The 121,896-nt window shown below is 54.8% G+C and overlaps 3 protein-coding genes across 3 annotated transcripts in view; 1 reads left to right on the top strand and 2 right to left on the bottom strand.

The window, feature by feature from the left end:
* Nucleotides 1–3,245: 3,245 nt before the first annotated feature.
* GNA15 (G protein subunit alpha 15) lies at nt 3,246–38,833 on the bottom strand. The gene is made up of 7 exons (XM_075535440.1): nt 38,152–38,833; nt 14,987–15,171; nt 13,442–13,596; nt 12,885–13,013; nt 10,463–10,592; nt 8,209–8,362; nt 3,246–4,061 (listed from the first exon to the last, which is right to left on the bottom strand). Exons 1-7 carry the CDS (start codon nt 38,294–38,296, stop codon nt 3,832–3,834), a joined length of 1,128 nt encoding a protein of 375 aa, XP_075391555.1. The 5' UTR covers nt 38,297–38,833; the 3' UTR covers nt 3,246–3,831.
* A 5,886-nt stretch (nt 38,834–44,719) lies between these two features.
* GNA11 (G protein subunit alpha 11) lies at nt 44,720–68,854 on the bottom strand. Its single transcript, XM_075544957.1, has 7 exons — nt 68,670–68,854; nt 53,036–53,220; nt 49,925–50,079; nt 49,511–49,639; nt 48,583–48,712; nt 48,234–48,387; nt 44,720–47,291 (listed from the first exon to the last, which is right to left on the bottom strand). Exons 1-7 carry the CDS (start codon nt 68,803–68,805, stop codon nt 47,101–47,103), a joined length of 1,080 nt encoding a protein of 359 aa, XP_075401072.1. The 5' UTR covers nt 68,806–68,854; the 3' UTR covers nt 44,720–47,100.
* A 47,953-nt stretch (nt 68,855–116,807) lies between these two features.
* The window catches only part of TLE5 (TLE family member 5, transcriptional modulator), a 9,289-nt gene continuing 4,200 nt past the window's right edge, over nt 116,808–121,896 (top strand). Inside the window, exons 1-3 of the mRNA XM_075544948.1 lie at nt 116,808–117,089; nt 118,056–118,153; nt 120,797–120,860. Of these exons, the coding sequence (XP_075401063.1) occupies nt 117,063–117,089; nt 118,056–118,153; nt 120,797–120,860 (189 nt within the window). The 5' untranslated portion in view covers nt 116,808–117,062. The remainder of the gene's footprint in view (nt 117,090–118,055; nt 118,154–120,796; nt 120,861–121,896) is intronic.

The raw sequence follows: 121,896 nt of genomic DNA, 5'->3' as shown, positions 1-121,896 counted from the left end.
GGAGCCTATTATTCACATTTTTGTAAGTGCAAAGAAGGCTATAGAGTAGACCACTTTTGTTTCATAAATGAGAAATAAAATATATACATATCCACGTATTTTTACAAAAGAAGCACAGGGAAGATAAACCAGGAACTAATGAAATTGGTTACCTACAGGAAGTAATGAATTGGTAACTCTCTCTCTCTCTCTCTCTCTCTCTCTCTCTCTCTCTCTCTCTCTCTCTCTCTCTCTCTCTCTCTCTCTCGCGTGCGCGCTCTCTCTCTCACCCATAGAATCAAAGCTTACTCAGAGTGACCCTAGAGGACTGGGTGGAACTGCCCCTGTCAGATAACTCTTCCCGGGAGTAGAAAGCCCTGTCTTTTCCCCCAAGGAATTGGTAAGATGGATTGAAAGTTTTAAAGGGAGGACAGGATGACAGTTTCTGAGTGAATGGTATCATCCGAGTGTCTTTTTGAAAGGTGTCCCCTTGTGGTCTCCATGGTTCTGCGCTCCACGGCTAGCGTGGCAGCTGAAATCCCCTTGCAGATTCTATGGAAGAAAGGCCTGGCTACCTTCTTCCATAAAGAGCGCAGTCTGGCAGTGGCCCGAAGCAGCTCCGCCTAGCACACACGCGGGCTCCAGGAGTTAGAAGGGACTAGATGGCAGATCACGCGGCGCCATCGTCCTTTAAAACGTGGGTAATGCTTCCCATTCTCTGGGAAATGAAATCAAGGATCGGGGCATGGGGATCAGGGTGGAGGGCAGAAACGCTCTGAAATGAAACAGAAAAGACAGCAGCTGAGCTTCTTTGAAACAACAGCGTAACCACATCAAAGGGCAAAGAGAAAAGAGCAGGTCTAGGGAACTTCAACAGAGCAGCGCCCAGTCTGAAGCCGAGAAGAGTCGTTCCTGTGCTGTATTTGGTTAGGCTCCTCCATGGGTGTGGTCCCTCGGAAACCAGCGTGTGTCTACTACAGGTTTGAGAAAATGGGCTGATGCACGGATTACATTAGGAACCAGGGTCTTTACTGGGGGAGGAAAACACAAAAGGACAAGAAAAAGCTCCCCAAGGACAAGAGGCCAAGCTCACTGTCCCCCCTTCTGTCAGGACAAGGTGGGGTCACCCTCCCGGTGGTCCAGGCTGCATTCAGCATTCTTCGGCAGCACCACAGATTCAGAAGCATCCATCCTTTCCCACCTTGCCTTTTTCGTTGTCCAGCTTTGCCACGCGAAGGAGACCAGCGGGTGACTCTGGCCCGGGGCACCCCTTGTCCTCTTTGCTCTTTAACCCTTTCAAGAGGTCTTGTGCAGCCGACGTGCCCAAGGCGACGCGCCATAAGATTTTCTGTTTTTCTCTTGTAAACATCATTGTGAACCAGGTAAAGGTTTACAGAACCGGGCGTAGTTGTAGGGCCAACCATCCACACACATTCTGATGCAACTTATTCATCGCCACCTTCTCCCTGGACCAGGGCATATCCACCGGCTCCCTGTGCTTCCTGTTCCAGTCCCTCTTCTTTCCTAACCCTTTGAATGTTGTCCTTGGCCGACCTTGGGTCAACCCTCCCCCTTAGCCTAACACAGGGGAGAGTTCACTTCCAGACCTGAAGGGCAAGGACCATCGTCTTTGGGTGGGGCCCACCTGTCCCTATCTGACTAGGAAGCCTGGTCTCATTTAAGACTTTGAGTTTTGGTCCACATTCCCCCACCCCCACTCTCCCCAGACTCTTGTATTGTAATTCGATTCTTCTCAGAGCAGTTGGCAGCTGGTGGTCGTGGTCGGGCACCATCTAGTTCTTCTGGTTTCAGGGACCAGAGGCTGCTGGCTGCATGGTCCATGAATGTATGACTCCACTGTGTTGTTTTGGCTGCTCCATTCGCGGGCGTTGGTTACTGAGACTGGAGCACGGGGTTCAGTTCGTCATAACACGCCAATATTGGGTTGTATAAGAATGGACCCCACCAAGCTAAGATATTAATAACAGAGGGGAGTGATGTGGATTAGATAGAAACTCTCAGTACACTTCTGCCCTGCCCTCTTTTTGTACCCAACCCCTAACAGTTGCATTGCTTTTGCATCCTTCTCAATGTCTTCGTTTGCCTTCCGTGGGGAGGGCTTCCCACCCCCGGTAGCCATCAAAGAATGTTCCTTTTAGTGTGAACAATTGGGCTTTTTGTAATAGTGGTCTCCACTGTTATTATCCTGTTTTTGTGGGGAGAGAGGCTCTGGGTGGGCAGCATCAGCAGGGAGCACAGACCTTTGACCATCGATTGTGCTTGGCGCATTTCACCTCGCATCCCGTCCTCCATTTGCCTCCAGCTGAGCAGCTGTCTCTCAGATCCGCTGTTAATTCTCCGTGCCGACGTTATTTCTCCATGCTCCCACCAATGGGCATGCTGGTGGCTTCCATCTTTGTGCTACTGTGAACAGTGTGGCGGTGAAAAATGAAGGCTTTTTAAAAGAAAAACCCGTACAGGTCATCGAAATAAAAATCACTTCTAGCAAAACCATGCGTGGGGTGAATGAGCGGGCATCTCGGCTCGGCCACCTCCAAGGCAGTGTGTTAACATCAGCCAAATCACGCCATGGCTCTGTGCCTCAGTTTCCTCATCGGTAAAGCAGGCGAGGTACAGACCAGATGTCCTAGTGCAGCCCTGAGGGTGGTGGGAGCCACGAGGTGAGCAGAGTCCCGGCTAGAGGGAAGTGAAACCATCCATCCCCACCGTCGTCCTCCTCCTCCTCCTGGTGCAGGCTGGGCAGTGGCTGCTGCTGGAATTTGAGAAGTGGCGACAGAGGAAAGGTGGCGCAGTGGGTTAAGCACGGGGCTGCTGACTGTAAGGTCGCCAGTTCAAACCCACCAGCTGCTCCTGGGAAGAAAGACGAGGCTGTCTGCTCCCGTAGCGATATGTAGACTCAGAAACTCAAAGCAGCTGCTGCACTCTGTCCTAGAATGACACTATGCGTCGGAATGGATGCGATGGGCAACGCGGGTTTGTGACCACAATCCTGCTTAGCTCTGGTACTGGTCCTCCCACAGGTGGGAGGATAACAAGTGGAACTTCCCCTCTATTCCTAATTTGCTATCTCCACCCCACCCCCCACCAGAGGAACAGAAACAGCACGCTGGCGACCAAGTCCCTCAGAAACCACATTCCCAGGATGTCACTTTCGTTTAATGTGGCAAAGGGCCCCCCACCCCCACCCCCACCCCCACCTCGCAGACGGTGAGGGAATAAATACAGCAGGGGAGAGATGCCCTGGGTTCCGGCCCCGCGGCCCGAGGACAGTAGGTGCCTACGGAGCTCGGCTTTTCCCCCGCTGTAAAACACGCGTGCGTGTACGTGCGTGCGTGCGTGCGTGCGTGTACGTGCGTGCGCGTGCCTCTGAAAAGGGCACCGTTTCCTCCCAGCCTCCCAGTTCCCTGAAAGGAAAGCCCTGCACTGCCTCCTGGTGGCGCCGGGTGGCGCCAGAGCCCGGTCTCTGGGCCTGAAGACCACGCCCCCTCCCCGGAAGTGCGTCCCTCGAAGGGCCCCACCCCTGCGCTGGAGGTGACGTCAGGGGGTGGGGCTCCCTCGAGAGCCACGCCCACCGGAGGCCTCTGGCTCCGGCTCTGGGGGCCTTCTCAGCCCTCTGGGATCACGAGTGGCCGTTTTGCGCCCTCAAGCCGGGAAACGGGCCAAGGAAAGGCAGAGGGGGGCAGCGCCCCCTCGGGTGGGACTTGCTCAGCCCTGGCCCTCCTGCCACCCGGGGCCAGCACCGAGGAGGCCCGTGGCCCCGCGCGGAGCAGGCGTCCCTCGGGCGCTCCCCTGCCCGGCGGGGGTCTGAGCCCCCCGAGGGGCGGCGCTGGGTCACAGCAGGTTGATCTCGTCCAGGTAGCGGGCGAGCACGGAGTCCCGCACGTCCTTGAAGACCTTGCGGATGTTTTGCGTGTCCGTGGCGCACGTGTAGTGGCTGAAGAGGCGGCGGGAGCGCGGGCCCTTCTTGAAGCCTTTGGCACCCTCGCCGGAACAGCTCGCGTACATGCCCGTGTACATGTCCAGGATGAACTTCTTGGCCGCCTCCACGTCCTGCTTGGGGCCTGCGGGGCAGGATAAAGGACGGTTAGGACACGTGGCATGGTGGGGCCAAGGAGCTCTGGAGAAGTCGAGGCTGCACGTGTCCCATAACCCATTTGGTCAGCGTCCAGAGGGCTTGAGGGCTCCTCCCGGTTTTATAGTTGATCACGTGACTGGGCCCAGTCAGTGGCAGCACCAACTGGGTCCAGGGAGTCACGTGGCCTGACATGGCCCAATGGAATTCTGCTGTAGGATTTGGGGGCAGAAAAGTCTATTGACCTGCGAACCCGGTACAAGACAGAGGGTAAGCGGCCGAGCTAAAGGGACAGGAATCCCCAAACATAGCTTGGGGATGCTTCAGGAAACACTCCCCAGGTATGTAGAAAATGCAATGTGAATGAAGGGCTTCTAGAACCCCAGGTAGGACCCCTGGTGGCTTCGTGGTTACTTGATGGGCAGCTAAGTATAAGTTCAGCAGTTCGAAACCACTAGCTGCTCCAGGGAGAAAGATAGGGCTTTCTACTCCTGTTCAGGGTTGGAAACAGTCTTGGAAACACGGGGGCAGTTTTACCTTGGCCTGTAGGCAGCTTTGACTCTATGGCAGTGAGTTTGGGTTTTATTATTTAGAGCCTCAGGGCATTGCATTGAACAACACGATGCTAGACATTATGCCACGAGGATCTCCAATACCAGCAACGTTGCGTCACCCATGGTGGCCAGTTCAGCAGCGCTGTCAGACAAGACAGCATGGCAAAGACCGCGTGAGCTGCTGCAGGGAAGGCGAGCTGGCGAAGACCTCCAGCTGGCAGCAAAACATGGCCACTAGGATCGTGCCGGAAGATGCGGCCTTCAGGTTGGAAGGTACTCAAGATACAGCTGGGGGAAGAGCTGCCTCTTCAAAGTAGAGTCGACCTTAATGACGTGCATGGGGCAAAGCTTCTGGGGCATTCATCTGCGGATAGGGCAATGACTCAGAGTGAAGAGAAATAGCTCTAAATATCGATTAATATTCCCAACGTGGCATGTATGAAGTATGAATCGAGGAATAATAGAGGTGGTGGGAAATGAAATGGAATGCATAAAAACGAATATCCTAGGCATTTGATGAGCTGAAATCGACTGGTACCGGCCGTTTAGATTCAGACAATCATAGAGTCTACTATCGGGGGGATGACAAATTGATAAGGAATGGTGTCACATTCATTGTCCAACAAAAGAACATTCCAAGACCTACCCTGAATGACAATACTGTCAGTGATCAGATAATAAAGCCACACACCTACAAGGAAGAATGATTAATATCACTATTAACCAAATAGACACACCACCCACCAATGTTGAGGGTGATTTTTACCGGCTCCGGCAGTCTGAAACCGATCAATCATGTGATCAAGGCGCGCCGGTCATTCCTGGTGATTGGAATCCAAACGTTGGAAACAAAGAAAGATCAGTAGTGGACAAATACAGTTTGATGCTAGGAATCGTGTCAGAGATGCTTGATAGACTTTTGCAAGACCCCTGACTTGCTCAGTGCAAACACCTGGTTTCAACCACTCCGGTCATGGGGACTCAACATGTGGACCCCGCCAGGGGGGACACAAAGGAATCCAGTTCACTGCGTCGGGGAGAAGGGCTCCACCCCAGCCGTCCGGACCAGGCCAGGGGGGCTGACTACAGAACAAAGCAAGAGGTCAATGGAAAGATGGGAAAGAAAGAAAAGACCAAAGTGCACGTCTGGAGAGTCTTTGAACGTGGCTCTTTCTTGCCGAATGGCTAAAGCAAATGGAAGAAAGTTGCGACGTAAAATTGCTGAACCGAAGGTTACACTGCGCAGCTCAAGAGAACCAGATGCATGCAGTCTTCTGATGGAATGTGCAAGATGTGGGGTGAGAAAACCAAAAGAGAAAAACACACGCAGCATATAGCAAGCCGAAGGAACTGAAGGGAAAAAATAATCAGGCCTTGAGCTCCAACACTGGGGGATTCTAGGGGCCAAATATTGAACAGTGCAGGAAGCATCCATAAAAGACGTCAGGAATACAGAGTCACTCTACAGAAAATAATTGGTCAGTGTGCAACTACTTCAGGAAGTAGCCTTGAAAGAAGAAGTATTGAACTGGTAGTGTTGAAGGAAGAAGTTCAAGCTGCACTGAAGGCTTTCGGGGGTGGGGCATGGGGGGCACAAAGCAAAGCTCCAGGAACTGAGCGAAGTCCCACTGAGATGTGTCAGCAAAAAGACACGACACTAGTCTGGGTCATACAATTTCCAATACAGCTACCAGGTAAACTGACCAGAAGAGATCCATATCTGTCCGTTCCTAAGAAAGATGATCCAACAGAAATCGGGAATTATCAGACTGTATCCTTAATGCCGCGACACGCACAAACAACACGGGTAGTTTTACTGAAGAAAATGCAAACCGGTTGCAGTCGTACATTGACAAGCCAACTTAAGGGGAGGACATGGAACAAGGGATTTCACTGCCGACCTCAGCGGGGTCTGAACTGAAAGAAGAGGATCCTAAAACGGTGTTCAGCTGTATCTTATTGGCTATGGGAAAGCATCCAAGTGTGTGCATCATAAGGTACTGTGGATAACGCGCCAAAGAAGGAGCGTCCCAGCACGCTTGGGTGTGCTCAGGCAGAACCTGCACAGAGACCAAGAGGCAGCAATTGGAAACGAATGAGTTTACAGTCAGGAAAGGTCTGCTCCAGGGTGGTGTCACTTAGCCGTACCGACCCGGTCTGCGTGCTGAGCAAAGAATCCGGACTGTGCGGGGACGTGTGTGGCATCAGGATGAGGAGGAAGACCCGTTCGCAGCCCGAGAGAGGCAGAGGACACAACCTTGTTCGCGGAAGTACCTCCTACGGAAGATCAAGGACTACCGCCTTCGGTGTGCATGACACCTCACTCAACATAAGATTTTTAAAAAAATCCTCACAACCGGACCATAAGCAACATCATGATCAAGGGAGAAAAGACTGAAGTTGTCAAGGATTTCATTTACCCTGGACCCACAACCAACCCCCATGGACGTACCCGTGAAGAAATCAAGCCATGCATGACACTGGGCAAATCTGCTGCACCGACTCTATTTAGGAGCCCTGCTGGCCTGGTGGGCTCTGTGCGGAGTGGCTAACCACAAGCTCGGCGGTTGGAAGCCACCAGTGACTTTGTGGAAGAAAGACGAGGCTGTAAAGATGGGAAGATCATCCTGAAAGATGGAAAGTCCCAGAAAGCCATGGGGACAGTGCTACTCTATCCGATAGGGTCGCTGGGAGCCAGAGCAGACTCGATGGCAGAGAGTTTCGTTTTTCCCTTTGAATGAAAGCTTTATTTAAAGTCTTAAAAAAAAAAAAAGCAGGCACCTTGAGGTCTCAGGTGGACTTGACCCAAGCCATGGGGTGTGCATGTTCATTCACCTCATTTGCATGTTAGATTTGAACGGACGAATAAAGGACACTAAAGAGGAGTGGAGGCCTTTCCGTTACACGGCGTCGGCAGAGAACCCTGCATGTCCCAAGGACTGCCGGCAGGACGAGTCACTCTGTCTTGGAAGGAGGACGGACGGTTAGAACGCTTCTTGGAAGCAAGGAAATTCTGCCTAACATGCTTTGGACATGTGATCAGGAGAGACCAGTCCCTGGAGAAGGGCGTTGTGGTTGGTGAAGGAGAGGGGCAGTAGAGAAAAAGGAAGACCATCGAGGAGGAGGAGGTGGCTGGACACAGCAGCTGCACCAATGGGCTCAAGTTTAGCAACAGCGGCGAGGCTGGCGCGGCCCAGGTGCTGTGTTGCATTCTGCTGTGCCTGAGGGCTGCGGGGGGGTGGGGGGGCGGGGGGCGCGGGCTGCCCGGTTGGTGCCCGGACAACCACAACACGAATTGGAATGCGCTCAGCGGCACCCAACAGCAATATGTATGTTTCCAATACCCCCCCCCACCACTTTAACTTGAACGGCCTACAGGGGACGCCTGTCCTTTTATCCCCTCTTTCCCAGATGGGAAAACTGAGGCCCAGGGAGTCTGGACCATGGGAAAGAGCGGCGCCTGGACGTCGTGTCCATCTGATCCGAGTCCGAATGGAAGCACTAGGGGAAGGCCTGCGCCATCCTGCTCTCAGGGGGTTGCTTTGGGGAGTTGATGCTCGTAGAAAGGCTGGAGCCACTCACCTTGGAAGCTGGGGAAGTAGGTGGCCAGGTGGGAGTTGGGGATCTTCTCCTCAAGGATGTCCGTCTTGTTGAGGAAAAGGATGACTGACGTGCTTTTGAACCAGGGCAGTTCCAGGATGGTGCCGAACAAGGCCAGGCTCTCCTTCATGCGGTTCTGGGGAGGGGTGCGGGCAGTCGGGGTTCCGGCTAGCTAGCCCAGCCTTTCCAGGAAACCCACAGAGAGGGCTGCCCCCCACCTGCTTCCCTCTGACTAGATCTGAGGGCTGGGTGCCCGTGTGTCTGTCTAGTCAGCTGCCTCTGATGGCTTTGTGTCCACCCTCAGACTGGGCCTCAGTGGGTGTTGTGCTCAGCACATGTGGTAGCCGATGTGGGTCTGTGGTTAGGAGTCTGAGTGTCTTTCCCGAATGTGCTACACCTGTGGTTTCTCTGGGGACCCAGCTGGCTCTTGCCTCCCCAGTGGCGTCTGCCAGAACCCACGTAGGGCTGCCCATGCGTGTGCGATGAGCGCGTGCAGATGCCTGTGTTAGCAGGGCAGGAGAGCGGCCCACGTGTCTACCTCAGGCCAGCAGCTCCTAGCCATGCGTGTGTCCGGCACACCTAAGTACGACGTGGCCCCAGAGGTGCAGCTGAATTCGAGGACAAAATGTGCCAGCACTCGGTGAACCTGGGTCGGTCTGAAAGCCGCCATTAACACAGCCGCTGCTCCTAGTGCTGACTGCTGGGAAGCTGCGAGCGAGCACAGAAGACAACCACGGTCCTGCCTTGTGGGTGGGTGCTGGCGAGGAGGGAAGGGCACCCTTAATGGAAGAAGAGCCACTTCCAGCCGTCCTGAGTCAAGGCCACAATATGCCTGCAGAGTGGCCAGTCTTCCTGGGAGGGGCTGGGAGGAACTGGGAGGGTCATGGGGGCTGTGGTGGCATGAAGGACTGTGGGGACAGGCGGGAAGGCAATAAGAACTGTGATGACCGTGAGCTGAGCGGCCATGAAGGGCGTGAGGGGCCATGACTCTGAGCTTGAGGGTGACGGTGAGTGCATGTGACCATGGTCCATGTCTGTAACTTCTCCAAGAAAGAGTCTTTGGATGAGCATACCTTTCCAAGGGGTTCTTGGGAGGCTTCTCTGAGTGTGAGACCCTGTAACTAGCAGGTGAGTTTCCACGTGTCTGGTTGAGTGTGTGTGAATATATGAGTGTGTGTCTCTGGGATGTCTAGTTGAATGTTGTAGGTGTGCACGTGTGTGTGTCTAGGGTGTGCACGGAGTGTACATGTTCACAACACACTCAATCAGTGACTGGTTGAGTGCGAGTGTAGCTGAGTGAATGTGTGTGTTGGGTCGAATGTGTGTTGAGTGCGTACATATACGGATGAATGCGTGTGTCTTGGCTGAGTATGCATGGTTGAGCAAATATGTGACTGTACTTGAGTGTGTGTGTGTGTGTGTGTGTGTGTGTGTGTGTGGAATCAATGTATGGTTGAGTGTGTTTGATTGAATGTGTTGAGAGAATGTATGTGGTTGAACGTATGTGCCTTGGTTGAGTGTGTGTGGTTGAGCAAATGTGATCAACTGTGTATGTTGAGTGATTTGGGTGGTTGTGTGTGTCTGGTTGAATGTGTGTTGAGTGTGTGCGTGCTTGTGGTTGAATGTATGTCTTGATTGAGTGTGTGCGGTTGTGTGTGCCTGGTTGAAGGTGTGTTGTTGAGTGACTGTGTGTGGTTGGATATATGTGTATGGTGTGTGTGTGTGTATCTGAGCAAGTATATGACTGAATGAGTGTATGTGTTGGTCAGTTTGAGTGTGGTTGAGTGAATATGTGTGGCTGGTTGAATGTGTGTTGAGTGGGTGTGTGTGGTTGGATGTATGCGTCTTGGTTGAGTTGTGAGGCTGAGTGTCTATGTAGTTGAGTTGGTGTGTGTCTGGTTGAATGTGTGTTGAGTGTGTGGCTGAAGTATGTGTGATTGAATGTGTGTTGAGTGAGTGTGTGTGTGGTTGGATGTATGCGTCTTGGTTGAGTTGTGAGCTGAGTGTCTATGTAGTTGAGTTGGTGTGTGTAGTTGTGTGTGTCTGGTTGAGTGTGTGTTGAGTGAGTGTGTGGTTAAATGTATGTGTGGTTGAATGTGTGTTGAGTGTGTATGTGGTTGGATGTATGCGTCTTGGTTGAGTTGTGAGGCTGAGTGTCTATGTAGTTGAGTTGGTGTGTATAGTTGTGTGTGTCTGGTTGAGTGTGTGGCCGCCCTGTGCCCCGACCCAGCCTCACCTCCCGGTTGTTCTCCTCCAGGCATTGGTCGTACTCGCTCAGCGAGGCCAGGTAGATGAGCGCGATCACGTTCTCAAAGCAGTGGATCCACTTCTTGCGCTCTGACTTCTGGCCCCCCACGTCCACGATCCTATAGGGCCCAGAACACCAGCTCCTCAGCTCCCGGGTGGAAGGAGGCCTCCACACCCCAGGTCCACCCAGAGGTCCCACGTCAATAACAGCAGGCACACATGATTCTCTGCATTTATCTGGTGGGTCGCCCCCTGGTACCCCCATGAGGCGGACGTGAGTGGTACCTCCATTTTACAGATGAGGAAACCGAGGCTCAGGGCGGAGGGAGGAGACTGCTGGAGCGCTCACCACACAGAGCGCCAGCTCGGGCTTACCCTGCCCCAGTAGAGGACAGCAGTCACAGCTGTTTCCCTTGTGACTCTGACTCAGGAAACATGGCCGACCCTGGTCTATGGAGCTCAGCTTAGCTCTCACTAAAAGGATTGTGAGGGTGGCCGGTAGGTGACACAGATGGTGCCCAGCCCCAGCGCTCGCTCCCTCTGTGCCTCAGGGCAAGGCCCAGTCTCCACCCCCAAAGGGCCACAACAAAGGCCTTCCCCACCCCCACCCCCACCCCACCCCTGTGCTGTGTTCTAAGAAATGTGGGTCACTGATAGCCTGCAGTGTCATTCCCCACCCCCACCCCGGGATGTGACCGTTACTCATTTACTCAGGCTGCCCAACAGGAAATGCCAGAACTGGGGCTCAGGGTGGGACCAGAAAACCTCAGAGCAAGCATTTTACAGGAGGTGAAGTCAAGGCCAGGGTTTCAGTGTCTGGGTGCACCTGGGGCCTGAACCTCCCAGTACCCAAGATCAATCCCTCTCACTTGGCTTCATATCCAAAGTGTGGTCCTGGGGGAGAGGTTGGGGTTCTGGAGTGGTCAGATGTGGGTGGTGAAGCCAAGGTCAGCTTCCTGCCAGTTGAGGGACTTTGAGTGTGTCCCCTTGCCTTTGAGGCTCAGGTTCCTCTGAGATGTCACTTTACTCATTAGCTTTTGTCCTCGGCAGAGAAGCGGACTCAGTTCTCCCCAACCTACAAATTATGCTATGAGCCGAGCCTTTCCCCAACTCCTATTATCCACCTTACCAACCATCTATCAATGCTTTTATCCATCCATCCATCCATCCATCCATCCATCCATCCATCCATCCATCCATCCACCTACCAATCTATCCACTCATCCATCCACCCAACCATCCATCCATCCATCTACTCATCTATCCACCCACCCATCCACTTATCCATTCATCCATCTACCCACCTATCTATCCACTTATTCATCCACCTAACCCAACCATCTACCTATCTACTCATCTACCCACCCATCATCCATCCATCTATCCACTTATCCATCCACCCATCTATGCTCCATCCATCCATCATCCACTCATCTATCTACCCACCCATCCATTTATCCATCCATCAATCTGTCTACCTGTCCACCCACTTATTCATCCACCTATTCAACCATCCATCTGCTCATTTACTCACCCACCCACTCATCTATCCATCCATCTACTCACTTACCAATCCACCCACCTCTCCATCCTTCTGCCCACCATCCATCCATCCATCCATCCATCCATCCATCCATCCATCCACTCACTTACCAATTCACCCACCTCTCCATCCTTCTGCCCACAATCCATCTATCCATCCATCCACCCATCCATCTACTCACTTACCAATCCACCCACCTCTCCATCCTTCTGCCCACCATCCATTCATCCATCTACCTATTCATCCATCCATCTATCCACCCACCACCCATCCATCCATCCATCCACCCATCCATCCATCCATCCAACCATCCAACCATCCACCCACCCATCCATCCATCCATCCACCCATCCATCCATCCACACCCATTCCTTCCTTCATCTTTTCATCCAACCACCACTCACATTCACCAGTTTCCACTTGACCAGGAGAGAAACCAGAGGAGGAGAACCGAGTTTGACTAGCACCTGTGGGGCTCTCCAGCTAGGGGAGGAGACCCATGGCAAACAGACCGTACCTGGTAAGGACTCCTGCAGAGACCAGAAAGGTGTCTGGCAGGAGGAACAAAACACTGACGGGATGAACAGAATCCACACATTGTCTCCCCTCCCTCCTCGGCTTCCTGTGATCAACCCCCAAGCAGTCCCTCCAGAGTAGGGCTACAGACCATGTACGTATCCTTTAACATCCCACCTCCTTGTTTCTCCCTCTAGTCTGGTCTGAACCAGGGGGATGGTGGTATCTGTGTCTAGTGTTGCCACCTCCAGCCAGGCAGCTCCTTGAAGACTGAGGTCGGCAAACTTGTACTCATCCCTCAGAGCCCTAGCCTCCTTGCCCCTCCTGCAGGCGGGCCTGATAGACTGCTCACCTCAGGTTGGTTTTCTGTACAGAGAAGCAGTACTCATTGATGCCGGTGGTGGGCATGCGGCTCCGGAGCACGTCCTGTGCCGTGGGCACGTAGCCCTCGTCAGCGATGCGTTCCAGGTGGGTCAGGTAGCTGCGGAGAAAGGAGCCCTGAGGAGCAGCCTGGAGGTCTCCCCTTGCTTCTCATCCCCTCCCCCCACTCTGGGCCCAGCGAGGACTTTGCTAGGGAGACGACCCCCAAGTGAGGCTAGATCCTGTGGGGTCTGCGAGTGACCAGGAACAGCACTGCCCCAAGAATGACATCACCCCAGAAATAAGGTCACCCTGGGGTGGGTTTAACCAAGAGCAGTGTAACCCCAGGAATGCCATCACCCCAGAAGAGGGTCACCCCAGGAGCAGGTCACCCCACTATTGGTCAGCTCGGACCTAACATCCTCCTTCCAGTTGTGGGGGTTGGCTGGTCTGAAGCCCCCTCCCTGGTCCCAGTCCTCTGGGGTGGGTTTGTCTGGCTCTCTCTGGCCATGCCCTGTGCCCCTGTCTTCCCTGGGACCCCAGACTCACTACATGGCCGAGTCAAGCAGGTGGAACTCGTGCCGTCGCTCGTAGCAGGCATGGATGCCGGGGTCCATCCACAGCCACTGCACGGCCAGAGCCAGGCGCTTCTCAAATGTGGTCACTTTGTACGGGTCCTGCTTCATGATCAGGCTGGCATGGTGCTGGGGAGGGGCAGGGCACGCCGGTTAGTGCTGCCGTTCCGGCATCTCTGCAAACCCCTCCCCATCCTGCTATGGGGTTAACTGTGTTCCCCACACATATATTCCAGTGATAAATAAGTCTTACCTAGGTAGCTAAAAGAATTTATCAACAGGTTGTTTTTTTTTTTTAATAACAAACATGAAAAATAAGTCCCTAGAGTCTATGGCCTGATCTTGTCTGATCTCGAAAGCTAAGCAGGGTCAGGCCTGGTTAGTACTTGGAAAAACAAGTCCCTAGAGCCCTGGTGACATCATGGGTTATGAGCCGGGCTGCTAACTACAAGGTCAGCAGTTCGAAACCACCAGCCTCTCTGTGGGAGAAAGATGAGGCTTTCTACTCCCTTACAGAGTTTCAGTCTTGGAAATCCACAGGGGCAAGTCTTCCCTGCCCTGTTGGGGTTGTGATGAGCCAGAATCAACTCAGTGGCAGTGAGGGTTTTTGTTTGTTTTGTGAGCTGACATAAACGTTTCAGATCGGAAGCAGAAGCAGGAAGGTTGGTCGTTTGAATCCACCCAGAAGTTACTTGGAAGAAAGTTCCAGACAACTGTGTCCAAAAGGCCTCAGCCTTGCAAACATTGCAAAGCCGTCCCGCTCGGCACACCGACAGAACTGCGATGCTGCAGCTCATTTCATGTAGTGGAGGTTTTACGCATTTATATTTCTACCCGAACTCACAGCTACTGAGAGCCAATGCGGACTCACGGAGCCCCTGCAGGACAGAGTGGAACTGTCTCTGTGGGTTTCTGAGACAGTCACTCTTTATGGGAGGAGAAAGCCTCCCCTTTCTCCCTCAGAGCAGCTGGTGGCTTTGAACTGCTGAACTTGGGGCCACACACACACATCCATATACCCGTGTGACCTTATTTGGAAACAGGGTCTTGGAAAATGTGATTAGCTAACAAACCGTCACAGCACGCTGGCTTGGTCTCTCATTGCCCCCTGAGGGGCTGCCAACCTTGACCGGGACAGACAGCCTCATCGTCCTCCGAGGGCTGGCTTGGGGGTTTGAACTGCGGACCTTGAGGTGAGCAGCCCCAACATGACCACGGCACCCCCAGGAGCAGCCCCCACGCTGGAGTAGGTGAGGCCTAATCCAATAGGAGCGAGGAGAAGGCCAGCGGACCAGTTAGACAGCAGTGGGAGGGGCTTGAGAGGAGGAGGGCCCTGCTCTGGGTGAGTGGGTGAGAACAGACCCTGGTCCAGGGTCTCAGAGGGAGAGAAAGGGTCCTGGGGTCTGATGAGGGGGTACGGTCCTGGTCTGGGGCCTTCCGGGGAGCTGGGTCCTTCCCCCAGGCCTGGGGTGGACAGGTGGGCGTGGAGAGCAGCCCGGGGGCGTGGCCGCAGGCTCACCTTGCTCTCCGGCCTGCCGAAGGGGATCTGCAGCCGGTCCATGGCCTCGACCAGGGCCTGCATGGAGACCAAGACGTTCTGGTAGACCAGGGGCCGGAAGCCCCGGCGCTCCTCCTCCGAGTAGCCGGCCCCGTGGATGATCCGCATCTGCTTGATGAAAGTGCTCTTCCCGCTCTCGCCGGGGCCTGCAGGGGGGTGTGCCACCACCGCTCAGCTCCCTGCGGGGACCCCACCCCCGGACACGCCCCACTCCTCCAGCCCCAGCTCCGGCCCCTGGGCAAAAGCAGCTTGTCCCCACCGCGCCTCAGTTTCCCCATCTGGTGCATGTGGATCAGGATTTGCTGCTCTCACGGGGGCACCACCCCCACCCCTGACTCCTGGGGTACAAAGCATCCACCCTGTGACCTGTGGGCTGAGTTTGGGAAGGGAAGTCGCCAGGCATTTCTTCCTCTTCAGTGTGGCATCCCTTTGGAAAGCGGCGCAGCATCACAGCCACGTGGGCTCTGAACACCTCCACTGACAGACACGATGTGGCTGCAATGGCTGGGGATCGAACCGGGGCCTCCCCCGAACTCCCTGCCATCGATCTGAGTCGATGCTGACTCACGGCAAGCCTCTAGCACAGGGCAGAACCGCCCCCGTGGGTTTCCGAGCCGCGTCTCTACGGGAGTGGAAAGCCCCTGTCGGTCTCCCTCAGAGGGGCCGATGGTTTTGAACTGCTGGCCTTGAAGGCTGCAGCCCAATCTATAAGCCACGAGGCCACCAGGGTTCTGGAGTGAGCGTTCCCCATGGAAGGTGAGCGTTCAAGCCCCCATGCCTCCCCCCACCGAAGCCCACCGGGCTAAGGCCCGCCTTGTGAAGCTGACTGAGAACTGAATGGGTCCACGGGGGGGGGGGGGGGGGAGGATTTATCTTGAAGCTCACGCGAGTTTACCCTGTTGAATACTTTCCACTGTTCAAAACTTTTTTTTTTTTGCGGTTGTGGTTTTTCACAATGTTTTAATGGTTGGGTCTGAAGGAGACTACTCCACTGAAAATGGCCCGAATTCCACAGGGCAGCGTCCATCGATAAAGCTTTATTGTCACAGGCCACTTCTGTCGGTCGGAGCGTGGCTGCACGACCGGGTGGTGGAGTGATTTAACAGGCTGCTAACTGCCACGTCAGCAGTTCAGACTCATCAGTCCCCGCGGGAGAAAAGGGGGCTTTCTGCTCTCCCAAAGAGTGACAGTCTCAGAAATCCACAGGGGCACTTCGACCCTGTCCTATAAGGTCGCACTGAGTCGGCATCGACTCGTTGGCACTGAGCTAGCTTTTGATTTTCTTAACAGAAACCAAGTGCTGACCTCCGGATTGGAACAGAGCTTTGGGTGAGGCAGGGTCAGAGGTCAGAAGAATTGGGACCAGAGGTTCGGGGGTGCAGAAATTCAGTCTGTTTGCGGTAAGAAAATTCTGCTCTCTCCCTTCTCAAGTTCTAAGGGCCTTTCCCCAGATAGCTGTGGACAGAACCCTGATATTGAACACATGACAGGTGGGCTGGTGGGGCCAAAGCAGGGGTGGGGGTCCCCGTTCCCACAGACCCCTGTGAGGTTCTCAGAATCTGATGCTTAGAATCCTATCTAGCACCAAGGAGCAAGTCTCCAAATATTCGTGGGCAAATGGAATGATGTGGTGACAGGATTTCCCCACCAACTTTTAGAAACTCCCTTGAAGTTGAAGTCCTGGGGTGGGGTATGGTACAAATGGCTGATGCACTTGGCTGCTCTCCAAAGGCAGGAGGTTCAAGTTCACTCAGAGGCAGCATGAGAGAAAGACCTGCAATCTACGTAGGAAACTCAGCCACAGAAAGCGCACAGAGCACAGGTATGCCATCATTGATGGCAATGAGTTAGATTTAGTTTTGTTTTTTAAGTACACAATAAGAGCTATATAATCTGATAAACTAAGAGTGTTAGTCCAAGTAGACCAGAGAAACAAATCCAGGGAGACTCTCATATGTGTACAAGAAAGAGCTTTGAAGACAAAGCAGGTGAATAATCAAATTTGGTGAAGAAAGCTGATGGTGCCCGGCTACCAAAAGAGATAGTATCTGGGGTCTTAAAGGCTTGAAGGTGAACAAGCAGCCATCTAGCTCAGAAGCAACAAAGCCCACATGGAAGAAGCACATCAGCCTGTGCGATCATGAGGTGCCAAAGGGATTAGGTATAAGGCATCATCAGAAAAAGAAAAACAAATCTTACCATAGTGAATGAAGGGGGAAGTGCAGAGTGGAGACCCAAAGCCATTTGTCGGCCACTGGAGATCCCCTCACAGAGGGGACTGGGGAGGAGATGAGTCAGTCAGGGTGCGATGTAGCACTGATGAAGAATACAGTTTTCCTCCAGTTCCTAAATGCTTCCTCCCCCCGCCCACCCACTACCATGATCCGAATTCTACCTTGCAAGTCTGGATAGAGCAGAGGATGTACACTGGTGCAGATAGGAGCTGGAAGCACAGGGAATCCAGGGCGGATGATACCTTCAGGACCAGGGGTGTGAGGGGTGATACTGGGAGGGTAGAGGGTGAGTGGGTTGGAAAGAGGGAACCGATTACAAGGATCTACATGTGACCTCCTCCCTGGGGGACGGACAACAGAAAAGGGGGTGAAGGGAGATGTCGGACAGGGCAAGATATGACAAAATAATAATTTATAAATTATCAAGGGCTCATGAGGGAGGGGGGAAGAGGAGGAAGGGGGAAAAAAAGAGGGCCTGATGCAAAGGGCTTAGTGGAGAGCAAATGCTTGGAAAATGATGAGGGCAATGAATGTACAAGTGTGCTTTACACAATTGATGTATGTATATGTATGGATTGTGATAAGAGTTGTATGAGTCCCTAATAAAATGTTTAAAAAAAAGAAAGAAAGAGCTTTGAAGACAAAGCAGGTGAATAAGCAAATTTGGTGAAGAAAACTGATGGTGCCCAGCTCCCAAAAGAGATAGTATCTGGGGTCTTAAAGACTTGAAGGTAAACAAGTGGCCATCTAGCTCAGAAGCAACAAAGCCCACATGGAAGAAGCACATCAGCCTGTGCGATCACGAGGTGTCGAAGGTATCAGGTATCAGGCATCACCAGAACAAAAAATCATATCATAGTGAATGGGGGGGACTGTGAAGTGGAGACCCAAAGCCCATTTGTAGGCCACTGGACATCCCCCTTACAGAAGGGTCTCAGGGAGTAGACGAGCCAGTCAGGGTGTGATGAAGCAACGATGAAACATACAACTTTCCTCTAGGGTGACCAGACATCCCACTTTTGGTGTGACAGTCCTGATTTTTAACAATTTTTCCTGTGTCCCACAGCATTTTTTTAAATTTAAACAATTTATTAGGGGCTCATACAATTTTTATCACAGTTCATACATATACATACATCAATTGTATAAAGCACATCTGTACAGTCTTTGCCCTAATCATTTTTTTCTCCTCTTTTCTTTTTTTACATTTTATTAGGGACTCATAGAACTCTTATCACAATCCATACATATACATACATCAATTGTATAAAGCACATCCATACATTCCCTGCCCCAATCATTCTCAAGGCATTTGCTCTCCACTTAAGCCCCTTGCATCAGGTCCTCTTTTTTTTTTTCCCCTCCCTCCCCTTTCCCCCCTCCCTCATGTGCCCTTGGTAATTTATACTTCGTTATTTTGTCATATCTTGCCCTATCCGGAGTCTCCCTTCCCCCCTTCTCTGCTGTCCCTCTCCCAGGGAAGAGGTCACATGTGGATCCTTGTAATCAGTTCCCCCTTTCCAACCCACTCACCCTCCACTCTCCCAGCATCGTCCCTCACACCCTTGGTCCTGAAGGTATCATCCACCCTGGATTCCCTGTACCTCCAGCCCTCATATGTACCAGTGTACAGCCTCTGTCCTATCCAGGCCTGCAAGGTAGAATTCGGATCATGGTAGTTGGGGGGAGGAAGCATCCAGGATCTGGGGGAAAGCTGTGTTCTTCATCGGTACTACTTCACACCCTAATTAACCCATCTCCTCTCCTAAACGCCTCTATGAGGGGATCTCCATTGGCCGACACTTGGGCCTTGGGTCTCCACTCTGCACTTCCCCCTTCATTTAATATGGTATATATATACATATACACATAATACACATACATACACACACTTATATCATTTTTTTTTTGCATGATGCCTTATACCTGGTCCCTTGGCACCTCGTGATCGCACTGGCCGGTGTGCTTCTTCCATGTGGGCTTTTTTGCTTCTGAGCTAGATGGCCGCTTGTTCACCTTCAAGCCTTTAAGACCCCAGACACTGTCTCTTTTGATAGCCGGGCACCATCAGCTTTCTTCACCACATTTGCTTATGCACCCATTTGTCTTCAGCGATCCTATCATGGAGGTGTGCTGTCAATGATATGATTTTTTGTTCTTGGATGCCTGGTAACTGATCCCTTTGGGACCACTCGATCACACAGGCTGGTGTGTTCTTCCATGTGGACTTTGTTGCTTCTGAGCTAGATGGCCGCTTGTTTATCTTCAAGCCTTTAAGACCCCAGTCACTATCTCTTTTGATAGCCGGGCACCATCAGCTTTCTTCACCACATTTACTTGTTCACCCACTTTGGCTCCAGCCGTTGTGTCAGGAGAGTGAGCATCATAGAGTTCCAATTTAATAAAAGAAGGTATTCATGCATTGAGGGAGTGTTTGAGTAGAGGCCCAAGGTCCTTCCGCCACCTTAATACTTGACCTATAAATATAGACACATAGATCTATTTCCCCATCCTCCTATATATATATATTTGCATGTACATGTCTTTGTCTAGACCTCCATGAATGCCCTTTGACTCCTAGCTCTTTCCTCCATCTCCCTTGACTTTCCTCCTGCCCTACTACCATGCTTCTTCGCCACCTGGGCTAGAGCATACCTCTTCTCTAAGCAACCTTACCCTTGATCATTTCCCACCATGCCTGCCACTCCCCCTTCTCTACCATTTGGGGTCCCATGTTTTTCCCTTGTCCCTGGGTTTGTTAACACCACTTCCTTACCCCCCCTACCCCCCCACCCCAAGTCCCCCCGGAACTGTCGGTCCCATTGTTTTTCCTCCAGATAGTTCACCCACAGCATTTTTTTAAAGTCCCGATTTTTGGAAAGGATGCACGACAAGCTAGGGTATATGGTTTTCGGCTGCCATGTGGCTATTTCGCCAGGATATGAGTTTTATCAATGGTGTCTCGCTGGTGTCCCGCTTTACCAATGTTAAAATCTGGTCACCTTCTTCCTAAATGCTTCCTCCCCACCTCCCTCCCAATATCATGATCCCAATTCTGCCTTACAAATCTGGCTAGACCAGAGGTTGTACACTGGGACAGAGAGGAACTGGAAACACAGGGAATCCAGGGTGGATGATCCCTTCAGGACCAGTGCTGAGAGTGGCGATCCTGGGAGGGTGGGTTGGAAAGGGGGAACCGATTACAAGGATGTACATATAACCTCCTCCCTGGGGGACGGACAACGGAAAAGTGGGTGAAGGGAGACTTCAGACAGGGCAAGATATGACAAAATAATAATTTATAAATTATCAAGGGTTCATGAGGGAGTGGGGAGCAGGGAGGGAGGGGAAAAATGAGCTGATGCCAGGGGCTTAGATGGAGAGCAAGTGTTTTGAGAATGATGAGGGCAATGAATGTACAAATGTGCTTTACACAATTGATGTATGTATGGATTGTGATAGAGTTGAATGAGTCCCTAATAAAATGATTAAAAAGAAAAGAAAGCTTTATATTCAAGAGCAGTTGAATACTGAGAAAACATCCCAGCCCAGTCCATAAATCTGATAGTAGCTTATATGTCCGATACCAATCTATAAAGGTCTCTTCAGACTCACGAAACACATGCAATGACACTGAATGCAGGAAGATCACAGGCCAGTGGGTGGGAAGTCTTGTGAATCCAATGACTTTGGAAGTATCTCAGCGTGAGCAGGGGTTTCCACATGGCTTCTCTGACTCTCGAAGTCTGGCTCCATCAGCCTCTCTCTCTCCAGGTGTCTGCTCCACAGGCATGTCTCGCAGGGAGCCAGTGTAGAGAGAGAGTGTCTCCCGCCCCCAAGGAGGAAGTACAGAAGTCCCCAGGATCCTCAGGAGAAGGCTATGCCCACACTGAGGACTCATTGGCTGTCTCCTGATTGACAGACTAGACTCCACCCCTACACTCTTAATCCTCAAATGGACACCAGATTATATAACGACCACACTAAGCAAATAATCCGAGAAACAGGAAACTACAAAGGAGTCGGCCTAAGGATCAGAGGAAGGTTCATTAACAATTCCTGATACACAGATGGCACGGGCTTCCTTGGGGAAACTGAGGACTGAAGCCCCTGCTGATGACGAACAAGGGCCGCAGCCTCCAGTGGGGAGTGCAGGTCCATGTAACTCATTGTCACCGAGTGGATTCCGAATCAGCGTGGCCCTACGGGACAGAGTGGAACTGTCGACATGGGTTCCCGAGACAGGAAACCTTGACCTTCCTCCCGCGGAGCAGCTGGGGGTTTCAAACGGCCAATCTGGTAGCTGCCTGTAACTCACTCTGCCGCCACCAGGGCTCCCAACAACGAACATAAAACCAACAGCTTCACAACTGGACCAAGAGACAACACCGTGATACACAGAGACAAGACGGAAGCTGCCCGGGATCTCATCTTGCTGGGATCCACAATCAGTGCCCGTGGAAGCAGCGGTCAGGAGACCAGATGACGGGCTGCGTAGGGTCCGTCCGCTGCACGAGACCTCTGTGGGTGTTAAAGAGCAAAGACGTCGCTTTGATGACCAAGGCGCGCCTGCCTCAAGCCATGGTGCATTCCGCAGGTGAGAGCTGGACACTGAATAGGGAGGACGGAAGAGGAATGGCTGGATTGGAATGATGGAGCTGGGGAAGAAGGTTGAAAGTATCAGGAACTGCCCAAAGAACAAAGACATCTGTCCCGGAAGAAGCACGGCGGCCAGAGTGTTCCTTAGAAGTAAGGATGGGGAGACGCTGTCTCCGACGTGGGCCGTGTTGTCAGGAGAGGCCAGTCCTTGGAGAAGGATGTCATGCTTGGTACGGTGGAGAGGGTCAGCCAAAGAGAGGGAGGCTCTCTCTCGAAGAGATGAATCGATACAACAATGGGCAGAAACGTAACAATCATGAGGCTGTTGCAGGAGCGGGCAATGCTGTGCTCTGATGTGCACGCGAGGAGCGAGGTGTTGGGACCGCCTGGCAGCATCTCACACAGCAACCAGAGCTCCATGGCCAGATGCGTTCACTGTGATCACTGCCAAGGAGCTGTGGTGCCTACCTCAAAGCCAGCAGTGGGAAACCACCTGTGGCTTCACCGGTTTTGGGCTCCCCTAAAGATTTACAAGCAAAAAATTAAAAAAAAATTTTTTTTAATTTACAAGCTCAGAAGCCCTGAGGGTCAAGTCTATCCTGTCCGATCGGGTTGCTATGAGGCAGCATTGACTCGATAGCAATGTGTTTGGTTGGATTTATTATTACCACCCCTGCCGAGTCGATTCTGACCTCCGACCCAGAGAAGGCCGTTGCTGTCTCTCTGTGTCACCCAGCCCCCCTGGGCGACAGAGGGGGGCTGCTGCAGAGAGTAGACCTGGTGGTGCACTGAGTGGCACATGGGACTGCTAGCTGCAAGGTGGGCGGTTCAAGCCCACCATCCTCTCTGAAAGAGAAGGATGAGGCTGTCCGTTCCTGTAAAGATGTACAGTCTCAGAAACCCCGTGGGGCATGTCAACACGACGTCAGTGATTTGGGTTTCGGCCTGGCCACACGGGAGGCCTGCAGTGGTGCCGTGGAGAGATGTATATTGACCGCAAGTCTTGGTTCAAACCCACCAGTCCCTCCAAAGGAGAAAGATTAGGCTGCTGGCTCCTGGAGAGTGTTGCAGCCTCAGAAGCCCTGGAGAGGGTCCCTGTGAGTTGGAATCTCCTAGCGGTGGATTGGGTGTGGTAGCCTGAAGAGTCCTGGTGGCACCATGGTTAAAGCGCCCCACCGGCTAAGTGAAAGAAACTACATCGGTCACCACCGGCAGGGGAAAAGGGTGAGGTCCTCCGCTTCTGTAAAGAGAACAAACCTGCAGGGCACTTCTCCCCTGTCCGTCAGGCCTCTGTGTCTGCACGGAATCAATTTCTGTTTACATTTTCCCGATGAGTACACAGGTCAAACTGACCCCACCTCCCAGCCCTGGGTCAGAAGTAATCCTGAGACTTTGGAGAGCCCAGGACTTCCCCTGATACCCCCTGCACTCACTGCCATAGTGTGGATGGCGACTCACCATGACGCCCGTAGGACAGGTTAGAACTGCCCCAGTGGGTTTCTGAGGCTGTGACCTTTTAAGAGAGGAGACAGCCTCTGCTTTCTCAGGGGGGGGGGGGGGAGGGTTTCACAACTGCAGGTGTGGCAGTTGCTAATGAATAAAACATGGCCAGTCTCTGAAATCCACGGGGGTGGGGGGTGAGGGGGCACTCCACCCCAACCTCTAAGGTCGCAGTGAATAGGAATCTACTCTTTTGCGGTGCGTTTTGAAGTTGACAGCCTGGGAATTGACCAAACCGAACTCAGTGCCCACAGAGTGGATGCCGGCCCACAGCGACCCTAGAGCAGGAGCTAGAAAACTGCCGGATTGCCATCTGCTTGGCAAGGAGCCCTGGTGGGCGCAAGGTGGGCGGTGGCTTCTGCTCCTGGTCTAGGGTCGCTGGAGGCGGGCTCCTCCCCATGGCAACCGGTGGTAAACAAACCCGTTGCCTGCGCGTCGATTCTGACTCACAGCGCCCCTGGAGGTCAGCGTGGAACTGCACCCACAGGGTTTCCGAGGCTGAATACGGAGCGCCCAGCCTCGATTCACTCTGGAGGAGCAGCTGGTGGGTTCGAACCTCAGACCTTTCCTTATGTGCCACCAGGGCTTCTTTTGCTGTGTGGCTACTCATCTGGCCTGCTAACTGCAACGTCAGCAATTCAAAACCACCAGCCATTCTGCTGGAGAAAGATGGGGCTTTCTCCCACAAAGAGTTACAGTTTCAGTAACTCATAGGGGCAGTTCTACACTGTCCTAGAGGGTCGCTATGAGTTGCTATTGACTCGAGGGCAGTGAGTTTGGCTTATTTTTTTTTACTGCCACCAAAAATACAATAAAATATTTTATATGTGTGTGTATATATATATATAATTTCCCCCCAAAAAATAACAAACCCAGGACTTGACGTTCAGAGACGAGAACTAGACTCCAATTGTCAAAACTCTGTAGCCCTCTTGCCTGTCTCTTGGCTTTATTTTGTCATCTGCAATTGTGCATTGCATGCCAAGGGGCTCCTGGCTCAGACCAGGCTGGAGGGTGGCCCCTTCCTGCCTCCCCTGGGAGGGAGCGGGGGGGTGAGGGGGGTGAGGATGGCCATGTCCCAGGAGGAACTGCAAGACTCGGAGAAGGGAAGGTCTGGCTGGGTTGGAGCCCAGAATGAGGAAATGGGAAAGGAGCGGAAGAGGGCCAGGGAACTAGGACAAGAACAAGGTGGGGGGCCATCCACTCAGCAGCCTTTCTGGGCGCCCCCATCATTTGGCCAGTGCATGAGGAGGTGCCGCCTCTCCCTCCTTGCCTCGGTCTCCTTGGGCGTCACAGTGTTTCAGACGTGTGGGGTTCAACACAACCAGTTGTTAGACAACAGTTTAGTTGCTTAGTACAAGTCTCTTGTTCTAAAGGGCGGTGGTTGGGACAGTGGGACACTTGCCAAACGTGACTGGGTGTGCGGGAGGGTGGACAGCCCCCGAGAATCCCTTCTCCCACGCTCCCAGGAGTCCGATTTCTGAGTGAAACCTGAAACCCACAGGGGTCATCAGGGATGGTGGCTGGGTCTGACCCCAAACTCCAAACCGAACTCACTGCCATCGAGCTACCCCATGAGTGGGGCTGCTAACTGCCCGGCCAGCAGTTCAAGTCCACTGGCTGGTCCACGGGAGTTGCAGTATCAGAAACCCACCGGGCCAGTTCTACCTCGCCCTATAGGGTGGCCGTGAGGATTTACAAAGACTTCAGGAAAAAGCAGTGTTGGTGTGGGAATAAATGGCTGACAATGCAATGCCCACCTCCTGCGCCGGCGTAAGCATGAGATCAATTACAAGTACTCATCGACCCTCCCAAGGGACCTTAGTGGTGCACTGGGTCAAGTACCGGGCTGGTCACTAAAAGCTTGCTTGGCCGAACACACGAGCTGCTTTGTGGGAGACAGGCGTGGCCATCCGCTTCCTTAAAGATTTACAGCCGCGGACAGCCGCTGGGGGCAGTTCTTTCTAGCCTGTCTTCCTGGGCTGTGGTGATTGGAATGGATGGGGGAGGGGGGGTAGAAGGGGGGCCGTGGTTTGAAGTGATTTAATATAAACCGCCAGCTGCTAATGCCTCCCTTCCAAAGAGACAGAGCAGGTCTGTGCTCCTGGGGCGCTGCCAGGAAGTGCCCCTTAGGGCTAGCTGCCCAGCAGGCTAGCCAGTTCATATCGCCCAGGGTCCAAACTCGTATGTATGCAGGCTCCAAGGAGGAGGCTATCGAAAGGGACATTGAGAGAGAATGGAATTTCTCTGTGAGCTTTATCAAGTCCCTTCCTAGCTATGCCCGTGCACGCATGCGCACCCCCAAATCCGCAGCCACAGAGTGGATCCCAATTCATGGTGACCCCCGCTGTTGTTCAACTCACGGCCATCCTGTGCACGCCGACTCACAGTGCCCCTGCAGGACTCCGAGACTGTTTATGGGGACAGAAAGCCCAGTCTGCTTCCCCTCAGAGCTGCTGGGGGCCTCGAACCGCCGACCATGCAGATCACAGCCCGACGTGTCACCAGGACACCACCAGGGCTTGATGGGTAGTGTCACATTGATTCCCACCATAGCACACTGTGCACCACCGAGCAAAATGCCGCGCAGGCCTGCACCCCACTCACAACAGTCCCTCTGTCGCAGCCCGTGTCAGTCCTTCTGTCTGCTTGAGAGCCTCACTCTTTTTCACCGCCGCTCCGCTTTGCCAAGCACGAGGCCGTCCTCCAGGGACAGGTCTCTCCTGACAGCAGGTCCGAAGTCTGTGAGAGGAAGTCTCGCTGTCCTTGCCTCTACTGCAAGGAGCACCTGGCTGTACTTTTTCCAAGACAGATGGGTTTGTCCTTTCTGCAGTCCACAGTACTTTCAAAATTCTTCTCCAGCCCCTCAAGTCACCCATATAAATACGGACGTTCCAATGTACACTGCACACCGCCAGCCCTCTTAGCCATGTGTAAGTGCTCAGTGGGAGCACGAACGGCATTCCTGGCATGCCTGGTGTCGGAAGAAAGGCCTGGTGACACTGACTTGGAAACCCCCGCCTACTGGGGCACGCACTCCTCATGGGGCGCAGCCACACGGAGTCTGGTTCTTGTTGGTTTTCTTTTTCTTTCTTTCTTTTTTTGGCGTCTTTTTTGTGTGGCCTCCGTAGGTGAGAGATGGACGGAGGCAGGACGGTTTCCAAACTAAAAATCCCTGCCATCGACTGTGGGTTTCTGAAGCTGTATCTCTTTATGGGAGTAGAAAGCCTCGCCTTTCTCCCGTGGAGCGGCTGGTGGTTTTGAAATGCTGACCTTGCAGTCAGCAGCGCCTGGAATAACTCAATAGGCCACTGGGGCCCCCGTTCCAAGACAGTTAAGCACATCACTAACAAACTAAATTGTGTCTGCTTGGCGCCTAAGTGCTCAGGCAGGGTAGTGGGTTACCTGAAAGGTCGTCGGTTCAAACCCACCAGCCTATCTTCGGTCTACTCCTGTAAAGAATGATAGTTGCAGAAACCCACGGGGGACAATTCTACCCTGTCCTCTAGTGTCACTCTGAGTCAGAATGGACCCCATGGCAGTGAGCTGGAGCAGCGTTGATATCACAAGAAAGCAAAATTTTGCCAAAGGAGGGATATCGTTGCCAATGTCAGATGGATCTTGGCTGAGTACCAGGAAGATGTTTACTCGTGTTTCATTGAGCATGAAAAGACACCGGGCTCTGTGGGTTATAAGAACGACGGATCACCTGCAGAAGAATGGGAATTCCAGACCATTGCGTGGTGCTCATGAGGAACTTGCCCGTGAGTCAAGAGGCAGTTGTGCAAATAGAAGAAAAGAAGCATACCGCGTGGGTGGTTTAAAGTCAAGACGGTGTGTCACGGTTGCAGCCTCTCACCGCACATAGTCACTGTGTGCTGAGCTCGCCATCGGAGAACCCGGCTTTATGAAGAAGGAGGGGGCATCGGGAATGGAGGAAGGCTTATTAACAACATGCAATAGGCAGATGCCACAACCTTGCTGGCTGACAGTGACGAGAGCTGGAAGCCCTTGGTGACGAAGATCGAAGATCGCAGCCCCCACGGTGGATGGCGACTCTTTGTAAAGAAGACCCTCACCCGCGGCCCACCACGACCCACGGAGAAAAGGTTGAAGTTGTCAAGAATTTCGTCTTGACGTGGCTCCACCATCGATGCTCATGGCGGCAGCAGTCAAGAGATCAAAAGATGAGTTGGGTTGGGGAAATCGGCTGCACAAGACCTCTCTAGAGTCTAGACAAGCAAGGACGCTACTTTCAGGACGAAGGTGTGCCTGACCCAAGCCGTGGCATTTCCAGTTGCCTCCTATGCCCATGAAAGTGGGCCACTGAAGCAGGAAGGCCGACGAAGAATGGGTGCGTTTGAACGGTGGGGCTGGTGAAGAACATTGAAAGTCCCGCAGACTGCTGGAAGCACAAGCACATCTGTCTTGGGAGAAGTACGGCCAGAGTGCTCCTTAGAGGCCAGGAGGGCGAGCCTCTGTCTCGTGTACTTTGGACATGTTGCCAGGAGAGGCCAAATGCCCAGCGAAGGAAATTATGTCTGATAAAGTAGGGGGGCGGTGGAAAAGAGGAAGGTGCTCACCGTGGCTGCCACCCCGGGTTCCAGCACGGGGACCGTGCTGAGGACGGGCAGGACCGGCCCACGTGCCCTTCTGTTGTGCAGAAGGCCGATAGGAGTCGGGGCCAACTGGATGGGGCCTACCAAGACCAACAGCCCCACGGACTGCTCACGGGCAAAACGATCTGTCTTGGAAGGAGTCAGGCCTGAGTGCTTCTTAGAGCGAAGGATGGCGAGACTTCATCTCACCTTCGTGTTGTCAGCAGAGACCATCCCTGGAGGAGACCCTCCTGCTTGGTAACGCAGAGGGGCATCCAAAAAGAGGAAGGCTCTCAAGGAGAGGGCTCGACAGCGTGGCGGCGGCGATGGGCCCAGGGATACGCGCGATTTTGTAAGGCGGGCACAGACCGTGCAGCGTTTCCTTCCGTGGGGCGCAGGGTTGCTATGGGTCCGAGCCAACTCGATGGCGCCTAACTAAGCGCATCGCAGCATCTTTTGCTGCGGTGCATGGACCCACTGGCTGCCACCCTGGGCTGGAGCGGAAGGACGATTGGAAGGGTGGTGCGGGCCCAGGCGGCGACTTGCCCTCTTGTGCGTCAGGCTGCTGTGCATCAGAGTCCAGTCATTGTGATTGTCTGGCTGCGTCGTAGGGATGCCGTGTGACAAGAGAACTGTCCCCTCAGGTCCTTCATGGAAGCAGCCTTCAGGATATCAGAGGACGGACTGCACTGGGCCAATGTGCTGCCCCAGACTACTTCCACGCCAGGTTCACAGACATTCCTTCTATAGCGACCTCTATGGGCAGGCATCCGTTGAGCGCAACCATAGTTTTCTTGAGACAACAACTTAGCCCATCTTGAAACAAAGTAACCACCCACTAGGAACTTGTCAACGGAGCTCTGTGATACTGTATACACACCGCCATAAAGCATGCAGCATTAGCCAACATTTGCATTTGCATAAAACGTATCACATTTAGCATCGTGCTACATTTGAGGTGTTGGGTTTGATATATCAGTGGTCGGTCCGTCGGTCTGTCACCACAGCCACTGCGTTGTCTTCATATTTCGGTGTTTACATTCTTTCTTTTTTAAAATTCATTTCACTGGGGGTTCGTACAACTCTGATCACAATCCATGCATCCATCCATGGTGTCAAGCATATTTGTTGCCATCATCATTCTCAGAACATTTTCTTTCTACTTGAGCCCTCGGTATCAGCGCCTCATTCCCCCCCCCCTCCCCTTGGTGTTTACTTTCTAGGGACTTTTTGCCTACATCGGTATGTGTGTGGCAGTGACGCTGTCACCAATGCATACGGTTTACTGGAGTCGATACTCCATGTCCGTTCAGGTCAGCTGGACACGGATCCGTGGAGAGAGGGCGACCACACAGAGAATGGCCAGGTTCGAAGACTTAGAAGCAAACGGATTTGGGTAGGCATTTGTCTCGGTAAACAGACCCACGTTGGCATCAATGGAAGGGGGCGTGTGCACACGTCCCGCGGTGACGCGGGTGGAGGAAATGGAAATGCATCAAAATGACGTGTCCCGTCAACCTAGTGTTAAAAGGTAGAGATGTCACTTTGAGGGCCAAGGTGGACCTGGCCCGAGCCATGGGATTGTCAAGGGCCCTATCCGCAGGAGCAATCCCGGGAGTGGGTGAGGAAGACTCAAGACGCAGCCATGCCTTTGAACTCTGGAGCCGGAGAGGAACAGACGCCTGGGGGAGAGCCAGGAAGGCTCTTTGGAAATTCGGTGGCGAGGCTTTGTCCCATGCTTTGGCTGAGGAGAGGCCTGTCCCTGGTGGAAGACATCACGTCCGGTAAAGCGGAGGGTCCGCAAGAAAGAGAAAGGCCCCTGATGAGATGGACGGACACAGCGGCTGCCACCCTGGGCTCAGACAGGAGGACAGTTGTGAAGGCGGCCAAGAGCCATAGCCTTGGTTTATGACACCAGAGTGACGGCTCAATGTGGTTTCTGGCACCTCCTTTTAAAGGTCGAGGGCTGCCCTGGAGCCCCTGGCCAGAGACGGGGAGAGGGTCTGCTTCCAGAAACACTGTCCCGCCTCCCCACCACCGCCACCACCGCCACCTCCCTCCCAAGTGGGGCTGGAGGCCGGAGAGCCTTTCCCAACCTGGCTTGGCCACAAAGCCCAGACAGGAAGTGACTGCTTCCTCCCGGGAGTCCAGGAGGAAGTGAAAGCAGGCACAAGCCAGGAAGGCGTTTTGCCGAGTCCAGGGCTTCCTGAGGAGGCCCCTCGCCCAGCTCTTCCTGGGTGGGATGACCGTTGTGCACGCACGGCCACCTGCCCAGGAACTGGGGCTGCTGGCGAGACTGGGAGCTGGGCCCAGGCAGTGGTGGGCAGGAGGCTCTCAGGCTCTGAGCCTGGTGCAGGCTGCTGACCTCAGGGGGTCTTTGGTTCTTCTCTGCCAAAGCGAAATAAGAGGACCCTCCAGGGCCCGGCCTTTGATACCAGGAGTCTAGGTTCAAAATCACGGCTGCATGACCTTGGGCAAGCCAGTGTCCGTCTCTGGGCCTCCGTTTCCCCAGAGAGAGGAACAAGTAGTGTCTACTTCGAAGTGCTCACTGAAGAGCAACCACGTAACAAAACAAAACTCACTGCCACCGAGTGGCTTCTGAAGCAGAGCAGCCCTACAGGACAGGGTGGAACGGCCCAGTGGGTTTCCAAGGTTGTAAGTCTTCATGGGAGTTGAAAGCCTTGTCTTTCTCCCTCGAAGAGACCAGTGCTTTCGAACTGCTGACCTTGAGGATCGCAGCCCAGCCTGTAACCACCAGGGCTCCTTAGGGGAAAAGCAGGCCCTTGGAATGACTGTTCTGAAAAAGAATTTTTTTCTGCCCAACTTCCCTCGCACCTCCAATCCCTTTGGGCCCAATCCCTGGCTCTCTTCTTAAATGGGTTGACTAGCCACCTGACTGATGGGGGGTGGGAGGTGGGCGGGCATCTTTGGCAGCGAGTGAGGGGAATTCACAACTTTAGGAGCCGATCGCTATTCTCAATAAGGGGGAAAGTGTCAGGCTGGGATGGGGGAGGGGGGTAAATCACACCCCCAGGTGCCACCACTAACACTTGGGGCCACAGACAGAAGAACCCCACTGCCAGCAGTGGAAGGGGCTTTCCGACTCGGGGCTGGTGCGGCGGCCGTTAGAACGGTGTGGGTAAGGAGAGTCCCCGGATCCACAGAGGTAATAGCGGTACAGGAGTCATCCCTTTCTTCTTTGTCCCTTCCCGTAGAAGCTGTTGTCTTTAAAGGCACCGCGCAGACTGCCTGCACCCCGAAGCCATCACTCTGAAATCATCTTTAATTCTTAGACCAGAAGTACACCCCAAAGTTGTCTTTAAACCAGACAGCAGGTTAGCCTAAGTAGCGATAGATCACTGGAGCATGGGAATGCCGTGTGATACAGTGCCCGGAGACCATTGCCCCGGGTGGGGAGGGACCCCACGTCCGACTGAAGAGGAGCTGCCTCCTCAATGATGGAGGGGGGGGGCAGAGCTCTCAGGACCCTCATGTGCTGGTAGGACCTGACTCGGGGTGAGAAGGAACAACTGCAGGATCCATCAGCAGTTGGGCAGGGGAACGCAGGAAGATTGGAAGGCGTCGAAGGTAAGACGGCACTTAGGAAAAGATCGATATCCGAGACGGAAGTGAGCTGAAGTGGACTGATCGGAATCGGACAATCGTACGGTTTCCTTACGCCGGAACGACAGACTCAGGAGGAAGGTCATCTCATTTGTGGGGGAAAAAGAAGCGCATTCCAAGATCTATCCCGACGTACAGTGGCGTCTGTGACAGGAGGATGTCCATGCCCCCTGCGCGGGAAGATCCTGTAAATCCACTATGATTCCGATCGGTGCACCAAACCACATTCGCAAAAAGTTAATGATTGAAACGCATCTACCGACTGCGGCAGTCCGAAAGGGATCGCGCATCCAAATTGAGGATGACTGGCGACTGGAATGCCGAAACTGGGAACAAGAGGAAGGATCCCTAATTGGAAGTCACGGCCTCAGTGAGCGGGACAATGTGGGAGAGCCCAGGGGAGAATGTTGCAAGAACAATGACTTCTTCGCTGCAATGTAGGTGGCGACCATGCACGGGGACTTCTCCAGGTGGAACACACAGGGGCCAGGGTGACGCCCTCTGTGGGAGAGACAATGGAGAAGCTGGGCTGACTGGAACAGACCATCCATTGCTCACATGCAAGGTCAAGGTGAAGGAGCAAAAAGGAAAAGACGACAGCTAGCTCCCTGGCCAAGCAACAAGCAGCAGCCCATTTGAAGGAAAGATGGCCCAACCGAATGCTGGTCATCTTCAAACAGCACCTTTGCTCTTTGGAAGCAGCGGTGGCGAGCCTCCATCTCTTGTCCTCTGGATGGCTAGAAAGGCAAACCGAGCGGTCTCAGACAAAGGACGGCCAGCGTGCTCCTTGGAGGCAAGCGTGGCAGGACTGCGTCTCACCTACTTTGGACGTGCTGTCCGGAGAGACCATTGCCTGGAGAAGGACATCGTGTCTGGTCGAGTGGAGGGTCTGAGCAAAAGGGGAAGACCAAGTAGAAAGCAGATGCTTTGAGAAGGATGAGGGCAACAAATGTACACATGTGCTCGACCCAATGGATGGATGTATGGATTGTGATAAGAGTTGTACGAGCCCCCAATAAAATGATTAGAAAAAAAGGAAGGCCCTCATCAAGAAGGACCGCAAGAATGGACTCAACGGAGGGGCTGGCCCCGATCCCAACTAGGTGGACTGCCCCCCACACACACACTTCAGAGGACAGCACTGAAGCTACACCTTGGGGAGAGGGCCACATCTGATCAGAGCACACAGGAGAAACAAAGAGGGATGGAGAATGAGGGGAACACATCCTGGCCCACCGAGCCCCAAGGATGCTCTTCCTGCTCAGAGCAGCCAATGCACAGAGAGGACCACAGGGCCAGCCCCACCACAAGACACAATGTCCCTCAGTGAACCATAGCGCTATGGGGGTCAACACTGGAGACACAGCACGGGAATTGTGCCTGACCTGACCCCATCACACTGGGGTGAAACACTAAGGGCGTGCAACAGAGCCACAAAGGGAATAAAGCAATACAATCCCTGAGGAATACCCAACATAGACTTTGGGGGCAGAGCGTGGCACCCTTTCAGACTCGACTGGCAAACACTCAAAAAGCAGACCTGGAACTATTTATAGGCTTTTTTGTCATTGATTTTCTTTCTGCTGTTGTTATTTTGTCTTTGTTTTTTTGTTGTTGTTGATACTGTTTTGTTGGTTTTGTCTTCCTTTGTTGTTTTGTTTGGCTTTGCCTGGTTTTTTGAGCTCATTAATGTCTCTTCATGTCTATCTAGATAAGATAGGTGGGGTAACCAATTTGGAGATGAAAACAATGGAACTGATGGTTCTGGGGGGATATGGGAGAAGGGGAGGTGGGAGGAAGGAAGAGAGGAAGGGCAACCAACCCAGGGTCAAGGGAACAACAAGTGAACTAAAATCAAAGGAGAGAAGGGACTTAATCAATGTAATCAATGCCTAGTGGGGCTTAATCAAGGGCAAAGCTTCAAGGAATTACTAAACCCGAATGAAGACTAAATGTGATGATTGGACAAGAGGAAAGTAAAAGGAAATAGAGGAAAGAACCAGGAGGCAAAGGACATTTATAGAGGTCTAAATACAGGCATGTACATATGTAAATATATTTATATATAACAATAGGGAAATAGATCTATGTACTTATATCTATATGTTAAGAATTAAGGTAGCAGATGGACATTGGGCCTCCACTCAAGTACTCCCTCAACACAAGAACACTTTGTTCTAATAATCTGGAATTCTGTGATGCTCACCTTCCCAACATGATCACTGAAGACAAAATGGGTGCATAAGCAAATGTGGTAAAGAAAGATGATGGTGCCCGGCTATCAAAAGATACCGCATCTGGGGTCTTAAAGGATGGAATAGAAACAAGTAGCCATCTAGCTGAGAAGCAACAAAACCCACATGGAAGAAGCACACCAGCCTGTGTGATCATGAGGTGTCAATGGGATCAGATATCAGGAACCTAACACCCAGAACAAGTCATACCCAATGTGAATAGGTGTGGGGGTGGACAAGCAGTGGAGGCCCAAAGCCCATTTAGAGACAATTGGATACCCCCTCACAGAAGGGTCATAAGGAAGAGATGAGCCAGTCAGGGTGCAGTATAGCACAGATGAGACACACAACTTTCCGCTAGCTCTTTAATACTTCCTCTACCTCTCCCCTCCCCCACTATCATGACCTCAATTCTACCAGCGCATGCACACTGCTACATATAAGAGCCCACAACACAGGGAATCCAGGATAGATAAGCCCATCAGGGCCAACAATGAGAGTAGAGATACCAGGGGGATAAGGGGAAGGTGGGGCGAGAAAGGGGGAATCTATCACAAGGATCAACATATAACCCTCTCCTAGGGGGATGAACAACAGAAAAATGGGTGAAGGATGACAGAGGATGATGCAAGATATGAAGATAATAATCTATAACTTATCAAGGGTTCATGAGGGAGGGAGGGTGGGGAAGGAAGGGAGCAAAAGTGAGGAGCTAATACCAAGGGCTCAAGTAGAAAGAAAATGCTTTGAAAATGATGATGGCAACATATGTACAGATGTGCTTGGCACAACAGTTGAATGTATGGAATGTATTAAGAGATGTACGAGCTCCCAATGAAAGTATTTAATTTAATAAATTAACCTAGAAAGATATTACAGTGAAAAATAGCATGTTTAGTTATTTTTATAGTATTCAATATTGTGGAATTCATAACTACATGTAAATGTGTAACTCTATCTCAATCACATAAAAAAAGAATGGGCCAAATGTGACAATGCGAGGATGGCCCTGGCCTTGGGCAGGGTTTCCTCCTGTTGCTACGAACGGTACTAGCCCCACGGCGCATGACATCACCGCACCACTCACACCACCCAGGAGTAAAATGATGAAGGTCGTTGAAAGGGGGTGGGGGCCGTACAGGGGACTGCTAGGAATTCAAGTTGGATTCGGAAGAGGTGGAAGGAATGACATCATTGCTTCTGCCAGACGGATCCTGGTGAGAGCAGAGACCACCAGAAGGATGCCCCTGGCTTTCATGGGCAAGCAGGGCACCACACTGTGTGGGTCATCACAGAGACTACAGCAGCGGAAGGAGCGTCTGCCTTGGGCACCGAGCCCCTCTGAAGAACCACCTCTACAAGGGTAGAGAGGACGCTGGTGGGGGAAGGGTATCTGTCCGCGGTGGGGGGGGGGGGGTAAGGAGGGACTCAGAAAGAAAAAGGGGGAGGAGGGGGGAGGAACTCGAGGTGGGTGATCAGTGACACCGCGGTGGCTGAATTGGGGTATGTCCCTGTTCTAAGCGTTGGCAACAAAAACAAAATAAATGACGACGGAGAAACCACACGTGGCCGGCGCGCCCACGAGGTCCCAGGCTCACGGTCCATCTGTGCTCAGCGCTGCCACCAAAGACTGAACGCAACGTTCATTTTCTTTCTTTTTGTCAACTTAACACTAGACGAACTTGCAAGGTGAAGAACAACACAGGAAGGAGACATGTCTCAGAGCCACCACCATCCACAAGCCAACGGGGTGCATTTGCTCAGGGACAAATCTCAGAAGGGAGGAAGGGCCAGGGAAGGAGGACAAAGGAAGATGGGCGGCGCAGGGAGGAAGTAGGAGGAGAGCCGTTACCGTGTGAGGGTGGCGATTGAGGCTGGGAAACAAAATGTGTACAAAGTGTTGAGCGGGAAATGAATTTGTTCTGTAAACTTTCACCCAAACCACAATAAAAGGCTTGAAAAGGGAAAAATAAAAAAGACTCAAGGGGACAGATCTCCTGTTGTTTTCTGGGTAATGAGAGAAAGAGAATAAAGAAGTAACCTTATAAATGTTTACTCGTCGGTCCCGTGAGGGTGGAGTAGGGTGGGAATCAACGGGCAAAGCTTAAAGAAGGATGGCGGGGGGCTGGCTTTGCAGTCGGACGTCTGCCTGAGGAGGCAGCTCTTGAGCTGAGCCCTTCGTGGACTGAGGCAGACGACCAAACAGAGGCCTGCATGCTGCTGAGAGCACCGGGCACGGAGAGAGTATGTGCAAGGGCCGTGAGGGAAGAAGAAACGAATTTGAAATGGCCAAGGAAAGAGAAACCATTTTTATCAGTGTTGATAAACACCTAGCCTGATGGATCGAGAGAAAAAAAAGGGGGGACAAAACCACAAATGACCAATATCAGGGCGAAAGGAAGCATCAGTTCAGACCATGCAGACAGCCAGCGGATCATGACAGAATTATAAACAACGCCGCGCCAATGTTTGGCAACTGAGGCGCCTCGGAAAAGCCGAAAGAGAAATGATCAAAGCTCACACAAGAAGAAATAGATAGCCTTCATACCCCTAAGCCTATTCGAGAAATAGAACGAACTTACTGACTTAAGAAATTGGATTCACAACGTGAAACTGTCCCGGTTCAGAGGATTGCATGGATCACGCCATCAAACATTTCAGAGGGAAGAAATGATACGCTCAAGTGAACAGCAAAAATTCCCAGGAATTGTGGAAGAAAAGAGTAGGCGCTGAGGTCAAATTAGGTCATGGTGGGCCAGAGTTTAAGGTTTGTGCCAGGCCAAACCAGATTTCAAACCAAAACCAAACTCACTGCCACCGAGTTGATTCTGATCCACAGCTGCCCTAAAGGACAGGGTAGAACTGGTCCTGTGGGTTTCTGAGGCTGTAACGCTTTACAGGAGAAGAAAGCCTCATCTTTCTCTCAAGGAGAGGCCGGTGGCTTTGAACTGCTGACCTTGCAATTACTAGCCCAACTCATAACCACGACATCATCAGGGCTTCTCCTTTGCCCGGGGTAGACAGATGCAATGCTGACAACCTTGGGGGGTCCTGACCCCTCTCTCTAGCCTCCATCTCAAGCCCCCGCCCGCCTAGCTCCAAGAGGCCCAGAAAGACTCTTCACGCTGGAGGTCTTGAGGTTAGGTTGGTCGTGAGCGGGCGAAGGTGGTGGGTTAAGTGGAGATCTGTGGGCGACAAGACCTCGGGCTTTCCAAGGGCAGAATCTTGGGGCCTTCCAACCTGAACTGTTATCCACCCCAAAGCAACCCCGTGTCCCTCCCACTCCATAGCCCTGTTTTCTTTTCCATCTGACTCTTCCAGACGCCTGAAATGATTCCATTTGCTATTTCCTCACAGCCTAATGCCTGTCCCCTTGATATTTGAAGACGGGACCCACGGAGGTAGCGATCTTTCCCTTCGGGTTCACTGCGGGGTCCCTAACCTCTCGCAGAAGAGATTGTTATTGCTGTGGGGCTTGGAAACGCCTGTAGGGCTTCTTACACGTTCATCTTCAAGGCAGCAGATTGTCAGGGGTGTGTCCCACATGGCGGCTGTGGGGTTCGAACTGCTGAGCTTTCAGTGAACAGTCACATGCCGAACCATTGCACCACCCAGGGGGGAGGGGGGGCACGGGGAAGGAGGGGAGGATTCCTTCTTATACAGCTCTGAACACCAAACCCACTGCCCATCCAGTCGATTCTGACTCATAGTCACCCTGCCAGTCACGGGAGAACTGCCTCATCGGCCTTCCCAGAGCTGCCAATCTTCACAGAAGCTGCGAGACTGGGTTTTTGCCCTTGAGGTGCCCGGGGGTTTGAACCAGTGTCCAGGAACAGTGGCCAGCCCCACACCTGCTGTCATTATGTGGATGCTGCCTCCCCGCGGGGACACAGTTGGAGGGCCCCAGATTTCAGGCGCAAATCATGGGGGTGCCACCCCTCACCCTCCCGAGAGTTTTCCTGGAGCCTGAACCTCCAACATCTGATGTGGCAGTTCAACACCTAACCCCTGTGCCACCAGGAGCCGGGGACCAAGGGAGAGCCGGAAGCCAGCCCAGCCCGGCCCATGTGTCTCCGTGGTTCAGGCGGGAGGCACACCTGCCTGGCCTCTGTCTTCTCCCGTGACACTGAAGCAGGCAGGGCGGGCTGGGCCTGCCTGGCAGGGGCTGGGCAGGGCCATTGCTGCCCTGCATCTGGAGTGGACGGGTCCTGGTTGAGGTCTCGCCTTGATAGGAAAAGCGAGGTCTCTCTGGGCCCACCAACCCACGTGGGTGGCCTATGTCCCCCCACGTGTGGCCCTCTGAAGGCCAAGGGTCCCCCGCAGCCCCTCTGACTCACCTAGCAGCAGCAGCTTTAGCTCCCCACGGTCCCGCCTCTTCTGTTCCAGAAGGATCTTGTTGATCTCCTGGTCGATACGGGCTGCAGTCTTCTCATCCTCAGTCAGGCACCATGGGCAGCAGTGCCAACTCAGCGCCCGGGCCATGGTTGGGCCTCACAGGGCGCCAGGTGGCATGGCCCCCAGGGCCCCCACAGGGGAGGCCACCCCACGCTGGCCGGCTCCTGGGAGGCCTCCAGGCAGCCAGGCACCTAGGGGCTGGCTCCTTCTCGGGGGTCACCCCCCCAGAGCCCCCAGCTTCCCTGCTTCAGGTGTCTGTCCAGGGATCCCGACTCGCTGAGGCCCGGGTGCTGGGAACAGGGCGGGGGCCAGTCGAGGAATGAGGGAGGTGGGGAGACTCAGGGTTCCCCGCCCATTGGTAGACCTGCCTGGACCCAGCCAGACAGGTTGCCGGGCGAAAGGCACCCTAAGAAGTGAGATGGGTGGCCCCGGGGAGGGCGGCGGTGAGAAAAAAATCCCCAACCAGTCTGGGTTCCGGCGGCAGAGCAGGGCAGGCCAGGGGGGCGGGTGTCAAAGGCGCTCCTTCCTTATTCCGGGGCCAGGCTGGACTCTCAGATGACGCCGCCCCCACCTGCTCTCCAATCCCACCTGCTTCTTGGCCTCCTCTGGGCCAGTTGGGGACAAGCCCCGGGTCCCTTGCGTGGTGAAAGGCTATTAACCAGCCCCAGGGTTGGTGGTTCGAACCCACCCACAGAGACCCTGGCGATTTGCTTCCGTGAGGACCAGCCTGGGCACCCCTACAGAAGAGTGGGGCCGGACAAGCAGCCGTGAGAGTAACGGTGACGCGGCGATCCGCTCAACGGCCAAACCCACGACAACCGGCACTGTGCCTGCGCTCCCAGCACCGTCTCCAAGGACGCTCCGGACCCGCCCGTGGGGTGCTCCTGCGCAGGTGCTGAGTAGCAAGTCGCCAGGCCTTTCTTCCTAGTATCGGCCTAGAGGCGTCACTGACACCTGTCCACCCGGGTGACCCCTGCTGGTGTTTGAAATTCCAGCATCTGGACAGCCCTGCAGCCAGCTCGGTGGGTGACAGGGGGTGGCCTCACATGCCATTGTCTGGGGGGGCCATCAGGTGGCCAGTTCTGACTCGCAGTGTGCCTGCCCCCATCAGGCCCTCTGGGTGTTCTCCCTCCAAACCACTCGGTGGTCTCCAGCCACCATCTGGACCAGGGGTGCCCCTTCTCTGCTTCCTATGGTGACCTACCCCTGCTTTGCAGGTGGGGGAAACTAAGGCATGGGGCGAGGAGGGAGCCGGGACCACTCGCTAGGAAATGGAGCCCAGGTTCTGGCCCTCACCAGTCGGAGTCCAGAGTGTATGTTCTAAGGGGGCAGTTTTGGGGCTCCTTGGCACCCAATGGTACCAGCGGGGCTCAGAAAGGGTGAGCGGGCCACCCTGGGCCGCACAGCAGCAGCAGCCCCACTGCGCGAGGCGGGGTTCTGCCAGGGCGGCGGTGGTGGCAGTTGGCAGGCCCGGGCCAGCTCAGCACGTAAGTGCAAGTGCGGTTTACTCTGCTGCGGATTCATGAACAAAAGAACAGCAGATGGGATGTAAGATAGGGGTAACCCCACCCCTGCCTCCGGTGGGTTTGTCTGGGCCAGCAGACCCTGCCCCCCCCCCCAACTGCCTGGCTCCCCAAGGCCGGGGCGGGGACTTCCTGCTCTAAGGCAGGTAAAGAAAAGCAGAAATGGGCTGGGGCATCTCGGCTGTGGAACAGAAATGGCTGGCTTGGCCCCACAGGCCGGTACGGGCAAGGGGAAGCAGGGGCCAGGGGCGGGGCGGGGCCTCATGAAGTCCCGGCAGGGAGCAGAAAGAAGTCCAGAGAACCGGGGTCACAGGGGAACACCCTCCTGACCCACCCCGGCAGTCCCCAGCCAAGTCAGAGCAAGAGGATGTGGCCACTGGCTGGTGCCCCCTCTTCGCACCTCCCAGGAAAGGGGCGGCTCCTCGCTGAGTCCCTGGCCCACCAGGACCCCCGTGGCTGGGCCTCTGTGCAGGGCTCCAGGTTCAAGGCAAGGCTCCCCTCTGGATTGCAAACCGGGAAGAGCTGCTGCCTGACGGCCCAGAGGCAGCTCCCCTCAGTGGGAGAGGGGTGAGCATGTCGATCGATCAAACTCACGGGAAAGGATTAAAGCCCCACCCCAGGGCCTTCGGTGACCACGCCGCTGTGGGGCAGGAGGGGACACTCCAGAGGGTTTCTGGGCTGTGGTCTCGATCGACACTGGTTGTCAGACCTTTCTTCTGCACGACGCTGGGTCGGTTTATGTCACTGCCCTCTTTGGGTCAGCAGTGAAGCCAAACCCGAAACCAAACCCACTGCCGCCAAACCCATTCTAGCTCACAGTGACTGGTGAGGACGGGGCAGCACTGGCGCTTGGTGTTTCTATAAATCCTGAGGGGAGCAGACAGCCTCGTTTTTCTCCCGGTGGGTTTGAACTCTTGACTATCGTCACCAATGCAAAGGGTAACCCACCATGCCATCAGGACTCAAGGGCAAACCACTGACGCCAACCAGCGACCTCTTAAAACAAAACAAAAACAACAACAAAGAAACTCCCCGCTACGCAGTCAGTTCTGACTCGTAGCAACCCGGGAGGAGAGTCCCTTCCCAAGCCCGTCACTCTTCATGAGAGTAGAAGAAATCATCTTGCCATCTCGGAGCAGCTGCTGGTTGCAAACTGCTGACCTTGCAGTTAGCAGCCCAATGGACCAGCCACCAATCCCCCTGGGCTCAGACTCTATACTCACTGTCATGGAGTTGGTTCTGACACAGAGTGACCCTATAGGACAGGGTAGAACTGCCCCTGTGGGTTTCTAAGACTGTCACTCTTTACGGGAGTAGAAAGTCTCATCTTTCTCCCTCGGAGCAACTGGTGGTGTTGAACTGCTGACCACGAGGTTAGCAGCCAGACACATTACCCACTACACCACCAAGGCTCCCTAGAGCCTAACAAATTGTTGGTCACCCCACACTTACCAAACGCCCATGCATGCCCTGCCAGGGAACATTATCAGTGGAAACAATCCAAATTACCACAGTCCATCAACTGATGAAGCGGGAAATTGAAAACGTGGCTCCTTCCTATCCTGGAGGATTGTTGGTGCTGGGTACCGTCACATCAATTCCGACTCGTAGGACCTTATGCACCTCGGAACAGACCACCATCGGGTCCTGTGCCGGCCTCACGGTTGTGATGTCTGAGCCCATTGTCGCAGCCATGGTGTCTGTCCACCTTCCTCTCTCTCACTGCCCCTCTCCTTGACCAAGCCTGATGTCCTTTTCCAGGGACTGGTCTCACCTGGCAACGTGTCCAAACTGCCTGAGACCAAGCCTTGCCGTCTTTGCTTCTAAGGAGCCTTCTGGCTGTATGTCTTCCAAGATGGAGTCGTCCGTTCTCCTGGAAGCTCGTGGTATATTTAATATTCTTCTCCGATGCCCATCATTTGATTTGCGTGAAGTCCCTCCCTGTACTTGGACCGTCTGTCTGCCCAGCAGATCATTTGAGAAGCTGGACTCTCTGAATGGGAACTCAGCACCAGGGTTGGAGAAAGACCTAAACGCCGAGAGAATACTTTTTCTGTCCGTCCCGATGTGTGTGCGCTCGTGGTAGCTCTGCCCCGGTTAGCACTCGGAGACGGCGGACGATGGCGTCAGTGCTATCCACCAGCACCACCAGTGAACGCTGCGATTCTCCTTCAGTCTTCCTTTGGCCCTGCCGAGCTTCCATGCAGACCCGAGGCGATTGAAAATACTGTTGCTAAGGCCATTGTGGCTGCAAGGAGGGCCCAGACATGACCACCATCGTGTGTGTCGGGGTGGGGGGGACGGGCGGGGAGAGCATAGGACTGGGCGGTGCTCCGCTCTGCTGGACATCGGGTCACTGTGAGCTGGAGCGGACGTGACGGCGCCTAACAGCAGTGAGACTGGGGGAACCCCTGAGATGATGATGCCCCTTATGTACGCTTCGTTCCTGGAATGGAACGCAGCCCCCCAAATCTTTCGGCTGAACAACAGACAGACAGGGATAGAACGTGAGCAAGAACAGTGAGGAACATGCTCCCCAGAACCATGTCCCCCCCCCATGAAGCCACAAAAGGGCAGCATTTGCACCCAGAGGGCAGGAAGGGGCAGGGAGGAGGGGCAGGTGGGGGCGGGAAACCCTGGGAGGCTGTGGGCTCCCAGGGAACTGCAAACATCATGACACAAACTGTGGACACCCTATTGGGTAAGAAAATATGCTCCGTGAACTTTCACCCAAATCATGATAAAACGTTAAAACAAATAAAGGCCACAGCCTGTGTGGGGTACACCTGAGTGCCCTCAAAGTGACAGCTTCTGCCACACGCCAAGGCACACCCCACCGACCAATGCTTCCGGACTCCCCGGAAGCCAGCCAGCCAGCCTCCGCGGCTTGGATGCCGTGAGTCACCCCTTTGCTATGGCTAACCCAGGCCCTCTGCACGCTCCCATCCTGTCTCACGGGGTTCAGCTGCTTTCCCAACAAGACCAGACATCCCCACAGCAAGGGACAGCTCTGCGCAGGCCCTGGGTCCCCCCCATCGGTCCTCGGGAATTGGATCCTTGCTCTTGAGAGCACGGACAAGGAGGGGGTCCAAGGCGGGGCAGCCAAGGCCTGGGTCTGAGGTCTGACTCAGCCTGTGTCTCGGTAGGTAAACAGCTTGCTGGGCAAGTCCCAACCTCTCAGAGCCTCTGCTTTCGAAGGAGTGTTCCGGAAGTCAGAAGCGCCTCCCCAGGGCTACCATGAAGATGGAGAGAGAATTCTCCCATCCATTTGAGATGCGTGAGCCTGGGGTGGGTGGCTGGCAGCGCTGGCTGTGTGGGCCTAGTTCCAACTTCTGCTGTCACCGCCTTAGAATTCTGCACCCATTGGGAACATGAGCTCCCAGCCCCGCTTTGGTTTTGCATCAAACACTGCCGTCAAATTGATTCTGAGCCAAAGTGACCTCATGTATTTTGTATCGGGCGGCGTTAGCGGCATACCTGAGCTTGCCGGGCAAGGCAGGGCTGTGACGTCAAGACCTGGGAAGAGCTGACTCAAAGACTAGAGGTCTGAGCCACACAGAAGTGCCTTAGAAGAGAGGCCTGGCGATCTCTTCCAACATCTCAACCTTTGAAAACCATATGCACAACTTTGAAGTTGGAGGTCTACGGTCAGGTTGGAAACGAGGGGAGAAGGGCAAGAAAGGGAAAATTAAGGGGGGCGGTGTGTGTGGGGGGGGCATGAGCTAGGCAATGAGCTAGGCGGCCGTGTTTTTCATGGGTGTTGTACTCCATAGAGAAGAAAACCACCTGGACAGAGAGGTCTACAGGGGAATCCTGATCAAAAGGGGGTGGGATGTGGAACAGAATTTCAATTCCTGAGACTCCAGACTTTCTAGTGCTATAGAAGCTGGATGAACACACACACACACACATACACACACACGATTGTTCTCAGATCATCTTTAAACCTTCCACCAAAAAACAGCCCAGGTCTGTTCATCCTTCCTTATAACCAGACAACCGTCTAACCTAACTAGGGAGGCATGTCTGCCTGGGCACTGGGCTCCTTTAAGAGCCCTATCTAAACGGGAATAAACGGGCAACTCCAGAAGTCAGAGCAGAAACGCAGGGGCGGCGAGGTCATGTTCCCGGGGAAGGCACAGTTTGGGAAAGAAGCCGAGACTGGTGGCCTGAGTCACAGGATTGAAGCTTGGAGCTGCGGGATTAATCGGTGGATGAGTGGCTGTGTAATTTCACAAAGTGAAAAAGGAAACCGGATGGAGCGCAGCTCGACTGTGGCCCACACCTGGCCGCCAGGAGCCAGACAGGAATGGACTGGTCCTCAATTTCCCTTTCAGAAAACGGCTGGGCGCGGGAAGCCCAGGCGCTCTGCTGCGTCTGGTGACACCTGCTGGACGGGTGCCGAATGGCACCCACGGGACCGGTCTCCCCTCTGCAAGGGCAGTTGCGACCTGGGGCACCCTCCCCAGCACCCCTGGATCCTGAATCCGACTTCAGCCTCTGCCTCTACTTGGTCCAGACCTACCATGGCCCGCCTGGTCCAGTGCAGTCCCTCAGTCCCCAGCTTGGTCCGCACCCTTCCACCTGTTTGCTTGGCGGCCGGAAGGCGCCCGTGAGCACCGGAGTCAGGCCCGTCTGGGTTCCCAACTTCCTCAAAGCAGGAGTCCCTCCCGGGGGCCGCCTGGCCTTTCCAGAATGGCCCACGGAAAATCGCCATCAGCACCCAGCCCAGCCCTTGTGTTCACACAGGGAGCAAGAGGTCGCCCCTGGCCAGCAAGCACCTAGTGCGCGAACCAGTCAAACTCCAGACGAGCAGGACCGGGTGGGGGCGGAGGGGGCGTGTCCTCCGCCAGGGCGTCGGGGACAGAGTGGCTGTCGGGGTCCCCTGCCTCCAAAAGGCACAATGCCAGGGATCACCCGCGGGGCTCAGGACCCCCGCCCGGTCCCCAGGAGCCACTGACCAGCGACAAGAAACAAGGCCACCGCATTTAGGAACAAAATTTATTCCAATTTAAAACAGAGTTCATTTCAGGAGAAAGATATATGAAAAGTCCCTTTCCATCAGGGTTTCTGGACTTGGGAGGTCAGGGCCCCAACACCGTGAGCAAAACCCGTCGCCCGCCCGCTGGGGCCAAGGCTGGCCGCCCAGACTCCTCCCGCCCGCCCGCCCGCCCCGCCCCACACAATACATGCACTTGAAATGACAAAAGGCTTAAAAACGGCGCTGCGCTTCGTAGTCTTCTCTTAAATAGGTTAAGGTCCGGGTTGTCTTCGGCCGGCGCTGTGTAGTGTACAAGTGTGGTGGGGGGAGGGGACCGGGTGTGTCTGTGGGGGCGGCGCGCCCGCCCCGTTGGCACTTGTGAGTCTAGAGCTCACCGCAGGACGAGGGAGAGGGGGCATTGGCACAATGACACTGGGGGGCAGGGCCGTGGGTGGAGGCCAGGGCGCCAGGCTCCCCTGCTGTTGGCAGCTGCGCCTGGTTTGGGACCGTAGGTGTGTGGCACGGGACGCGGCGGCTAAGGAAATAAATTGGTCACAAGTACAGCAAAAACTCAGGCGGCGGGCGGAGTCCGGGGCCTCGCTGGCCACTGCTGGAGGCCACAGTCCCATGCCCCTTGCCACCCCTCCCATCCCCACCCCCCATCATTGGCGTGGGGGTGAGGGGGCGGGGCCAAGTGGAGGGGTGACGGGGCTTGGCCCTACCTCCACTCTGGTTCTGCAAGGAAACTGCGTTCCTGTGCGGTGGCTCCGCCCCCCGGGCCCCGCCCAGCTCTGGAATGTTTGGCTGGCTGCACGTGCACCCCTCCCCTTCCCAATGGTTAACACTGTCACCTGCTGCGGGGGTGACCCCCCCTCCACCCACCAAAATCCACCTTCTGAAAATGCTAAGACATGGAGGTGTGGCTCCTGGGGACCCCAGGTCCCCCGCAGGTCCACTACCAGCAGTGACTCATGGGATGGCTGAGCTGGGAGCGGCACAGTGCACCTTTGGCAGGGCACACACTGGACACCAGCAAGGGGCTTCTGGGCAGAAGCAAGGGGGCCGGGCCCAGACCACTGCCCTTTGGCTAGTCTCTCCTGTAGTTCTGCCCGGGAAGGGGGGGCGGAGAGTGTGGGCATCGCTGACAGTTCACCAGCCCAGTGACAGATGTGCAAAACGACAAGCAGGGCCAAGGGGGCACTGTGGCGATAGGTCTACATCCGGGCAACGATCGGGGACCCCACCCAGAAAACTGGAAAAGCCCCTCGCGTGGGGTGTCTGCCTGCCTTCAGTCACTGGGAGAGTTGCCGGTGGGCTCCGCCAGGCCCTGGATGTGGGCGGGGAAGTAGACCTAGGGCCATGCTGCACAGAGTGCCTGTGTGGGGTGGGGGGCGCGCCCTGCGGGGGCCCGGGGGTCTGCTGAACTGCTTCGGCTGGCAGCCTCGCGCAAGACTCGGAAGTGGGTCTCTAGGGCGCACACTCTCTCTGCCACTTGGGGACAGACCTGAGAATATTCGAAAAAGTCCCCACCGCACCCCACCCTGTCACTCATCCCACTGGGTGAAAAGAAATTTAAAAACACAAATGCCATGACGCCCGTGGCCTCCTGGGGCTGAGTGATCCTCCTCCCCCAAACCCCCCCTACCTCAAACCCTCGACTCGCGACCTCTCCCCATCCTGCTCCCTGGGCCCGGCTGGCCCTCAATTTGGGGTGCTCCAAACCGGCCATGTTTTGGCACCGGAAACACAATTCAGAGAAGCCTCAGGGTCTCAGCGGGGAGGGGGGCCTCAGTGGCATCTCCACAGGGGACACAGGGAAGGGAAGGGGTGTCGCTTGGACCCACAAAGCCAGGTCTCCTTGTTTTGCCTCAAAAAAAAAAGGTCAGGCACTTCCCAGGGTGGACAGCTGGGGGCGCTGCCCACCCCCTCTTCTTGGAGTCCAGGGAGCGGAGCAGCAGCCCCTGAAGATGCATAGGACGCAATAACTTAACAAAACCGGAAAATCACAGTCGGCCCGGGCTCCAGACCTTCTAGAACTGAGAGGAAGATGGGGGGAGGGGGATCAGAAATAGAGAGACATGGTGGCCGGCAAGACAGGACGGGTGGGGACCCAGGTGGCACCCATACCGCCTCCCCCCTCCAAACCCCCGTTTGGCTGAAAGGGGTGGCCAGGGTGAGGTCTGGGGGCGCCTGCGTGTGGCCAGTCCTCGTGTTTCATTGTTTCTTAAAAAAAAAAAAAAAAGAAAGAACAAAAACAAACAAAAAAACCAGAGCTTCCCGGCTGAGGCCGGGCGGGTGAGAAGGTGCGGAAGTGTGCGGACAGAGGCCACCGGCCGTGGCCGTGGCCACAGCCGCGGAGGGCTGGGCTCGCGGTGGGGGGAGGCGGCTCACACCAGGTTGTACTCCTTCAGGTTGAGTTGCAGGATGGTGTCCTTGACGGCGGCGAACACGAAGCGGATGTTCTCCGTGTCGGTGGCGCAGGTGAAGTGCGAGTAGATGATCTTGTCACTGTCGGGGTTCAGGTCCACGAACATCTTGAGGATGAACTCCCGGGCGGCCTGGGCATCCCGCTGGGGGCCTGGGCACCACGACAGGAGAGCGGGTTAGGTCTGCGCAGCGCCCCCACCAAGGGACCCCAGGGGGCCGCTCCCCACTTTGCTGTGCACCACCCTCACCCCCAGCCCAGCTGCGCAGGTTGCTCCCCCTCGGTCTCCAGCGGCTTCCCCTGCTGGATGTGCTGAGCAGCTGCCCCAGTGCAGAGGTCAAGCGCCAGCACCAGGCCCCTGGTCCTGCTGCCCCAGGTGGGCAGTGCCACTGCCCCACACCTGCTCATGCCCACCCTTCATACCCATGGACACAAACACACATGCACGTGTGTGCCCTCACATGCCCAAGGCCTGTCACTCCTGTATTATGGGGAGGGGGACATGAAGCCTCATGAGGACAGGCGCTGGTCAGGCCCCCTGGTGCCCCTCTGAGGGCCCGTGAAGGCCAGGCACTGTGCACCCACTTAAACACTTACAGGACCCCTTTGATGGAGCTCTGGACATGGGACACCCCCCAGAACACACTAATAAATAGGGCAACTCTCAGAGAACAGACCCATCCCCCAGCTCTCTGGCAGCGACCCTAGAACAGAGGCAGTGAGGGGCTGGGCGGGACCCTTAGGGGGGGGGTCACCCACACTGTGTGTGCCCTTCAGTTGGGACCCCAGGCAGGCGATGGTCCTAGAGGCTCCATCCTTAGCCCTGTACTCTGGTGGCCATAGGTGGGGGCACCCAACCCCTGCTCAGAGCTGTTCCCTCAAGACCTGGGTGTGACGTGACTGTGGCTGTGCAGCCACCCATTACCTGGACCGTCACGCAGGAGTGCGCACGAGGGCGCCCACCAGAAAGGCCACCCCCGCCCCTGCCCCTACCCCTGCCACAAGAAGACTAGGCTCTGGGACCAGGTAAAGCCCCGGGCTGCCTGACAAAGCCCCTGAGCTAGGAGTCGGGTGTCAGCCTGGGCCGGGGCTCACCGTCAAACTCGGGGAAGTAGTCCACGAGGTGGGAGTAAAGGATCTTGTCCTCCAGCAAGTCCTTCTTGTTGAGGAAGAGAATGACGGAGGAGTTCTGGAACCACGGGTAGGTGATGATGGTCCGGAACAAAGCCTTGCTCTCCTCCATGCGGTTCTGGTGGGCGGCAGGGAGGGCAGGGCCTCACTCCTCTGTGACACCCCCTTCCCCCCACAACACACACCCACCACCACCAACCCCCAACACCCACCCACCACCACTCCTCTGCCAGCCTGGAGGTCTGTCCTTGGTTCCGCCGCGGCCTCCCCCCTCCACCACCTACACCAGGGAGGCCCAAGGGGGGACACCCACCTCGTTGTCGGACTCCACCAGGACCTGGTCGTACTCGCTCAGGGCCACCAGGAACATGATAGACGTCACGTTCTCGAAGCAGTGGATCCATTTCCGCCGCTCTGACCGCTGCCCGCCTACGTCCACCATCCTGTGGACAGCACCAGGGCCCTGAGCAGGTGGTGGCGGCCAGCCTCCGCTCTCCCCCTGCCCCCCCCCCAGTCCACCTACAGGAACTGCCTCTCACAAGCCCATGCAGCCGTGAGGTCCTCCCCCTCCTGAAGTGCGGGCTGCCCACAACCTCGGCCGGAGTCCTAGCCGGGGGCACGCCGGGTCAACCCGTTTAGAGCCCGGTCTCTGAAAATGTGCTCGGTCAGGTGACCTCGAGGGCACCTTAGAGCAGGAGGGGGCCTGATCTTCTGAGGGAGGTCTGTGAGCCAGGAAAGACACAGGGACATCACAGCAGCCGCAGGGCAAGGAAGGAGCCTCAGAGAGAACTGAGCATACGGAAGCCCCACCTGGGTTTGGGCCTCAGACGGAAAGACGGCCATTTCTGCTCTGGCAGCCTAACCAGACTCCAAGCGGGTGACAGGGCAGCACCCAGAGGGAGGGCAACTGGGAGTGGAGGTCCTCACCCCAACCGCCTGCCCTGGCTCCAATCCTCAATTGTAGGTCCCTACTCTGCTGTCTTGCAGCACACAGCTGCGTTGGGCATACCAGAGTGGCTCCTCCTCATGCCCCATGCCCAGGCTAATGCAGGAGCCCCCATTTCATCTCCCAGGGCTCCGCCAGGTGCCAATCCCTGAAGGTAGCCGGGAGCTCCCAGGTCCCTCAGCACCTGTCTCTATGGCCATCGGGCTCGGGTCACTATGAGACATGTGCAGTCCTGTCAGGTCCCCCACAGGTGTCGGAGAGGCGGGGGGATGAGCGCCCCTTCTTGCCCCAATACCTGAAGATGATGTTCTCCAGGTCAAAGGGGTATTCAATGATGCCGGTGGTGGGCACTCGGACTCGCAGCACATCCTGCTGGGTGGGCAGGTAGCCCAGGGTGGCGATGCGGTCCACGTCTGTCAGGTAGCTGGAACACAGGCCGTCGTTTAGGGGTGGAAGATGGGTGAATGGGGAAACAACAGACCAAAATGTACTGGAATGTTCTAGAATGCCTGTCAGGGGTGCATGGGAGCAAGCTCGCTCCCAGGGCCTGTGCCCAGAAACTTCCATCCTGCTCCTCAGAGAACCAGACCCTGTCGGAGCAGTGGGGAGCTTTGCAAAACTGGAGTGAGGTGTTGAAGGGGCAAGGGGCACTCGGGACTTCTGGAAAGTTCTGGGAAGGTTCTGCCAGGCCAGGCGGGTTGGCACTTACTACTTGGCAGAGTCAGAGAGCTGGTACTCGCGTCTCCGGTCGTAACACTCCTGGATCCCAGGGTCCTCCCACAGCATCTTGATGGCATTGACGTACTGGTGCTCGAATGTCGTCACCTTCTCCACGTCCACCTCCCGGATCAGAAGGGCATTGGCCTGTGGGGGGGACAGGGGGTTGTGAGCTCAATGCAGGGGCCTGGCAAGCTGGGGCCCCATCGAGGGATTAGCTCAACCAGGCAGCATCTCTCCAGCCCCAGAGCTCAGGCTTCCTGTGAATATTCACCAGGAAGAGGCAGGTAGATCCCCGAGGTGCTGGAGGAGGATATTCAAAGTGCCACCGACAGCTCAAAGGGCAAACCAATCTGTCTTGGAAGAAGTAAGGCCAGAGTGCTCCTTGGAGGCCAGGATGGCAAAGACGTCATCGTCTTACATACTTGGGGTGTATCGTCAGGAGAAGCCCGTCCCTGGAGCAGGGCATCATGCTTGGTCAAGTGGAGGGGCAGCAGAAAAAGAGGAAGGCCCTCAACGAGATGGACGGGCACCGTGGCTGCATCGATGCGCCCAGGCACAGGGACAACTGTGAGGATGGCACAGGACCGTGTTGTGTTTCGTCCTCTGGCGTGCAGGGGTCGGTATGAGTCGGAACGGACACGGAGGCGCCCAACCACAGCAGGAAAGCCTGCCGACAAGGCAGAGACAACAAGCCAACAGGGCGCGCAACAGCGGGCCGATAAAACGACCGGCCCGGCCATCTAAGGTACAGCAGTTGCTTTCTTCCAGTCTGTGCCAAAGAAGACCAAAGGTCAAAGGCTCAGGGCCACAATGAGTCCAGCGGATGAATGGGCTGTGTTACCCCCGGCCCCGCACTAGCCGGAGACCAGAAGAACCAGATGGTGGCCGGCTACTGCTCTCATCAGAATCCCCACAGAAGGCAGAAGAGCGGGAAACACAGAGCAAACTCCAAAAAAGACCAGACTTCCTGGTCTGGAGAGACTGGTGCAGCCTCTGAGACTGTGGCCCTTTGATCCGAAACTGAGTCACACACACACATACACACACGCGCGAACACCCTTCAGCTGAATGACAGACATGCCTAGAGAGCCAACAAGCACACCCATAGGAACATGCTCCTCAGAGCCACTGACCCCCCCCAAACACAGCTCAAAGACTCCTCAGAGCCACTGACCCCCCCCAAACACAGCCCAAAGACTCCTCAGAGCCACTGACCCCCCCCAAACACAGCCCAAAGAGCAAGAAGGGACAGGAGAGATGGCAAAAAGGAACGGACAACCAGGGAGGAAGTGGGAAACTTCAGGGACACTAGCCGTCCATCCAAGACAGAGGCCATGGCAGTCATGGCAGGGAGCTCGGGTTAAAGGCCCCAGGGGTCAACACTCTCAATACGCTTTTAAGTGTTGAAAAGCTCAGGATGTTCCTTTGAGGACTAAGGTGCGCCTGACCCCAGCCACAGTCTTTTCAATGGCCTCATATGCATGTGAAAGCTGGACACTGACTACAGAGGACTGACAGAGGATTGGCGCATTCCAGTTAGGGTGTTGGGAGACTCTTACTGAAAGTGCCGCAGACTGAAGAAAGAACAAGCGTCTGTCTTGGAAGTAGGGCCAGAGCGGTCCTTAGAGGCAACAAGTGTGCGACTGTGCCTGGCAGACTCTGGAAAAGGGTGCCGGCCGGGGGACGTCGAGGGGCAATGAAGAAGTGGAAGGTCCTCGACAAGCTGGGTCGACACAGTGATGGCACCAACGGGTTCAAGCACGACGCGTGGGGCGGGTGGCGGACTGGGCAGTGTGTTGTCTTACTGCTGTGAGTCAGAACGGACCCCGTGACACCTCACACCAACGCTGCGCTGGTGGATGGCTGAATGGGGGGGGGGGGGCGGGTAGAGGGAGTACAGGTAAGAGGCCGGTGTGACAGAGAACACTTGTACACAAGTGCTCACTTCTGCTGTAAAGCTACCCACCACGCGTGTGGCCACGGAGCAGACAGGGACGATGCTATGGGAACCACTGAGGCATCACCAAATGCACTGCGGGGAGTGAGTCTCAGGGCCTGGGGCTCAGGACCGTAGTCGTGGGAGACGCCGAGGTCAATTGGCATAACACAGTCAGTCCACAAGGGCTTCAGTGAGGAGCGCCTGGGCGCTTGGCGGCTTGTGAGCAGCCATCTACGTGCAATTCTGCATCGCTCGCAGTCCAGAGGAAACAAACTTGACAAAAACTCAAGGATGCGGGGAAACAGTGAGTCTAATCATGAACATCAGTCTTCATGACCCTTCCACCTGCTCTGTAAGTGACCAACGCCAGAAGGTCCTGGACTGGAGCCCCGAAGGCTCCGGGTTACATGCTGGACTGCAACCCACAAAGTCAGCGATTCAAAAGCACCTGCAGCCCCTTTGAAAGAAGAGCCTTTCTACTCCTGTACCCTCACTCACTGTCTCAGAAACTCACGGGATGTGTTCTGCCCTGTCCTACAGGGTCGTTATGAGTTTGCCTAGTCACCCCCGTGTGAGAGCAATCAACTCTTCAAAACCAGAAGGGCAGCATTAGCCCAAGGACAGAGATTGGGAGAGAGAGGAGCAGCTTGGGAGGAAACGGGCTAAGTGATGGGACACGGGGAGGAATTGCTGATGGAGGAGTGGAGTCAGGATGCGTGTGAATCATTGAAGCTCTGCCAGGTTTCAGCTAACTCAGAAGAAAAATTTCAAAGAAACGCAGTGGAGAGTCGGGTCTGCCCCTGCTTGAGGCGCCTTGGGGGATCTGGGCCCCAACAGGTACCTGGTCACCTGCTCACGGGACCACCCAAGGCCACAAAGCTATCTTGTGGGCTGCCCCGGGAGTCCCATTGAGCATGAGCTTAGAGGCCTTCTGGGTTCATTTAAACCATCTTTGGACAGAAATGTACTCCCCAACCACTTGGCCAGCTACCATTACTCCATCGATGGCAGGAGGAGGCAGAGGGAGAGAGAGAGAACCCATCGGTTTCAGGAGCTGCCCTCTGCCGGGGCCTGGGGCCTCCACGCTCCCGCCCCTGTTCATGCCACCCGAGCAGGGCCTTGGGTAGACGTTGGGCCGGCCACGGGGAGCTGGCAGCTCACCTTGTTCTGGTCGCATTTGTATAGGATCTTCAGGGTCTCCATGGCCCGGATCATGGCCTGCATGGCCGTGAAGATGTTCTGGTAGACGAGCTTGGTGAAGCCCCGCTTGTCCTCCTCCGAGTAGCCAGCCCCGTGGATGATCCGCATCTGCTTGATGAACGTGCTTTTCCCGCTCTCTCCAGTGCCTGCAAGGGGGTGGGGGAGGGATGAGGGCAGGGCCGAGGGGTGGATCGGGGAGCCCCTCGACCTGCCCAAGGCTGCAGAGAACCCCTATGGCCAAGACTCCATCTCTGGGTGCTGATACAGGGCACACTGACACTGGCCTAGGGCGCGCCAGGTGCCTCTACAATGCGCAGGCGCGGGGCGCCCCCAGGCAGCCCATGGAATCGTGCAGGTGGGGAAACAGAGGCACACAGAGGTGAGAGTGTTCCTCAAGCAAGGCGCTAAGAGGGGCGGGGCCAAAGCCTGCTTATCGGCCGCCTCCCAGAACCCCTTGGTCCCCGGAAGGAAGGTATACTGGCCCTTGGCCTGGCCAAGGCGGGTGGGCGAAGAGCTTCTGGTGCATCCGGACAGCAGCTGCCCACTTTGCAACACTCTTATCTCTGCTCTCCTCCCACCTGCGCCCATTTCACACCTGACGAAACGCTGGCCGAGAGGCACCAAGAGCAGTGTTTGCCAAACACTTAGCCCAGAAGCACAGGGCCTGCCTCGTCAGCGTCAGCTCCGACCTCTCCCAGCAACCTGCCTGGGGTGGGGGTGGCCAGAGACGAGGTCGTGCCTGGCTCCTCAGCATCAGGAAACTTGCAGTGCAAACCCCAACACGGCTCAAGTGAAGCAGAACGCCCAGCACAGCATAGGTGGGCCTGATCTAATCAGTCAACAGGCTACACCGAGAAGATACTGCCCCCGCAGTCTGCGAGGTGAAGGAGAGCGTCATACAAAGTGAGGAGGGCGCTCCAGGAGATGGACTCGGCTCGTGGTGAGGAAGGCACCTGACCTGGTGGTGTTTTGTTCAGGTGCACACCGGCTCACTACAAGTTGGAACCGACTGGACGGCACCGAGTGAAGACAGGAGTCCCTGTGCTGCCCCTCGATGCTCCGCGGGGCACAGAGATCCAGGCGCCAGAGAGCACACTGGAAATCACCCAGGCCAAGCACTGTCCTGGCAGTCTGGGCACGCGGCAGGGAGGGGCCCGCGGGACGTGTGTTGAGAGTGTGGCTGGGGTCTCGGGCTCTGTGAGCACTCTGTATGGGTTTCGAAGGGTCAAAGAGGAGCCTTACGGGGCTGGGAGCATACATTTGTGGGGGAGGAGAATGGCACGCAGCCCCAAGTGCCATCGTGTCTCCAAGGTGCCCACGAAGACACTCTGCTATCTTCTCTGGCGCACAGCTTCTCTGAGCCCAAACAGGAAGTGCTAGGCAGGAACCGTGCTCCACGCAGGCGCGGGCGCTGCAGGGTCAGGTTAATCATCGGCGGGCAGGAGCGCAGACCTCTCCCCGCTCCTGCCATGGTGCCACCAAAGACTGAGGCTTCCCTGTACTGGCATGCCAGCCGCAGACCCCACGAGACCTGGCGGCTGGCCACTTGGGCCCAACATGCACAGTTGCAGCTGCAAGTTCAACTCTCTTCCCGAAGGACCCGCCTCCCCTTTCCCAGTTAACTCCACCCCCACCGGCTTGAAGACCCAGGCCTCACCACGGATCCACCATGGCAGTACAAACCCACCAGAGGCACCTCAGAAGAAAGGCCCGGCTCTCTAACAGAATACTTAAGAGTGTGGTGGAGTTCTGACACTTGGGGTGGTGGGCTGGGGGAGGGTGTGTGTGCATGCACTGGACTGAGTCAGACCCTCGCCCCCTTGGCGCCAAGTGTGGCAGCTCTTCCGGGAACCATCTGGACGAGCCTAAAACAGGACTACATGCTGCAGGGTCTCCCTAATGCCCCAGCCACTTCCTGTGCGTATCTGAGAAGGCCCTACTGGCCGTAGACAGGCGTCGCTCAGATGTGAGGCCACAGGAATCAAGGTGCTTCACGTTTCCACCAGGATGCAGTGGGCACAGGCACCGGGCCACCCCACAACCCCAGGAAAGCACGACTGAGATGAGCCCCAAGGTGGTGGTGTGGTGCTTGGGTGGGAGGGGGGGGGTCTAAGTCCCAATTGACCCTCCCTCTGCTCCAGCCTGGGTTCCCTGTAGCTCCAGGGGCGGGGCAAGGCAGAGCGGGGGAGGCCCAGCAAGTGGGCTGGTAGGGAGCTGGACAACCCTCTTTGCCCTGGGAAAGACTTGGGACTCTGGGAGCATCCTAAGTGGAAGAGGGGACACACCTGTCAGGTAAGATCAGAGGAGCCTTAACCCACAAACGCCGCTCTCCCAACCCCCCAGAAGTGGTCAGGGCAGCCCTGTGGGAGGAGCAGCTGGGTCTGAACCACAGTACCTACAGATGGGGTCAGCTATATTCACGAGGGCACACAATGGGGAGGGTGGAATGAGGGAGGGTGACCCGCACGCGCAGGCACTGCTCAGAGCCGGAGGAGGGCAGTGTCGGCTTAATGGCTGATGAAACCAGGTTCCCTTCCCGCCAATGCACCTCACACACAGCTACCGCTGTCTGTACGTGAGGCTGGTGTGCTGCCAGTCTGCCGAAAGGGTTACAGTGAAGCCTCCACCCTACAGCGAGGCAGAAAGGCCTGGCGATGGACAACTGAAAATCAGCCAATGAGAACCTTGGGCATCACAACAGGCTGGACCCCAGCAGACTATGGGAGGGTGCAGGCCCGGAGAGTATTTCTTGTGCGTGGGGTCACCCTGCGCCAGAAATGGGGCCTGATGGACAGGGAAACAAATATATCTTCCCTTGAGCTATGCCCAGGAGTAGGCCACCAGGAGACTGTAATTTCCCTTTCATTAACAGTATCCAACTGTGGTGTTAGTTAAGGCAGCAAGTCCCCAGGAACAAGGCCACGTGGCATGTCCCTCAGGACAGTGCTGTCCCTGAACGGGCTCATGAGGCAGAGCGGACTCCAAAAAGGCAATGCCTGGGATTCGGCCACTGGAAGTAAGGCCAGACCCAGTTGGCTGGGGCTCTGCGGGAGTGGCAGCTGCTGCAGCCTGGGTTTGGTGCCCAGGTCCCAGCTGTGCCTGCAGACCTGGCCCAGCACCTCCCTGAACACGGCGCCCTAGGCTAGGTAGGTAGCAGACTCCTCGTGCAGCATGTTGTGCACCCGTCTCAGGCCTGGGATTCTCGCCCTGGCCCACTGGGAACTGGCTGGCTCCAGAAGCCACTTTTCAGCATATACTGTACCGCCCCCGACAGACACACACACACACACACACACACACACACACACAGCCTCCAGAAACCCTCATCAACACACTTTCAGAAGCCTCCCAGCCCCGCTTTCAGCACAGCCATGTCGGTGGACCCCCTACTTACACATCACACACATACACACCCCGTCTCCAGAGGAAGAATCTGGCTCCCGGGTCTTATACCTCAAACCAGCACGTAGCAGAAGGGGACCAAGGAGTTTCTGAATGAATGGTCTCCAACTGAGAGGCCAATGTCATGGTGGCTCCTCTCCAACTCCACACTGCTCTGGGCACAAGGACAGCTGGCACAGGCCAAGGGCCAGTCCCATCCCATCTGGCCCCAGGACCCCAGCCCCGGGTCAGCTTCCCTATGGTCTGGCCAGCTGCCAGCTAGGTGGCCTATGCAGGCAGCGGGCAGAGGAGCCAAGAGCAAGTCTCAGTGCGGGGTGGGACCAGACTTGCAGGAGAGGAAGGCAGGGCCAGTGAGACCACCTCGGCCATGTCCAGGCCTTGACTACTCACCAGGGTCTGAGACTCGGCAGGTGGGCAGCCAAGGCTAGCGCACTGTGCTTCGCTGTTTCACTTCCGGATGAGCCGCAGGTACAAGTGCTGTGCCACTGTGCGGATCTGGCTCACAGGCACCATTTCTCCCACAGCAGGGTGCGGGTTTCCTTTGGTGGTTTCAAACGTTTTCATAATGTGGGTGTGTGTTTCATAGACTATAGTACGAGGACAAGGTTTTATCTTGTCATTCGATTCTCCGGACCAGCTCTTTGAAGCCCCCACCCCGTGTCCATCTAACTTTCCTTGGCTGGGAAAGCTCCTTTGGTGCTGTTTGCTTCCCTGTTGGGTGGGAGAGGGTGGGTGGGTGGGGAGGCGAGGCCTTCAGGCAGAGATTGGGGAGTCGGGAGAGAGATAGGGCTGAGGGGTGAAAGCAAGTGAGGAAGTACAGAAAGGAGCCTGAGTAGGCATGGGGGGGGGGGCGGAGCAGACAGGTGAGGCGCCTGCTGGGGTCAAGGTGAAACATGGCAGGGGTGAGAAGGGGGGAAGACCTGGTTAAGGAGGAAGGGGTAGGGTTGCGGGCACTGGAGTGAAGTCAGGGCAGGCGGGAGTGGGCAGTGCAGAGGGGTGAAATGAGGAGCGGTGAGGAAGGCAGGGCCGAGATGCAAGAGCAGGTTGAGGTGGGTCAGGAAGGAAGGGTACAGAAGGCGGGACCACGGAGTGAAGGCTGGCTAGACTGGGCAAGAGCAGGGTGGGCGGAGCATAGGGCAGACTGAGGGTGTGGCAAAGGGGCGGGGTGTGGGGGGTGATGAAGAGCAGGGTGGGCGGAGCAGAGGGCAGACAGGATGGAGGGTGTGGCAAAGGAGCGGGGTGTGGGGGTGATGAAGAGCAGGGTGGGCGGAGCAGAGGTGTGGGCGGAGGACTGCAGGCAGCAGAGGTGGAGGCAAGGCAGGGCAAAAGGTCGGGTGGGGCGGGATGGGGCGGTACAGAAGGGCATACTAAAAATTAGGAGCTCGGGCAAGAGGGCGGGGCAGATGGGTGGGGAAGGTGGCACAGCACAAAGCGGGCGGGGCAGAGGAGCGGAAGGTGAAGACAGGGCGGGGCTGAGCAAAGGGGGAGTGCATAAGGGATAGTGGGGGATGGGGTAGCACCGAATGGAGCTGGGTAGGTTTGCAAAGGAGGTGCAGCTAGGTGTCAGCTGCTCGCCAAGGGGATGGGGGACCTCGGTGCCCAAACTTGGGGTCCAGGCTGTGTTTAGTGATGGCGGAGGGCCATATAACAGGGGACAGCCCCAGTAGCCCCGCGGGCCTAGCCAAGCCTCCGAGAGCCTTGCAGCCATTGATGGTCATGGGTCAGCGCCAGTGAAAACGGGCCTGAGCGCCAGACTGGTGGGATCACGTGTATGCGTAGGCCTCACGCGTGCGCGGGCGCGCGCACCTGATCATGCTGTTGCACAGGTGGGTGCCTGCCGGCGTGCTTGTCTGTGTGCACCTGTGTGCAGGAGTGTGCAGGCGCGGGGGAGTGTTGCCTACAGGTCTAGCTTCTGGAAGCAGGGCCCCGAGGTCCGCCACCGCCAGGGAAGGGAAGGGAAGGCTCACTGTGTCAGCGAGTTCACATGACAGGCGGGGCTCTGGCGAGCCGGGCGGCAAGGCAGCGCCACGCCCTCTGCCCGAGCAAGCCCGGTCCAGCTAGGCGGGCGGCTAGCGGCGCACACGCACCCCGCACCCCCCTCGCTGAACTCAGTGCCACGGGACGCCCGGGGAGCAGGCGAGGACCCTGCCCAGCAGAGAGGTTGCCCAGCGGCTGGCAGTCACACAGCAGGGCCCGTCAGACTGAACTACAATGCGGACACCAGGGGGCCACAGTTTGGACCTCAACCCCAAGGGTGCCAGCGTGGGCGGAGGCAGATCTTATCATTGCGCTAGAGGCAAAGTCTCTGGGGTGCGGGATGGCAGGGCCTTGGGGTGCAGCCACAATCTTGCCTCCAGGCCGGCCACGCCCACCCGCTGTGACCCATGAGGAGGTGGGAACTGCAGCCTTTGCCGGACACTGGGGGGCGGGGTCAGTCGCCCACCACCTGTTTTTAAAGGACCCCATCCACTGTACGCGGGTCATGCCCCATGGAACACGGGAGAGGCCTGGGGGAGTCCGAGTCGGGCTCAGCCTGCCATCTACAGCGACTCTCTTGGGTCAAAAGCCAGGGTTCTCCCCCCAGCTGCCATAGGGCGCCAGTGAGCACCTGGGTCCTGGCCCGCCCCTCCTCGCTCACAGCCTTAGGGGCTCCTCCCTCCTGCCCAGTCCCCTCCGCCTCGCTCCTCGTTCTCAAAGGTTCCTTCAACTGGCCTGGCCCAGTCCTGCCTCGCCCCAGGGCCTTTGCACGACAGACCGGTCACCCCCCCCCACCTCCTCCCCCTAAGATCACTTTCCTCTTAGCTTTAAAAAGACAGCCTTCTCCTCTGGTATTCAGGTTTCAGCACAAACGTCACTTTCTCTGAGGCCATCTTTGGCGACCCAACGTAGAACATTAACACGCACACACACACACACACACACACACACACACACACACACACCTCTCTCTCTCTCTCTTTTATTTTCTTAATTGCAACTCAAAAAAAGTAAAAATCCCTATCATCAAGTTGGGTCTGACTTACTATGATCCCTTAAGAGCCCAAGCTCTGTCGTCCTGTGAGTGGAGAGGGCATGCCACCCACAGGTGTGGACATCACAAGGACTAGCCATAATTCGGGTGACGCTGACTTCCTTGGTCCCCAGACCCAAACTGGGCAGGGCCCAGTTCCCACTGCTGAAGGTTTTGATTGAAAATGCAGCAGCACTGTGGTTCTCGACCTGGGGGTCGCGACCCTTTGGGGATTGGACGTCCCTTCACAGAGCTCGCCTGATTCATCACAGCAACATGACCGTGATGAAGTAGCAACGACAATAGTTTTATGGTTTGGGGGGGTCACCACCACATGAGGACCTGCATGAAAGGGTCACAGCATTGGGAAGGCTGAGAACCGCTGCTGTAGCAGAATCCTGATCAAAAGAGGGGGAGGAAACAGAAGTTCAGACTCATGTGGAATCCAGGCTTTCTGGAGACAGCGGTGCTGGATGAACCCCCAAAACAACTGCACCGGGATATCTCAAGCCTCAGAGAGCACAGTCGTCTTTGATCCCAACCACCCTGTGGTTGTTAGGGACTGGCAGGCCGGTTCCAGCACACAATGACCCCATGTACAACACAACGAAGCACTGCCTGGTCCTGCGTCATCCTCAGTCACTGCTGTCCTGGAGTCCGATGCTGCAGCCACTCCGTCCATCCATCTTGTCAAGGGGTGCAGGTGGGGTTCCTTCCCTTTTCCCGCTAGCCCTCTACGCAGCCCACCACACAGACTCCAAACTCGCAGTCAGTGAGTTCATTCAGGCTCATAGTGACCCGATAGGACAGGGTAGAACTAACTGCCTCCCTGAGTTTCCAAGACCATAGCGCTTTGTGGGAGTAGAAAGCCCCATCTTGCTCCTGAAGAGCAGTTGGTGGTTTTGAACTGCCGACCTTGTGGTTAGCAGTCCAAAGTGTGATCCCACTGCCACTGGGGCTCCTCACCAAACAACACTTCAGCTTACTTAGGACGCAATGTCTGCTTTGAGCACTGGGTTCTTTTAGAGAGCTCTTCATGAGTCACGCAGAAATCAGAAGACACTCACTCAATGGTGCTTGGCTTCCACTAAATGTCCCGGCCAGGATCGCAACAGCTGAGTGGTGATAAAAATGGAGAGCGCTATGGACCAGAACTTCACATTCTTAAGGAATCCACACTCAAAGGACCCTAACCCTAACACACACATGCACCCAGACCCCCCCACTCACGCCTCTTCAAACTTTGAATCAAAACTCTCCCCACTGGCCCCCAAGTCCCGTTTACACTAAGTAACAATGTAGGCCCCAAGGGTAAATAGGGTCACACCCGAGGGTACCGTGCTACTTCCCAAAGACCCTCAAGAATAGGTAACAGACCAAGGCCACCAGGCAGCACCGGGGAGAAAGTTCGGGGGGTGGGTGAGAGCACTGAGGGTGGAACACCCGAGAGCAACATGGAGGAGGGGCTGACAGGGCAAGAATGCCCACAGGCCAGAGATCAGTGTGTCTAGGAAGGGGGGAAGGGAAGGTGGGTTTTATCCACCAAAAATCAAAGGTGTTTTTTGTTTGTTCCCCACCCCCACCCCACCCCCGACTTCAATGAAGAATTCTCTCGAAAGGTTGGATGAGAGGGGTGGGGACAGGGAGGCTCCAGTGGGTGAGGATGGCTGCACAGTTGAGTAAGGCGCCCCTCAATGCCATGAGGTTGTTCACATCAAAACTGTTTTGGGAGTGCATTCTAATGTGTATCTTCTCAACAATCAAAGAGAAAAACTCAAAAAGAGTAACGGCAGATGATGGTCCCCCTTAACATACACACCACACACACACACACACACACACACACACACACACACACACACACACACACACACACATACACAGAGTGAATTTTCACAATGGCCCTAAGACATTTCTATCTCAGTGCAGCACCTCACTGCCATGGGGTGTAATTCCCACTCACAGTGACCCTGGAGGGCAGGGCAGAGCTGTTAGCTCTCTATGGGATAGAAAGCCCCGTCCTTCTGTCCTTCTACGGAGCGGCTGAGGGTTTTGAACTGCTGGTCTTGGCGGTAGCAGCCCAAGGCATAACCAATCCACTACAGCACCAGAGATCTCTATTTCCATCTGACAGACGGGAAAAGCCACAGCGCAGAGGGAAGCATGAAAAGCATCAATCCTGAGCCAGCAGCGAGGCCGGGAGGGCAGCCCACCACTGCCTGCCAGCTCGGGGCTCCCGAGTATGCTGGAGGGCAGGACCCCGCTAAAATGTCCAATGCTGAGAAACAGGAATCTCTCAGCACCCCATCTTTTCAGGGGATCCTGGCACATCCCCGGAGCTAGGAGCTGCTGGAAGCTGGACGTGGGGACCCAAGGGTAACAAGCCCCTCTGGAGGTCTCAGCCGTCTGCCATGGACCCGAGACCTGGTGACAGCAGCCAGTGACACAGCTGTTTCTCTGCTAACACGAAAGCCAGAGGCCCAGGAGGCAGGTACTAGGGTTGGGGCCTCACACGGGGCTCATTCTGCCCCCAGAGGACATGTGTGGGTATCATGACTGGGGAAGGGGGTGCTACAGGCACAGAGTGGGTGGAGCCCCCGGGCTGCTGTTCAACACCCTGCAGTGCCCGAGGCACCCCTGCCCAGAGCAAGACCAGCCAGAATAAGCCCAGGAATGCCCTGCTGAAGGTGGCCTGAGGGGCAGGTCATAGTGGGGGGGTCCCCTGTGCTTTGCTTCCTGCCAAGAAACTTGAGAGGAAGGGGCAGCAGTGGCAGCGGCTTACAACATGCTAACCAAATATTCACACCACCATCACCAATTTCTCTCTGCCTTCTGCTTGGCAGATAGGGAAACTGAGGCAAGGCACAGCTGTAGCCTCTGATCTTCTGCAGAACCACCTACCACCTGCACCCATAACCTCACCCACAAGATTTTACCCCTAAGGTACTAAGGTGTGGTGTGGTGGGGAGGGGCATCTCGGAGTACAAAATCCAAAGCAAACCCCAGCTGCTGTGGAGAACACTCAGACTCTGTGTGGCTGGCTGGTGGGGTGGCGGTAGGAGGTTATCACCAGGATGTTCTCTGAGGCACCTCTGCGTGAGCTCGAACCTCCGACCTTCCCGTTAGCAACCGAACATGTTCTCCAGTGTACCACATCCGGGTCTCTGTCAACACTGCCCCTGCCCCCCCCTTTACAGTATATGCAAACAGACTCCACCCCCAACCCCAACCAGTGGCCCACCAGGTGGAGGGTCCAGGTTGAGGAAGGAGCATGGGTTTTAGCCAACTTAATGATGGGACAGGCGTGCACGCTTCCTGAGCCCGCGGCTGCCCCTTTCTCCCTCTGTCCTGGGGCCAGGGGTGTGGGGTGGGCTGGGCCTCGCAGCCTAACCCACACAGACCATGCCAGGCCGGCTCTCAGGCCTCAGCCTGCTCCAATCCCCAGCTCCCCAGGGCCGCCAGCAGGCCGCCAGGCAGCCCCACCACAAACAGGAGAAAGTGAAACTGATGGTCGAGGAACACTTCCTCCCCGCCAACCACGGTGATGGCCACTGGAGAGGCAAGCAGGGCACTGGCCCCTGGAGGCCCCTGGAGGCCCCTGGAGCCTGAACCACGCACCTGGGAGGTGGGAGGAGGCCAGGCTGGGCTGGCACTCAGTCCTGAGCTTCCTGCACATGTGCATACACATGTGCATGCGAGCGGACACACACACACACACACACACACACCACCCCCCCTTTGGGGGCTAACCGCAAGATCGGTGGTGCAAACCCACCCAGTGGTGTGCGGCAGATGAAAGGCCTGGCAAACTACTCCCGGAAAGATGGCTGTCCAGAAAGCCCCACGGGGCAGGGGCAGGGGCAGGGGCAGGGGCAGTTTCCCTCAGCCACACGGGAGGCGGAACTGACTTGGGCAACAGGTTTGGTTTGGTTTGGTCTGGTTGCCGAGTACACGCAGCTTCCTGGGGTCCGTGCTGCACCCAAGCCTTCCGGTCGGCTTACATGTTTCCACTGCGCTGGGCGCCCAGCCCACGGAGGCAGCCCCTTCATGTGAAACCATCAATAAAGTGAGGCCGAAAAGGAGGCAGCCTGGGTGAGTCACTGGACTTCCTGGGCCTGGGCTTGCAGACCGAGGTGGGGACACGAGGCTGACACCACCACCACCACCACCACCACCCCTTGGGCAGGCCCTCGGGGGACATGACATAAGGGACTCTGAGGGCACTGATGGCCTCACCAAGCCCCTCCAGAGTGCAGGGTCCACCCTTCCCGTCTCTGACTGGCCACACCCTGCACGGATGGATCCCGTGCCTGGTCCGGGCCCTCGGGGCCGGACAGGAAGCCTCCAGAACTAACCACCGAGCTTTATTTAGAAATCCCGGAGTCGCTCTGCTTGGCCGTGCTCAGGGCCACTGAGACCGGGGATCTGAAGTTCAAACTGCAGATCTAACAAGACAAAGGGAACTGAGGCGTCCAGGGTGACTGACAGCGCAGACCACCCAGGAACCCTGGCCCCGCCCCCCAGACACCTTCCTTATAAAATCGGAGAGGATAGCCAGGCCCATGCAAAGGCAGAAGGGTCAGATGGCTGGGCGACTACCGCCCATGACCCTGCACAGTGCATCTCTCAGCCCCCACTGGCTCAGACGGGAAAATAAACAAGGACGTGGACAGGAATTACACGCATGCTGTTCGCCGTCACCTCCCGGGTGGAACTGTACCCCTGGGATTTCTAGGATGGCTTTTTTCTTTCTTTTTTAAAGGTGGCGGCCAGGTCTTTCTTCCTCAATACCCCGAGGCAGTTCAAACCAGCACTGTAACCTCAAACCGCCCACTCCACCCAGGCTCCTGGCAGACAGTAAGGCCTGCTAACTCCGGAACCTGTGGTGGGCAGAGGAAGCCTGTCCGAGAAGGAACGTGCAAGCCGTTTCCACTAGATGGGTCACGGGAGCGCAGGAGACCCAGTGAGGAGCGGCCGCCCAGCCCAGTCCCAGCACACATGGGACTTCACAGTGACACTCCGGGACCCTGCGATGCCGTGCAATGAGTTACCACTTGCTCTCACTAGGGGTGCCCCTCACTCCAGAGAAGCAGCCAGCCCCAAGTTAGAAGTGCTGACAGGAGATCCCGCCTTAATTATCCAGAAAACTGAGTTGGTTCCTGCTCCCCTCTCCCCAGCCCCATCCTCTGGAGTAACACCATCCTGGGTCGGATGGTGTCAACCTAGGGACTCTCAGCCCCTGGGACACCCCCCCCCCTCACTCAGTGTGCAGATTTCCAGGTGGGCCGCATCCCAGGATGCTATGAGGTCTGGTGATGGAACTCCAGCTGCAGAGCCTCTCAGGGTCAGTGGAAGCCCCTAATCCGGGGGCTGTGGGGGCACTGGCGGGTGTCATGACTGGGGGCTGTGGCTGTTGGGTGCCACTGAGCCGTCTGCCACCCTCTGCACCACAGAAGAAACACTGCCCAGACCTGCGACATCTGTCCTCACCACTATCCCCGTGCTTGAGCCCACTGAGGCAGCCAAGGTGTCTGTCCATCTCATTCAGGGCCCTTCCCTCTTCCGATGCCCTTCCACTGGGGGAGGAGGGTGCTATCGGTAAAGTGAGTGGAAGCCAGGGGCACTGTTCAACACCCCAGAGAAGGCTGTGGACCAGGGTCCGCAGGGTGGGGGTCGGAAATATGGGGGCACGAGGTGGGGGGAGGAAAGGGATTGTGCAAGAAGTCCAGGCTGCAGGAGCTATGAGGGAAGTTTCAGGAGCGGTAGGGGCAGTTCTCGAAGACGAGGACAGAATATGCCTCTAGCCTTGCCAGGACCCCCACTCTGCCACTACCACGAAAGTGACATTCACAGACTGCCGGGCTGCCCTCTGGGCCCCACAGCCTAATAGGAAAAGAGATAACAACCAGATAAACTGACACCCTCATGGGGCAGGGGTGACATCCATTAGCCAGGCGTGGGTCGATTCTCAGTCACTGCACCTCACAGGCAGCCACCACCTGCCCATCGTGGAGGCCGGCAAGTTGCGAGGCTGCTCAGCAGATTCAGAAAAGCTTCCGGACTAAGATGGAGTAGGAAGAATGGCCTGGTGACTGACTTCCCAAAACCAGCCCATGAAAAAAACCCTCTGGGGATCACCCTCCACTGCCTGCCAGGCAGACAGCCCCATCCCATTGCATGCAAGATCACAAGGAGTTGGGGCAGAGGGCGGGGGTGGGGGTGGGTGGGGGGGTGGACAACAATGTAGAGATGGTGGGATGGAAGGACAGGAGGCTTTAACAAGCCCCCAGCAGACACACTGCCCCCAAGTTGATTCCAACTCTAGGGTTTCCAAGGCTGTCCTTAGGGGAGCAGTGAGCCTCCTTTCTCTCCCGGAGCTACTGGTGGGTTTGAACCATCGACCTTGTGGTGAGCAGCCAAGCACTTACCTAAGACAGTGCCACCAGGGCTCCTTACAGCCAGAGCAGCCAGCTTCCTGGCTCCTGGGGGTGGGGGCCACGACCGTGCACCCAGGGGTAACCCCAGCTCCCACCCAGCAGTCCAAGCAGGAGCCATGCAGGCTCTGAGGGTGTGGAGCCTGGTGCCAACCCAGGACTCTCCCCTCCTTGGGCTCCAGGAGCCGGAAACTGCGGAGCTGGCAGGCAGGGGAGGGGGAGGGAAGAATTCCAGGAAAAAGCCAGGCCTGGCTCCCGCTCCAGCTCAGTGCTGGTCCCCCAGCCGCCGGAGACAGGAACACAGCCACCCACGGCTCCCCCCACCACCCTGCTGGGCCAGCCTCAGCCAGACCCTCGAGGGGCCCCTGCAAAACGGGACAACATTCGTCCCCGGCTGGCTGCCTGGGAGAGAGGAACAAGGCCCTGGAGGCAGGTGCTGCGAACAGCAAATGTGCCCTGCTTGCTCAGCAGCCCACTGGGAGGTTGGAGGTTCCAGCCCACCCACAGGTGGCTCAGGAGAAAGACTTGGCAGACTGCTTCCTGAAAATTCACCCTGGGGGAGCGGGGCGAGCCCCTGCACCACCACCACCACCAGTCAGGGATCAAATTCTAACCCTTCCCCTGTGACCTCCAGCCCCACCCCTGGGGCCTTAGAAGCTTCCCAGCAAGGGATCCTCAGACCTGCATCTGGATGTTGCTCAGATGTGAAGGTATGGGGTGAGAGGGGTCACAGGTTCTGCAGGAATTAACCCTCAAGGGACTAAGCCCAAGGTACCTCCTCCTCCAGGAAGCCCTCCAACCCCACAGCCCGCTGCCTGCTTGTGGGCACAGATGTATGCCTTACTTGTCCCCCTGAGTAGCACAAAAGGCTGGCAGCTAAAACCCACCCAGACTCTTCAGGAGAAAGGCCTGGCAAACCGCCCCGGAAAGACTGGTGGTTGGAAGCCCTCGACTCTGAGGGGCCCCTGCCACCCGGGGTGGAAGCGTTCCTGGGATTTTCTCTCCACTCCCAGAGAGGGTTACAGTCGCAGCAGCCCACGGGGGCAGCTCTTCCGGGTCCTGTGGGTCAGTGTGGACTCGATGGCAGTGACGAGTCAGAGTTGGAGTGTGGCAGTCGTTCGAGAAACAGACTGCCAGGCCTTTCTTCTGCGGCGCCTGCCAAACGTAGGCCACCGTTCAAATGCCGAGTTCTGGGTTGAACCGTCCGGCAGATACCGACAGGTTAGAAATCACACCATTCCTTACAGGGGCTCATCTAGAAGACTCCATGAGGTGGTTCTGCTCTGTCACCGTGGGTTGGAGATGAGTCCAACCACCGCAATGGCGGCCCCTCTCCCCTCCAGCCCAGGGCCAGGAGGGTAACGGTACACCAACACTCTCCGCCAAGACCTGGCACCTTCCCGGACCCGAGTTCACCTCAAACCGAGGACCGCCAAGTGCCCTTCGGGGGCACCCCCACCCCCAGTCAGAGCAGCAGGCGCCATTACCAAGTGTCCCCTCTTCCCAGAGTGAAAACAGGCCCTGGCGGGAGGGCGGGAGAGGGCTTCTGTTGTATAAACCACCTTCCCTGCCCGCCTCCGACTTGGAGGGAAGTCCTTCCACAGCTCTTATTTGGGGTGACAACGCTTGGGAGGCAGCTGGCCCCGCTCACTACCTGCAACAGGTGAGTCCCGACACAAATCTCCATAGCACCCCCCACTGCAGCAGGAGGGCCCCCACCAGAGGGGACATGGAATGGGGGAAGGGTACCTAAGTCCCCACAAAGCTTCCAGAAAGGGGGTTGAGGGTACAGGTAGGCAGATGCATTGGCTCCATGGGTACCTTCAGATCGCAGCCCAACCTCCAAACAGGAGAGTCCCCAAGAAGAGGAGGCAGTTTTCTGAGGGCAAGGAAATGGCCCTGAAGGTAGTGGACTCAAAGGCACAGTAGTCTGGAGGGGGACAGGGGGGCACACCCCTGTCCCCCTGTGAACAGGGATCAGGACACCTGCTGGTGAGAAGAGTCTACATAGGATCCTGAGGGGGTTGGGGTGGGGGTGGTACTCAGTGAGCCAGTCATGTGGGAGGAGGCAAGGTTTGAGGGGTACACTCCTGACCAGCTGAGGCAACCTGGCCCAAGAGGGGCTTGAGGGCACAACCTCACCAGCAGAAACAGAGCTCACTCCAGAAGGCTGAGGGGTGTTACCTGGCCAGCAGAAGCTTGGCTGACCCAGGTGTTCTGGGGATCCATCTAGACAGTGAGATTCTGGGGTACACCCCTGGCAGCCGAGCAGGGCTAACCAGGGTTTTAGGGTCTGCATTGACCAGGAGGCAGGCTAGCCCCAAGCAGTATAGGGGGCACACCATAGCCAACAAAGGCAGGGCTGACCCCGGTGTCCTGGGGGTCCGTCTGAACAGGGGGATTCTGAGGGTGTCTCCTGGGCAGAGGGGGTAAGCTGCCTATTGCTTTGGTGGCACCCGGAAGTGGGGGTACACCGGGCCCAAGGCAGGCTGCCTGGAGGTGGGGGTGCCCTCAGGTGGGGCACACTCAGCCAGGGACAGGTTGTTCCTTGGCTTGGGGGTACCCGGAGGTGGAGGCGCATCCAGGGATGCATGCAACCTGGAAGTGGGGGTGCCCTCGGCCGGTGGGGGGGGGGCTGCGGGCTGCCAGGAGCGAGGCGCGCCCCCCACCAGGGGCCGGCTGCCTGGGGGCCTGGGGGCGCCCGGAGGCGGCGGCGGCGGCGTGCAGACAGGCCGGCCGCCCCACTCACCGAGCAGCAGCAGCTTGAGCTCGCGCCGGGCGTCGCGCTTGTCCCGCCGCAGCTGCTTCTCAATCTCGGCGTTGATCCGCTTCGACTCCTTCACCTCATCGCTCAGGCAACACGCCATCATGGACTCCAGAGTCATCGTCCCGGCCCCGGCCGCCGCCGGCCACCCCCGCCGCCGCCGCCGCCGCCCCCCGGCCCGGCTCCCGGCCGGAGCCGCCTCGACCGCTGCCCGCTTGGCCCACGGAGCCCGGGTCGGCGCGGTCCCGCCTCGGTGGCTGCCTGCGAGCTGCCGCGTCCCGGCTCACCGCGCGCTCCGCCGGCGCCCCTCAGCCCGCGCCCGCGCCCGCGCCCCTGCCGCCGCCGCCACCCGCAGCCGCCGCGACCGAGCGACAGCGCCGGACAACCTAACGCCTGGGAAAACAGCGCGCAGACGGGCGGCCGGCGCGGCCAATGGCAGGGGGCGGCGGCCCGCGCGCCCACCGTGGGGCGGGACTAGCGGCGCCCGGGGGCGGGGCTTCGCGCCGGCGGGAGGCGGGGCCAGGCCGGGCGGGGGCGCCCGCGGGTTTGGTTGCGCCGACGTGGGAAGGGGGACGCGCCGCCGGGAGCCGGGGCGCGGCCGCCCGGGATTGTGGGAATGTGGCGGACTCCGCCGCCCGGCTCGGCCCGGCTCGGCTCCGCTCGGGGCCGACCAGGAAGAAGAGGCTCGCCGCGAGCAGCGGGGCCCGGGCGGGCGGGCGGGGGAAGGGGGGCGGGGAACCCCAACCTTCCGAGTCTACGCGTGCGCAGGGAGCCGCCGCTTCCTTGGGGAAGCGCCCTGGCCGGGCCCGAGAGGGAAGGAACGTTCTCGGCCCGCTCCTCCATTCAGGCCGCGAGCATGCATGGACCGCTTACTGCATGCCGACCTGCAAGGCTCTCAAATGCAACGCGGGGCGGGCCGGCTTGGAAGGTGCATTTTGTGCTGGCAAACCTAAAGCAGACATGGGACATAATAAGAAAGGGGGTCACGCGTTATGGTGACAGAAAGGTCAGCGGTTTGAGCCCACCAGATAGAAAAAGATGAGGCCCGGTCAGAATCGACTACGAGGCAGTGGGGCTCTTGGGGGGTTGCCTGTGTTTTCGGGCACAATAAAATGTCCGACAGGAGAGCTGAATGGAAGCTCCATTTTGTTCCAAGCGTCTGCTCCTACATTCCTGAGAATTAAATCTCGACTTGATCCCTATCATGTCCATATGGGCTTTGGGCAGCTGGCTGCGTGGAACGGGAGACCTTGGCTCCCTTATCTCCTTGAACCAGCGCTTGCCCCAAGCCGCTCTTAGCAAATCTTAAGGATGGAGGTCAGGAAGGTTGGGCCAAGATGTTCAAAGAAGATGATAGTTGAAAATAGAATCGCTAATGACGGCACCTATCTTGTGACTGAACGGGCAAGCTTCGTCCACTCTCCTCATCCCCCTCCCCATGTTTAACTGAAAAGCAGACCTCCCCCTCTGTACTTGAGAACAACTCTGTATTCTCTGCAGGGTTACTTCCCAGTTTGCAGAATGTTTTATCCCCCGCCCCTCCCAATAAATCTCCTCTTAGGCCTTCCTTAGCCCTCAATGTGCTGATAGCGACTGAGGTAAGATTAGAAGGTTCCTCATGTGAAGCATTCATGTGTGTCCCTTGACTCCTGTCTCCACTGGCTGTGACTGAGGGACCAGACTGAGCTCCACTTCTTGCATGGAAGCTCTCGGGGACTTAGACTGTTTTACACTCTTATTTTCAGCTTATACCCTAAATGTTTTGTGAGTTCATTACTGACTTAAGTGTGGTGAGGCTTCTGCCCCAATTCTCCCAAACCTATTAAGCACAAACATTACAAGCACGGAAGCAAGGTCCCGAGGCAAACCCTTGACCAGGGATCTGGTTAGTCCACTCAGTCCACATTTCAACTCCTTAAGTTTGAACTCGGGCTATCTTTCTACAGTGCACATCTGGGTCTCAGCACGCTTTACTTTCAGATCTTGCGCTTGCTGCGTGCATTCAAGTTTCGGTGGCGGATTGAGTCGCTGTTTTCCTAACAGAGGGAATTCTCTGGGTGCTCAAATGAGCAGACACTAGCGGCTTGTTTGGGGGGGGAGGGCGGGCTCAGGAATGGTTTTCCTGAAGATTGTTTGGAACATCAGTGGCTACGGGACAGCGCTGCTGAGCTGGGTTAAATTGTTTTGCTGTACAGTACATTAAAATAGAAAGGCTCCCAAATCCAACCACCCTAATGGGAAAATTATTTGGATAGGTAGCCGAAAGCCTTCAGAAGTTGCCAGGAAAATAGGACGACTGTCATGGAAGATAGCATCTCCACCCTGACTACACAAGAAGAGAACTCACCGTGTCAAAACGCAGTCCCCTGTCTTTTCTGCTCCGTGGCCTACTGCTACCCTTCCTCTCGTTCTTTGCCTAGTTATTCCTCAGCTAGGACTTTATCTGAGCTTCTTTGGTAGACATGGAACAAGCATTAACAGAGCGCCTACTGTATTTGAGGCACAGAATAAGCAGTAACACCTTCTACCCTACGAGATATAAAATGAGTATGAATGCAGCGCCTGCTAATACCAGGCACAGGACAATCATTGAGGCGCCTACTGAATGCAAGGCATGAGGCAAGCATTAATGTTGTCACTGCCACCACTGAGCTGGTTCCCACTGGCAGTGACCTTGTACCACTAAATGGACTACTATGGGTCCTGCACCACCCCCCAGTTACTGTTCGAGACTCTCTTTTTTTTATGGTTTTCAGCCACGGTGTAAATCCATCTTGTTGAAGGCCTTTCTCTTTGTCATTGGGCTCTCCTTTCCCAAGCATGATCTTCTCTTCCGGTGACAAGTCTCGCCTGAGGGCATGTCTACAGCTGTTGAGACAAAGTCCCGCCACCCTCACTCCCGAGGAGCCTTCTGGCAGTACTTCTTCCCGAGAAGGGTTTGTTTGTTCTTCTGGTAGGTCCAAAGTACTTCCGATATTCTTTGCCAAAACTACGGTTCAAATACATCCGTGTCCCACCTCTGGTCTTTCTGATTTATGGTCCCGTGTTCATAGACAGAGAAGGCGATGGAAAGCAGCATCCCACTTCTAGTTCGCAGTGATGCCTTCCCGCATCACTGGTTTCAAGAGGTCTACGTCTTCCGCAATGCTTTACAGAGGTAGCGTGCAGCAGATCTGCGAAGTGCAGGATGCCGCTGTTTGACCTCTGCTTCTCTTGAGTCTTCACTCTGAGTTCAAGCAGAATGAAGTCCCTAGCGACCATGGTCTATTCACTGTTTACTATGACGTTGTCCCTTGGTCCAGATGGGAGGATTTGGGTCCTCTGTCACTGAGTCCTAAGCCATCGTCGTTCCGTCCCCCACCGCAGTGCAACGTCCCGCTAAGGTTCTATCGCTCACTGCAGGGGCCACAGGGAACTCGCAGACAGTACTCCCGTTCGCGGGCTTTTATTAGGGAAGGTGAAACAGGTTATAGTTCAGGTTCAGAAATGCTCAGGGTACAGTTCTTCAGCCAGAGCATGTGCAAACGAACAAATAGACTGCTACCTGTTCAATTCCGACTCATCACCATCCTGGAGGGCTACGGTTCTCAACTTGTGGGTCACGGCCCCTTTGGGGGTCAAATAACCCTTTCACAGGGGTTGCCTAAGACCATCAGAAAACACATGTTTCTGATGGTCTGAGGGACGGAGACAGCGCTCCTCTATGCATCTCCAAGTGGGTTCGCCCACCTGCAGATGCGCCCACCTATGAGTACCCAGCGTGAAGACTGTTACCCATGCTACACCACGCTCCAGGCCAACATTTCATTTATTTGTAATTAGAAATAAACATTTCACAATATATAATTACATGCTGTTTTTGTGATTCCTCACTATGTTTTACTGATGTTCCATCTGTAACGATGAAAATACATCCTGCCTATCGGATATTTACATGACGATTCATGACAGTAGCAAAGTGACAGTGATGAAGTAGCAATGAAAATAATGTGATGGCTGGGGGTTACCACCCCACGAGGCCCTGAATGAAAGGGTCTCGGCATGAGGAGGGTTGAGAACCGCTGCCGTAAGGTGTAGCAGAACTGCCGGCTCAGTATTTCCAAGGTTGTCAATCTTGACGGGAGCAAAAATCCTCCTCTTTCTCCCAGGGAGTCACTGGTGGGTCCAAACTGCTGACCTTGTGGTCAGTGGCCCGCTATGCCACCAGGGCTCCTTCAAGACGTGCGACAACGTTCCTTTAGGGCTACTGATAAATGCTCAAAGGACATGCGACTCAGCTGTAAGCCTCCATCCAGTTTAAGGCACTCGGCTCCAGCTCCCCGGATCAACAAACCCAGCTCCGTAAATGAAGGGCCCAGAGGCATTCACTCCACAAGCCAGCCTCTTACCCCAAAGCACTCGGTTTTACTTGCTCTGTGACCTGAGAAGTCCACTGCTCCGCTTCTTGCTTCAGTGGATACAAACATGTCAATCTGATAGGCTCATCCTCACCTAATCCACGCTTTTAAAAAGAACACCGTACGTGGAGACAGCAAAAAAAGGTCATTAGAAAGACGGGAAAGCCTGACAAGGTCCACGTGGATGTCAGGAGAGATGCTGCCCTTCGTTCTGGACTGTAGAGTCAGGAAAGCTCCCGGAAGAAAAGAGGCACAGAGAGCTGCACGGAAAACTTCAGCCCGGGAGACAATGGACCCAACGAAACGAGCAAGGACCTGGAGTTAGAAAATCAAAAAACAAAGAGCAGGCTCGGCCGATGTCAGGCTGAAAGATGGAAGGGAAAACTCAAGCCTCGACTTGCATGACCCACAGATTCTCTGGACAAAGTAGTAAACCGTGCCGGAAGCCTCCATAGGAAATGGGACAAACACACAGAACCCTTGTACCCCAAAGAACGAGCGGACACGCGACCACTTCAAGAGGTAGCAGATGAGCGAGAGCCAATGGTGCTGGAGAAGAGCTCTAAGCTCCACTGGAGGCCTTTACGACAAACAAGGCCCCACGAACGGACAGAATGACGATGTAAATGCCCGACAGGCTGGGGCACTCACCCCTCCAGGTCAAGAAATTTGGAAGATGGCTACCTGGCCTACTGATTGGAAGGGACTTATAATTGCCCCTGGGAGGAAGATGGGGCTTTCTGCTCCCGTGAACAGTCACCGTCTGGGAAACCCACAGGAGTATCGCTGAGTCGGCGTTGACTCGATGGCAGTGTGATGTTTTAGTATTTTATTTTATACACATTCCCAAGAAAGGAGACCCAACAGAATGTGGACACTCTGAAATGAAAGCATTCGGATCATATCTGAGTAAAGGTTGAATGAAGGTCATTCAGCAGCGGTGGCAGCAGGCAGTCATTGTCAGGATTGCCAGTAATTCAGGCTGTATTCCGAAGAGGACGTGGGATAAGGGACATCCCTGTTGATGTCAGATTGGCTCTTGGCTGAAAGCAGAGACTTCCAGAAAGATATTGACTTGGGTTTAATTGTCTGTCCCGAGACATTCAACTCTGTGGATCCTAACAGAAGAATAGGAATTCCCGAACTGAGAAGAAGAGGAATTCCCGAACTCTTCAGTTTGCGCACGGGGAACCTGTACAAGGACCAAGAGGCAGAACAAGGGAATCAGGAAACTTGTGTCTCCCGACTTACTCCGTTTTTATGTGAGCAAATCATCTGGAAGCTGGACTATATGAAAAACGTGGCATCAGGATTGGAGGGAGGCTTAGTGACATACTTTGATACACAGACGACACAACCTTGCTCGCTGAAAGTGCGGAGGACTTGAAGCCCTTGCTGATGGAGATCCAGGACTGCAGCCTTCAGTACTGATTACACCTCAACGCAAAGAAGACCCAACATCCTCACGACTGGAGCATAGGGAACATCGTGATACATGGAGAAAAGGAGGGAGTTGTCCAGGATTGCATCTTGCTTGGCTCCACAATCCATGCTCCTGGAAACAAGTCAAGCGTCCCAATGGCATATGGCACTGGCCAATCTGCTGCCCAAGCCCACTCTAAGGCGTTGAAAGGCAAGGATGTGACGTTGAGGACTCGGGTCTGCCCGACCCAAGCCGTAGTGTTTCAATCATCTCCCTGCAGGCCGGTGAGAGCTGGGTATTGAATAAGGAAAGCCAGAGGAGAATCGCTGCACTGGCACTGGTGAGGCAGGTTGACCGCCACGGGCTTCCGGGAAAACGAAGAGATCTGTCTCGGAAGAAGTCCAGCAGGGCGTCCCTGAGAAGCCAGGGTGAGGAGACTTGGTCTCACCCACTGGAGTCACGGCGTCAGGAGAGATCAAGTCCCTGGAAGAGGACATCACGCTCGGTCAAGTCGAAGCGTAGCCAAAGAGAGAGGAACATGAAGAAGTAGACCCTCGAAGCGATGGGTGGGCACGGTGGCCGCAACAAGGAAATATCACAAGAAGCCTAAGGCTGGAGCAGGGCTGGGCAGTGTCTCCTCTTGTGCAGGAGGTCGCTACGAGTCAGAGACCCCCCTCAGGGGCACCTAACGACCGAGTGGCGGTCACGGGCAGCAGACCGGGCTGCTCGTGGCTCCTGGTTGCTTTCATCCCCAGAAGGGGGCATTCTCTAAACGGGCACAGACTCTCCCTGCAGAGACAGCTCCCGTGGCAAAGTCCTTGTTAAAATTCACAAAACCCAACCGTTGTTTTGCCGGGTTGTTTTTTTTTTTTTTCCGTAGGTTCCCTTTCCAGGGTCAACCCGTCTCTCCGCAGTTCTAGGTCAGACTTAGAGGTCCACTTAAGTGGCCCTTACTCTACATAGACCAGCGGTTCTCAACCTGTGGGTCGAACGACCCTTTCACAGGGGTCACCCGATTCATAACAGTGGCGAAATCACAGTTAGGAAGTAGCGACGAAACTAATTTTATGGTTGGGGGGGCACCACAACATAAGGAACTGTATGAAAGGGTCAAGGCACGAGGAAGGTTAAGAACCACTGACATAGATTACAATCAAGCCTGTTCCTACGGGAAACTCCTAGATCCCCTTTCGGTCTATCCAATCAAGGGTCGGCTCACCTGCTCCCTGTGGTCGTGGTAATGGCTTTGTTTTCCATCACACCTGTTGGCCTGTTTTACACGACCAGGTAGGAGCAATACTCAATACCCACAGAGCGGTCAGGTAGACAAACAGCCCTTAACTGTGAAATATTACCCAAATTTAATCTTCTCTTCTCCCTGCCTGGACTGTGTCTCGTCATGTGCATGTGGCCATGCCCTGTCCATCATGCATTGCTTCACCAGCCGGGCTTTTGCTCCGGGTCACTCCAGAGGCATCTTTTCTCCTCACACAGCAGCAGCATACCATTCCTTCCAGCCCTTCCAGCCCTTCCAGCTAGCAATAATCCAAGTAACCCTCTAAGAATCAAAACATTTGCTCCCCATGCACCCCCTCCTTTCTCTTATGAAACCCCGGACTTCCATGAGTCTGGGGCTGTTTGCAAGGAATTCCACATTCCTGACGCCAATCTGATGTCTCCCAACCCCACTAGCTTTCCAGGTAGGTTCTAGAACTCGTGGCATTGGCCACTCAGAACTCATAGGCAATGCGCGGGATTGTGGGGACGGTTATGCACACAGGTTAACAATTCAGGCTGAGAAATGCTCAGGATACAGTTCTTCAGTTAGAACACGCACAAATGCAAAAAAAAAAAAAAAAAACCACCCAACGCTCAGTGCTGCCAAGTCAATTCTGACTCGTCACCACCCTGTAAGATGAAGTGGGACTGTTTCCAAGGCTACAGAGCTTGACCAGAGCAGACCTCCGCATCCTTCTCCCAGGAGTCCCTGATGGGCTCCCACTGCTGAACTTGAGGTAAGCAATGCACTGCGACATCCCACAAACGACGCTAGTAACCCACTATGCCACCAGCGCTCGCTCAGGACATGTCACAACGTTTTGTGTTGATTTAATTTCTTCTTTCTGTACATGTTACTAAGTTGTGGGGGGGGGTTGTTTTGTTTGTTTTTTAGAACTGCTGATCAATGCCCAATGGGCATGTCACGCTGCTGTAAGCCTCAACCCAGTTGACAGCACTCAGCTCCAACGCCCTAGTTCAGCAAACCTAGCACCCCGAATGAAGGGCCCAGAGGTACTCACTCCACAAGCCAGCCTCCTGCGGACAAGCGCTCAGCTTTGCTTGCTTGCTTTGTGGGCTGGGAAGTGCCCTGCCCTGTCTCACGCTCTGGCTCCTGGTCCTGCTGCTGCTCCTCCTCCTCCTGTGTGGAGCTGTCTCTGGGATCGAGGAAGTTCATTGCACAGGGATCTCTGGGTCCACAGGACGCGCTCCGCTCCTGGCGCTTGCTGGCAGCGAGCTCTCCCTTCCGGCTTCTGAGATGGATCATTTTATACCCAACAGAATGGCACTAACAATGAACCCTCCACCTGGGCTCCCACACCTGAACCCTATCAGTGTCTTCCCTCACCTGTTTCCCCAGACCCACCAGGAAGGGGCTGTTTGCTGGGGGGGGGGGGTGCAGGGACGATGGCAGGAAGAGCCACATTAAATAATTCACTGCCCTTCGATAGTGAAGGCTACGCTTTTGATCATTATCAGCAAGCGCTTCAAGTCCTCGCTTTCAGCAAGCAAGGTTGCGTCACATGCACACCACAGGTTCTCAGTAAGCCTTCCTCCAGTCCTGGTGCCGCACTTCTTCATAGGATGCGGCTTCTCTGATGGTTGGCTCAGTGTTCGGATTGAGCAAGTTTGGTGAGAGGATATAAAACCTGTCTCACGCCTTTTCTGGTTTTTTTAAATCGTTTTAATAGGGGCTCATACAATTCTTATCACAATCCATACATACATCAGTTGTGTAAGGCACATTTGTACGTTCATTGCCCTCATCATTCTCAAAACATTTGCTCTCCACCTAAGCCCCTGGCATCAGTGCCTTATTTTCCCCCTCCCTCCCCGCTCCCCACTCCCTCAGGAACCCTTGATAATTTATAAATTATTATTTTGTCCTATCTTGTCTTGTCCGATGCCTCCCTTCACCCCCTTTTCTGTTGTCTGTCCCCCTTTTCTGATTTTAAACTATAGAGTATTTTCTTTTAAAACCTGATTTTCAACCATGCAGTATCTCCTCCGCCCCACTCCCCCCGCCCAACCTCAGGGCCAGAGCACTTCTTCCAGGCCAAGATGTTGAGACTTCATCTTACACCATTGGGATCGCTGGTCAGGAGAAACCAGTTCTTGGAGAAGGATCTCATGTTTGGTGAAATGGGGGAGAGTGGGTAGCAGTGAAGGAGAGGATGTCCCTAAAGGAACTGGATGGACACGTGGCTGTAACAATGAGCTCACAAGCATAGGAACTGCAGGACCGGGCAGTGTGTCCTTCTGTTGTCCTGGGGTGGCTATGGGTCGGCACCAACTGAAAGGCATGTAACAAGTACTCCCTGTCCTGTCTGATCCGCCGTCTCGTGGCCCATGTTCAGGTCCTGCGTAAGCAGAACGAAGTGCCCTGGAATTCCTATTCGTCTCAAAGTCATGCGTGGTTAGTAATGATCGGCACGGTCAGATGCCCGGGCAGAGCCAATAAAATGCAATTCACCCCTTTTTCGGGTATTTTCTGCTTCCAGCCACAGCCGTCTTACATCGGCAAGGAGAGCCCCCTTTCCACAGCCCCTTCTGAACCCGGCGTGAATCGCTGGTCCTCCCTGTCAATGTACCGCTGCACTCAGAGTTGAACGACCTTCAGCAAGGTTTTACCTGCTTGTGATAGGATGAGACTCTTATGATAATTTCCCCTTCTGTTGGGTCACCTTCCACTGGAATGGGTTCCAATATGGATCTCTACCAATCAGCTGGCCAGGTACCTGTCTTCCAAATGTCTCGGTACAGCAGAGTGAGTGCTTCCAGCGCCTCGCCAGCTTACTGGAGTGTCTCAGTTGCATTTTGTCAAATCCCCCAGCCTTGTTTGTCACCAGTGCCTTCAGTGCAGCGTGGCCTTCTTCCTCCGATGCCACCCTCTTGAAACGCTTGAGCACCTAACCAGCTCTTTTCTACATAAGCGCTCTGTCTTCCCTTAGATGCCTGCTGCGTTCCTTCCTTCGGGGATCTCACTCCGGGTCTTGCCACGTTTCCTGAAGACGTTGCAGCTCCTCTTACGCTGTCCTTGGAAATCCTCACAGGAGTGTGACTCACAGGCCCTGGGGCACCCAGGAGAACCGCTCCCTGGAGTCTCTGAGACGAAATATTGGCGGGAGCAGACAGCCTCCTCAGGGAGCAAATGCTGGTTGATCCCAACGGCTGAGTTGGGTCAGTCACCCAACCCATGAGCTCACCGGCTCTTGTTAGTTCAGTTACTCTACATGTGTGTCAGTCCAAGTAGACCAGAGAAACAAATCCAGGGAGACTCATATGTGTATAGAAAGGAACTTTAGATACAAGAGCAATGGTTTATTGAGAAAACATCCCAGCCCAGTCCAGATCAAGTCCAATAAGTCTGATAATATCCCATTTGTCTGATCTCAATCTATAAAGTCCTCTTCAGACTCATGAAACACATGCAATGACACCGAATGCAAGAGGATCACAGGTCAGGGGTGGAAGGTCTTGTGAATCCAGAGGCAGTGTAAGCATCTCAGTGCTGGCAGGGGTCTCCACATGGCTTCCTCCAGTTCAGGGCACTAGTGTGTTTCCATGTGTCTTGTCAACTGCAATGTCTCCCAAGAAGTGAACACAGAGAGAGTGTGTCCTGCCTCCAAGGAGGAATACAGGAATCCCCAGAATCCTCAGGAGAAGGCCATGCCCACACTGAGGCCCCATTGGCTATGACCTGATTAACAGGCTAGACTCCACCCCTTCACTCTGAATCCTCTCAAATCGACCAGGATTGCATAACTAGCACAGCATGTGACAGGAAGTTTCAGCATCTCTTCTGACAACCATTCTGCTCCCTTACAATGTGGTGCCTGTCAGCTGTCAGACAGGAGACAAGCTTTACCGGAGAGGCTGCTTGAGGCCTGGCATGATTCCGGCGTCAGTTTGGCAGTACCAGCTGCACCCCAGGCCTGGAAGGAGCGTTAATGTGCTGTTGTTAAGGGCTGTCATGAAGGTTCAGACTCAAAGCGACTGTGGACTCTGCGTAGAACAAGGGGAACCACGCCCAGTCCTGTGCCAGCCCCACCATCATTCTTATGTTAGACCCCCTGGTCGCAGCCATGGTGCCCGTCCATCTCCTTGAGGGCCCTCCTCTTTGTCCCTGCCCCTCCGCTTGACCAAGCATGATGGCCTTCTCCAGGGACTGGCCTCCCCTGACCACATGTCCATCCTCGCCTTTAAGGAGCATCCTGGCTGTCCTTCCAAGAGATTTGTCTGTTCTTCTGGCAGTCAGGGAACTTTCAATCCCCCTGGGCAGCACGGACGTCCACACGCATCCATTCCTGTCCAGTCTTCCCCATTCACTGTCCAAGCTTCCCAGGCTCCTTAAGGTCCCACATGCTATGACCACGCACTGGCCCGGCTTCCTGCTCATCACCTCCCATTTGTCAACAGAGGCTTAACTGTTGCAAGGACTCAAGGCATGTTTCAGCGGATCTTCTGGATTCAGATGGACTAGAAAGAGAGGCCTGTGATGAAAGCCCTGCGGATCACAGCCATGGGATCCACAGCAAAGCCTGGATCACAGCCATCGGATCCACAGCAAAGCCTGGATCACAGCCATCAGATCCACAGCAAAGCCTGGATCACAGCCATCGGATCCACAGCAAAGCCTGGATCACAGCCATCAGATCCACAGCAAAGCCTGGATCACAGCCATCGGATCCACAGCAAAGCCTGGATCACAGCCATGGGATCCACAGCAAAGCCTGGATCACAGCCATGGGATCCACAGCAAAGCCTGGATCACAGCCATGGGATCCACAGCAAAGCCTGCGGATCACAGCCATGGGATCCACAGCAAAGCCTGGATCACAGCCATCGGACCCACGGCTGCTCTCACAATGGGGCAGGCGCAACAGTGGGAAGCATTTGTTTCCTGGCACACGGGCTCGCCAGGAGACGGGGGCCAATGGGACATGGTCTGACAAGAATAGCAAAACACTCTTCTCTGGATTCACCACGGGGCTGACCGGTCCCCAGGAGGCACCCCTGGCCAGCAAGGTATCCAGTCTGGTTCCAGCAGGCCTTGAGCGAGGGCCACCCACCCACCACGTGGGGGGAGGGCTGGTGGGAAGGACAGGCGTGGGACTAGGAGGGGGCGGGGCCACCCATCCCAACCACTGCTTTTCAAACTATGGAAGAGGAATCTTTGTGCCTAGTGTGTTGCTGGAGAAACCTTGGTTGGTCAGCAGTTCAAAACCACCAGCTGCTTCTTGGGAGAAAGACAGGCTTCCTACTCCCATAAACAGTTGTCCCGTAAACTCACAGGGCCAGTTCCTGCTCTCCTGCAGAGTCCATCTGAATCAGAATTGACTTGGTGGCAGCAAGTTTGGCTGGGGCAAGTTTGCTGGGCTGTGAACCTCAAGGGTAGCAGTTTGAATCCACCAGCCGCCCCTTGGGAGAAAGACGGAACTTTCTACTCCCATAAAGAGTGAGAGTCTCAGAAACCCACAGGGGCAGCTACCCGTCCTGTAGGGTCTCCGCGAGTCAGCATCCACTCCAAGGCAGTGAGTCTGATTTTTGTTTGTCTCTTTTCTAGGGTGTTGCTGGAGCCCTGGTAGCATAGTGGGTTATGCATTAGACTGCTGATCACAGGTCAGTGGTTCGAGCCCACTAGCCAGTCTGCAGGAGACATGAGAAAGATGAACTCCTGTCATGCTTCACGGGCTCAGAAACCCGCAGGGCAGTTCTGCTCTGTTTTACTTGGTCACTGGCAGGGACGCGCACAGCTACCCTGGCTCCACAGACGTCCCAACCCTCGCCTGCCTGGCATGACCCTGCACCACCTCTTCTCCCCACCTGGCTGGGCCCTGCTTCCACACACCTGGCCCCACCTTCACACATCAGCAGAGCCCTGACGCTGCCCTCCCCCTTGCTCACCTGTCTTAAGATAAGCAGGCGAGGGAGGGTCAAAGTCTCCATTTATGAGCCCAATAGATGTTGGGATCAGCTCCTTGAAGCCCCCAACCTCGGCTTCTGGCACCACTTCAGCCAAAGGGAGCAGGGGGCCTTGGACTTGGGGTGTCTGCCCTACCCCCAAGACAGACAGCAGCTGCCCTGCCTGTCCTAGGGGTGGTGGTGGTGACTGGGTGCTCTCAAGTTCCTGGGCGTGTGACGGGCTAGACCTGCTCCACAGGGTTTCCTCGGCTGGGGTCTTTGTAGCAGACCACCAGCCCTTTCTCCCTCTGCAATTGGGCACTGGAATTGCCAGTCACCAAGTCGATCCTGGCTCGGGCGGCACCATCAGGGTCAAACATTTCAGAAGTAGGCCACTGGACCTCCAGAAGCCCCTCTGGGTGAACTCGACTGCCGGTTAGCAGCTGAACACCTTTTGTGTCACGGGGTTGGGGGAGGGCTCCCTGGAATGCCCATCCAGGGGCATAACCGTCGCTGAGGCCTTGGCCAAATGACCCCTCTCTTCCAAAGAGTCTCCTGATGATCCTCCCCAGCTGACCCCAACTCAGCCACTGTGGATGGCTGGACTCTCATGAGCCCCCTCTGTGCTGCTGTCCACCATTAGAGATGACCGTCTTTGTCCAGCTCTCTTTCAGGCCAGACGCAGGACTCCTCAGCCATTTCAGACCCAAAGGGCGGCCTTTCCCCAACGACGAGGTTCAGGGGGCTCCAAATGCAGGGGGGATTGGAACAGGAGACCTGGGAGGGAGCAGGGTGCGGGATGGTGCGTGCAAGAGGCAGGGGGAGAGAAGGGTCAAAGCAGAATGTGCAGGAGCTGTGGAAGGTCAAACCGGTCGTCTGCCCTGTAAACCTTCACCTTCATTATAAGACAATGTCCCAAATTCTTGCCGTTTTAACGATTCTTTTTAATTGTAATACTTAAATCATTTTATTAGGGCCTCGTACAGCTCTTATCACAATCCACTCGTACATTCTCCATTGTGTCAAGCACTTTTGAACATTTATTTCCCTCCTCATTCTCAAAACATTTGCTTTCTACTTGAGCCCTTGATATCAGCTCATTTTCCCACCTCCCCCTCCCTCTCCCCTCCCCCATGAACCCTTGATAATTTATAATTTTTTTCATATCTTACACCATCCGATGTCTCCCTTCACCCACTTCTCTGCTGTCCATCCACAGGAAGGAGGTTATATGTAGATCCTTGTAATCTGTTTCCCCTCTCTCCCTTACCTTCCCTCCACCCTCCCAGTATCGCCACTCTCACCACTGGTCCTGAGGGGTTCATCTGTCCTGGATTCCCTGTGTTCCCAGTTCCTATCTGTACCCGTGTACATCCTCTGGTCTAGCCAGATTTGTAAGGTAGAATTGGGATCATGATAGTAGGGTGTGGGGAGGAAGCATTCAAGAACTAGAGGAAAATTTATGTTTCATCATTGCTACACTGCACCCAGACTGGCTCGTTTCCTCCCCTCAACCCTTCTGCAAGGGGATGTCCAATTGCCCACAGATGGGCCCTGGGTCCCCACTCTGCACTCTCCCTCATTCACAATGCCATGATTTTTTTGGTCTTTGATGCCTGATAACTGATCCCTTCGATGCCACATGATCTCACAGGCTGGTGCGCTTCTTCCATGTGGGCTTTGTTGTTTCTCAGCTAGATGGCCGCTTGTTTACCTTCAAGCCTTTAAGACCCCAGACACTATATCTTTTAGTAGCCGGGCACCATCAGTTTTCTTCACCACATTTGCCTGTGCACCAGTGATCATGCGAGGAAGGTGAGCATCTCAGACTGCCGAATTGTTAGAACAAAGTGTTCTTGTGTTGAGGGAGTACTTGAGTAGGGGCCCATTGTCCATCTGTTTCCTTAATACTAAACTTATAAATATATTTATATAGATCTATTTCCCCCTTGTTGTATATAAATATATTTACATCTGTATATGCCTGTATTTAGATCTCTCTTAACTTCCCTTTGCCTCCTAGTTCTTTCCTCTATTTCTTTGTACTTTCCTCTTGTCCCACTATCATGTTCAGCCTTCATTTGGGTTTCAGGAATTCCTCTTGGTTACATTGCCCTTGATCCAGCCCTACCAGGCCTCCTACACCCTCCTTGCCACTGATTTTGGATCACTTGTTCCCTTTTCCCTGGGTTTGTTAACACCCACTTCCTTTGCCCCACTTCCCCTCTCCCATGTCCCCCTGGGACTGTCATCTGTTGTTTTCTCTTCCAGCTTGTTTATCCCGCCTTCCAGGTAGACACGCAGCGACAACAATATGCACCATCACAAGACCGAGTGCAACGAAGCAACAATAGAGAATAAAACAATATCTACAATAAATTCCTGTAAGTAGTTCAAGGTCTGTTTGTTGTCCTTATGAGTGGTTTCCAGTGGAGCCTGATGGGTACCATGCCCTGGCCCCACATTCCCTGGGGACTGACATTCCCTGGGGACTTCATTGCTCTGCTCCCCCCTCCCCCTGGTCCCCCACTGCTCTGCTGCACACCCCCAGAGGCTGGCTTCAGTGTAGTGGGCTGGGGGGGGGGGCACAATTCCCGCCATGTGTCTCTAATGTTGACACCCCCCCCCCGTGGTGCTACGGGTCAGTGAAGAACGCTGTGTCCCATGGTGGGGCCAGCTCTGTGGTCGTCTCTGTGCATTGGCTGCTCTGAGCAGAAGCATTGTCCTCAGGGCCTGGTGAGCCAGGATGTACTTCACTCTTTTTTCCCCTCCCCCCCCCCTCATTGGCTCCCACATGTCCTGATCAGACAAGTCCCTCTCCTTGAGCTGTAGCTTTAGTGCTGTCCTCTGAAGTGACTTCCTCGGGGGGGGGGGGGGGGGGTGCTGCCCACTTAGTTGGTAATGGGGCCGGCCCTCATGTTCTAACAATTATGAGGGCGCACGCAGGCATGTGACTTGCATTCACGTGTGTGTGAGACCATCGCCCACCACTGTCGGCCTCCAAAGCTGGCCGTCACCTCAAACCGACACCCAGCACCCCCCTAATGATAATCAACACCCACACCCCTCCTCCCCGGGGCCCTGGCTCCTCAAATCCACTCTCCGTTTCTAGTAACGTCTATGATCACTGCCATTGATTGAATCGACGCCGACTCAAGGTGACCCTAGAGGACAGGGTGGAGCTGCCCCTGTGGGTTTCTGAGACTGGCACTCTTGACAGGGGCTTAGAAATCCCCGTCTTTCTCCTGAGCAGCGGCCGGTGGTTTTGAACTGCTGATCCTGCATACCGCAGCCCAAGGAATAACTACTAGGCCACCAGGGCTCCGCAAGGCTGTTCGCACAGTGGCTGCATCAAGGGGCCCAGGCGTAGGAACAATGGGGAGGACAGTGCAGGACCGGACAGTGTATCTTTCTGTTGTGCTTAAGGTCCCTTACTTGATGGCACCTGACACCACCACCACCAACCACACCAACACCAGGGCTCCTTGACCACAGGGGGACGATTTAAAACCAAGCAGAGCTAAAAGGAACAGCGCGGCAGGTGTGGGCAGGCTCAGTCAGGGCTGCATGGGAAGGAGGTGGGGGCCCTGGTGTTCATTGAATCCAGCAGCACCTAATCCTTCTTGGTCCTGAAGCCCCCTCCTCACTGCAGCTCCACAGTGAGCACTGGGGGTCCAGTGGATGAAGGGGCTGTCACCTTACAGTCCTACAATAGTTAGTGTTGGGCTACTGACCTCATGGTCAGCAGTTCAAAGCCACCGGCTGCTCTGAGGGAGAAAGACCAGCTTTCTCCTCCTGTAAAGTGACAGCCTGGGAAACCCACAGGGGCAGCTCCACACTGTCCCATAAGGTCCCTATGATTTGGAACCGACTCGATGGACGTGAGTTTGGCTTGTTGTTGCTGTTGATGTTGTTTAGTGCATAAGGCCTGGAACCCTGATGGCCTGGTGGGTTATGAGTTGGGCTGTTTTATCACAAGGTCAGCAGTTCAAACCCACCAGCCGCTCCAAGGGAGAAAGATGAGGGTTCGCGCTCCTGTAAGGAGTTAGTCTCAGAAACACACAGGGCCAGTCTACTCTGTCCTACTGGGTCGCTGTGACTCGATGGCAGTGAGTTTTTTACTTGGTGTGGGGTGGGTACCAGTGGATAAAACCAGGAGGCATCATGCTATTGTTACTGTTTCCAGATGGGAACACAGAGCCCCCATCCCCCCATCCCAACCCCCATGGCGGGAGGGCCCCAGGTCAGGCTAAGACCTAATACCTGAGTCTAGTTTCCCCACCCAGAGGCCCCGGCACAAAGTCCAGCACTGCTGCTGCCTTTGGCCTTGGGAGGCACCTCCCCGCTCACCCCACCCCTGCATCCTTGGAGGAGTGCTCTGTGCATCTTAGGGAGTAATATTTTATGAGGGTCCAGGGCCTGGGAACACGGCCAGGGCCATTTGCTGGCAAGAGCCGGGAGCTGGAGCAAAAGGAATCGGCCCTGCCTGAGGGCACCTGAGGCCAAGGGCCATGTCAGGCCTGAGGGAGCCTCCATGTTGACATGAGGCAATCACAGCCTGCCTGGGAGTGGGTTTCAAACATTGACATGTTTTCAGGGAGGGTGCTGGAGGGAGGCCCCCACCCTTATGAAGCCTGATCCCCCCCAGGGTCTCTACTGGCTGGTTTTCAGCAGCGCTTGCCAGACCTTTCTTCCTAGTCTGTGTAAGCGCCTTCCACCCTGTTGTTGCAGTTGGCTCCGACCCATAGCGCCCCTATGGACAACCGATGGGAACTGCACCTGGTCCTGCGCCATCCTCCCCATCACTGTTAGGTTTGGAACCAGGGTGTCTGTCCATCTCTGCCAGGGCCTGCCTCTTTGCCACTGTCCCTCCACATTACCAAGCACACAATGTCCTTCTCCAGGGACCCGCCTCTCCGACAGCATGCACAAAGCACAAGTGATTAACTCCCGACGTCCTTGCCTATGAGGAACACGCTGGCCGCACTTCCCCCACGCCTGGGGTTCACTGCCCAGTACTGCCGTGGACAGAACTGATCCCTTAGTTTCTCATCAGCTAATTTTCGGATGTTGGTCGCCAGGCCTTTCTTCCTGGTCTTCGTCTGGAAGTTCCCCTGAAACCTGTCCACCGTGATTGATGGCTGGTATGTGACATCCCAGTGGGGGGGTTTCCTGCATGCCAGTAACACACAGGCGATCACCACCTGGACCAGGAACTATATAAATGGAAGTATGTAGATGTATATACAGACACCATGATTGCATACATCAATGTTTATTTACATAATCCCACTTTTGTAAACACAGTGGCCACCTGACCCAGCCAATGGATAAACTGCCCCCCTCAAGCCCTGTCCCCAAGTCAATGGAATACAAAAATCCAGATGGAGAGGCTTGTAAATCTTCTCCCGTTGAACTGGCTGGTGGGTTTGAACAGCTGACCTCGGGGTTGGCAATAGAATGCTTACCTGACCTTGCCATCAATACCGAGCTCTGCAGCCTTGTAGGGACTATTCACCCGCCCCCAAAGGGGGTTTTCTACAGTTTTACCCTGTCCTCCAGGGGCACTGAGTGGGCATCGACTCAAAAGCAGTGAGTTTCATCTGGCGGTGGTCGCTTGGTGGGGGGAATTCTCCTCTTCCGTGTGGGGGATCCGGGTTCGGTTCCTCACCCCTGCACCTGACCCAGAGCAATGATGCCAAGCCGGTTTCAGCGAAGCTCCTCTAGATGCTGGTCAATTCCAAATCTCCAAACGCGCTGCCTTCGGGTCACTGCGGACTCACAGTGACCCCGGTGGGTTTCCGAGGTTGGAGTAGAAAGCCCGGCTTTCTCTCGGGGAGCGGCTGGGCTGGTGGTTTCCAACTGTGGACCTTGTGCATCGCAGCCCGAGGTGTGTAACCACGACAACCGCAAACGTGAGGCTCAAAGGGGGCGGGGTGGGTGGACTGGGACTGAAACCCCCCCACCACCACCACCTCTGTCCCTTAGTGTCCTTGGTTGTATTGGGCATCCACCTAGCTCGCGGTCCAGGGCCCGCGGGGCTCCAGGTGCAGGGCGGGGAAGGCGGAAGTGGAAGTGAGCGAACCCGGCCTCGCAGACGCTGGCTCGGGGCTCCCCCGTGCGCACCACGGGGGAACTGCACCTCTGGGCGTTCAGTGGATCCCCGCAGGCGCTCTGTAGCTGCGGCGCATGCTCACCGCTGGTACCTGCAAGCTCTCGGATAGCGTTTCCCCGAAAATAAGGCAGTGTGTTATATTAATTTTTGTTCCCAAAGATGCGCTATGTCTTCTTTTCAGGGGATATCTCAATTTTCCATGAAGAAGAATACGGTGCACATTTATTGTTCATTGTTTTATTAAAAGAGGCCTTGCAGTTCCTGTCTGCTCCGGCTGCGCTATGGCCAACAGTGAGCTGCGCGGCGCCGCCTGCCTCTACAGCCCAGAGTGCAGAGTTACGGTAGCTTCGCGGGGCCTTATTTTCGAGGAGGTCTTATTTTCGGGGGATGTCTTACTTTCAGGGAAACACCGTACCTGCAAGCTCTCTGTTAGCTGCGGAGCATGCTCACAGCTGGTACCACCCGGGAATGAATTCCCATTCCAACCCATTGCCGTCGGGTCGATTCTGAGTCACAGTTTCTGAGGCTTTGTGAAGCTTGACTTGAGCAGACAAGAGAGCCTCCTTTTTCTCCCTCGAAACCCCTGGTGGGTTTGAACCTGAAACCTCGCGGTCAGTAGTCCCAACACCTGAACCACAATGCCATCCGGCTCCTGTAGTATAGTCTCCCTCGCCTGCCATCCAGTCCATGCTGACTCCTGGCCACCCAGCAGGGCAGGGTAGAACTGTCCCTGTGAGGCACTCTTACCAGGGAAGTTCATCTTTTCCTCCTGAGGAGCTGGCTGGTGGTTTCGAACTGCTGACCTTGAGGTTGGCAGCCCAATGCTTAACCAGTTAAAAAATCTATTATCAGCTCTCTTCTCCCACCCCGCCCCCAGATAATAAGGGCTCAAGTAGAAAGAAAATGTTTTGAAAATGACGATGACAACCTATGTACTTGTTTGATATAATTGATTGATGGATTGTTGTTAGATCTATAAGAACCCCCAATACAATGATTTATTTAAATTTCTATTATCTTAAAGTATCATTTGAAACCTCCTGGTAAAACACACTGAATCCGCTTACGTAGAAGTCCGCGGGATGCCGTTTTTCTTTTCCATAAAAAGCAGGGGCCCTCTTCCCCCCAACTACCATGATCCGAATTCTACCTTGCAGGGCTGGATAGGGCAGAGGTTGTACACTGGTGCATATGAGGGCTGGAGGCACAGGGAATCCAGGGTGGATGATACCTTCAGACCAAGGGTGTGAGGGACGATGCTGGGAGAGTGGAGGGTGAGTGGGTTGGAAAGGGGGAACTGATTACAAGGATCCACATGTGACCTCCTCCCTGGGAGAGGGACAGCAGAGAAGGGGGGGGAGGGGAGACTCCGGATAGGGCAAGATATGACAAAATAACGATGTATAAATTACCAAGGGCACATGAGGGAGGGGGGAGAGGGCAGGGAGGGGGAAAAAAAAGAGGACCTGATGCGAGGGGCTTAAGTGGAGAGCAAATGCCTTGAGAATGATTGGGGCAGGGAATGTATGGATGTGCTTTATACAATTGATGTATGTATATGTATGGATGATGATCAGAGTTGTATGAGTCCCTAATAAAATGTAAAAAAAGAAAAGAGAAAAAAAATAATTAGGGCAAAGACTGTACAGAAGTGCTTTATACAATTGATGTAAGTATATGTATGAACTGTGATAAGAATTGTATGAGCCCCAATAAATTGTTAAAAAAAAAAAAAGCAGGGGCCCTGTGTAGGTCTCCGAGAAGGCGATTACATTTCCATTGGTAGGAAAATGGGAAGAGCACCACCCCCGGGGGGGGGGGGGAATCGCTTCACAAGCCTTCTCTGGAACCCCTTGGTGCTCCAGGCCATGCGCTACAGACTCCGGGGACTTCAACCTCTGCTCTTGAGGCACACAGGTCCTTCACAGGCCGCCCTGGAAGGACTTGATGGGGAAACTCCACTAACTGAACCGAGCTTTACCTCAAACACACCTGTAACCCTTGGACCGAAGGCTGAAACTCCCTAGTGTGTGAAGCAGATGTCTGCTGGCCTGGGGTGTAGAACTGGTGGCCTTTGGACTTTGGGACAGATCCCTTGCTTTGAGGGTGCCCAATAAATGGTGACCCAGGACTACCATATACTTACTACTTAATGCCCTCTTTGCTTCTGGTAGGCATGGTTCTCCTGCTGTCGGTCATTATGATCGAAAGGTCTGCCCTGTCTCCAATCCCAATGTTGGTGTAAATATTGTCCAGTCGCTGAAGAGTTACATCTGTGCCTGTCAATAATTCATGTATTTCGGTTCGTGGCCAGTTTATACTTATATACTTTCCTTTTCTCAACCGTGTTTTAAGTTTCAGACCAATGATTGGCTAAGTTAATGACACTATCAATAGAATTACCTTCTGCCCCAGGGAGATGATTGATAAAGTTCTCTAACACAAAATGCCAATGATGTCTCTCAGGTGAACCAGAGATATATAGAAGCCATAAATATATGGATAGATTTGGGGCTCCCAATTAAATCTAGCCCTGATCTAAGAACAATTAGCTCTTATGACATGGTCCCGCTTGATGCTCACCTCATGGAGAGATCTCTGAAGGTGTGGGTGCTAGAGCAAAGTGTGATGAAGAAACTAGGTGGTGCCCGGTTATCGGAAAGAATAAGATGCATCTTAAAGGCTTGTCTTCAAACAAGCAGCCATCTATGCGAGGCATCAACTAAGTCCACATGGAAGAAGCACACCAGCCTGGGTGATCCGAGGATTGTAAATAATTGAATCTAAATCTGAAGGAGGTAATGAGATCAGAGCTTAAATTGTGAACACCTGGTTTGCAGAAGGCTGTGTACGGATGGCAGTGGAAGGCCAAAATCCACCTGCAGGGCCCACACGGGTGAATCCCCTCTGACCATGTGAAGGAACGGCTGTGTCATCTGAGAGCATTGTAAAGTTGATGAAGGCCAAAGCCGCTAGGTGACAATGTAATATCTTAGCATTTGATCTCATTTTTAACCCACTCTCAAGTTTTTTTGGGTGTTTTTTTCTTTTAAGTGAAAGAGAAATATATGTGGATTAAGCCTCTGATGAATCCCCTCTGACCACAGACGAGGGGGTGAGTAACAGTAATATCATGCAGAGGCCATTGGACAGTGCATTTAACAGATGCAATTCGGCTAAAATGTGGCACCTTATTTCATCTTCCTTTTTTGCTCATTTTAAATTGGTTCCAGTTTTAACTGATTTCTACTTTCTTTGTAATTGGGATTTTCTTCTGCTTTCCTTTATTATTGTGAGTTTTTATTTGTCTCATGTTGTTCTGCCTAGGAAATCCAAGATGGGTGAATCTATAGCGACAATAATCGGGTCAATGGTTCCTTGAGCGTCTGGCAGGGGAGATGGGGGGACACAGTGAGCTAATCACAATGTGTACAAGAAGAAAACGTTCTAAAGCTGATTGTAGGGTGATTGTACAGCTTTCCTTAAGATGACTGACTGTGGAATTGTATGATTTGTGAATTATATGCCAGTAAAAATGTTCACTCAAAAAGAAAAGCAAGAATAGTGCTTGGGGCCCAAAAGGCTTGTCTTCAAACAAACAGCCACCTAAGTGGGGCGCCAACTAAGTCCACGTGGACGGAGCACACCCGGCTGTGTGATCCGAGGACAGACGATTGTAAAATCTGAATCTGAAGGAGGAAATGGTAGCAGAGCTTAAACTGTGAACGTCTGGTTTGCAGAAGGCTGTGGGTGACAGTGGAAGCCCAAACTCCATCTGCAGAGTCCACCCATGGATGCTGTCTCGGACAAGAGCTGGGGGATGTGAACACCGTGTCATCAGCCAAGGTGAATTGGAAAGTCAATGATGGCCGGAGTTACAGTGTAATATCTTATCATTGGATCCCCATTTTGACCCATTGTTGTTTTTTTTTAAGTGAACCCAACCTTGCTTGCTGAAAGCGAGGAGGACTTGAAGCCCTTGCTGATGAAGAACAAGGATTGCAGCCATCAGTGTGCATTACAAGTCTGTGTTAGTCCAGGTAGACTGGAGAAACAAATTCATAGACACTCATGTATGCATAGGAAAGAACTTTACTTACAAGAGCATTTGAATATTGAGAAAACATTCCAGCCCAATCCAGATCAAGTCCGTAAGTCCAATTGTAACCCATATGTCCAATCCCAATCTATAAAATCCTCTTCAGACTCACACAACACACGCAATGACTTCGAATGCAGGGGGATCACAGACCAGAGGGTGGGAAGCCTTGTGGATCTAGTGGCATTGCAAGCATCTCAGCGCTGGCAGGGGTCTCCATGTGGTTCCTCCAGCTCCCAGGGCTCTGGCTGCATCAGGTAGCTTCATGTGACTTCCCATCAGAAATGTCTCACAGGGAGTGAGCTTGTGTCCTGCCTTCAGGGAGCACTTTATTTCCTTAGCCCCTCCAGATGAGGTCATCAAGCTGGGACCTGATTGACAGGCAAATTCCACCCCTTCACTCTTAAGTCTCAAATTGACAAGAGATCATGTAACTACCACAAACTCAATGTAAAGAAAACCAAATATCCTCACAACTGGACCAACACGGAGCATCATGAGACAATGGAGAAAAGATTCAAGTCGTCAAGGATTTTGTCTTGATTGGATCCACAATTAATTCTCCTGGAAGCAGCTGTCAAGTGATCAAAAGCCATGTTCACCTGAAAACACCCTAAATTTATATTTTATAAGTGAACAAAGTAAAACTATTTGGTGCATATTAAAAAAAAAAGTGGAGGGGAAATCCACATGGCTGAATCCCTCTGACCGTGGACCAGTGCACGCGTGACCTTGAGGGCATGCAGAGGGCATTGGGAAGTAGATTGTTGCAGATGCTGTTAGGTTCACATTTGGCCTTATCATTCGTTCTCCCTTTTGACCCATTTTAAGTTTGTTCTAGCAGGGAACAACAAGCGATCTAAAAATTGATGGCAAGGAGGGTGTGGGAGGCCTGCTAGGGCTTGATCAAGGGCAATGTAACCGAGAGGAATTACTGAAACCTGAATGAAGGCTGAATATGATAGTGGGACAAGAGGAAAATAAAAGGAAATAGAGGAAAGAACTAGGAGGCAAAGGGCATTTATAGAGGTCTAAATATGGGCTGTGCATATAGATCTATGTGCATATATTTATAGGCTTAGTATTAAGGTAGCAGATGGACACTGGGCTTCCACTCAAGTACTCCCTCAATGCAAGCAAACTTTGTCCATTAAACTGGCATTCCATAATGCTCACCTTCCAACATGATTGCTGAAGACAAAGAGGGTGCATAAGCAAATGTGGTGAAGGAAGCTGATGGTGCCCGGCTATCAAAAGATATAGCACCTGTGGTCTTAAAGCCTTGAAGATAAACAAGCATCCATCTAGCTCAGAAGCAACAAAGCCCACATGGGAGAAGCACACCAGCCTGTGTGATCATGAGGTGTACATAGGATCAGGTATCAGGCATCAAAGAACAACAACAAAATATCATATAATTGTGAATGAGGGGGAGTGTGGAGTGGAGACCAAAAGCCCATCTGTAGGCAATCGGACATCCCCTCACAGAAGGGAAGGAGAAGAGCCAGTCAGGGTGCGGTGTAGCACCATTGAAACACACAACTTTCCTCTAGTTCTTTAATGCTTCCTCCCCACCCACTATTGTGACCCCAGTTCTACCTTGACCAGAGCATGTCCATGGGTATGGATACGAGCTGGAGACAGGGAGTCCAGGACAGGTCAACCCCTCAGGACCAATATTGAGAGTAGCGATGCCAGGAGGTAAAGGGGAAGGGGGGGGAGGGGGAATGGATCACAATGGTCAACATATAACCCTCTCCTAGGGCAGCGGTTCTCAACCTGTGGGTCACGACCCCTTTGGGGGGTCAAACGACCCTTTTGCAGGGGTCGCCCGATTCATCACAGTAGCAAAATTACAGTTATGAAGTAGCAATGAAAATAATTTTATGGTTGTGGGGGGGCCACCACCACATGCGGAACTGTATGAAAGGGTCAGGGCAATAGGAAGGTTAAGAACCACTGTCCTAGGGGGATGGACAACAGAAAAGTGGGTGAAGGGAGACATCGGTCAGTGTTAGACATGAAGAAATAATAATAATTTACAAATTATCAAGGGTTCATGAGGGAAGGAGGGAGACAGAGTGAGGGAGGGAGAGAGTAAAAATGAGAAGCTGATACCAAGGCCTCAAATAGAAATAAAATGTTTTTAAAATGATGAAGGCAACAAATAGACAAATGTAGTTGACACCATGCATGGGTGGATGGATGGGTTGTGATGAGTTGTAGGAGCCCCCAATAAAAGGATTTTTTTAATGATTAAAAAAAAGTTTGTTCTAGCTTTTAAGTATTTTCTTTTCCGTTGACATTTTTCTACGTCATTGGTGTGCGTGTGTGTGTGTGCGCACGTGTGTGTTTTCTATATATGAATGGTTTCTTGTGGGCGTGGCTGGGAAGGTTGGGGGTAATGGGGAGCTAATAACAGCGGAAGAAAATGTTCTAAAGCAGGTTTTGATGATTGTACAGCCCTTCTTGATATGATTAAACTACTAAATTGTATTGTATGTGAATTATGTGTCAATAAAACTTTAAAAAAAAACAAAAACGCAGGCCTTGTATTTTGCTGGCTGGGCGTCTGCCCCTCTCCTCTGCACCCCGGCCCAGCTTCCTCCTGCAGAGCCATCTGTGACCACTGGGAGGCAGCAGTGTCTGCGGCCTGGGAGCAGGCCTGGTGCGGGGACTGGGCATTCGCCCACGAAATAATGGGGGCGTGGGGCTCCAGCTCGGCCTCTAGGGCGCCACGCAGCGCCCAGACAATTCCGGGGCCTCTGTGGGTCCCATCTCTCTGCTCCCAAAGGGTCCCCCCTCCCCAGTCACCTCTAGAGCCTGGCTCTGCTGGCATCAACTTCGCCGCCCCCGGGGAGCCTGGCACAGAGTCATGGGGCACAAGACGCCCATTGTGCAGGAGAGAGAAATGGCTCTGTTCCCTGCCAGCCCCCCTTCCCACGGGGCCAATTAGAAAGGTCCTGCCCCGCCCCCCAGCCCTGAGTTTGCAGCCGGCTCTTCCACACAGGTCAGGGAGAGGGGTGAAGTGGCCTTTAGTCCTAAATTTAAAGGATGCCAAAAAATCCATCAAGACCCATAATAGTTGCTCCCGTGATTACGGGACGGAGAGTGTCCTGGGGGCCAGTGGAAGTCCCTAAGCCAGTGGTTCTCAACCTTCCTAGTGCCGTGACCCTTTCATGTTGTGGTGACCCCCCACCATAAAATTATTTTCGTTGGGGGGAGGGAAAAAAAGGAAAATGAGCTGATTCCAGGAACCCAAGTAGAAGGCAAATTTTGAGAATGACGAGGGCAATGAATGTATAAGGGTGCTTTACTCAACTGATGTATGTATGGATTGTGATAAGAGTTGTATGAACCCCAATAAAATTGTTTATTTTAAAAAATTATTTTAAAAAATTATTTTCGTTGCTACTTCATCACTGTCATTTTGCTACTGTTATGAATCCGGTGACCCCTGTGAAAGGGATCATTCGAACCCCCAAAAGGTTCACAACCCACAGGTTGAGAACCGCTGCCCTAAGCCCAGGGTTCTCACTCAGGGTGGCTCTGCTCGCAGGGGACAAGGTTGAAGTCTAGAGATGTTATGGATGTCGCAGTGGGGGGGAGGTGGGATGCTGCTGGCCTCAAGGGTGTGGTCTTCATTGCACGGGACCTCCAGGCACCACCCCAGGGGAGGCCAAGCCAGTGTCAGCTGTGCAGGGGGAGGGAGCCTGGGCTAGTTATTTGGGAAAAAATGGAATTCGATCCTGTATACCCCGCTGGTTCAGGCAGTGTCAACCAGGGGGACCCCCAACTCTGAGGACTCCCTCCTTCTCCTCACTCAGGACATGGATTCTGACGGGCGGGCCACGCATGTCCTAGGACGTCAGGAGGTCAGGTGGTCATTAGCTCGGGGTGGGGTCGGGGAACCAGTGACAGGGGACACTGGATGATGTCTCGGTTGTCACGGTGGGGGTGGTGTCTGGACATGGAGTGGATACAGCCCAGGGGTGCTGCTCAACACCCACACTGTATAGTTTGCTCCCTTCCACCTGCACCCGCACCCCAGCCCCTGGAGCAGGGCCTGAGCCTCTGGCCAGCAGTGCTGAGGGGGAGGGAGGCCGGACTAGGTTGTCTCTGGTCTGCTGAGCTGCTGCCAGTACACAGCCTGCAACCACTCCTTTGTAAGAGGAACACGCGAGCTCCCTGCCATTGAGTCAAGGCTGACTCAGAACTGCCTTTGTGGGTTTCTGGGACCGCGGCTGTCTTTACGGAAGTAGAAAGCCGCGTCTTCCCGGTGGTTTTGAACGTCTGACCTCGCAGCTGGGAGCCCAACCTGTCTGCAAACCCCAGGCTCGCTCCGCAGACTCGCCTCGCGGCCTCCACGCGCGGGCTGCAGGGGAGACGCTGTCCCGTGTGGACACACCTGAAACTGCAGCCGATGGCGCCCGCGCAGGTGGGGGGCGGGCACAGGGAAGGGGGGGGTCGCAGGGGGACAGACGCCATCTTCCAAGGCCTGTTTTATCCAGGGGTGGGGAGGGGGGTCCTACCCAATCCCACCTCCCGCGACGCATGCTGCCCCAGGTGAGGGTGCTACAGGTCTGAGCCTTTCAAATGTGGCGGCGGCAAGGAGCAATCAGCCGCTTGCGTCCATTCTTATTTTAAAGAAATCCACTCTAACTAACCAGGACATTTTCTTGACCCTCATGGCTCTACCACGGAGCCGTTCAACTTCAGCACCTGGTTACTCAGGGCGAGTCCTCTCCTGGGGTGGGGAGTTGGGGGCTGTCCTGTGCACTGCAGGGTGTTGGCCAGCATCCCCACTAATCTAATGTCAGCGCCCCCCTCCTCAAGTTGTGACACCCTCAAAGCCATCACCCAGAGTCCCCTGCGGGCAGGATCATCCCTACCTGAGAATCCTGCTTCTAGATTGTTCCAGACACACCCTCCAATGGAACTGGCTGTGATGATAGCAAAATGTCACTTTGCGAACTAAGGCCCGCCTGACCCAAGCCAGGGTATGTTCTTTTTCTTTTAAATCATTTTATTGGGGGCTCTTGCAGCTCTTATCACAATCCATCCATCCATTGTGTGGAGCAGATTTGTACATATGTTGCCATCATCCTTCTCAAAACATTTTCTTTCTACTTGAGCCCGTGATATCAGCTCCTCATTTCCCCCTCCCCCACCCTCCCTGCCTCATGAACCCTTGATAATTTATCAATTTTCCCCCATGTCTTACACAGACTGCTGTCTCCCTTCACCCACTTTTCTGTCCTCCATCCCCCTAGAAAGGAGGTATATGTAGATCATTGTGATCAGTTCTCTCTTTCTCCCCCAACCTTCCCCTTCCCCTCCTGGTATCTCTACTCTCATTATTGGTCCTGAGGGGTTTATCTGTCCTGGATTCCCTCTGGTTCCAGCTCTTATCTGTACCAGTGTCCGTGCTCTGGTCTAGTCAGATTTGTAAGGTAGAATGGAGGTCATGACAGTGGGGGTGGGGAGGAAGCATTAAAGAACTAGAGCAGCGGTTCTCAACCTGTGGGTCACAACCCCTTGGGGGCGGGGGGGTCGAGTGACCCTTTCACAGTGGTTGTCCGATTCATAACTGTAGCAAAATTACAGTTATGAAGTAGCAATGAAAATAATTTTATGGTTGGGATCACCACATCATGAGGAACTGTATTAATGGGTCACGGCATTAGGAAGGTTGAGAACCACTGAACTAGAGGAACGTTGTGTGTTTCATCGGTGCTATACTGCTCCCTGACTGGCTCGTCTCTTCCCTGTGACTCTTCTGTAAGGGGACGCCCAATTGTCTACAGATGGGCGCTGGGTCTCCAATCTGCACCAAGCCAGGGTACTTTCAGTCATTTCATAGCCCTGTGAAAGTTGGACATCAAACATGGAATCGCAGAATAAAAGCATTCGAATTCTCATGCTGGCGAAGAATACTGACAGTGTCATAGAACTGCCAAAGGAGCAACTCGGTCTAACGTGGAAGAGGTACGGCCAGAGTGCTCCTTAGAGGCAAGGGTGGCAAGACTTCTTCTCCCGTACTTTGGGCTTGTTGGCAGAAGAGACCAGTCCCTGGAGAAGGACAGCAGGCTTGGTAAGGTAGAGGGGCAGCGGAAGAGAGGAAGGCCCTGGATGAGATGGATGGACACTGGCTGCAGGGACGGGCTCAAGCACAGGGACAACTGTGCGGTGGCCCAGTGTTTCCTTCTGCTCTGCATGGGGTCAATGTGAGTCCAAACTGACTTCAAGGGACCTTACAGCAGCAATGAGAACTGCAGAGAAACACAAGGAGCCCTGGTGGAGTCGCATTGGGCTGCGAGCTACAAGATCACCAGTTCGAAACTACCAGCTGCTCCGAGGGAGAAAAAGGAGGCTTTCTACTGCCATAGAGTTAGTCTTGGAAACCCACAGGGGTAGTTCTGTAGGTAGCAGAACAGGGACCAGGGTGCCTAAGGGGCATGAGCCAATTTAGGCCCCCACAGCCAGGTGGGCAGTACACCTGGGTGGGCCTAAACTGGGCCACGTGGGCTTAATTCAGCCAATGGGGTCAACCAGTACCTTCGACCACGCCTCCAAGCAGAAGGCCCCAAATACTGGGACCTCGAGATCGCCGGGCCCTTCGGCTGCTTCTCCGCCTTCCTCCTGGCAGAGCTGCAGCCACCAAGGTGTCTCGATCACGCTCTCTGGTCTCAGGCCACCACGTGTGGGTGTGCAGTCCCAGAGTTGCCCGTGTTCAGTGACTGTAAAACCTGAAACTCTTCTGTTCTTTTATAAACAGCCACTTGGATCGCAAACAGGCTTCCACGTGAACTCTTTCTTTCTCGTGCAAAGCCAAGAACCGAGGTATTTCCCGCCCGAGAAACCTAGCAGCTCTCCCTTGTTCTAAAGGCTTCTCTGAGTCAGAATGGACTCCAGGGCAGAGAGTCTGTGAGTAATAGAACTGGAACCCCGAGGAGCTGTGCAGAACTAGAAACAAAGCCATAGACACTCGTGTGTGTGTGTAAGGGAGAACTTGGTATCAAGGAGCAATTACACATTAAGAAGACATCCCAGCCCAGTCCAGATCAAGTCCATAAGTCCGCTATTACCCCATATGTCCATAAATTCCTCTGAAGACTCACGCAGCCATGCAATGACGTGGACGATCACAGGCGAGTGGGTGCAGTCTTGTGGATCCAGTGGCGGTGGAAGCATCTCAGCGCTGGCGTGGGTCTTCATGTGGCTCCTCCAGCTCCAGGGCTCTGGCTCCATCAGCATGTAGCTCCATGGCTTGTCAACAGGAATGACTTGTGAGTGTATCAGGCCTCCGGTGAGCTACTTATCTCCACTGCGCCTCCAGATGAGATCATCAAGCTGCGACCTGATTGACAGGCTAAACTCCACCCCTCCCCTCCTCAGAGTCTCACGTTGATACCAGATCAGGTGACCACCACAACTAGCTATCGTGGGAGTGAGATGTGCTTGCAGATCTGTGCCGCTGGAAGTCCCTGGGCTCTGTCTCGTGATGACCCATAGACACTAGAACGAAGCACTGCCCAGTCCGGCTTCATCTTCGTGGCCCTTGGCCAGCTTGAGTTGGTGGCTATGGCTACTGTGTATTCCATGTGCCTTTCAGCCTAGAGCACTGACCTTCCAGCAAGAGGCTAGGCATTGCTCTCGTGTAGCCCAGAGGGTTTCCCAGGCTAATGTTCAGAAGCGGGTGGCCAGGCCTTTCTTACGCGCCTGTCCAAGTCTGGCAACTCCGCTCCTGCTGCTGTTTGGAAGCCCAGGGACACACCTCCCATCACCACGGCAGCATGGAAGCCACCACAGGACCACCTGCTGGCAGACGCATGGTAGAGGGCCTTTGGTGCTGTTGAGTCAGTCCTGACTCAGAACAACCCTGGCACAAGGGAACAGAACACCACCCTGGGCCCGCGCCACCTGCACCATTGTTGTGTGTGAGCCCGCTGTTGTGGGCACCGTGTCCGCCCATCTCCTCGAGGGCCTTCCTCTTTCTCACCGCCCCTCCACTTGACCAAGCCCCATGTCCTTCTCCAGGGGCTGGTCTCCCCTGACAGCGCGCCCAGCGTCTTGGAGACGAAGTCTCACCGCCCCTGCCTGTAGGGAGCGCTCTGGCTGGACTTCTTCTAAGACAGAGCTGTTGGTTCTTCTGGCGGTCCATGGGAACTTCAAGGTCCTACTCCCGCACCACTGTCCAAACGCATCGATTCTTCTTCGGGCTGCCTGAGTCAGCATCCCGCACACACCTGAGTCACAAGAAGTTACAGAGAAAGTCCCGTGGGGCTCGATTGTACTCTGACAAACGGGGGCTCGCCATGACTGGGGATTGACTTGGGGAAGACTGGTCGTCCAAGCAGGGTGCTTGATGCCTGGTGCCTGTGTGCCGGCTTCTCAACTTTCTCTGGGCCTCGGTAGCACTGGCTACAAAATGGGGCAATACTCAGTGAATTATAATGCTGGAGGAAAATATTGACAATATCATAGGCTGTTGAAAACAATACATATGCATATACATGTCTTGGAAGAAGTACAGCCAGAATACTCCTTAGCGGCAAGAATGGTGAGACTCCTTCTCAGTACTTTGGACGTGTTATCAGAGAGACCAGTCCCTGGCGAAGGACATCAGGCTTGGCAAGGAGACGGGGCAGCGGAAGAGAAGGAGCTTGTCAGTAAGATGGATAGACGTGGTGGCCGCAGCAATGGGTTCAAGCACGGGCTCAGTTGTGAGCATGGCCCAGGGCCAGGCAGTACTGCGTTCTGTGTTAGACAGAGCCGCTACGGGTCAGCACTGACCCAACTGTACTTAACCACAATGATGGGTCCTCTTTCCTGGGTCCTGGCTCACTCTGCTTTTTAGATGGCACCCTGGTCCCCCACCCAGTATTTTAAAAAATTAATATATTATCTTTTAAATCATTTTATTGGGGGCTCTGACAGCGCTTAGAACAATCCATCCACTCACTGTGTCAAGCACATTTGTACATATGTAGCCATCATCTTTTTCAAAACATTATCCTTCTACTTGAACCCTTGGTATCAGCTCCTCTTTTTTCCCCTTCCTTCCCCACCCTCCCTCCCTCATGATCCCTTGATAAATTAGGAATTATTATTCTTCTCATATCTTACCCACAGTTTAATCTTTATTCTCTTTTTTAATTCTTGAGTTTTAAAATATTAATGAAAAATATTAAGTAATACCTGACCCAAACCAATGAAACTGTTAAGCTATTTCCATAGTGCTTCTTGATTGGTGAATCTTTAATGATGCGCAGTATTCCATTTTGCGCATGTGCGAACATTTAGATGTCCATGATTCTGCAGATGGGCCCTGGTTTGGTTACGTTGTTTCTACTCCCAATTGTTTGGGGAAGCACCGTGCAGCGGTTGCCATCCCAAGGCACCCTGTTTTGAGAGAGGCAGCACTTAGGGACCTGCTGGTTGGCATGGCTGGTTGGTTTGGCTGAGGGCAGTGTTCTGGGGGGGAGGGGTGTCACTTCCCTGGCCCCATAATTAGAAGCTGCTCTGGTCCCTCTTGTTCTGAGTGCCAGGCCTGTTGGAGCTTGCAGGAGCCTCGCCCCATTCCCTGGCTGGCAGGTCCCCACTGGGGGGCATGGGAGGTGCTCTGCTGGGCGGGGTCCCACCACGTCTCCCATCCCTGGACAGTCATTCTTGAAGATCTCATCTGTGCTTTCCTCCGTGTTGTGTCTCCCTTCTTTCTGCTGCTGCGGGGCTTCTCTGCCACAGGCTGGACATCTCACGGACTTTGGACACGCTGCCAGGAGAGACCACTCCTTGGAGGAGGACCTCATGCTCGGTAAAGTGGAGGGGCCGCGGCAAAGAGGAAGGGCCTCGGTGAGATGGACTGGTGCGGTCACTGCAGCCGTGGGCTCAGACATAAGGGCAATTTTGAGGCTGGGGCCGGACCGGGTGGTGTTGCATTCCGTTGTGCATTTGGTTGATAGCTATGGGCCGGGGGGCCTCCATGGCACCTAACCACCACCACCACCATGTGAGTCAGCCCAATGTATGGTGGCACATCGCCAGGCCTTTCTCCTGCAAGCCTGCTGAGGGGTTTGAACCGCCGGCCAAGCACTAACCAACCACGGCGGGAGTGGGGGGCGGACGGGCAGGGCTAGGACTGGTTGTGATGATAAAAGGGGTGATGATTTTGTTAGGGGGAGAACTTGGGGTCCCCAGGCACCAGGTAGGCAGGACCAGGATACAGAAGCCACGCTTTCCACCCCCTGTCCCCTCATCTACCCACGAGGATAGAGAGCAAAGGCCACAAAGGGGCAGCCACGTGCCCCAGGCCACACAGCACACCAGCTGCAAAGCTAGGGACTGTCCCAGGCCTCTGGGTGCCTGAGGGGAGGCAATGGGAGGCGCTTATGGCAGGCTGGCCAGGTGGACAGTCCTGCTGCTCCGCCCCTCCGATTCCCCCACAGTCCCCAGGAATCCCCAGGTGTCCCCAGAGAGAGCTCGCTCAGGCAACCTGCACTAATCCCGTCTTCTGATTACCAGGGCCTCCGGGAGAAACCCAGCCAGCCGCCTTTTAAAGCTGCTTAAACACTTGCAGCTCCTGTCTCCTCAAGAGAAACCTCCGAAAGCTCTGGGGAGAGCGGAACCCACAAAAACAACACCTCAAGTTCTCTCCAAGCAAGGCCCCGGGGAGTCAGGAGGCGGGGGGGGGGGGGGAACCCAGATGCTTGGGGCCCCAGCCCCTGGGGTGGACCAATCGGCTGTGACTCTCCCTGCGCTCAGACTGTTCTCCTTTGCAGAGGGCCCTGAGGGTCACACACCTCGCAGCCCACCTGGAGGCCTGGTGGGTGTTTGTGTCTGTTTTTGAGGCTGGGGGTTTGAATCCACTGGCTGTTCTGCCGAAGCAACACTTGGCAATCTGCTCCCATAAACAAAGCAGATTCAGAACCCCCTGGGGGCAGCTCTACTCTGTCCTCCCAACCAGACCAACAGAAGAGGAATAAATACACAAGGGACAATCAGAGGGATTGGGCCATTCTCGCCCCCTGGGTTGCTGCTGGTGCATCTTTTCTGGATTTCACGCATCTTGGGCACGAGTTTAATAAACACAATGGGGGGGGGGGGAACAGATCTAACCTCCTGGATCCAGCTGTGCCTGCAGCCCCTTTGCGACCTGAATTTTCAGTTTCATGGAGTTTGAGTTGGGATTTTGGGGGTGGGGGGTGGGTGGAGGGGTAGTCACTTGTGCCCTAACAGTCCTAAGTGACTTGAGGCTACTGCCTTAGGTAGGATGATGTGACTTCTCTCCAGGCGGTTGCCCCACCTACTGTTGGTGTTGTGAACTGCCATTGGATCCATTCCCATCCATGGTGACCTCGTAAACAACCCAAAGAAACACCACCCGGTACTCGCCCCCCCCCCCTCACAACAGCTCCTATGTCCAAGCCCAGGGCTGCAGCGACGGTGTCCATCCATCTCCTGGAGGGACCTTCCTCTTGTCTGCTGCCGCTCCACTTGACCAGGCAGGATGTCCTTCCCCAGGGACTGGTCTCTCCTGCCAGCAGGCCCCAAGTAGGGAAGATGGCGTCTCCCCACCTTTGCCTCCAAGGAGCACTGAGGTTGTAGCTCTACCAAGACCGATGTGTGGGGTTTTCCAGCAGCCCCCGGTACTGGCTATATTTGTTGCCGGCGCCGCAGTTCAAATGCATCCATGCTTTTTCGGGCTTTCTTTTCCAATGTCTAACGGTCACAGGTACAATGTGGGGGGAACCAGCCCCTAACAAATCATCCCGGGTCTGGTAGGCGCGATTGTGCAGCGATGATAGAGAAAGATCATAGTCAAGTCGTAGAGAATAAGCGAGCTAGGAGAGAGTGAAATAAAGGAGTCAGACACATTTCATGGTAGCATGCTCACCTCAGCCTCTCTTGATGGTCCATGTGGATGCTCCAGAGGAGGGAGAGGAGGAGAGGGAGCAGAGAAGGAGGGAGAGGGCAGGAGGATCTGCGTCTTTATTGTTTGGGGCTTTCACAGGTAGCCATTCGTCATGCATATTCAGGAGTTACATACAATCACAGTAAAGTCCCTGGGCTCACAGGTGAGGAAACCTAATACCTGCATTGGGGGAAGGCATGAGGGGGGAGGGGTGCCTCGTTGGGAGGAGATCATCAAAGAATGTCTGCTCCAACAGGGAGACAGAATCAACCATGTGCTCACTTTAAGGCAGCAGAGCTGTTAGGGGAGAATCGGTGGGAATAACATTGGTCAGTTTCCCACTGCATAGGGGGCAACTAACAATCCCCTGGCTTGGGTCAGATACATCTTCGTCCTTGGAAGTAATGGCCCCGCTTCTCTCAGCACGTTAAAGAGGCCTTGTGCCGCAGATTTACCCGCATGCAAGGTGTCCTTGACTGCGGTGATTCCCATGAGCATTGATCGGCAGTGTCCCGTTGCTACTCATAAGGTTTTGGGGGGCTAATTCCTTAGAAATGGACAGCTTATTCTTTCTTCATCACTGGTATTTCAAATACCAGCAGGGTCACCCAAAGTGAGCAGGGTGCAGCAGAGCTTCCAGACTAAGAAGGGATCCACTGTCTTGCCGTATAATTCCAGTTCAATGAGAGTTTATTTCCCACCCTTTTCCGATCTCTAACTGACCCGAAGGAGCCCTGAGCTGCCAACTCCAGCGAGCTGGAAACCACAAGGTCAACGGTTTAAATCCACCAGCCGGAAGGTGGGGTTTTCTGCTCCTCTACAGAGTTATAGCCGCAGAAACCCTCAGGGCCGATTCTACTGTCCCACAGGGTCGTTGTGAGTTAGAATGGACCTGATGACAGTGGACTGGGAAACCTTCTAGCAACTCAAGCAACACTGTTGGACAGGACGGAGCTCCTCTCTGGGTCACTTTATGGGAGTAGAAAGCCTCATCAATAGGCGGCAGTAGATAAAGAAAATGAAGATCAAAGAAGGAAAAATAAGCACTGGTATTTATATAAGGAGCCCCGGTGGTGAGTGGTCAAGCAACGTCAACAGTTCGAAACCACTACCTGCACCACAAGAGATAAACAGGGCTTTCTACTCCTGTGCAGGTTACACTCTCGGAAACTCGCAGGGGCAGGTCGACCTTGTCCTAGACGGTCGCTATGAGTCAGCATGGACCGATGGCAGTGAGTGTTGTTGTTGACTTATGGAAGGAGCCTGATGGGCAGGTGGGGTAGGTGTGTTGGGCTGTTTGCTGCACAGTTAGGGGTTCAAAGCCACCAGCTGATCTGCTGGAGCAAGATGAGGCTGTCTGCTCCCACAAAGAATGATGATCCCAGGAACTCTACCTAGGGGGCTCTGACTCAGAATGGACATCAAAATCGCAGGTTAGTATTGATTGAGCAAGTGCCTTATGGAAAATCCTGTGACCTCTGGCTGACCTATCTGAAGGCTCAGGGATGCCTGGCCAATCAGAGTAGGGCTACTCAGCCCCGCAGACTTGAATGGGAACAGACTTGCCAACCACGTGCTGAGTGCTTCCCGGGTCCTAAAGCCTTCGTATATAACTACTTACAATCCACTCTCCACTCGTTTGTTCGTTCATTCGTTCATTCATTCCCCGCAGCAGTGGTCCAGTAGACTCTGATGCCTGCCTTCCTCGGACCGAGGTTCCCATGTTAGAGAGACCCAGTGAATTAAACACGGGTCAGAGACTAGGGAAGGAGGTGGGGGGTGGGCTTGAGGGCCTGGTGCTGGGCTTTCTTTTAAAATGTTGCTATTAAAATATATAATAAATAAATAAATGTTGCGATTGCCTTTGCCACACTTTTCCCAGTGGTTACTTTTTACAATTCTTTTTTTTTTACAATTGTTACAACTCTGCACTCAGGAGAGAGGGAAATACTGGGCTCCTGGCAAAGGCAGAGCAAAGTCAAAAGTCGTGACCGTGACTGTGGCCCCTTCCTTTTTCCTGGAGACCTTCAGTGGCCGGCGCCTGGGGGGTCGTGTTGTCCCTGCGGTAGAACTGAACGTTGATTTTCATCAATATGTGCTGCTGCTGTTCAGTGCTGCCCTGTGGATTGAGGCACTTAGCAACCCCATGTAACAGCGTAGAGCCGACCCCAAGGGCATCCCAGGCTGGTCTTCTCGTGGGAGGAGCCCTGACAGAGTAGTGGGTTATGCAAGGTCAACAGTTCGGATCCGCCAGCCACTGTGACGGAGACAGATGAGGCTTTCTAATTCTCCAAAGAGTTACAGTCTCTGACACCCACCCGGGCGGCCAGGGACAAGGGCAGTTCGACTCCCTTCTGTAGGATTGCTATCAGCCAGGGTTGACGCAATAGCGATAAGTTTTCGGAGTCTCAGGGGCTCCCAGGGAAATCGGTTCTTAAAAAGACTAACACCAGTGTTTCCCCAAGTACCACCCCCCCTGGGGAGGGGGGAGGCACTGGATTGATCCAAAGGGGCTGCAAAAACAGATACCCAAACCAAACCAAACTCAACTGCCATCGAGTGGCTTATAGGACAAGGGGGAACTGCCCCTGTGGTTTCTGAGACTGGAACTCCTCACGCGAGTAGAAATCTCTTGTCTTTCTCCCACAGAGCGTTGGGTGGTTTCCAACTTCTGACCTCACAGTTAGAAGCTCAACTCACCATGACGCCTTCAGAGATCCTCGCAAAATCAGATACCTACACTTGATCCTAGATGAGGAACACGGTTCAGAAGTGTTTCATTGCTGGGCAGAGGGTGGCAGGGGACACTGACTCTCCCCCTTCCCGCCTCCCCTGAGAAAAGGCAGGTCAACCAAATAAGTTTGGGGAGCTACAGACTAATCAAACCCACTGCCAGCCTCATCTTTCTTCCCCAAGGGGACTAGTGGGTTTGAACCACCGACCTTGAGGTCAGCAGTCCAGAGCTTACTGGACAGTCCCACCCAGGGCTCACCCAGCCAGTGAAACCCACAAGGCCAGTTCTCCCCTATCCTGTTCAATCGCTATGAGTCAGAAATGATTCAGCAGTCCAGGACAGCATCTGTATGAAAGCAGATCACCTGGTCTTCCAGCACCAGAGTCCTTGTTGTTGTTGCTAGGTGCCATTGAGTCAGTTCCAAGCCATGGCAGCCCAAGAGGCTCCAGACCCAAGCCACAGTATTTTTTATGGCCCCCAGGACTGTGCAAGGTGGACATTGACTAAAGAAGACCGAAGAAAAATCGATGCATCTGAATCGTGCTGGCTAAGTGTACGAAAAGTACTGTGGAACCAATCCGTGTTGGAAGAAGTAGGGCCAGAAGCTCCTTAGAGGTGAGGGTGGCGAGACTTCATCTTACGTACTTCGGACGTGTTGTCAGGAGAGAGTAGTCCCTGGAGAAGGACACCGTGTTTGGTACAGTGGAGGGGCGGCGAAATAAGAGGAAGGCCCTCAGGGACATGGATGGACACAGTGGCTGCAGAAGTCGGCTCAGACATCGCACAGTGGTGAGCACGGTGCGGGGCTGAGCAGTGTTTCCTTCTGCTGCACATCAGGTCAGTACGGGTCGGAACCAACTCAGTGGTTGGTTCCGAAACACCACCACCACTACCAGGGTCAGTCATGAGTGAAACCCTGACTGCCTCATTCAGGGGGCCCTGAACCGATCCTGCATGTGTTTCTAACTGCCGAGAGTGGTAGACTTACCCTGAAATCAGTCCCATTCCTGCCATGCCAGCAACTGAGATGAATTGATCTGCCGCCAATCCTGATTCTGTGACTTTGCTTCCTTTTGTGGTAGTTACATAATCTGGTGTCAGTTTGAGGATTCAGAGTGAAGGGGTGGGGTCTAGCCTGTCAATCAGGTCACAGCTTGATGACCTCATTTGGAGGCACTAAGGCAGGGTGTCCTCAAACCTTTTAAACAGGGGATCAGCTCACTGTCCCTCAGATCTGTTGAAGGGTCAGACTATAGTTTTAAAACAAAACTATGAACAAATTCCTATACACACTGCCCATATCTTATTTTGAAGTAAAATAACAAAACGGGGCAAAAACACCCGGTGGGCCAGATAAATGTCCTCAGCGGGCCGCATGTGGCCCGTGGGCCGTAGTTTGGAGACACCTGCACTAAGGAGATAAATAGCTCCCTGTAGGCAGGACACATGCTCACTCCCTGAGAGACATCCCTGTGGAGAACACATGGAGAGGCTGATGGAGCTAGACCTCTGGAGCCGGAGAAGCCAGGTGGAGACCCCTGTCAGCGCCACTGCTTATAACGCCACTGGATCCACAAGACTTCCCACCCACTGCCCTCTGATTTTCCTGCATTCAGCGTTACTGTGTGTGTTTCGCGAGTCTAAAGAGGACTTTATAGACTGGTATCGGACATATGGGATAATATCAGACTTATGGACTTGATTTGGACTGGGCTGGGATGTTTTCTCAATATTCAATTGACCTTGTATGTAAACCTTTTTCTTATACACGTATGAGTGTCTACGCATTTGTTTCTCTAGTTTACCCGCACTAACACACCTTTATTCTCCCTGTCCTGTTTAAGTGACCGAGTTTCTGTGACTTCTGTGACACCCTAAGACAGTGGTTCTCAACTTCCTAATGCCACAACCCTTTCATACAGTTCCTCCTGGGGTGTTGAGCCCCCAACCATAAAATTATTTTCGTTGCTACTTCCTAAGTGTAATTTTGCTACTGTTATGAATCGGGTGACCCCTGTGAAAGGGTCATTCAAACCCCAAAGAGGTCGCGACCCACAGGTTGAGAACCGCTGCCCTATAGCCTCCTGCTGATGGCATCCCTGGTCCAGATGATGCCTCTTTGTCTTGACTGTATTCGGTTATGGACAATAAAATTTCTGTAAAAACCCACTGCCATCACATTGCTGACTCATAGCAACCCTATAAGACAGGGAAGAACTGCCCCTGTAGTTTCTGAGACCGTAACTGTTAACAGTAGCAGAAAATCCCATCTTTCTTCCTCAAAGCAGCTGGTGGTTTTGAACTACTGACCTTATGGTTAGCAGCCCAACATGTAACCACTACACCACCAGGGCTCCTTGAGGGCCTTCATAAATTAAACTGTATGTGAATTGAGTGTTATTTTCTCCACTAGGGAAATACGCACACATACACACATCTATAAGGGGGCTTCAAAAAGTCTGGAAATTTCTGTTATCTTTCCAACTCACTTCCCATGAACTTTATGAAACACCTCTTATTCAATATATATATAAATATAAATATAGAATATACATGTAATGTTGGTTGCTGTCAGATCAGCATTGTGCTGCTAATTGTACAGTCAATGAGTGGTTCAAATCCACCAGCCGCTCATCCGGACAGAGATGAGGCTGGGGCTCTTCTCACAGCTTCAGGAGCTTGACGCAGGGCCGCTATGAATCCAGATTGACCTCTGGAAAGTGGGTTTGGGTTTGGTCCTAACAGCTGAGTTTTTAGAATCCCTTTAGGTTTGCCACGGCCCTGGTGGTGTCCTGGGGATGGCCTGGGCTGCTAGCCACAAGGTCACCAGTTAGAATCCCAGGCGCCGCTCCAAGGAAGAAAGATGAGGCTTTCTACTCCCAGTAAGAGTTGCAGTCTCAGACTACGGGACTGGTTCTTCCCCATCCTATAGGGGAAGGATGGAGTCAGCATGGACTGGAGGACAGTGAGTACTGACTGAGCACATTTACACCAAGGTGAGCACCCGGCTTCTGTGGAGTAGACCCTGCCTCATAGGAAGGTGATTGGAAGGAGGTGGAGGTCTGAGGGAGGGCACAGCCTATGCAAAGGCCCTGGGGCAGGACAGGACCTAGCAAGTTGGAGGAATAGCTAGGAAGTCCAGGTGGCTGATGTGGAGTGAGCAAGGGGGAGAGAGGAGGAGGGGAAGGCAGAGAGGGGATGGGGCAGGACTGGCAGGACCTCGTGGGCCTTTGGCTTTGTCCCCAGGAGGTGGGTGCCCAGGAGAGCTGTGGAAAGGCCTTAAGTGAAGCCTGTAAAGACCGTGAGCTCTGCAAAGGCAGGGATTTCAGTCCCGCATGGCCACTGCTAGAAAGGGGGCACTCAGTAAACGCTTACTGGGGTGCTGAACGACTCAAGGAACAACCTCCAGTGCCCCAGGTCACCCGGTGGCCAGGCTATGACCCACTAGGGGCGAAAACCCAGAGCTAGACAGCTGAGGCCCTGGCTGGCCTGAGGTCCCCTCTCCTGTGCATGGCGGGCGGGCAGGCGGCCACCTGTTTCCTCCCCTGCTCTGATTAATGACCGCGCAGCCCCATCCATCACGCAGGCCTGGCAAGGCTCTGCCCTGCAGGCCCGTGGGGGCCTGCGCTCGCTCGTTTGCAACCAGACAGGCGACAGTCCCAGACGCTGGACTCAGCAGACAGTTCCCCTGCCGCTTTGGCTCCAGGCGCTGAGTGTCCCCCCCCCCCCCGCCACCCCTCCCCCGCAGGCCCAGGGAGGGAGGAAAGACCCGCCCTGAGGACACGTGGCAGGAGGAGGTGACTGCCACCCAGGCAGTGAAATTTCCTGAAATCCCAGGAGCCCAAACCAAACCAGACTGCGGCAGCCGGCGCCAGGCCTCTCTGCTCAGTGACCCGGGCCTTGTCACTGTCGGAGCGGACTGGGCTCCGAGGGACCAGACGGTCTTCGTTTCTCCCTTCCCCCCTCCCTCCTTCCTCCTTGGGTGAACATATACACAGTAAACCATACCCCCTTCTTCAAGTAAAGGCAGGGCCGCCTCTTCCCCAGCCAGCTCCTCATCTAGCCTATCAAGCTGCTGCCGTGAATTCTGTCTTCGTCTCAGCAGGAAGCTTCTCCCAGGCAGCCTCATCTCACAGGCCCCGGTGGCCTGTGGACCAGAAGGCCAGTGTTGACCTCTGTACAGAAGCTGCCGGCTGCTTCCATAAAGAAGGAAGCCCAGAAAACCCTATGGGGGCAGTAGCAGTAGCTCCCCCGCCCCCCTCCGTGCTCTCGGATCCCCAGGAGTCAGGGCCAGCTGGTTAACAACCACAGGAATGGAGAGGACTGCCGAGGAGTAAGTTCTAGGACTGGAGCTTTCCATGGCTGATTGTATTTTTGAGGCGGGGGTGGGGTGGGTGGGTGGTGGTGGTGGTGGTGGTGGTGTGTGTGTGTCCGATTGCCAAAACTTCCTTCCGTAGTTCTTCTGGGTGGACATTCAAGCCACCAGGCCTTTTGGTGAGGAGCCACCATGTCCCCTAATGCCCTAATTGATCCCCCAAATCACACAAAGTTATCCCCCACCTGAGTTTCCGCTTTCTCTCCCCAACATTCCACCTTTGGTTCGTTCCACTCTTCACATCTTCTCCTTTCTCTGAGCCCTACCCAGGCCTGTTTGTCCTCCATCTGGACCGGGGAAGCACCTTCCTGGTCCCCTGGCCTCCTGCCTCACCTTGCTTGAGCCGGCAGGCCAGCGGGAGCCTTCTGCACCCAGCCTTTCTGCTCAGGTCTCTCGGCTGCTCCGACCCAGGAGTTCTCGCCAGAGGCCATTCTGCCTCTCTCAGAGAGACTTGCCAAGGGTTTCCCCATACTGGGGCCCTCCACAAACACCCAGGGAAGCAGCAGTCACGAAATCAACCTGCTGCCCGAGGTCCTTTCAGAGTGTGAAAAAGCAAAGATGTCACACCGGAGGACTGAGGTGCCCTTGACCTCAGCCGTAGTAGTGCCCATCGCTTCCCGTCCCTGTGGGAGCTCGAGAGTGCATAAGGCAGGCTGCTGCCTCTGAATGTGGGTGCTGGTGAGGATCGCCAAAAGGGCCACGGACTTCCAGACGGACCCACATCGCCAGTCTTGGGAGAAATGCAGCTAGAATGCTCCCGAGGAGCGAGGACGGTGACATTGGGACATGTGGTCAGCAGGGACCAGTCCCTGGAAAAAGGCCATCAAAAGAGGAAGACTTTTAACAAGATGGGCCAAACCCTCAAAATTCACTGGCCCTGGAGTCCATGCCGACTCACGGTGACCCCGCAGGGCAGGGCAGAACTGTCCCTGTGGGTTTCTGAGACGATCCCTCTTCTTCACAGGAGCAGAAAGCCTCGTCTTTCTCCCGCAGAGCGGCTGGTGGTTTCCAACTGCTGGCCCTGTGGGATCGCCACAGCCCAGTTAAGCACCCCCACACCACCGGGGCTCCTCGCTGTCAGCAACGGACTCAACACGTGGCAGTGATTCTGATGATGGTGCGGAACCGGGCACCGCTCCATTCCCGTGTGTGCCGGGTGGCACTGCACCAGAACTGATGCAGCGGTGGCACCTAACAGCCACAGATAATCACAGCAACGGCAGGGGACAATCAAGAGCCCCGATGGCACCGTGGCTAAGCACCCCACTCCCAACCAAAAGGTCAGCAGTTCAAGTCCACCAGAGGCACCTCAGAAGAAAGAGCGAGCGATTTATACCTGCTCCCGTGACTCCAGCCTAGGAATGCCTGTGGGGCAGCTCTGCTCTGCCCTGCCCTGTGGGGTCAGGGAGACGGAATTGACTGGACGACAGTGGGTTTGGCTTTTGTTTTGTGTCACTTTGTCACTATCTGGAAGTTCTTCATCTCCCCCACCTCCTTCCCCTCCAACAAGTGGCCCTGCATTTGCATTGAGCCCTGGGTACCCCCCTACCCCCACACACACAAATCCCTTCACTGGTCCAACCACTGTGGCGTGTGGATTTCTTATTACTCCCCCACTGGGGTAGTTACATCATTTTTGAGTGTCGACTTGAAGATATCAAAGTGTAAAGGGTGGAGTCCAGCCTGTCAATCAGGTCACACAGCCTGATGGGACCTCCTGGTGGGTGTGGCCTTCTCATAAGAAGGCTCCTGGGAACTCCCCCTCCCCCCCCCTCTGCCCTCACCGTCCTGTGAAGTGGCCACCACCATGGAACCCACACAAGTCTGCACCCACCGGCCTGTGACCTTCCTGGCTGCGTGAGTCTGAAGAGGGAGTGATGGACTAGTCTCAGGCTTATGGACTTGAATTGGACTGGGCTGGGATGTTTTCTTAATATACAATGACTTCTTTATATAACGCTCTTCCTTCCACAGCGATGAGTCACTGAATTGGTTTCTCTAGTCAACCCGGCCTAACACGCACCCAACAGGATTAGTGAGGAACTTCTCAAAAGCTCCTTTGGAAGGGGCTCTGCCAGCTAGGTGGTTTATGAGCTAGGCTGGCTGCCCGCTGCAGACATTCCTCCGGCTTCTCTTCCGGTGTCGGCACGAGCCCAACAGCGCACCTGCACAGGAGCCAACCTTGCCTTGCCACACCTAGGCCCTGGCTTCCTCAGATCCCGATTTTAACATGTTGACAGTTTGCTCACGAGAATGTCTTTTGACATTAAATAAGGACTGCCTCTTCATGTTACTGAGCCTGCCGTTGAGGATTTTATTTTATTTTTTGGCAAGAGGGTATCCACTTAAATCTTACCCCCTCGTCACATCCTATTCCCAATCCTTTCAACTATGCAGGGAGGAGATTGGACCTGCTGCTCCATGCTGCAGACGGGAACAATTGAGGCAGAAGCTCTGTTCCTGGGTGAGGCTGAGGGTGACAATGAAGAAGGGACCTTGTCTTTAGTATTTCCCAGGCACCACGCTTAACACTAGGTTGGTGGGCTGTGTCATGTTGATGCGCTTTTACGTCCTCAGTGAACATGACAGGAACCATTTACGTTTACCTCCCACCATTTATGCGGACTTTTATCCACTGCACCAGGCAAATAGACGTCCAAATTTATTTCTTCTGAACCTTTTAATCTCGAGATTCCCTGTGCAGTATCTGTACGGATACACGATACACGCCTATTTGGCGCCAATGTACATTGAGTACTAACCCCAGTAAATCGGTTCCACTCCTGAAAGCATCTTCAAAAAAGTTCTTAGTACAAATGATGGCAACATATGTATAAATGTGCTTGATACAATTGATGCATGGATTGTCACAAGAGCTGTAAGAGCCCTCAATAAAATGTTTTTTTCAGTTGTATGAGCCCCTAATAAAATGTTAAAAAAATAAAAAGACTCGAGATACAAAAAAAAATGTTTTTTTTTAAAGTTCTTAGAAAGTAAACACCAAAAAAAGAAAGAAAGTAAACACCAAATGTGAAGACAACCAAGACAGAGGAGATTGTCCGACTGACCGTCTGACTGACTAACCAGGCCTAGCGAACCCAGCGTCTCAAACGTTGGATACATTTTGTAGAAATAGAACCTTGGGCTGATGCTACATGCTACAGAATTTAGACAGAGTATCACATAGTTTCACTGATAAGTTAATTGTGTATCCTCGTGTTGTTTCAAAATAGAGTTGTTGTGTAAAGAACGTGTCCTTAAGAACATTTTTAAGAAAATGTTGTATTCCCGGTTTTATTCACACATCAATTTGCAGCAAGTCCTGAGAGACAGATCTGTAAGAGATGTCCGTCAACCTTGTGTTAAGATACCTGGTCCACTCAAGTGGTGTGAGCAAAACCAGAGGCTGGAGGTTCAGATCAATGACCCCCGTGGCACTGAGGAAGAAAGGCCTGGCAATCTTCTTCTTCCACAAAGACAGCAACCAAGAAACCCCCGACCAAGGCGCTCGGTTCTGATCTGTAACAACGCACAAGTCACCGCGAGTCTGGACAGTCTCCAACGGCACAGGGTTTGGTTGCTGATTAGGGGTTATTAAGTTTAGACCAGGGGTGTTTGGGGGGTCTTCTGTGTGTGTGCAAACCAGAGGGACGCTGTCAAAACGCCAATTGGGACCTGTTGCCACAAAGGAAGGAGAGCCGAAGCGGGTCCTTTGGACCCGGGATTCCTCCCCTGTGACACTCCTATGTCCAAGGAAACGCTGAGGCCAGGGCACATGGGGATCTCTTTGGAACGCTAGCCCCCAGACGCTGAAAGGAGACAAGGCCCTGCCCTGAGAGCCAATACAGGAAGATGGGTGGCTTTCTCCTTGAGCTGGCACTCTGAAGGTGGACTTCTGGTCTCCTAAACTCGGAGAGAATACATCTCCGTGCTTTAAAGTCAAAATCAAAAAACCCAAGCCGGGCTCCCGGAACCCTTCCCTTTCTCCCTGGAAGCCCAGAGTCCTCCAGTACACCCACCTCCCTCAGAGGAAGACTCAAGCCCTCCCGGGGTCCACCTCACCTGCCTGCCCCTCACCTCCCTTTAAGGCAGTGGTTCTCAACCTTCCTACTGCCGAGACCCTTTAATACAGTTCCTCCTATTGTGGTGACCCCCCAACTATAACATTATTTTTGTTGCTACGTCACTGTAATTTTGCTACTGTTATGAATCTGGTGACCCCTGTGAAAGGGTCGTCCGACCCCCAAAGGGGTCACAACTCCCAGGTTGAGAACTGCTGCTTTAAGGATTGGAGCCAGTTTGTAGGGTCCTCGGCCCAGGGGGCAGAGCGGTTAATGGCTCTACTGTTGGCTCAAGGTGGGCAATTCAAAAGCATCCGCTGTTCTGTACAGATTTCCTCTGGTCTTGGAAAGGCTATGGGGCAGCTCCCGCTGGGTCCTAATTGAAGCAAAAACCCACTGCCTTCGGATCAACCCTGACTCACAGCGACCCTACAGGACGGAGCAGAGCGGCCCTTGTGGGTTTCTGGAGAGGGCCTCATCTTGAGTTTGAACTGTGCACCTGGCAGTTAGTAGCCCAACCCGTCACCCATGGTGTCACCGGGACCGGCTCAGTCCTAGAGGATCACTGTAAATCAGAGTAGACTCTAGAACGACAGGTTTGTTTGTTTCTCAATGTTTTTGTTCTGGGAAAACAAAGCAAAACTAGATTGTCTGCCCCCCCCCACCCATGATTTTAAAAAGAAGAAAAATAAAAAATTACACCATTTTTAAAAAAAGAAATCTTTATTGGAATAGAAGGCCTGGTCTTTCTCCCATAGAAAGCTGGGTCTCTCAAACTGCTGACCCCAGCAGCTCAACTCACAATTCACTATGCCACCAGGGCTCCTAAAATTACACTTTTTAAATGGCCACAGCCAAGCATGAAAAGCAAGCAGGGCACCTCCTCCAGCCCTGTGCCAGGCACAATCTTGCCTCAGGGCCTTTGCATTGGCTGTTCTGGCTCTCATATGTGCCCCTATTGCGTGCCCTCCCACTCCCTCTTGTCTTTCTCAAATCTCCTCCTCCTCCTGCCTCTTGCAGGAGGTGCTCCCTGACTCCCTGCTTAAAATGGATGAGCCTCTGGCCACCGGAGTTGGGACTTCAGAATTGATTTCTGACTCACGTGGGCCCACAGGGCATTCAGACACCCGCCTCACAGCCTCCAGTAGGGCATGGAAGGACAGGGGCCAGGCCTTTATGTACCTGACCCCACACAGCCAAAGAGGAATGAATTCCCCTAGAGGGTTTTCCAGGCGGCCACCTTGATGAGAACTTAACACCAGGCCTTTCTCCTGCAGAGCAGCTTGGTGCCAACCTCTCTTGGTGCTGTGCCCCCAGAACTCCTGATCCCTCCCTAGGCCCTCCTGTATGCCCTCCACCCCCAAGGCAGGTGGGACGCCGGGGAGTCCCTTTGCCTAGTCCACAGCCAGGCGGGGAAACTGAGGCGCTGAGACAACAACCCGTGTTCCAAGGTCACGGAGCATGTGGGTGGCACAAAGCCTAGGCGCGCCGCGACAGGGCCGCCAGTGGTGCAGACCCGGCCAGCCCAGCGCCTTCCTCCAGCCTAGAGGGAAACTGAGGCCAGGCGGACAGCCAGGGGGGCCCGGGGCTGCGGCCCAGCCCAAGGTCACGGCCCGGGCGGCGGCGACGGGGGGTGGGGCGCCGCAGGGCTCCCCGGGCGCGCGCCCCCCCTCGGGGGCGCGCACGGGGCAGCGGCGGCGGCGGCAGCAGGTGGAGCCGAGGCTCCGCAGCGGCAGCAGCAGCGGCGGCGGCGGCAGCAGCAGCGGCGGCAGCGGCGGCAGCGGCGGCAGCAGCAGCGGCAGCAGCAGCGCCCGGCCGGCCTCTCCGGCGGCGCCGCCATTAGACAATAGAGCGGCGGGGGCGGCGCGGCGCGGCGAGGCGGGGCAGCCGCGCAGGAAGCGGGCCCGGGGCGCGGCGGGCCGGGCGGGGGCGCAGGAAGCCGAGCCGGGCGAACGAGGCAGCGGCGGCCGGGGAGCGGCCGATCGGCGCCGGGACAAAGGCGCGGCGCCCGGCGCCCCGAGCAGCCCAAGCCGGGGCGCACAGCCGGGGCGCAACCCGCGCCCCCCGCCGCGACTGACATGATGTTTCCACAAAGCAGGCATTCGGTAAGCGGGGCCCGCCCGGCCCGCCGCGGCCCCCTTCCGGCCCGCCCGGCGCCCCCCCACGACCAGGCCCCACGTCGCCGCCCCCACCCCGACTTCCTGGGCCCAGCGCCCCAAACCCCAGCTCCTACTCCACTGCACCCCCCCTCCGGGCCTGGAGCTTCCGGGTCCTAGCCCCCCAAGTTCCCGGGCCCACTGCCCCCAGCCCCGCCGCGCAGTTCCTGGTCTGGCGATTCCCCTACAGCTCCTCGGCCCTACGTCCCCCACCCCTGCTTCCAGACCCTGCCCCCCAAGCGCCCGGCCTGGCGCCACCCACGGCACCCAAGTCCCAGACCCTTTCTCCAACACGCCTCTCCCCTCCCCCTACTGAACCCGGCCGGGCACTTGGCGGTGTTGGTTTAGTCCCAGGTGCTCGGGAGCCCCATGGTCACCCCTAGATCTGGAGCTGTTTATGGGGGGCCTAGGTTGGGGGGCGGCGATCCGTGGCACCCCCTCCCGGAAGAATGTGGCCCTGGGGAAAGACGCTGGGGATCGGGTGTGAGGATCCTGCAGTATTACGAGTGCTGAGCCACCCCTCCCCCAAAGGGGACTTTGCAGGGTGGGGGGGCGGGTGGCTGGGGCTCCTGGCGGTTGGGGCGCTCCGACATGACATGCATGCTCTCTCCGGGAGGGGCGATAGAGGGCGCACCCTGCCCCCCATCAAGGGCAGGCCTGTAAACGCACTCCCACAGCCTGGGGGTGGGGTGGTGGGGAACAGGCGTTTCCAAGATCACCCACCTCCTCGGCTTCCCCGGGGAGAGGCGGGGGGCAGGAAGCAGGGGCGGGGGCAGCGCCGAAGGCTGTAAACACGGTCCCAGGAAGTGGGCCAAGAGGGGGGTGCTGCAGCTGCAGCGCCTGACGCCTCCTGGCGGCCTGGGAAGGAGGCCCCCCCACCCTTCCAGGACCTGACCCGCAGCCCCCACCTCACAGGGCTCCTCGCACCTCCCCCAACAACTCAAATTCACCACCTCCGATTCCTGCGACCGAATCAAAGATGAGTTTCAGCTGCTGCAGGCCCAGTACCACAGGTGAGCTGGTAGGGTTGGGGGGGGTCTTTGCAAACCTCTCCCTCCCAACCTCCCCCCATGTACTTGAAACACACACACTTAAAAAACAAAAGCAAAAGACACGGAGGTTTTATCGCAGGCTGGCTTCCAGCTTGAGCGTTTCACCAAGAGTAAAGCATGTAGTCTTCAAAACAGGCCCGTTTCCCAGATGAGAAGACCAAGTCACAGAAAACAGAGCCCTCCCCACCCACCCCTAACAGGTAAAAGACCCCCAGGCAAAATCCACTGAAGTCCAGTCAGTTCTGACTCAGTAATGACTACTACAGTCTTAACCGGAACAGACAGCCTCCTCTTTCTGTCTCAGACCAGACTGGGTTTGAACTGCCCACCTGGCAGGTAGCCATTCAGTATCTGACCCACATCCCCAGGAGGCATCCTTCAAAGACCTCAAACAAACAAACTCACTGCCAACAGCCTGTGCTGTTGCATAGCAACCCTATAGGTCAGGTAGCACTGCTCCATAAGGCTGTAATTCTTTACAGAAGTTCTATAGGAAGTCTTGGCCTTCTCCTGCAGAGCTCCTGGCGGTTTTGAACCGCTCACCTTGTGGTTAGCAGCCCAGTGCATAACCACTACACCACCAGGTCTCTGGATTTAGAGATGAGCCCTCCAACTCCCAAGAGTCCCCCTGGCCTCCTCTCCCACCCCACCTCCAATTTCTTTCTTTCCTATCTTACTTCTCTGCCCAGTTTGGGGGAGCAGGTTTCTGGCTTCCCACAGACTCTTAAAGGGGGCTCTGCGTCCCAAATGGAATCTTCTGACATTTCTCCAGGACTCTGCCATGTGCCTGGTCTAAAAGGAAGGCACTGACAGTCAGTGTGCAGGCACTGGGAGGTTAGGGGCTATCTGGAGGGGTGGGGAGTGGGGTGCACAGCAAGAGAATAAGCTGAGGTTTAAACTCAGCCTCTCCAGGCCAAGGATTCAGATTCCCAAACTCCTTTGCTGTCAGGGCCATCCATGCTTGGGCATCAGAAAGGGGACACCTGACCAGAAATCCCAGGGGGCCCTGGGACCCTTTCTGGGCCTCAGCCCTACACCCATAAAACCGCTCTCTTGGAATGAGTTTGGTTGTTTTTTTTTCCTGCCAAATATAAAGAGGATGATTGATCGATATTTTAAAAAGCCTTTTGGGGTGCTCCTCATGCCCTAACTATTGGACATACATACACTCTTGTGGAGCCCTTCCTGTGCCCCTATTACTGCACCCATTTTAGAGATGTGGAAACTGAGGTGCAGGGAGTGACAGCCTGTCAGGCAGCCCCAGGGGCCCTGGCAGTGATATGGGGGTTGCTGGCAGCTTTATCCCTGGCCCACCTCACATGATCCATGTCAGAGACCAAGCTGGACCATCCCCTTTTTCAGCCTTGGGTGTCTGCCTGTAGTTTGGGGTCCATTCTGCCAGCTCAGGGGCCCACCCAGGGTTGACCAGGCTGGACAGGTCCTTCCCTTAAAAAGGAAGACCCAGAGAGATCTAGAGCTTGGGGTGAAATGCCTTCTCTCTCTATGAATTTGTTTTAATGTTGCCAAGTAATGCACCTTTAGAAGGATATAAACTGGGGCGGGTGCGGGGACAAACCCTGGCTGTGGAGCATGTCTGGGGTCTGGCCTGTCATGACTTGGGCGGGCTCAGGGGCTGAGGATTAGAACCAGCAGCCCTTAGTAGGTGCTTGTTGTATCCTGGGGTTTCCTGTCAGAAGTTCCCGAGCCCTGGTCATGATCCCCGCCCTGGCAGGATGGCACCCATCAGAGGAGGAAAGTCCCAGCTACAGAGGAAGGTTCTCGGGGCCAGACTGAGCTGTGGAACCAGTTCAACCGTCTGCAATCCTGAAATGGAGAGTTAGTGATGATGGTTGTGGAGGGACAGCCAGTTGGACCCTCCCCCAATCCTTAGGTCTTTGACCTCACCTACCAGTTTCCTCCTGCACTGATACCCACACTCAGGAACCAGGGGGAGCTCAACCATCTCCCAGCTTAAAGAAAGCCCATTGTGGGGAGGGATAGGTAGGTTTTTCTGGGGGCTTCTGACCCAGTGCCCTCCCCTACTTTACACCCCAGGGCCTGGAGACTCCCATCCTTGTCCCCTCCCTGCCCCAGCCCCATCACCAGCCAGCCCAGGTGCTGTTGCTATTTATTCCTCTGCTGGCTTCCTGGCTCTGTGACCTTGAGCCAGTTACTCACCCTCTCTGAGTCCCTGACATCATCTGCCCATTACATCAGCCGGAGTCAAACAGTGGAGATGCCGCAGCCAATCCCAGTCAAACAGCCAAGTAGAAGGTTCTGGAAGCCCTGCCTGGTGGGCCGGCACTGCTGGTGGTGGTTGTTTTATTATCGGCACCTTTTCCACCACCGGGCCTGCAAAGTCGCAGGGCGAGGAAACTGGACACTCACCGGGAAACTGCGTGCTGTTTGACACCAACCGGCTGAGTTGGTCCCCATCAGAGCCGGTTGGTGGGCCTTCCCGGCATGGGATGGGCTTGCTTTTGCCTGGGACTGGTTGGTTAGCCCCTCGACAGGGCCTTGGGGCCTCAGTTTTCACCCATTCGCCTGTAGAGCGAATGGGGTGCCTAACCTGGAACCCCTCTTCCCTCCCTTGCCCTGCCTCAGCCTGAAGCTGGAGTGTGACAAGCTGGCCAGCGAGAAGTCAGAGATGCAGCGTCACTACGTGATGGTAATGGCCCGCCAGCCGTTCTGCGGGGGTGTAGTGAGCTGGGGGGGACCCCAGCCGAGAGTAGGGGGTGTGGCACATCCGCCTCCATCAGGGAGCAGCTGCTGCTGCAGCAACCCGCCCCATTGCCCCGCCGCTCCACTGAGAGGGATTCCACTCCGTTGTGCGCTCTGCGCCCCTGCCGCGCAGAGCCCACTGTGCTGGCCTGGCTGCCGGCCGAGGCCGTGGCCGAGGCGCCAAACCGCCGGTTGCAGCCTGGGCCTGCCAGGTCCCCGGCTGTCCTTGGCAGCCGCCACCAATGTGTGAGCCACTGGCAGTGAGAGCCAGGAACCAACAGGGGGCAGCTGCAGGGCCCCTCCCTGCCCCCAAGGCCTGGCCGTCCTGACACTTAACCCTTCCATGCCAAGGCTTTGTGGGGAGGACTCCCTGGTGCCAGAGCTGACACCCACTCACCCCCAAGTACTCCTTGTTCTGGCGTGACCTCTTGGCCTGATGTCTTTCTCAGCTGCGGGATCACTTAATGTGTTTCATTGGGTAATCAGAGTCTCCTGATTTGCCTAACCTGTGGGCAGCAAGGCAGAGACCCCCTAGTCTCCTAGCAGGGGTTGGGGGTGGGGCAGAAGGGGAACCTGGGACTGGGGGCTGAAAACCAAGAGGGTGGTGTGGAGGTGGGACATTGCCGCAGGGGTGTTGAAAAATTAGTAGGAGCTGGCTGGGAAGGCTTGGGAACAAACTTGGGGTTCTTGAGGGGGGGCGTGTAGAGCAGAAGAGGAATGGGGTCAGGGCCAGGGCATCGGAGAGGGACTGCAGGTCTCAGAGCCAGGTCCCAGCAGGCTTTGTTTACCCTCAATTATTTATATCCAGGGAGGCCACCTGCTGGAGTCTGGGGCCACCCTCAGACTGGGCATAGAAAGGAAAGATTAGAAGCCAAGGAATGTGTAGGGAGGGGCTGGGTCCCAGAATGAATGCAGGAACCTGGGGCATCTAGTCCCGGGAATCCTGTTCTCATGAATTGTCTATCCCCCACCCCCCACCCCAA

This window comes from Tenrec ecaudatus, chromosome 1 (genome assembly GCF_050624435.1).
Source record: "Tenrec ecaudatus isolate mTenEca1 chromosome 1, mTenEca1.hap1, whole genome shotgun sequence".
NCBI lineage: Eukaryota > Metazoa > Chordata > Mammalia > Afrosoricida > Tenrecidae > Tenrec > Tenrec ecaudatus.
The sequence above is the reverse complement of the archived record's forward strand: the minus strand, read 5'-3'. Positions and strand labels throughout refer to the sequence as shown.

Coding starts and splice junctions, on each gene's coding strand:
- GNA11 (XM_075544957.1), bottom strand. CDS start 68,805: ATGACTCTGGAGTCCATGATGGCGTGTTGCCTGAGCGATGAGGTGAAG. Junction 49,640..49,924: donor CTCTCTGACTCTGCCAAGTA/GTAAGTGCCAAC, acceptor CCTGTGTTCCAG/CTACCTGACAGACGTGGACC. Junction 48,713..49,510: donor CTGGAGAACATCATCTTCAG/GTATTGGGGCAA, acceptor TGCTGTCCACAG/GATGGTGGACGTAGGCGGGC.
- GNA15 (XM_075535440.1), bottom strand. CDS start 38,296: ATGGCCCGGGCGCTGAGTTGGCACTGCTGCCCATGGTGCCTGACTGAG. Junction 13,597..14,986: donor TCGGCAGGCCGGAGAGCAAG/GTGAGCCTGCGG, acceptor GCCCCTCCCCAG/CACCATGCCAGCCTGATCAT. Junction 13,014..13,441: donor CTGCTTGACTCGGCCATGTA/GTGAGTCTGGGG, acceptor CTTTCTCCGCAG/CTACCTGACCCACCTGGAAC.